Below are 101,118 nucleotides of genomic sequence, written 5' to 3' on the forward strand. Positions count from 1 at the left end.
GTATATACATGCAGGTCTGCATCTCTGTAGCCTGACTGGGTGCACATTATGTCTGAAAGAATGGCATGGCTGGTAGTGTAGTCTAGGCCTGTCCAGAGCTAACAAACGTGGGTGGTGAACCCATTAGTATGTGTGTGGTAAAACTATATATTTGTATATAATATTGATACTAATATATTTTTTACCAAACACAATATTTTAGATTAAACACCAAACTCAAACTTGAAGACTGAAGACTAAGACATTATACCAAAAAGCTAAATGCTAGAATTCCTTAATTCTGGACATGATTCAGGCAGCAGGGATAATTTGGAATAACGTGAGGCGCTGTGCCTGGTCAGAAGGTTAGCAGTTTATAACCTTTTATTGTTGAGGGATTTGGCACCTTGAGCAAGCCCCTTAACATTAGTTGCTCCAGAAATGACTGAACCTGCTCTTTGATCCAATTGTGCATCACTTTGGACAAAAGTATATGGTAAATAAATACCTGTAATCACCCGGTTATTGAAAAAGACAATGGAGGTTTCCCAGCATACATAAAATATGTTAAACAAATACTGCTCTCAGATATCAATATCAGTATGCAAAAAGCCAAGAAGCCCAGGTCTAAATGACTGCAGACCAGTGGCCCTGACCTCTGGCCATGAAGACCTTGCCTACCTTAGAACTATCAAATTCCTGACTAGACCCCCTTCCCTCCTCTCCATTTCCACACTGGGTCAATTGTCACTTTCTCTACAGATAATGAAATCAATATGGACCTTCACTAAATCTCATAGCGCATAACCACCCAGGGCCCTACAATAGGGATATTTTTTATATACTTCAGCTCTGCATTCAGCACAATCCTTCCAGGACTTCTTCACACAGCTTACTGTATCTGACTCCATCAGTCAGTGGATCACTGACTTCCTGAGCCTCAGCACTGCAGCCCCTACAGGGTTGCTTGCTGTCTCCTCTTCTCTGCTGTCTTTACAGGAATGACTGAACAGCAGTGACCCAACTGTTAAACTCCTGAAAGTTTCAAATGATGCAATGTCAAGTGGACTTACAAAAAACTGCAACAAGTCTGCATACAGCCAGGAGGACACATTAGCCTGTGTTCTGATGAAGTCATAATAATCCGGAGATTAATTCCCTGAAGACAGCAGAGATGATTGTGGACTTTAAGAGTTCTGGGTTGACACTCCGGTCACTCCAAATCAGGCTAGCACAAAAACAGCATCTTTCCCTGAGCAGTGTCTCTTCAAAACAATTGACAATATACCCCTGCCAATACAAACACAAGGAATTACTACTACTGGTGTCCAACACCACAATTTAGTTTATTTTTAACCTATTTACTATTTGATGTAATCATAAGTTAATTGTTGTCTGTGAGATGTGTCATAATCCACTCTTCCCTTATCCTCTGTTGTTTGTTATACGTCACTACAAGCATTATGCCAAAACAAATTCCTTGTGAGTATGAACATACATTTCCAATAAATCTCATTCATTCGATATCCCCTATCCGTTTTGTATACATTTACATTGCGGATTTTACTACAATTCTTTTAATGTTAGAGATTTTCCACATAAATATGTTTTTGTCTTTTTCAGTTACTAGTGGCCAATGTCAAATTGCACTTTGTACCTTCATAAATTCACAGAATTATCTATGATTTGCTATGGATATGATCCACAAGCAAATCCCAAGGTCCCAGGGTTTGAACCAAACTCTAAACAAGTGGAATCACAAGGCACGCAAGAATGTTTTGCTTCAGACTAAGTCTAAATGCCGTCTTGTTCTCTAACCATAATAAGAGGCTCCGAACAATGAATTCAGTCTCTCTAGACAAGATGATTAGTATTTCATTATATTGTTTAGTTATTTTTGTTTCCTGTGTTTGTAAAAAGAAAAAAACCCATCATTATTCCCAGTTGTTTTAGGAAGAGCACTGGTCAAAAGCTATTTTTTTAATAGAATAATGTGCTTGTTTTTGAATATGGAGTGATTCTTCAAATGCAGATAAAATATTCCATCTATCTACTCTAATGTAATGTCAGCATATGAAAATTAAGAAGAGGAAGGTCCAGAGTCTGTATGGCTACTGGATACTGCAATTGGCTTCAGAAATTATAAGAAAATATTCTATTCTTTCATTGTGTTAAATCAACCACACCAGCTTCATTCACTGCCAAATGATGCTCACAGAGTGAATTTATTGCTAATGATAATGTGGATTAATTCAAGTGACAGTGATCACAGATATGTTGATGATAATGATGAAACAGTAATAGTTGCATGAAATGATGTGTCTAATCCATCAAAAAATTCTTTACACAAAGTTTTCGGGAGAGCATTGAAATAGCTAATTTAGATCAAATCTACAGATACTTTATTCATATCTAATAAGCTTAGAGCCTCCAAGGAGCTCAAAACCCCTTAATTAACATCAACACTGAAGAACTCAGTAAGATCAGTATTAAAAAAAACATTTTTGAATCCTGAGGCTCTCCAACTTATTTATATATGTTTTATATGATAGGGAAGGCTGAATGGAAAGGTTTAAAAAAGTGTTTGTTGTTTAGGATGGGTACTGCAGAAGTTAGGCTCTCTGAATAACTGCACCTGCCGAGGTGGCCAATGTTATCCGCAGAGGGCCGGTGTGTATGCGGGTTTTTGGGGTAACCTTTAGGTCAGCTGTTCAAACCCAGGTGTGAGGACTCTTCAGCCAATCAGAACTCTAATTAGTAATCTAATTAGCGAGTTGCAGCGAAAACCCACACACAGTCCCACTCCCCAAAATAAAAAAACAGTATACTGGGCATGCAGTTCTGAGGGTTAAAAAGACCATCCTGAGGAGTGAGCTACACATGTGCCAACTGCACCCCCCAGGCTCTTCACCTTCACTCAGATAACTCTGCTCCTGTTTGATTTACTAGCCACTTATTGGTGGAATATAATTTAATGTGAAATTAAATTAAAGGCAAACAGCCGGTTCCTGAGTGATCGTGGCTGTATTTCCGACGACGGCACCAGCAGTCCCGACACTTAGCCACGACCAATGATACCTTGATGCTATTGCGTGACTAAATGGTGCCAAAAGAAAAAAAAATCAATGTCACATTGTAGCGCAGACAGATGTGGACAACATGAAGGATACTGTGATGAAAATGGCCATGTAGGTGGGTGAAACATGCTTTCGGGAAGCTATAGAGCCAGTTGACGTTTCAGAAAGCTGAGTTAAGTATGGGAACTAGATGATTAATGAGTAACACATTTCAATATGCTGCAATTTGGCTGAAGAGGCAAGAATATACTAATTAACTGTAAGATCTATTTTAACAATATCATGACTATTGACAGCATAGCAGTCACATGAAAAAAGTCAATTAATTGCAAAAAATTAAATGTGAAATATTTCACTTTTGACCCACCTCTTTGTGTTACTATAAAAATACCCCAAAAAAATCTACATAAATCAAACACTGTTGTGATTTACTGAGTTTCAATTATGAACATAAAACTTTCTTTGGTTTATTTTCTTACCTTTTTTTAAACGTTTTTGGATCCTTACTTTTTCACCTTTTTAAATATCTCAGATGGACCAGGAAACAGGAAAATGAAATGTGGTCTTTAAATGCAGTGAGGTTGAGCACATGTCCAGCTCATTTAGTCAGCACAATGCTGCCATTCGTCCTCTGAGGGGGTGACGGTTTGGGAGCCCCCGCTTGCCCATTCCATTACTGCTTTATGGTGTCTGTGTCTTCGCATTGCATGTCAAGCATTCAAAATATCTGTCCCTTCCTTGCCTGCAGTTTCCTGTTGTTTTGCTCCTGGGAGATAAGGAATGATAGGCTCGTGCAGATATGATGCAGTAAGGCTTCCACTTGTGTGATGTTGTTCTCAGATCTTGAGTGGATCCCAACATCCAATTAGTGTCAGATTAAGATTATTATGTATCACTATCCACTTGTATGAATGCATGCCAGAAGATCTCAGAGGTAGCAGACACTAGTATTTAAAGAGGTGGATGCCAGTAGGCATTGAGAACCTGGAGGACAGGAACAGGACAACATATGGTTCACCAATGTTAAAGCTTTAGGTGAATAAATATGTTCTTCACCAATAGACATTTTCATCTCTAACCAATAATTCTTTAGCTTTACTTCCTTTTGATTCAACTATATAGTAAAATCACCCCGAAAATGGTTTTAAATTATTTGTTTTTTGATTATCTTAATATTACAACTTTGCAATAACTACAGAGTGTGTAGATGTTGTCTCTTGGTAATAGAATCCTGTTGCTTCCTGTCTCTGCTCTTTGAAAGAAATGAATGTGAACGCATTACGGCTGCCATTGGAAGTCCGCTGTGGCTCCACATGCAGATGTTTTCCAGCCCATGGCCAGCCAGCGCTCTGAGAAAGGGGCCTGAGGAGCAATGGGGAGGAGGAGGATTTTTCTCAAGCAATATCTCTTCATTCTGAAGATGTTCCTGCAGTTCCAGACTGCCGTTCCATTTATCAATGCAGTCAGACGTTAGACATTCTTACAGACTCTTAGTTGGATGATAAAATAATAAATACAGGAGATGTGACCCTTGTACCTACAGTGCCGCCCCATCTGTAGCAAAGAAAAGGTTCTCAGTATACTTAAATTGTATTCCGGAATGGGGTGGCAGGTCACTTACCGGTGAGTTAATGAGATTTCAATACTGAAGTTATTTTACCATGAAGCCTGTGCCTGCTTATGTACCATATGCCAGACCGCCTACAAATCATCCTCCTGTTTTTCCACATGACCTCATTCTGACCTGGAAGTTTTTAGTGACACCAAAAGACCCAATGAGTTCCTGTATGTTTTGGGGGGGGGTGGGGGGGGGGTTAGTCTCGGTACGGCCCCATGCTGTTTATCTCTCCTTCCTTCCTCCTGTTCACAGGCATCTCTTAATTACCACATGGCCGTTTATGGTGTTTCAGGCACTGCATATGTAATTGTACCCCTGTCCGACTCATAGTATTGTTTGTTGAGAGAGTTGTTTTATAGGGACACATCTGTCTCTGCTTCTCCTGGGACGGTAAGATATAAATCCACTCATTGTAGAAGGTAAGGTAACTATAATCCATAGTTTTACGAGCAAGATCATATTACTCCCATAGATTCTTTTTTTTTTTACTGATTTTATTGTCTAATTTTACATATCAGTGTTACATTATTTTTTATACATCACTGGTGCTGCACAGTGCTGATCCTCCAGTGAGATGTATCCCTTTTGGACACGTTTGCAATTACTTTTTAATATAAACTTAATGTAATATGTCCATCTAACCAGGGCCCATAATCCTTCACAATAAAGTATACAGCTACAATACCTATAGGCAGCTCAGTGCTTGTATGCGCTCTGTGTGCTCTGCTATTTCGTTTGATTTAAACCAGATCATTTTATAATCCCTTGCCCACCGCAAGCATCAAGTTGTTTTTCCACGGTGCGTCAAAAACAGAAATCATTGTTTGGGGGATGATCTGGGGGTGTCCATCTTTGCTGGGCCACTTGTTTGCTGTTTGTTAAGACATAGTGGGGAGGAAATCGGCTGTGAGGCGCGAGTGGCAAAGCCTGCTGTGCGTCATGTAAAGCGATGCTGAAATGTTGACGTGAGAAGTGCTGACAGGCGGCCACAGTTAAGATGCCACGCTCTCTGCATGTGCCAAGGTCCAGAATACCCCCTGGCCAGTTTGTTTGAAGTCTGAGGGTGATTATTTTTCAGCCTCCAAAAAAGCTCCTTGTGTCATTGCCAGATGATGAGATAATATTTAAAAGATGTCAGTACATACTTCTGACCTCTGCCTCGACTTCTGGTATATTCAGTCTGGGCACTGCAAACAGAAACAGTTTGAATTAATTTAATATCAGCTCTAACAGTAGCTTTTCAGTACAAAAAAAAAAAACCTTTTGTACAGAAACATGGTTATGGACCTTACGTGCAAATGTTCGGCAATTGAGATTTGCAACTTTTAATGCACGAGTCCGAGGCATCGTGGGGGTAATTACACAATGGCTAAGACACGCGAGGATCAGGCAAGGACCGAGTACAACCACAGTTAAGGGCACAGGCGACAACTGGATATACAGCACAAGAAGTATTTACACTAACGACAATTACACGCAGGGGCTATTTACAGTGCCTGACCAGCATGCTGGGATACGCACAGCCCACCAATATTTATCAGAAAAATTAGAAACTGCATCTAATTAGATCATTTACATTGTACATATTAAACATCAAATGGTTTATTCAGATCATGAGTCCTTTCAAGTTATTCTCTACCGCTGCAAAATGAAAATCTGGAGAATGTGTTTCCGGTACCTACTGTATTCACTGGCCAGGTCTGCAGTGGGAAACGGAGAACCTGTTTGGATCGAGGGCTGATGACAAACGCATGTCCTAAGGCCTCGAGCCGCATTTCAGGAACTCCCATGTTCCTCTACCAAATTCACATTTTATGTGTGCCCCTGCACCCCCCCCCCCCCACCCCCCAAACCAAAAAAAAAGAGACACCGGTCTGACATCATCCATCTAATTATCCCATAATCATTTCCCCCTTAACGGAGCACTTCATCAAGCCGGCATCTTGTTTAATCAGTTGCGGGAAGGAAATAAATGTCACAGAGGGGACTTCAAAGTATGGGGAGAAGGACCATATGCCGTCGTCAACGTCATAGTGTTTATTTAAATTCACGATCATGACCGCAGATGACATATATATGTGTGGGGAGATATATGTGTGTGTCTTTACCATCCTGCCTCTCTGTTCAGACAGACTTCTGTATCTTTATACTATAAGCTCGCCTGCCAGTAGAGGAAGCCTGCATGCAAAGCACCAGCCCTCTACAAGCTACCAGCTTAACCTTTTTCTGATTATCAGATGCATTATTTTGCATCTTATTTTTCGTATAAAGCTCCTTGATTAGTAGCACTGTAGACTGCTTATATATGGAATGTTTCAGGTGGAAGGCTGATCTCAGGGTGCCTGTTAAAGGCAGAGGTAGTGCAAGTTTAATAAATTGGAATTTATGGAACCATGGTTTGACTCCCCTATTCAGGAAACTCCACACCACATGCCATACTTTTGCACAAATAAAGATGAGGAGGCATAACATGCTTTGGCAGAGAACATCTGTTCTGTATTAAGGCCATAAACAAGCTGCCAGCACCCCCAGTTAACTGAGGACCCTGGTCTACTAATACTCCTGGGCCTTGGGTGTCCACCTTCCACAGTTACCCATAATACAGTACCTCTGTGCACCTCTGACACGAAGTCCGGCAACCAAAAAAACATGTCAAGCCTCAAATCAGTATCAGTGTCTTTAGTGTACTTTTTAATTTAGGAAGTCATTAAATTCCAGCGTAAATTTTGACATGTAAATGAGGAAAAAGATTTGTAATAAGTACCCAAATTAAACAGCTTCTATGAATGACACTGCTGCAGGTTTGTGGGACCGCTATAGGTTTGTGGGACTGCTGCAGGCTGCTTGGGAAGTCTCCATGAATTTTACAGCCAACAGCAGAAAATGAAAAATCTGCTCGCTGTGTCCCATATGTGTACCAGACTGAAAGCAGTTTTCAACCTGAGTTTGCTTTTCTTTTGAGAAACACAAACAAATCCATTGCTTGTAAAGTTTCTTTGTCCCTCCTAAATAGTATCTGTGTTCCAAAATTCACATCAGTCTTGTGGAATATTTTATTTAAATTTTTAGTTTATTCAAGATTCAAGAATTTTATTTGCTGTTTGTACACGCATGGACAGTGCATTTTTTGTGCAAAGCTCTGAGTCAGCAGTAAAAAAGTGTAATAATTAAAAATCAAGATAAGTAATAAGTACAAAAAATAAATAGTGAGTAAATAGTCCTGTAAAATGCAATAAAGTACTTGCTTTCAAACACCTTGAGGTACAAAAACAAGTAATAATGGAACACTGTAAAGTGCAGTGAAATACCCACTATTAGGGTACACACTGTAAAGTGCAGTGAAATACCCACTATTAGGGTACACACTGTAAAACACTTTTTACATGTATATTCTGTTTTTCTATGTAAGCTTCTTATGTAAGTGTAGTTTAACTTATTGGTGAAATATGCAACTGTGCTTGTAAAGCATGTCTCCACCACATTGAGTGATGCCTTTGACGTGCTTATTAATTAAAACTTTGTGTGACAGACAAGCACAGGTCAAAGTTCACATCCTCCCTTGTCATTTGAGTCCACTAGCACAAGTAAAAGTCCACCTCCGGACACACGGGCCACTAATATTTACTGCTTAGTTTATTTGGTCTTAAGACCCTTTAAAGTAAAAACAGGCAAGGAGGAAATGCCCTCTGTTAAACAAAATAAAATTAAAACAATCAATATGCCTGCTAACCTAATGTCAAAAATTCCGTATTAGATCAAACCACAATCTGCATTTTATTCTGGATTTTATTGCTCAATGAGTCATATGCACACACAGTATATAATCTTATATCAGTTTATTTCAAAACTGATGACCTGATGATTTTAGATTACTAAAATTTCACCATAGCCTAAATTTCAGCATTTCAGCATGGCAAAAGAATGGACTGAGTATCTTGATGTCTTGGTTTGGTACGAGGGGAGCAGGTGGACGTGGCTATAATCCCATTATTGAAGCTGGCCTGACTAGGATCTCTGCTCATTGAGGGCAAGCTTAAGTCTATTACCACATGGGCAGCTTATTTTTTTATTAAACCAAACAGAAATGGCAGAAAGATGGAAACGAAAGAACGGAAAATCTTGATGATGAAAAGGCCAGTCCCTGTTTTGCTGCTAGACTTGATTGAGGGACGAGGTCCCATGGTGTGAACTGCATGAGATTAAATCAGGTCCAAGTAAAGCAGGAATGCTGGCTGCAGAACCTAACGGGAATGTGAAATAACACACGGACCCGAAACATGGCACACATAACACGCAAGGCTCAAAACATGCAACATTGTTAGTAAAAGCCTTTGCCGGTTATTGGAATAAGGATCATAACTGATAATCATTGTAACGGGTTTCCCTGAGAATGGTGTGTGTGTGTATGCGTGCGTTTGATTTTGCAGCACTGTCGCAACACCCTAATCTTCTGTCACCTCGCCTCAGGAGCGGCGGCTCTTCAAAGCGAATGCAAAGCTGAGCGCAGATGAAAGGCCACGTCACTGGTGCCTTTTCAGAACCCGGCCCCCCCTCCACCGGCCTTCCCGCCTGCCCCGCGCCGGATTTCAAGGAGCAAGGCGTGGATTAGGAACGGATCAGGAGGACGAAAATATAATACCTCACCCAGGGATGTGCGGGACCGCACTCCCCCCCCGCCCCCGCCTCCGTCCTCACATGGCAGCGTGTCGGCACATCAGTCTCAGCGTGTGACGTCCTCATTTGGCACACATCTCCCATGTCAAATGCCAGCGTGGGCCTGTCAAGCGAACCCGTGTCTTTAGATGCAGGTCATGACATTTCAGTGCTTGCAGATGAAAACTGGAGCAGTCTGATGCAAATGTAGACATATTCACCTGCGATAAAGCAGATTCTTTTCTGAAAATACAGCTGAAATCAATTTTTATATAATTGCTTGCTTACTTTTTTGTACTGTTAATCTTTTTTGAAATAGCCTTCACTATGTCATTAGACGCATGAGTGGAAATTGTTTTCCTGAAAGTTTAGCATATGACCAGAAAACCACAATACTAAAGCAGGGCAAACACTGAAGTTAACTTGAATGGCTAACTAAAGAGAGTGACTGGAATATATTTGTGGATTTTTTTTTCCTTTTTAACGGTACTTGCGGGCTATTCAGCTGTCAGGGTAGTGCTACAAAATATGTCCAGTCAGGCACTGTGATTACTAAGCCACTCAACGGAAACGTTTGAAAATGCTATAACAGTCATGTCATCATTTACAGTATTACGGATTTGTAAGGGGATTTTATGATGTTACTTTTTTTTCCACACAGAATTGAAGAAATGAAAAAAAATGCTGATCTCGCAGATGGAAATTAGTATTCCATTATTAAAACATTAGTATCGCAGCATGGATCTGTAAGTGCAAGGTGTCCTCTTGTGATCACAGAGGTCATGCAGTCTTAGGCAGGAACAAAGCTCCTCATTCATATGGAGTGCTCTCAGAAGTCGGAAAGTAGAGTAATCCCATCATTGACAAGGCTGAATAAATAAAACCAATGATATCTATAATCACATGTTAGAAATGTCGACGGAATCCTGTCACGCTGACAAAAACATTTTCGGCTGTTTATTTAGATTGTGGAGTGGCGGTGCTTTTGGAGTTTTCTTTTCCTGGCGGCGCTGGGCAAGGGCCTTGAGGGAGGTGATCTTGTGGAAATAAACGACACTGATGAGGCTTGCGGCGGCTGCACGTGCGGAGACGGCTGATTGTCCGTTCTTACACATATTTCATAACACTTCCATATTGATGTCCTTCCTCTATTCATGCGGACGCTTACAGGAGGAGGCATTCCTTTGTCTTAATTCAAGTGCCGAAACCTTTTCCTTCACTGAGACTGTAAATCATGTTTGTGTATCTCGCGCTTTGCCAGCTGGGAGCTGCTCACCAGCATGTAGAGTCCAAAACAGGAACGCTGCCTGGCTCTCTCACTCTAGACGTCAGGGACATTTATTTTGAGGAGCGTCTGAATACTGTACAGGACGGAGTACCCCTCCGAAAGGTCCTTAAGGATAGTGCAGAGCTTATTTTAGTGTCAGATAGGGATTCAAACCACCTGGTGTCTCTTGGAATTCATTCAGCTGCAATACCGCATATTGTTACTTTATTATCGTACAAATGACTTTTATCAGATAAGCTACTTGTTGGGCTTTAGGGAGAGAAAATCAAGGCACGTGTAATAAAGCTCCAAATTTTGCACTTGACAAAGAGTATTACTATCCTGATTGAAATTTATCCAGCATGATTTTGATTTATATATTTGTCTATGTATTTATTTATCAATATGTTGTACAGCAGTCTCGCTGGGGCTGATTTGCGAGTATGTTGGGATGCCGGGTCTGGGTGACATGTTCCTTGGCTCTCTCATGTTTCGATCAGCTTGGCTCGGGTAACAAACACTTCCTGACATCTGCACCTCGCCATCGACAGTGGGGGCCGTCGGCAGCTCCCTCGTTAGCGGGCTCGCCAGTCTGTCTCCATGGTAACGGCATCCTCAGGGAGTCCCCGATGATAGCAATGCTCTGAAAGCATTTGGGAGAGCTGTCAAATAGTCCTCCTTCTTGAGTGTTTATTTATTTATTTATTTTTCGTTTCCTCTGAACATATTTTTTATACCAGAATGCCACCGCAGTCTGGGAGTCCTTCAGGGGCTGAAGGAATGTGTCAGAGATTTTCCAAGACTCACATCAAGTTTGTGTGCGTGTGTTTCTGTCTGTCAGTGCTTGACCAATTTATCATATCAAGGTCACCGTCGTGATTCTCATCCCAGAATACCATTAATGCAGAGAGATCCCATGTATCTTCCAATTTTATGATATATTACAGGTTTATCTGACACCCGCAAAAGCCTGAAACCTGTCTTCTGTTATTTAGCTCCACCTCCCATCCCTCAATGGAATGAATTAAGCAAAGTTTGTCTTTTTCTCCATATCTCTTCAGACAAAGGAATGCACAGAGGAAGGCGAAAGAGAGAAATACTGGGATAGTGGATTCCAGTAAAAGTATGGTAGTTCTTGTTTCTTGGAAATACTGGTATTAGTTAAACTGGGTATAGTAGTTCTTAGTACCCTTGCAGTTCTGTGTGAAAAGCAAAGAGATAACAAACTAGACACTGTACAGTAGTTCAGTAAGAGTAGGCAGGTAGAGATGCAGTAGTATGCTATCTGATTGCCACAGTAATTACAATTATGCATGAATGACCCTGATTAGGATAAGTGGTTAGATTATGGATTGGATTAGTTATGGATGGATGGATGGATGGATTGATCAATGGATGGATCAATCGATGGATGAATATGAATGGAATTTCTGGACAAATCTGGGGAAAATTGTGTTGCTATTATATTTAATGTAAGATGAAATTTTTGAGTTGAGTAGCAAAGTATTTTTTATGTTGAATATTGTTTTTCTCCTTGTATGTAATGGTATGGAGAGGAATATTTCTTTATGCTTTAGTTTCTGATTCATTGAAACATGTGGTGTGTCACTACTACTTTACTTTAACTGCTACTACATTTTAAAGAAATTTTATATGTTTCATCTTGCAGTATGTAATGAGCCTTGGAGGAAAGAGATGCAACAAAACAAACATTTTCAGTCTTAGTTTGAAATGTATGTGCTGTTTGCTAAGCAGGGTCCATGGGCAAATTTGGCAGGAGGAACACCAAGACTTCCCTTTGTCCTGCCCGCGGATTGTGGCACCGAACCAAACACAGAGCACCAGGACTTTCATTTCAAAATACCACAGGGAAATACAATTATTTTGCCCCAAATAAATCTTGGCAGATTGTTTTGTGTTCCATTAGTCAGTTGCCATTCCCTGCTGAAAACATTTTCACCGTGGTCAAGATAATTACCTCCCACAGTAGAGAAAATTGAAAATCGTAAAATTACCCTGGTCTTCTACAGATCCTTTAATAAGAAAACACTGTGTTGAAGGTCCACAATGGTAAAATAGCCAAACAAAAGGTTGCTTTTGAAATTTATAAATACACAAATGAAATGTTGAAAAGCAAGAATTTCAGAATGCAATATTTTAAAACGATATCTCTGTTAAACTCTGTAGATTAACTCTGTTAATTTTAGCCAAAAAAGAGAAAAGACCTGTAGGACAATTTTACACATAACATACCCTATCCTTCCCATGAGCGGGACCAAAAGGAGCAGTTGGAAGATGGATGGATGGATGGATGGATGGACACCTAGCCTAGCTGTCACATTCAGTCCAAATTCCATTTCACAATTTACCTGCTACAGGTGTGCTCATCCTCTACGGACAAACCCACCTCCAGATCTGTGGCGATATGTTCTCATGTCTTAATTTCACTGCTTTTTTGCTGTATGACCTTGTCCTTGACTTATCGCAACACATGAGTCCAGCACAGCTGCTTCAGCTGCGTACCTCACAGTGAGAGGCGCTAGTCCTGTCATTGCTGAGGACTTGGACACTCTCCTTTCAAAAAGGAAAGGATTCACAGCCACATGGCCTGGCAATGTGTGACTGTGACGCTTTGTGCTTTGCTGGTAAAATTGTTTTTTTAAGGCTGTTCCATTTCTGTAATGTTACTAAAGTTCCTCATAAGCTTTATCTCTTTCTTGTGTTGCCCTGAGTTTCTGTGTGTCTCTGAAACTGGGTGGAAAAGGAAAATGTGTAAAAGAATGATCCAGAAGCCCAATGACTATATATCTCTCAAGTTTAGGATTGCAGTTCACGAAAACGCAAAAAATATAGATCTGTAAACCTTCTAACACGAAAGAAAACCCCCTCAGGATTTTGAAATTGTTAGACTGTTGTGAGTATTTCAGTTCAGTTTGATTTAAGTTCAAAGTAAATGTTTATTAAATCAAGAATTATGTGTCATAGATACAGTACATAACCGCTTGGTTTAGTGAAGTTCTGTAAGGTCGCCATTCAGACGACAGTCTAAGTCGAATGTACAGTACACCATACAAAACTGACTGAAAGGTCACATGTCTCCTGATAGCTGGAGCTAACAAGAGGGAAGAAGTTCTGCATCTTACTGCTGGCACACCGCTTGTAGCCATGGCAACTCAGGGCAGCCAAGACCTCACAGGTGATTGAGAGGAAACAGTGGAATTGGGGGGGGGGGGGATGTACACCAAATATAAAATGGCAGAGCACAGCAGGCAGACCTAGGAAAGCTCCTGCCGGCGTTGGTGCTCTGACACGTAGCGGAAAAGCATATCAAGCCATCACCAGCACGATGGGGGTGTCCCAGGTACCAGCGGTCAAGCCTATGTTATGTGCCAAACCCCGTTGAGGAATCCAATTACACCTGGGCTGTCTGCTATTTATTTATTTATTTATTTTAACTAATCCAGCTCCTTGAGCTTGAGCTCATTTTGATGCTGCTATGGGCAAGGCCAGGGCTAGGCAGGCTTGCTGATGGTTCGCTAATATTAAAAGCACGTCTCTCCATAACTCCTGGCAATTTAATGAGGAACAGCCCAGACTCCGTGGAGAGGCAGTGAGGGGAGGGTTAGGGCAGTGGACTGCAATCCATTTAATTATAACACTGATTCTCCGACATATGATGATTTGTTTTTTGCCTCAACAGCTCGGGGACATGCAATGTAAGGTCTTTTCTGAGAGTTTAATATATATCTTATCTCCACCTGACATAGGGACTAATGAGGACTGACACCGAAAGTTTGTATGGTCTCCTTTATGGTGATAGGAGTCGGCTTGATGACATCATCACTGATTGAAGGCCTGCACGCACAGAATCCTCTGACTGACGACTGAAGGAGAATCTGGAACTGGGCAGCAGAAGAGTTTAATTACTTAATCACTTAATCATTATAATAATGAGCCAATTACTGTAGCTGGTCCCAGTGTTGTACAGAGGTGAGCAAGATTTGATTCTCCAAGCAATCTGACATTTCCACAACATGCATAATAATTTTATCTTTTTTTGCTTGCAGGAAGAATTTATCTGAAGGCTGTTGCTGTGGTGTAGTAAAAAGAATATGAGTGCTTCTTAACTGAGAGTTTTGTTTTTGTCATAATAGATTTAAACATGATACGTTTATTTGTGCTGTTTCTTATCTCAAAGTCAGTGACAGAGAGATATTGGGGCATTTGAATTTCTGACAATTACAATGTGGGAGGTGGGGAAAAGATTTAACATCCTCCTGAGACCCAAGGAAAAAAAAGTGTCCTTCAATTTTAAGTTATTTGTCTTTGGAGGAAATAAGACATCTTACAATTTAGCTTTTTTCACATTTATTTTTATTTTTAATTTCACAGCAGGTCCTCTTTAGTGTACAACAGGAATAAATATGTTTCCTTACATCAGTGAAAAGATAGATGCAAAAACAAAATGTCAACTACAATGGACATACAATGGACTTATATCCTCTCAGGAGGATATAAGATGTAGTATTTTGTAATATTGTCAAATCAATATACATAGTTTTTTACCCACCCACCCCAAACACACAACATTTACAGCTTATAGTTCCACATGTTCATCGTCCTCAAAATATCGACGTTGCTTTAGCCGTTGTGTGTCATTGGGAGATATCGAGGCCAATAAGAAGCTATTGGAGACTGACCACGGGTGGTAAGATGAAGACATGATAATATATTGGCCTTGATGGGGAAACAAAAGCAAGAGGAAGGCAGGTGCCCACAGCTGTGACCAAAGCACTCCCACTGAGGGGCTTTGCTGTAAAGCCGGCCCCAGTCCTGAAAGGCGCTGCCTCTCTTTGGGTCATCAACTGGTCTCATTCATGTCACCTCAGACATGCACTGCATACCATCCTGCATGTGGCGTCCCACTGAGCTTTTGTATTAAGCCATCTTTGTACCTCATAATATTATTCCCCAGCATACTTATCTTATTTCCCCTGTCTTCTATAGCCTTATCTGTGGCCCCCATATCACCTACTTCCTGTTCATATATCCATACCAGATTAGTTGCACAGATATACACCTCGGATTCAGCATATGCAAATGCTGTGGGAACACAGAACTGAAAATAATGTAGGTCTGTGAATAATCTGTGATGATTTTTTTTTCCTTCAACCCATCTATCTTCTGCAGCCACTTTTTGTCTTATTTCCAAAACATCAATGGTGGTTCGAAACTAAATGGTGATGAATTTAGTAAACAAACCTTCTTCTCTTCCATCAGAAGATCTGCTATGGAGAACTTGTCTGACTTCAGTGGTTCGGAGTCTGAAGGGCTCCGCCACATCCCCCGCTTTTTTGCAGAGGACGGAACACAGAAATGGTGATTACTGCTTGCTTTGTTCCGTCTCTCGATAAACAAGGTTCCTCTTTTATCTTCTTTTTTTTTTAGGAGGAAATGGCACCCAATGACCCTGAGATATTTGCCAACACATACCTGTGGAGGTGTACATGAATTCACAGGATGGTAAGAAAAAAAACAAGCCAAACTGTGCAGAAGGTCCTCATGGAGCAATGCAAAGCTTCTGTTGTCCAGGTGAAAGATTTATTTTGTCCATTCCTAGAGTTTTAGGATTACATACTCAGTAAAATGTATTATATCACATAATATCTCAACAATGTCAAATATATGTGTATATGTATGTTTGTGTGTATGTTTGAGGGGAAATATACATTATTATTTTTTTTATTTATTGGTTATTTATTTTAGCTTTGGAGGCTTAAATTACTGACCTAACAACATTTATGCCAAAGTACTTGCAATGGACAGGTAAGTTTCTACAGAGAAAAAATCATACTAACAGTAAAATATATTTATGAGTTGCACCTCAGAAATAGATTTCAGCTACAGAACCATTTCTAAATGTGAGACATTCACTGAATAAGTGAGAAATCATTCTCAGGTATGTTGCGTGAGAGTGACATAAAAAGAATTAAAATTAAAAACCTTCGAGTAAAACCAGCATGTCAGAAAAATGCACAGCAGCAGAACATAAATATTTTAAAGCTATTCAGTTCTATCTTAGCATGAATTTTATCTTCTCGCTATCTCTCATTCTGCATCCACCCATCGCGGAATGTCACAGCAACCCTCTGCACTTGCTGATGTTTACTCTCAGCACACCCTGGCCTGCTTCCACAGATTCACTTTTCCTGTATTGCAAACCAGGTAGCCTACCAACGTGTAGCTGTCCATGTCATTGTCCTCTGCGGCTAATGATGAGAAGGGGATGTCAGGAGATAAACGGATCGTTTTATTATGGCCACTGCTTCTTAAAGTGCAGTTCACTGCACTACACTGGCAGTCAGCAGTGATTGCAGTGCTTTGTAAGAAATTAATAATGACTCAGGTTACTGGATAAATAGCACAATGAATTCATCAAAATTCTACATAAAAAAACATAAATAATCTGTTATTAAGTTATATTACCTGTCCTAAGAATGTCTCCTGGTTTTGGTCTTTAATCTCCATTTTATGTAACCATAAACCCATGCAATAATGTATAAGGACTGAAAATCGTGACATAGCACTTTACCTTTGTTTTCATTAACATTATGCTTTTTGGGTTTAAGTGGTCTAACTTATTTGGGATACTTGATCCATACCTTAAAAATGCTTGAGGACCAGGGAATTGGGGCAAGCCTTTGCCTGGATAAACATGTCTCCAAATTTATAATAGACTATCTCTGCATTTATATTTTATTTATACTGCATTCACCTAGTAATCCGGGGACCTCTGTTTGCAATCAAGAAAATTATCTTTTGATATTCTGTTTAAAATAGCTGGTAGCATAATCGAATCTGAAGCGTATATTCTGTAAGGTCAGGAAGCCTTAAAACAACCTGGTAGATAAAGCATTCAGTTTTGTGTGACAAAAAGACACAAAGGAGTATCAGTGTTAATGAGATGTCCAGGAGAACACAGGAATGCACTAACTACTGGGAGGAGACTGTTTATCGTTCCATATAGCTGACCTTAAGGTGAGGCCAGGCCTATAGCTCCCACTGAACTGCCGTCATGCACACCAGACAGTGCATTAGGAAATAACAGCTAATTTGACAGGTTAGGGAGGATGTGTTATGATTGCCAGAGGGGCACACTCAACATGCTGTGTACCAGTGCAGGGGTGGGGCTGCAGGGAGCCTGCACAGGGGCTGTATATTGTTCTCTGTGCAGATAATCCACTCAGTGGATGACTGACGTCCTCCTGTCCATCAAAACGTGACCCGAGGCCTGCATTTAATGAGATCCATTCCCGACCGTGAGCAGCACTCCTCATATCTTGCTCAGATAAAGCCTGTAATTAAGCTGATTCCTAATTCTTTGTGTAGGCATGCATGCGTGTGTGTGTGTGTGTGTGTGTGTGTGTGTGTATTCTGGGTGGCAGCATTGAGGGTGCTACCAGCACATGTCACCCCTGAGACGGTGTCACACTCCACATTAGCCCATCAATCAGCAGTCCAGGGGGAGCTGGTTACGATACACGCAGTTGCCTTTCATTAGCAGCTCATCTGTCTGATTGAAGATTACCTCTTCACCTGTAACTGAGAGCATTCATTGACTAGGCTTTAAATGAGTTTAAATGCATTAAATGCATTGCGTGCTGTGGTTGCTGCACATGGACGCAGAATCTCAACTGGGGTCAGAAATTGTATCACTGTTGTGTTTTCTGTATAAAAAAGAACATAATTGGCATGTAAATGATTCTTTTTTTTTCATTACAAACATAATAAATAGATGTAGAAGACAGAAAGTGAATAAACAACAGCAAATGCAAGCCGTAAATAGAGTCATTAAAGCATTACTGCAATTATAACAGCCTTCAGTTCAGTGAGTTAGAGATGTGTACCTGTGTCTGGAGATCCATGCTTTCCAGTCCACAGGCCAGCAGACTAATCTGACCGTCTTTGTATCTTAGAGCAGAACCCTTAACCCCATCTGCTACTGAGAGGGCTGAGCACTGACTGCTCTTGCACTGTGTCCTCAAAATAAAAACTGCTCTCACCTGTATGTGTATGTCCATGTCTGTCATGGAGAGAAAGGTGGGGTCTGCAAACCTCCCAATGTCCCCGCAGGAGTAAATAAAGTATCGCTGCTCCTGTATGGGGACAGTCTGCAGGCTGTAATCGCAGTTCTGATTTGGGAATTCCAGATCCCAAGACTCAAATTGCTGCTGAACTCCGTCATACATGCAAGTAGCTCAGATTAAATAAAGCAGTAAATAATATAAAAGTTAAATTAAGTTAAAAAGATATTCATTATTTGGGTATAAATACAGTAGGTACATACTAGTAAAAAGGAGATCCAAAGTCAGGTTTCAAAACCATGAGTAAGAGTCACATTATGTCAAAGCAGTTACAATATTTTAGAAAAACTGGCAATTTGTCTTTTAGCTTCTAATACTGTGCCACATATATTAGCCAAATATTCCTTTTGAAGCATATTTCTCTTATTAATGTTTGATACTGCAAGGTCTAGCATATTTTCCAGTAATCTTCACCTGGACTGCTGTATGCAGTGTGGACTGCATACAGCCAGAAACATTCCAGTCACACATGAGAATAGAAGGATCAGGGTTGATCCCTGGGCTTCTGGAATGATCTGCTGTCTGTGCAGAGGAAGCACAGCCCAGCCTGCTGCATTCCAAAAGACAAGGGCTTTTTTCCCAAAATTAAAATACGCAAAAGTTGCCTTTGACCCCAAGCCCTCACAAACCTGGTCCACTATCCCATTTGCCTCTGGTCATGCAGAGCGTTTATCTCAAAGCCCTAATTAAAGGGTTTTGTACCAGCCGCATTTGAAGGGACATGACAAAGAATCTGTGTTCTCTTTTGTGTAGCAAATATGAGTGTTATTCTCTCTCTCCTTTTGGTAGAGGGAATTATGTTAGCAATGTATGTTATTTCTTGTGTTAAGGGAATTCATTTACTTAAGTAACTGTATTGGATGAATATAGTCTAAGACCAATACAGTAAAATCCAGCTGCAGACAGAAATTAAAAATTGCTTCGCCAGCATCTCCACCCCTAATCAATTACATAAAGACTGTTGCGACCCATAATGAATTACTTGTAATCCATAGTCCACGGTGGCTCTGTCCTCTATGCCTTCCAAGCAATCGCTTCAAGCATGCAATTGAGGCCTTTACAAAAACTGCAGCCAGCAGTACACTGTTTCACATGTCAAGAAATGATATTCTATTTATTTAACTATCATGATCACCTGTTTTAACAAGACAGGTTGAACACTAACTAGCCAAACCATGTTAGGCTTTGGTAGAACTTTAAACATATTATGGTTATTGACAATACTTTGGAATTTTAAAAGCAGCCTCAGGAATCACGTGCAGTAACAGCAGCATAGAGGAGTTCACCCTGTTTCATGTGAATGTACTCACAGTTTCCTAAGATGTGAGACCCAAAGGAATTCAATTTCAATCCACTCTTTTGCACTTCTGTATAAATATAAGTGGTGTTAAAGCACAGTCTTAAAGCTCTCCATCTATTAATGCACATGGACCCCTTAAAGGGAAGGGGGTAGCGGGGTGGGGCGAGTTGAGATCCACGCCGCACCTCATTTGAAAGAACCGTTTTGTCAGGTTGTCCTTTACTGAGGTGTGGAAGGACGCAAAACAGGACAATGCACCATTGGAGTGTTTCTGGCGTGACAGCACTCAGGGAACGCTTAAAAGTCTGTTTATGCTGATTGATGAACATTGGCTGAGGAACGAAGGAATTGATCTCTGAGATCATTGGTAATTATCATGTCATTAATTATGGCCCTTGCTTTCCTCAGCACCTTATAAAAATATGTCTGTGTTCTCTGTGTGGCCTATAGCCATGGCCGGGTGGTTAGAGGAACACTGAGCCTTTGTGATGTTCCTTGCAGTTGGCACATGGCTTAGTGTTTACAATGGACTGAGCTGTCAATAAGTATGCAAATTATCAGTTGTTGTGTTAAATGAGTATGAATGGAGGATGAGTATGAGTATGAACTAATTAGTTAATTATGGAGAGGCCACTTGAGGGGGCAAAAACTACTCGTTTACTATTCAAGAACAAATCATTACCTAATACAGTATAGGTTTCCCCATGAAATACATGAACTGTCATGATTGATTAATGATGAATGAACATGAGATCAGTACTTAACAGACACTTAGCTACTCGTTAATTAATGCATTAAGTAAGCATGTACTACTACATTATTCATGTCCCCTCAAGTAAAGTGTCCTATTTTTACATATCACATGTGTTAGTGATTTTTTTACTGAAAAGTTTTACTGATTCAGAGACAAGATCTGCCTTTACATTTACAAGTATTTATGTTATACCCAGTTTTATAAAGGACTATAAATGTAACATGGGTATGCAGGGTGCTTTGTATATTTGTGGGTGTTCAGCATATACACAATCAGCAATACTGTATATGTCATTTAAACATGTACAATAATCCCTTTCCGTGTGTGTGTTTGGGGCTTAGAAAATTATACTTTTTTTTAGTGTTGGGCCAGTGAAACTATGGCAATAGTTTATCAAACAATCATAATTACTAACTGGTTATTTTTCCTTAATTTTTTTTATTAAATCTAAGAAAGGAAGACGAATTGCTGTACATACCATAATATGTGCCTTGTTTCTTATAACATACTGATAATTTTGTTGTTTCTGTGGATAGTTCAAAAGATTGCTCTTCATGTGCCTCCCTAGCATTTGTTTACCAACAGTCTTATTGCAAAACTGCTAACAGTCATTTGAAACGTCAAATGAGCAGGATGTTCTCTGGGGTAACAAAGATCTGCGTTTTGTTTCTAAGGAGCAATAATACACCTCACTGTGCACCAAGCCCACATCACATGAAACAATGACTTGGTCTTTATCCTGAACTGGGCCACACAGAGGCCTGGAGCCCTTTGCAAGAAGCACAGAGCACAAGACAGGGATACCCTAAGCCTAACCTTAAGCCTAAGCCTAGCCCTAAGCCTAACCTTAAGCCCAACCCTAGCCCTAACCCTAACCTTATACAGGGTGTCAGTCTGTCACAAGGCACATAAGAAGTGCCAGTTAGCCTAACTGCATGTCTTTGCACTACAGCAGGAAACCAGAGTGCCAGGGCAAAAACAACAAACTACAGGGAGAACAGACCGCAAATGCTGGAGGTATGATGGAACACTGTTAACCACAAAGCCACCATGCTGTGCTTTCAGTTCTGTTTTTGTCCTATTTGCCCTCATTTAAGTGATGAGGACGTAAAACCAATGTGCACAAAAGGATGGTGCTTTGGTTTGCTTCAGTACATAGATAAAGGGGTACGAGATAAAAAGTGAGGCAGCAGCCAGAGAAGATAAGTCAGCATAGACATCGTGTAAGTCTTACTTACATGCTGATCTCATGTTAATTCATCATTAATTAATCGAATTGCATGTTTTATCTCAAGCAGTTACTGTATTTGTTACTATATCTGTTAATTCTGTAAACCTTTGTGAACTACTGAAGAGAATACTGAAGGAACGGGTATTGAATAACACACTGAACTTGTGTTTGTTCATCATTAATGAATTGTATTTTATGAAGGCGTATTTTATCTCAGACAATATTTGTTCTTGATTTGTTCATAATTTTTACTTCAGTAGTAACTGAGTTATTACTAAGTATTTATGCCCCGTTAAGTAAAATGTTGCCATTATTATTAACCCAACACTATTACACTATTATTATCACTATTACTATAACAGTATTAATATTAACTGCGGAAATGATCTCCAATCAAAGATAAAGAGGGAAACAACAGGTCCAGGGAAGCCAGAGATTTCTATTGATCATCTGCTGTCATGTTGTTAGTATGATGTTCGTGAAAATGTAGCTTTTACATGTCACACAACACTGTGTACTGCAGTTAGTGACCAGAATACACCCTTGGCAGGTGCCCTTAATTTCATCTATTAAAGAGCCATCATGTCAATAGTCATTAACAGTGACAGGCAGAGGATGTCCCCAGGCAAAACAAGTAGCCAAGCCTGTCTCTCGCGTCAAGCCTTCTCTCTTGGGTGCACAGTCAAGGACATTGTGTCACCTGGGCTTGAGACTACTGAGCTGTAGAGTCTGAAGAGACCCTGTTATACATTGTAATGTAAGCTGTTGCTTTTCTGTTCTTCGCATATTAAAATTTCATTTTCCTCTGTATTGCTTTGTTTGTTGTTATGTTGGTTAAACATAAAAATAGGCTGTTTTGCCATATATTTTTCATTCTGTTGAGTTAGCTTGATTAGAACATTAGATTCACTGATAGCTAAGCAAACCAGTTTCGCTAGCAGCTAAATATGAAAATAGATTTTCTCTCCAAGAGCTACCTAATGAAAGCATTTTGATTAAATCGACCACAAAGATATACAAAAAATATTTAGCATATGACACCTTTTCCTCATTAGCTTTATAATCATAGTGTAATTATTCACTGTCCATTGGAATATGGCAGGCATACACATAACCAAACTATATATTTTTTATTTTCCCTTAAAAACATATTTTTGTTTTAATTTAATGTGACCAATATTTCCATTTTTGGGATTTTTTATTTTTTTTTTTTGAGTTTGTGCTCGTTTTTACGGTTGAATGGGAGGTGAAGCTGTGTTTCAGTCTCTAAGTCCTCACCGACCCCAAGACTTTCCCTGAAGTAGAGCAGCCCTTTGCGTGTAACCTCTGTTTTTGATCTCTGATTCTGCAGTCGCTCAGTCTGCACTTGGTCAAGAATTCTCTGTTTTGTGTTTTGGACTGTCACCAAACATTCACTATTCAGATCTTCTGATGCTACCAAAACATTGCAATTTCATTCTGCTGAGCCAGTGTAGAATATAATTGTATTTCTTTGATTTCTTCCGCTGGGAGTCATGTAGGCTGAGGGTCACCAGCAGTTTGTGCAGGGGACCATGCTGACCGCGCACGAAATCATGTCGGTAAATCTATACTGTTCCATATTTTACTTTGAGTGCTCCTTCACTTTTGAAAATGAATTTAATATCTGGTAGTATGTCCTGATGTCCGGTAGGTGTCCTATATATTCATAGTCATATATATTCAGAGTCCTATATATTTTCTATATATTTAGTGCATTTTATTACGTTACGCATCTACCCCTACATTTATTGCAAATATATATATGAAATCATTTATATAAATATATGTTTTTAGTAGTATAAATGTCAGCCTTTTCTGCAAGTTTTGCAAGCCAGAAAAAATATATTATGGAATAAAATTTAATTCATTTATCTCCCTTAAACTTTCCCATGGCTTGATTCGGTGACAGAACATTCAATCCAGCAAGAGTATTACACTGTTAGCCACTAAGGTGATGTGGCCAAAATTCAGTGTGGGTTCCTGCTGGGAGTCCGGCTGGTTTTTCAGCTTGGACACCACAGTGGGCTTCCCCACTGATGTGTAAATTGTGGGAAAAATCTAAGGAAGTTTCCCCAAACTCGTCCTTGGTTTGTGGTGTGAGACAGTGGCGGTTACTGAGGAGGGAGACAGTCACAGGGCAGACAAGTCTGCGGAGATCTGTGAATGTGAGCAAGGGCTGCCAGCAAGAGTGACAAACACACCAACCACAGGAAGTGGGTACCAGGGTCAACCCACCAAGAAACTCTTCTGACCGAGAAGACAATTGTTATTGTAGGCAGCTGAGTTTGTATGGCTCCTTTAATTGAATTCATGTGGATTTATTTGCAGGCTGTAGAAGCACCACTATGTGTGATTTTTAGTATGGTACAGAAGATACACTGATAGTTATTTTATCTTAATTTCAAACACAAATTATTGGTTTTCTGGGACTTTAAGCATCTTTACCACAAAATAATGGTTGATCTAATACCATGGATCTGACACAGTCTTTTCAAAATTATTACAATATACTGATTTGTAAAATTTCTCAGATATCCCATAATTTTTACATTTCTATAAATATACTCATAAAACTTTAGTGACTGATTGACGATCTCCTGTCAGAGTCGAGGTCAAACTGAGGGGGCCCATCAAATGTTTAAACTTTTTTTCATATGTTAGCTTTAACGTTAGTATGCATAGTACCTCCGAGGCATACTTATGAAAACAGGAAACACACATAGTCGAATTTGAGTCAGGTAAGAAACTATGTCAATAATGAATGATCCTAAGAAGACATAAGAACAGGGTGGAAGGGAAGAAAAAATCTGTAGTTTACCACTAATGCGACTTTCTGAAATGTTTTCATGTCCATAATCTTTCTTGTATTTTTCTGGTGTGCATGCTTATGCTAATCACGATGTCCAATTTAAAAAACATGGGAAAACCCCTTCTGGAAAGTGTATCAATCATCTCTACAGCACAGAAAAAGGTCCAGAAGAGCCATATGTATAGAATAACTACATTGTGATTGGTAGAGACAGGCCTAAGCTTAAGTATGACAAATCAAGGGAACGGCTGTCGGCAGTGGTTGCATGCAGGCAACAAGCAAAGCCTCGTGGGATTTGTTGTTTTGTTGTCTTTTGTTTTCCCTTCGTCCCAGGACAGGCCAGGTAAAGGGCAGGCAGCGTGAGGCGTGGCTGTGCATGAGAATACTGGAGAATGAGAGAGCGAAAAGCACAACAACAATCTACGCTGCTGCAATGCCATGGTTTGTAAACAAAACACAAAGCCAAAAAAGCAATGCGCAAATAAACACAGCCGCAGCCTGGCTAAGGAGGCTGCAGGAGAGCGCGCAGCCCGCAGATGTAAGCAATCGTGCAGCACTCTGCACCAGAATGCAAATATTTAAAATAAAATTTTATAAATTTGGTTTTAGTCAAAGGACGGTCTTTAAACAAGTGCAAATATGCACACAGAGTCCTAAGCACATACAATGCACTGCTCTCATTTCTAGCAAACATTATGCCCTGTTCTGAGATCAAAGGGAGATGTCGTCACGCAGGGGCTACAGGCTAGACATTCCTGTGAGAAACTAGAAAATAATAACAACAATAATAATAATAAAAACAATACAAGGGCAATTATTGTTACCAAAAACTGGGAAAAAGATACTACAAATAACAAAAGGATACAGAATGAGCCAAAATGATAAATAATGCATTTCATAAACAGCAAGGAAAAGGTCAAGTAACAATCAAATTAACCAAGATAATGATGTAAACAACAAAAGAACTGACTGAGACTGCACACTCTCTTTCCCCCCTAACCCTATAAGCAAAGTAGAATACAGGGATGAAAAAGATGGTCAATTAAGATGGTAATTAAGCTGCGTTACCAATTTCCTACACAACACTCCCGCAGTTACCCCCCCATTGCATACATCCCACCTAACGCAGAGCCGGCGAAATAACAGTCCCATCGGCAATAATAAGAGCATGTCTGCATGCCTCGTTACACACGGGAGAGCGATGTCTCTCCAACAGGACCTGCCCCCGCCCCCCTGCATTTATCCCTCAAAGGTCGGCCCAGCCCATAATTGTGCCCAGGGGTCTCACCTCTTCCCTCTTACATGTAATTTCTGCTGCAAGCCCATATATATCATGCATAAAGCATCACTTAGGGGGTGACTGGGCTATTTGTTCTGCAATGTTTGCAAACTTGCATTAAAGTGCCGGTCGTAAACCAAACGCGTTTGTGAACGTTGACATGTTTTATACTATTCAAAATGCTATTTACACAATGGTTTGGCTTTTTGTCTTTGTGTAAAAACTGCAAAAATATCCTCAGTACAGAATATAAATATTATGTTCAGTGCTTGTATGGTGGATAATGATTTCCAGTAGACCTGGCTTGTATTTTTCTGTACTATTTATTACAGAGAGCAGAAAAATTCATTTTAAATATGTACGCCTAATTGTGCTTACTTTAAAATGATTGATAATTGAATTAATTTCCATCTACTTATGGGAAATCACATTGTCTTTGATCAGTTAGCTACATCTTTCTCAATTTGATGCTGTTGTCTTTATTTCATTTCCTCATGCTGCATTGACATAATGATGACAGAAGGCCATGACTGGTACCTCCCCAGTCCTACTTCTGGTGCCCTGGAAAGACTGGCAAAGGGAGTGGAAGCCTAATTCTTAGCAGATGCATCTCTTCCAAGATGCTTTGTATATAGGGTGACCAGATAATCCATGTCAGGGAGGACACTCTGAGCCAGGACAGGAATTGTAAATGACCATTTCAATTAGACGGACCTGGATTTCACTTGAGCACTGAGTTCTTGCTGTGTGCTGATTGGTCAGTCTCCTATAATCATGCTTGTGTCACTAATGCTAATGTGAAACTGCTGGATGAGTCTTTCAGTCAAGGAAACAAACCAGTCAAAGCACAAGAAGGGCTGAACTATTTAGCTGAGCACAGGAGCCTTTCAATTCGAAAGTAGCTGAAAGTGTCCTCCCTGACATGGATTATCTGGTCACCCTATTTGTGTAGTTTAACCTGAATGCATACACTATATGAATCAAAAGTATTGGAAGACCTGGCCAATACATCCATTTTATTACATCTCATTTTAAACCATAGGCATCAATGTTGAGTTTGCGAGCCAGACTTTCACGTCCAACATCAGCGGCTGACCTCACAAATGCTCTCCTGGATGAATGGGCAAAAATGCACAGACACACTCCAAAATCTTGTGGACAGATTTGGCAGAGTGGCAGCTGTTATAGCTCCAAAGGGGGGGGGGGGGGGGGTCCAAATCCATATTGATGCATATGGATTTAGAATGCGATGTCATAAATGTTCTTGTGGGTGTAATGGCCAGGCGTCCCAATACTTTTGTCCATATAGTGTAGCTTTTTATTCATAGTCTGTTTTCCTCCTCTGTCTGTTGGAGTGTCAAATGGTAGCCAGATGCAGTATTTATAGGAAATGTAAGCCACATGGTATTGTTATTAGAAAAAAAGAAAAACAGATAATTAACTGGTGCAGAATGGCGATAAGAAAGCATGGATGAGGGGAAATTAGAGATACTCCTTTACACTGCACCCCAGTGCAACCATCACAGGTCAAACACACTGTGAGGTTTGAATCTCCAGGAAGCAATAGTTTCACAGCTGTAATCTGACTCAGACGCGAAGCCATGGGGGGGTGCATCTGAAACTGCAGGTCGCCAGTTTGTCTCAGAGCCACACATGTTTGGGAGCCACTATCGCCGCTGACAAACCATGGGAGGCACAGTGTGAATCTCGGCTTCTTCTGCTCGGGAGGCTAAATTTTGGGGGAAAAAATTACAATGTGCCAGTGGATTGTTGGGGCATTACCTGGAGTTCAGTATGGGTATGAATTTGCATCCCCTTTGCATTCAGTGTCAAAAAAAAAAAAAAAAAAACGTTTTCACCAACAGATTTAAACATCGCCTAACATCAGATTTCGGTGCTTCCTCTTCCCGTGCATTTTGCTTGATAATGACATCTAAATTTCTTGGAAAGTGGCTTTAAGTCTCATTACACTCCTAAACACAGAAAATGGAAAAAAAAAAACTGTCGACACATCTATTACTTAGCACAAGATCTTCCAACTGAAAGCCCACTGGAGAAAAACAACTCAGAAGTTTCACTTGGAAATTAGCAGCCAAGAAAAACTAGGTCTCGTAAGAGTTTACTTTTCTATCATGAACCCCAGGAATAAATGGCAACAACTGAGGAGAAGAGGGAGCTTTGGGGAAGGAAAAGGCTGATGGGGGGTGGGAACCTGCAGAAGACAGCTACACTAACTTACACGGTACAACATAGCGCAGAAAACCAGCTGGGCGAAGAGCTACTGCATGAGTCTAGTTGTCTAATTTTTTTCTAGCCACATCTACATTTTGCTTACCTCAAACTGGTAGGCTTAAAACTGAGGATCATTGACAAGTTAAAGGTAATCTTGACCAATTACTACAACGATGTACAGTACCTGCAAGACACAGGGTAATTTATCCAGTACTTTTTCATCGCTTGAACAAAAAAATACAAACTACCGTTCAGCCGCAGCCAACAGAAGTGCACTAATATATTTCAATTGAAAAAAACACACAGAAACACACTTATTCCCTAAGATGTGCCATGTCATGCATTTCTGTGTTTCCATGTTAGCATCAGGATTGTTTATTTGACAGCGGAATTACAGTAGAAAGCATAGAATATACCTGAGCAGAATCACAAGAGACAAGAGGCTCTTGGGGTCACTGGTATTCCATATGCACAGTGTGGATTTCCCACATGCTGGTCTTCTGCAGTTCCTGCCAGCTGAAAGCATTGTTGGACAACATATTGTAACTTTCCATAAAATATCTCATAGACTTTGCAGTTTGGCATGGGAAATCACAAGCTTTTTCAAAATCCATTTTTTTGTTTGTTTGTTTTTAGTGTTTGTTTTCCATGCTTCTGTACTTTTTAAAGAATTACAAAAAAATAAGTAACACATGACTCATGTAAGATACAAGCCAAAATGTTGATTTTGGTGTTAGGTAGAAAATGTGAATGGCGGAATGTCATTTCTGTTCCGCACAGAAAATGTAAGCATGTCATCTGAGTGTCTCCAAAAATTCCATTTGTGTCAGTGTTGACATTAAAGACCTACTTTATATTACCTTGACCATTAGAAATCAAAACTAAGAAAATATCCTTTATATTGTCAGCACAGATTTACGTTATTGCAGAATTCTGATGTCCATTGATGTTACTATGGTCAGTATTGCATTTGATTGAGAATACATGTAAATAGATGTAAATCCGTAACAATTTGTTACGTTACCAAGTGCTAAGTTTTGCCAACATTGCAATATTATTCCAAGGTTTAAGATGAATTTTTAGATTTCAAAGAACATGCAAAGAAAATCATAGCAGAAAAACACAACTACTCATATAAAAACCGAAAGTACTGCTTCCACGTTTGATAGCTTGCTGTTATTAATACCCTGACATGGCTGTGGAATTTGATTTTACAAACAAAAACGGCAGTATACAGTATATTAGCAGTGTGAGCTTTTCACAGCTGGTGTGGCTGCAGTTTGGAGACAATACATGACAGATGTTAGCAAATCACAAAAAGCAGTGCAAGAAAAAATAGATTGGAAGCCTAGCTAAGTGTTAAAAAGCTCGTTTGACAGTCATTTAATCAGTCTCATGTCTGAAAGACTATGATATCACCTCAATTAGACGATACAACTAAAAAATGACTGTAAGAGTGTTTGTTCCATATTATCCCACTGACGTCAGGCTCTAACATACATGATTGTACAATGAAACTGCTCTTATTCTAGGCAATAAACTATATGAATGATATACTGAAATAGGAATAATAATAGCCCCACTTGCACTTGCATTTGCATCTATGTCCTAAGAGGTTGGTGAAATTTGATAAAATGGTTTTGCCTGTTACCTTCTGGTGGATAATTATACAGTATGTGTTTAAAGTGGCTGACCTGCAGAGTGAAGCGCAATGATCCTTAGAATCAATATAGAGCAAGTATTCTTGCAGATACAGGAATGATGCAGTTTAAAACTGTGGAATAATAAGATAGATGTTAAAAAGGTCAAGTCTTCCATGTGGACTGGCCAGATTTGACTTAAACATATGCCTTTCCCATATTCTGGGCTATTCTTTTAACTTTTGCTACAAAATGCACAAACTTTTGCTACAAAATTTAATTTCTTGGCTCCAAAGTTGTATGAAATACTTTTTTTGCAGGACTGTATTTTCTGCACTCCTGTTTGATTCTGTGAAATCACAGACCATCTCGGGTTTGGATGGCTGGAGACGATACTGTAAAAACAGTTGAACCCGGTATCACGTCACAGCACAGACAGATGACTTCTCAAGCTGGTTTGAGGGATGCTGGATTTGTCTTCAAATCACTGGCATCCGTGAATCCTCTGGGAGACTGGAGCAAAGGCATCTTTGAAAAAAAATCTCTTTAGACTCTGAACAGGCACCCTACATAAGGAAAGAAAAATATGTTCCCCATAATTTTTATATATATAAAAAATATAGTTAAGGGAGAAATCTACATTAACCAGAGTCTCAAAAAAGTTATGGCTTCGACTGGATACATACACTGTCATTTCTTAGTGTTAGAAATTCATCTAGAATCACATTGTTACAGTTTAGGTTTAACTTGCGCATAATGCATTTATGTCGATATTAGCGCATTTGAGTGTGAGAAAATCGCAAGTCTGCGGCGAAGACTCCGAGATTAGGTACACTCGTATAAGGGAACCGCTCACTATTTCAGGAGGCGGAACGGGAGGCGGTGACTGGAAAGGTAAGTCCCCCCCCCAGGGGTGTGTCCAGGACATATGACAGGCATTGCATCCACCTGCCAGCACAATTTTCCAGCAGTGAGCAGCTCCACAGCGCACTGAGCTGTCAAAACCCTGAAGAAACTCTTACGGCCGAAAGGAATAATACTTATTGTCCAATTGTTTTCAACGATCCGAAAAGTGCAGCAGAAAGGCGTAAAAGAAACACCAGCAGCTCAGGTGATTACAACTCATCAAGAACAACATTACGCCTGGTGGGAACTCAAAGGGATCCGCGCGTCTACAAACATTTGGAAAGACGAAAAAACTAATAATTCCGTTCTGACTGCTTTCTCTCTTAATGATTCTTACAAGTGGAATCAAACTTTGTGGTGGACAGTAAAACATAAGGTAGGCCTAACTATTTTTAGAATTCCTGTATGCTTGTTTGTATATGCAATAATTTTCAGTCGTATTATAGAAAATAATACAGTTATTAGACTGCAGTAAAGCTGTCTGATGATCATACGCTTAATTCTACACTGGGGAATGTAGTTCTGTTTTGCATCAAAAGAAGCTTTTAAAATGTACAATTAGTGGTCGTATACCCTAATGCGAGTATTATTTTATTTATTTTATTTATTTATTTATTTAGAGCGATATTATCCAGGACGAATGTTTCATTCTGATCAAAGAGCACATAACGATTCTGTACGTAATGTCTTTGTAAATGGGAGGCAAGAAGACAAGTCATTTATTGATCAGTTTATCCGAGTAAGCATGAAGGCTTCGCGTGAAAACGCTCATTAATTGTTTTGCTTCTGCAAGTTCCACCAATGTTATTGCATGCAGAATTTTTTTTTAAACTTACAACCATGATATCACTGGATGAAATCATATATAATTATTATTATAACGTTCTTTTGCAAAATCCAAACCGCAAAATTGTTTTTTTTTCTTCCTTAAGTGCACGTCATTTCAATGGGAAGCTGCTTACTATTGTGATTGTAGTTGGTAATTGTGTTTAGTTATTTTGCCTTTTTGTTGATGTACTTTGTTTTAGGCGCGCTTGGTGTTCTATTTTATCTACTTTTAGTAATATCTAACACGGAGATGTTGAAGTAGCATTTAAGTTGGGAACTTTATCAGAAATGAGAACTTTAAATGAGAAATGTTAGACAATCCCTGACTAGTACTTTTAGTAGTTTTCTTATTTGATACTAAATATCGTAAATGTTAGGATATTTGCAATGTTTTCGTTATTTCTATGAACGTCAAATAAGAATAATATTCTTCCTCCTTTAAGAATATAAAGCAAAGGCTCTTGGTTTTATAGCCTTTGTTAATTGTGAAGTTCACGCATGGAGCTATACCTGAAGGTCTTAAATTCGTAATACGATCCTTTCCAATGTCATTTGGAGCTTGACCCCACAGGATATTGACCTACGTTTACAAGCGGAACGGAGCCCGTACCGCGAGGGTTAAGCTGCCTAAACCGATCTTAACATTTTACTGTATGGACTGCATGCATTCTGCGTAATTCTGCATCACGGATATACAGTAATACATTTCAAAATTAACGTTTATAATGTCAAGCAAAGGAAATTGTTTGTCCTTTATTTACCAAAAATTGGTTGTATCTAGCAATGCCTTCATTTGACAATCCAACACCTGGGTAATGCAAACAAAACTTTAAGACGAATTTGACGCTTCAGTCTTGCAATACGATTTGTGTAATTATGTTAATGATTTTTATTTCACACGCCTGGGGTAGAGGCTGATGAATCGTAATACATACTTTGCTCGCACCCAGTGTCCTGAAGGCCAGATACTCCATGTGTTCCAGCAGAGGAATTATACGGTATAAGCCGTTGTGAAATTCAAATACTATTTATTTCTTGTATGCCATAATAAAAGTCATTTAGTTGTAACTGTTAATTTATTCGTTTGTTTCTTTATATATTATTTTTAATTATTTTTATAATCATGCTATTCGTCGTTTGCCATCTATTTTTCCCGTGTATATGGCAATAAAACCACATTTCCATGTTAAAATAGGCCTATTATTATAGCTAATTTATTTGTTACCTTCTTGTAAAAGTCTTTCCAGCTGAGCCTATGCATATGCGACTTCTAGGCTCTCGATGTTAAACGTGTCTTGTCCTGAATTTTTTTTTACGTATGATTTCGAAGCTTCATGCTGATCATAGTGAATTATTTCGTAACATTAATGATGTTCTATCTGGTATATTGACTGCACTCCAGATTATGCATAGTAAAAGAATAAATTATATACTTAATAATCTGACTATTAGATCTGAACAGTAAGTTTAGCACAAAAATATCACTTTTTTTGAGAGACAATGACGAAAAAAAATGCCTTGAAATATTTGAATATTGAGCAGCTGGGATGAGTTTTCCAACCCCGTATTTAAGCAGAAGACAACAATTATTTGGCTTCCCTCTCTCCTCCCCTGATCGGCAAAATGTGTAGTGATGAAGCAGCGTGAGGGTGCCCTAGTGATGCTGGTGGAGACCGCAAGAGGTTGCAGGATCACTGCTACCCGCCATAGCTCTGCTCGTGGCTCGGGGGGGGGGGGGGGTGGGCAGCTTTTGCCGCTTGAAGGTTTGTTCTGACCACCATACTGATTGTGCCTGGCCACATTCCAGGACATCATTGCTCTAAAATTTGCAGTGAGTGAGAGACACAGACAAAATGTTGTAGGGTATGATAGAGGAGACCTTGTTGATGTTATGAGCAATTTATTAATTCACATTGACTCATCCATTTATTTTCTTTTCTGCTATGCTGGTTTCTGCCTTTATGCCAAAACTCTCAGAAGTGAGCATACAGAAGTGTAGAACTGGGGTTTCCAGCTCCAGTCCTGCAGGGCCTCAGTCCTGAACAGCTTAGCTCTCTCCCTGTTCCACCGCACCTGATTCAACTGAAGAAATTGATGGCAATTAGCAGAGAAGTAGAATCAGGTGTTTTAAATGAGAGGAAGCCCCAACAATGTGCAGGGCTGGGGTTGGAGACCCCTGCTGTAGACCAAGTGTATTAATATTAAGACACAATTCACTTTTTTTTCTTTTTTGTTGCTTAACTACTTTTTAGTACATTGATACCTTATGATAAAATTCTCCTTCATTGAATTTCTCTCCCCTACCCACCAAGAGTCACTGTCAGATTCACAAATAAGAATAATCTAATCAAAGTGTTTTTTTTGGTTATATAGTAGAGTAACTGCATCTCTCTTGCATTATGGACAGAGCTCTGGCGATGCATGTAATGTTGAAGATTAGTTTCATTTGTCCAGTAACCAAAAAGAACAAAACATACATGTGGTCCATTTTCCTAGCATGGGTGTTTTGTATTCTTCTGTTTCATTTGCTGGCCTTTGTTCCTTGCTGATTTCCACCCCTTGTCCCCTCTTTTTGTCCTGGCTATGTAATGCCATGTCACGCTTTTAATACACAGTGCAGCAACAGCCATCATATCTCTGCTCTTGTGTGGTCTCTAAGTTGCTGGACCAAGGAGAATAGTGTGTCTTTCTTCTGGCAAGTATAATATTTGGTAATTGCAGTCTTCTGTGAAAAAACTCCCAATTGCATCATTTAAAATTCCAGGCGCTGGAACAGGCACTAGGTTCTTAACCACTGTGGAAACTGATGAACTGACAGTAATTTCAATAGAATATTTTCATATATGTTTTCTTAGCGTGTTTGAAATAAACAGTGGGTGGAGTGGAAATTGGTGATCATTGAATTGGCTACAACCAGAAACCAAATTTGCACTTTATCAGTTCAAGACGTTGAAGTTTCCATAGACCCTAAAGCAGTGTGTATTCTGTATTTGACTGATTGATTGATTGATCGATTAATTGATTGATTGATTGAATGATTCTGCTTTCCGTGGATACATCGCTTAATTACTTATCAGTATAAGATAAAACATTGTTAGATTTAAGCAAGGTGAAGCAAAATAATTTTAATATTTCATTTAAATAAGGTCTTTGGATGACCATTTAAGCGATAAATCACTTTCTTATTGTTACACAGATGTTTCAAATAAGTAACTTTCATCTACATCCATATTACCATAATGTTACATTGTATCAGTATGTGTCATGATTACTCTTGGCCATACATTTATGTACCTGTATTATAGCCATTGATAATTTAGTAACCAAAGGAACCTGTTTGGAATTAGTCTATAACTGTAAATTGCATCACTGACAAAGTTTTCTTCTTGTCCTTAAAGGGTCAAAGATCTTGTCATCTGTGTTTGGAAGCAGAGAGATCATGCTGTCGGATGAACTGTGGTCAGCACACATCCTTTTTGTGTTGGTGATGTGGGCCTTGGGTTCCCAATGCGACCCACTCTCTGCCCCACGGGTCTTCCTGTCCTTCAAAGGTAAGAGACATCACCAGTTAAGAGATGATCTGCTGTACTTCTGCGCAGTGATCTGGGCTGCCTTCTTTCTGCATCTTCGTCCTTCTCAAGGAGGTCAAGAAATTCTCTATATGCCATAATCACTGAATTACAGCTGATGTGTGGTTGTGCTGCTTATCATTAATGTCTTTCTTATGTGTACCTCAGTTCTGTTATTTTTCATAATAAGAAAGACATTTACACACGTAGAAAAGAAAATGATGTCATTGTTGTTGGATTCTGCTCATTCTTCATTACAGGGGTTTTTGTAGCTGCTTCAGTTTTCCATAAGTGAGATTAAAGTCTACCTAAAAAAATCGGTTCCATCTCTTAATTATACCCATTCTTCTAAGTGAAAATTCTGCATATGTTAGCATACATGTATTTTAAAACACATTTTAATATATGTGGCGGTGTGCATTGTTTCTCCCACACTGACATGGAATCTAGATGCTAGAAAACTGGTTCATCAAAATAATGTATTGATTGACTGGTTAATTAATTTTAAATATGGTAATTTTATAATGGATGTTATTTAATCTTTATCGTTTCTTCCAGAGCTTGAAGTTGCCTCTGTTTTACGAAGCAGCTGAAACACAACACAAATCCTTCACTACACGCATTCTAAATAAGGGGGTATCAGCGGAATTGCTGCTACTAGTGAAGGCTGTGGGCCACAATAGAGAATGGCACTTCCAGCCCTAACTAAGCATCACAGGCACTGAAAAGTCTCACAGATGTGTGAGGGAAGCTGTGCAGTGTCAGGGATTACAATCACATCTGGACAATGTAAAAGAGCAACCCCCCCAAAAATAGGAAAGCATTCCCAGCCCCATAAGTTGAGTTAGAAAGAATGGATTGACTCTGTAAGGAAAGCTAGCCATTACATTTTTCTATGATGAAGCATTGCCCCTCTATTTACTGTATCATTAGACCAAATATGGATTGCTTTGTAGAAAAACACAGATACACTGAAATCTCATTGTGCACCAAAAATTGTTTGTATAGATATTTAATTGATCTCTACAAGTAATTTTATAAGGCATATGTCAAAGATATACATCTTATTAATGAGTAGGTTCTTCTGTTTTGTTTACCAAGAGGGATTTTCGTCTGCTGAACCATTACTCACACAACTCTGGAAAATATCTTTTATTAGTAATTAACACTTACTGTTTCAATCAATGATAAGATTCTCAGCTTGAGGGCAGTATTATTTTTTTGGGTCAGCTGTAATTGTTCATTCAAATTGAAGGCGCATCCAGTGCTTGAAGTGTGAAAAAACAGCTGTCGGTACTCACCTTGTTATTCAGTACCAGTAGATTATGAGAGGTGCCAGGACGCGAGAAATGTTTCCGGTACTTTGAAGATAAAAAAAACAAAGAGGTACCAGTACTACATAGGGGTGAGTACCGGCCCACTTAAAGCACTCATTTCTAAGTTCACCATCCATCATTGACTATAGAAAAATAGTTCAATTATCCTTAGTAAGAAAATATTTTGCGGGGATGCAAGGTTGTAATTTCTTATAACTTATGTAACAATGTACAAATCACCAATAAATTCAGTAACAAATAGGTACATTCACTACTCTACTTTCAACATTAGTATAATGTTAACCAGAATGAATATTTAGGCTTTTAGAATAAGAAAAATGAAATTTTTAAAAATTAACACATGATACCATGGCTCATAAGATCATGATATGATTAATGCAGTGACACCGTTCTGTCAATGCCCACCCCTGTCCTCTCCTGTAAATCACGCTGCTCTGTTGCTTAGCAGCTGGGTTAATACTTTGGCCTCTTAAACCAGAAGCACTTGTGGTTCCCCCTAAATCGTCTTGACACTTGAAAATAGCTGGTCAACCCTACTTCATTGAAATAAAGAACATAATCATTGTACTTTAAGCTTTAAGACTTCCTTCTGTAGACTTCAGCACAGTCCCACTATGCTGGAGAGGTACTGTATAAAATTGCTTGATCTATGTTTTCACGCTGTGTTCTAGTAAACTATTCTGCTTCTACACATAAAAGTGTCACCTTGTCTCACTTCTTCCCATTGCATTTCCTGGTGAGGTTTCCGGTGGCATCATACCTTGCAGTATAGACCAGATTTCTTTTTCAGTGATCTCTAGCTCCATCTGGGGGATCCCCAGATGCTCCCAAGTCATTTGGCAGATATAATCCATTCAGTATGTGCTGGGATTCCCTGGGGTCTCCACCCAGCAGGACATGCTCAGAACAGCTCCCCTGGGAGATTACCAGGTGGTATGCTTATAGGATATCTGAACTACCTCAGCTGTCTCCTCCCCATCTGAAGGAGGAACAGCTCTACTTTGACATCCATACAGGTCGCTGAACTCCTTGTCAACAAGAGTGAACTCAGCCACCCTGCAGATGAACCTCCTTTCAGCCACAAGTATTGAAGACCATTATTTTAGGCCTATTAACACAATGGCACAGGTGCAGATACTGTAGGACATAGATTGACTTATACACTGCAAGTTTCATCTGAATTTAACTCCCACTTAACCAGCATGGATTTCATAAGAAGCCTACAAAGCTGTTGTCACCAAACCAATCTGCCTGTCAATCTGTTTCTCTATTACCATCACTCATGAACAAGATCTTGAGGTACTAGAATCTCCTTCAATAATGGCAGACTCCTCCCCCACACCGGAAATGAGCCATCCAATCATTTCCAAGAACACACCATGGTCTTGAATTTGGAGGTGTTCATTTTCTACTCTGCCACTTCATGCCCTGAATTGAATCAGTCATGCTTGTGCTGAAGGTCCTCATCGAAAAGCATGACATCAGGATTAAATCGGTCACGCGTGAGCTGGAGGTCCTGGTCGAAAAACATACCGTCAGTGCCCCCATATAGCCTTACAGACATGGCTGCGTCATGGTATCCTGTCTGTGAAAATCACAAACAGCAGTGCAAACAAGGTGCAATCTAGCTAGAGACCAACACCCACTGGCTTTGATTTTGTGACAAGTAGGTAGACCCAACTGTTACTGCGTTCATCCAAGGACCGAATAGCGCACGCTAGCGACCTCTCTACTTTATATTTCTTGCAGTGCCTGGGGCATACAGTCATTTGCCTTCTTCAAAAAGAAAGCACATGTAGACTGTGTTAGCATATTGCCCACAGACCTTTGTGTATTTATGTGAGGGGAAATGGGTTCTACAGCCAGGTCACTATCCGTATTTCCAAATCCTGGGTTCAATCACCTCTCCAGTTCCCTAGCAGACACTTGCCCGGAGAAGCTGAGACGTGTGATACCCCTATGTTTGGAGCACTCCCTCTTGACGTTCTTTGGAAAATGTGGGACTAGTACCCTTCTTGACTAACAGCCACGTAAACAGTGCTGCCCAAACAAGATCCAGTGCTCTATACATCTCTGGACAAATTTCATCTGCCCCTGCAGCCTTTGCAATACAGGCTAGGAAGAGCAGTATACTGTAGCACCATCAAGTTCAGTGATACACTCTGATCCACCCAAAGTTTTCTGCACTGCCTCCTAGTGAGAAGGCATTCCCATTAGGTTAAGGAACTCCTCAGTGTTCTTTCCACTGCTCAACAACTTCCAACAATATTGGCCGTCACTTCCCCATTTAGATAAACAAAGTCTAAGAATAGTCCCGCCACCCCCTCCTGGGGCATCAGATGGTTTGTGAAAACATCTTTGGGGCCACTCAATAGTCCTTCTCCAGGGCCTCTCCAAACTCCTTCCATGTATGAGATTTTGCTTCCGTGATTGCCTTTGCTAAAGGCCTTCTGGCTCATTGGTCTCAGGAGACCTGTGTGCAGGGATTGAACTGAAGGCTTTGTTCTTCAGCTTGACAGCTTCCCTCACCACCGTTGTCTAACAGCAGGTCCTAGGATTACCTCCATGATGGCACCAACTGCCTTTTGACCACAACTCTTGGCAGCAACTGCAACGATTGAGGCTTTGAACACGGTCAGTTTGGAAACAATGTTTCCAACCTCACATAGCACGTTGGAGAAGTTTTCCTGGAGGTGTGCGTTGCATTCATCTCACACAGTAACTTCAGTCAGGTGATCCTAGTATACCCTGACTGTTAATGTGTGTCTTCCAGGTCTATCTGTCCTTCTCCCTATTCACCAAATACAAATTGCCACCAAGTGCTGCTTGGCTAATAGTTTTGCTCCTTTCATCCAGGTGTCAAAAAACAGCCTCAAGTCAGTTGACACAACTTCAAAGTTGTGCATTGACCTTACACCTAGAGTTCTTTGGTATCGTGTACACTCTGATGTTAATTATGGACAATGCATGGTTTGCACAGAAATTTAAAACCCTTTCAAGAACCTCACACGCTTTCTCTAAGAAGACATGGTACTCTAAAAGCTGTTCGCATATACGCAAAAAGAGTAATCACTGCAGGGGTGGCATGGTGGCATAGTGGTTAGTTACCAACTTGCCCATAGGTGTGGCATGTGTGAGTGAATCATGTATGTACTGTAGTGTCCTGCGATGGGTTGGTGCTCCATCCTGGGTTGTTGCCTGCCTTGCGCTTGTAGCCTCTGGGATAAGCTCTGGACTTCCCACAACCCTGAATAGGATAAGCGGTTTCAGAAAATGAAGGGATGGAGCAGTCAGTACACACATTCTTAATTTGAGTCACAGAAACATCCCTTTTGTCCACCAAGATAAACTTCAGCTCCACAGCCCTCATCAGCATGGGACTTGTGAGAATGCTCCTCACCACATGAGGTCATTCACCATGGGTATCTCCAGAGCAGGAGAAGGCCACCCCGAATGACAGACTATCTGTGGAGTTAAAGCTGACTCTAATCGATACCTAATTCAGGTTCCTTCCCAACCAGAAAGGTAATATTTCATGTTGACAAAGCCATTGTCTGTTGCCAACATCTGTCCCATTTGGGTCTTTTCTGCTCATGCTTGCCACTCAAATGGTACTCCACCTGACCTTTCACCTTTGCAGGTGGTGAGCCCACAAGTTTCAATGGTGGGTCCCACTAATCCTGCTCTGAGCAGGGGACACTGGTTCGCTTTCATTAGGAGTCTTTGTTAGATAAGAGTTTGTCTGGCCTCTCCCCACAGACCTGTCAAAGGCAACCATACCTGGAGATCTCCAGACACATGTGGATTGTTAAGGCATGACGTCCCTCCATTTCGCTAAGCTCACAATCCTGATAGGGGATCAAAATTTTTGTTCAATTTTTCAGGGAAAAAATGATTTTATAATCAAATCAGGTGCAGTATACTTTATCAGCAAAGGACTTTCGTGAAATTTAATTAGGACATAACTAGCATGTTGTTTTAATGATATGACTTTTTAATGTAGCTTGTGTAATTCACTGGAATTATTTGCACCTTGCTTCTCATAAATCATATCTAAGCTTACAACCATTTTGTGCGTGGGCTTGTGCTAGGGGAAAATAAATCCGTAATTTCATCATCTGAAAGAAAAATTACTAGACCTGTAATACAAACTGAGATTTAGCTTAGATTAGTCAAATTATGTCCTGCGACAAACAAGTTCTAAAGGAAATGTATACATAACCAAAAGACACAGGTCTAACAAGGATAATTAGCTTCATAAAGACATTATTGCAAGTCTGGCTATATAATCGAATTAAGCAAAAAGACAGAGGAGTTCTGATTCATTTAGGGCTTCATAAATTTTCTTCCTCCGGCGTAGAAATGTTGATATTAGACTCGCCACATCTTTTCAGGTTGTAAGTGCATTATCACTGCTTTAGCACAACATCTATGTTTTAGAGCAGCTTGTATCCAGATTGTGTCACTTTCCAGTGCAATTGTGGTCAAGAGGTGGAAGTTGTGGGAATGTTAGGTAATCGATGATCTCGGTGCCCTGCAGGCACTGAGCAAACTCCGTGCCAAAGACGCCCCCAAGCCCAGCCACCGTGCAGAATCAATTTCCTGCTCTGAGTGGGAATCTTATTACTTTGTACTGCGATCAGCCTTGAATGAACAAACTTCAGTCCCATAAAAGTCAAGCAATCAATAAGAGAGATCAGTCTCCTGAGACCATTTTGTAACACAGAATTCAACAGAACCTAAAATGAATGAAACAGATACAGCTTTATGGTGTTTTTCTTAAACTTGAATTCCAATCTTTTGGAGCCTTTGGTATGTAATTGTGCAGATACATTATTCCTAACTAAACTTGTACACAATAAATGTTGAAATAAAAATATGTAGAATATGATTGTTTTGATACCTGAATATAACCGACAGGACAGTTTATTGTTGTTATATGTGTCATGATTCATATACGGACCATGATGGAGCCGCGTTTCATTAATATCACTGATGTGGTTCAGCAGCTCTGCACTTAAAAAAATACCCAAGACAAACAAATATGGACTAAAGTGAATATACTCAGTATCTGACAAGGGGAACTGCAGCTCCAATTGAAAGCATATTCTTTTTTAAAAAAAAAAGTGCATTTCAGAGGTGATTTGAATCTGTGCTCATTGCAATACAACATCTGGAATGATACATTTGGGGACTGACACAATATGGAACAGCTATTAAAACTATACATAAACTTTGCAGTCCATTTAATTTGTAGTTTCTAGTCAGGTTTTACAAGCTGTGGTTATTTCTCAGAACGGTCCTGTTTCACAAACAGTTCAGCTCTCCAGAATACAATGTACACATTTACATTCAAATCATTGTTCCACTGTACACAAAAACTTTCAGAAAGACCTCTAGGTGTCATTAAGCACATTTTCTGCATTTTATTCACCTTAAATAAGTGTAGGAATGTCCCTTTAGTAGTCATCTAAGCATCAATGACCAAAAAATAGTTTTATTGTAGCCACCCATGTCCTATTGGTGTCCATACATGGGTTGATGGTCCTTTGAGGATAAGATTTCCTAACTCTGGTTTATATCATTTAACAGATATATTCTGAGGTAAAATAATAGCAGAACCCATTATGCTCCAGACAAGCGGTTCCTCCACTGGCCTTGGGTGCATTGTAATGTGTTGCTCTTCACTCAGTCAGGATGTCAATTGCATGCCAAACCTATAACAGTACAAAGAGAATGTCCTGCTACCTGTGGTGTTATACATGTATATAATCCTTCAGTCCCTTACACATGGGGTTGAGGGGGGTCTGGAGTCCAGCTCAGCTGGAATAGGGTGCAAGACAGGGGAAAACTGACTGGGATGTCAGTCAAGTTGTATAAAATGTCACATAACGTATGGATTTTATTCCCATGTAAGAATATCAGTCTGAATATTTATTCTGAACATAAGGTGACTCAGCTACAGTGTATTGCCGAATCTCAAGATGGTTAAAACCTTACTAAGCCTCTACCAAGGTTGTGCACCATGTTTCTGGGCTGTGAGGCTGAACCCCCCCGGTCAGCGTAAGACCACCCATGTCACTATTTTCCTCATCTGTCTCTCTCACCACTCACAGCCTATTTTTAGCCGCTGGGCTTAATCAGAGCCTATTTATGGAGTGTTTGGGTCATAACCCCCGAAACAGAAGCCAGTCAAAGAGGGGTCAACCAGCACTGCTCTGGACTTTGACAGGCGTTTAAGACGTAATGGCCTTTAATATATCTGCCTGCACATTTGAAAGTGTTTAACTTTGTTTATGTTTTGTTGAATTTTGGGGAACACCTGGAGACATAAGATCTGGAAGAAGGACAGTGAGAGTAAAGGCCCTTCACACCTCGGACCCGTTTTACATTAATCCAATTGTCTCGTCCCCTTGCATGGCTGCCCGGCTGCGGTTCTCTCAGCCCAAGCTCGATGTTAAAATGATTATCTTGCGCACAGACACAAAGAGCTCAGTGTTCACTAACGTCTCGGTGCCGCTGTGGGAATACATTATAAGAGATCAGCTCACCCGCGGTCACTTTATTTCTGGTTACCTATTATCCTCGTCAGATTATAGCTCAAAATGAACTTTACGCCATCGCTTCTCTGTATTTTACCATCTTGCTGATCCAAGTACAATAGTCTACATTTTGTGAAATTAAACGCCTCAGGGGGATGCTGGGTTTGTACTCGGTGTTTCTTTCAATAGTGAAAACATCTTTACGGTTAAATATATGACTTGTGGTGCAATGTTTGAGGTTTAAGTTTAGGCCCAGCTATTTTGTGCAAGCCTCTTAGCCGTATTGGACTGCTTGAGAGAGGGGGGCTTCATCGGACTTGGTTCTGGCTTTGACTTAAATGAAGCACTATGATGCGTGACTCAAGGAAGAGTGTAGGTGAACCAGAGGACAAGGAGGGCAAGGGTGACTGAGGTCCCCTTATAAAGGAAACGTCTGAATGAATGTGCAGCTTTGTTGATGCAGTCCCTATGGACTCCAAATGGACCCAAGGACCAAGTTCGTGTATGTGGTTTTCCGGGCTTATCTTTCACTCCACTTCCAAAGGGGTCTGGTGGGGCTTCTGTGTCTCCCTCACCCAGTCTGAGAACCAAAGCGTCCCAGTATTAATTTAGGGCTGAAATGCAATACACTGGTTGCCGGATAAAGGCGGCCAGTAACACCAGCCTTTTGAGGCTATTTGAATACGCACTCTTCCCCAGGTGGGGAAAACCACAAAGGCCTACAAAGGGACACTAAAGGGACACTCTTTCACAGTCTATTGTGGATTTCACAATAAACAAAGAACATGACAGGGTGATGTTTGACTTTTTTTTTTAAACTGGTGTCTTTGAAACAAAAATGTCAAGTTCTGGACAAAGAGGTTTAGCCATTCGAAACTAAGTGCTCTTTGCAACTGCAGGTTGAATTTGTTTGATTTATTTTTGAACCACAACTTAATTTTACTTTCTCAGTTTAATTAGACACTTTATGCAAGCATATGCACATTAAATTGCATTGAACTAACCCAAGAAGAATTAGAAAGGCAGCAAGACAATATATGTTTGCTTCTTTGAAGCAGAAGAGAGCGTGGGAACTGTTTGGAAATATTCAAGGAAAATATTGTCAAATCCACACTGCCCATCCCATCCGGCTAATTGCACAAACAATGGCGTAGTAACTAGTCTGTTTTCCCTGGCTGTAGCTATCTTCTCCATCTCCCATGTACTGAGGCACACAGTCATGCATCTGTCTTTTGTTCTATGTAATGCTGAGGGCTACAAATCATAGCCAATGAGGAATCAATCAGCATTACTTTGAGCGTGCTTTGGCCTCCTAACTAATATTATACATGTACAAGCCTCTCTCTGCTAATGAGAAACATACTGAGTCATCCTCACTGAATAAAGCGGTTCTCCAAACTGTAGAAACAAAGTAGTGAAAATGGTTCTAAGGTAACGGCACCCAAGAACAAAATGCCACCCTCCAGCAGCCAGTCACAGCCGCCATAGAGATTATCATTCCTTCTTTTCATTATTATAGCTCTTCAATTAGTTTTTTAATGAAAATGATGTTATTATTAACACAAAAACAAATGATATTATGTTCACTGCATTTGTTATTCTGGAGTAGGCAGCTACTTTGGTGTGACTGTGCTGTTGTTAAATTGCAGTGTGCCAACAATGGATTTTAAAACTAATAGTAAAGTTGACTTATAAAACCAGGGTGAATATTTATGCTCAGATGCCAGCAGGTAGCATGAATTGCAGATGTGGGCTGCTGTGTGGCTCAGTGTCAGTCTTTCTGTCTAAAATCACAATGAATCCCTGCTCTGTAACTCTAATGGCGCCCTGGAGGGGAAGGACAGGCTCTAACAGTGAGCATGTGTGGGAGGACCCCATGCAGTAGTTCCTCCAATAGAATAAACTAACTCAGTCCAAGTTCACAAACTACTGTGACTCCCAGATTTTGGACAGGTGCAGTATCTTTTGATGGATGCAAAAAGGAGCGTTTGAACGCAGAAGACGTTTGCTCAGAATTTGCCTGTAAACAGCACACTCCACACCCACAGTCTTCTCCTCTTAAGCAAACACATTGCTGCTGTAAATTCACTTCCTTTCTGATCCCTGCCAGGACCCAGTGTGGAGAAACACTATGGCTGCTTTTTAAAATACACATACTGTACACACAGGTGTCTACATGAGTTTTGTGCATATGCCCTTAAAAGCTTGTGCTGTAAAACAATTTTCTGATCATTTGTGGTGTAATCGCATACATGAAGTGGCTTTGATGAAGTGTTCCTTCTGAATTTGCTTGGGTGGTCTGATGGTTCTTCACACCAGTGGGGCTGTGAACACTGGGATTCTCAGGGGCTCTGTGGTAACAGGGCAAAGGCAGAGCCGTTACGTCTTTTCTCATATCTGCTAAAGTCCGACCTTTATGTGCCAAAACGACAGACTTGGACAAACCAAACGCACTGGGAATTCCTGCAGTGATTCTCAATTCCTGCTGCTAGGCCACATGCAGATGTCACAGCTAATGGTGGTCAACCACCTTCCATCTGTAGTATGCTTCCCTGTTATCGCTGAAATCATTCCAGATTCCCAGAGCCTGCAGCATGGTGTGCTCTGAGGGAGCACATCTGCCTGACGTAATATTACACCAGAAGGATGAACAGGGCGACAGTCTGGAGAGGTTTCATATGTAAAGTTCCATCACTCTCTGTGTTGTTCTTATTGCAGTTTAGCTTTTTTTCTCTTTGACACTCTGCATTCAATTTAGTATTCAGTTACTGTCGGGACGTGTTTGTAGCCAAATGGTATTTAAAAAATCTAACAAACATGAAATTGAAGTATACAGACGAACAAGTATAAAATGTTCAATTTACATCACTAATCAAATAAGTGGTAGAGTGGCTGTTTTCTTTTTGTAACTGTGTTAGTTAAATTACCTACTGTAAATAAGGATTCAAAAATATAAATCCATCCATCCATCCATTTTTCTGTAACCGCTTATCCTACTGAGGGTCCAGAGCCTATTTCAGAGTCAGTGGGTGCAAGGGAGCAGGGAACAACCTGGGATGGGGCACCAACCCAACACAAGGCACAGTCACACACACACCATTCACTCACACATGCATACCTATGGGCAATTTGGTAACTCCAGTTAACCTCAGCGGATTTTTGGACTGTGGGGGAAACTGGAGTCCTCGGAGGAAACCCCACAATGACACGAGGAGGACATGCAAACTCCATAAACATGGAGCCATGGTGGAACAAAATGCATAAATAACAAAAATCATAGACCTCCCTTCAGTAAGCGCCTCTGAAAATGAGCTACAACCGCATAGTCTTTCTCTTTTTCTGTCTCTCTTACGTTCTCTGTCTTATCCTGCTGGTCGTGACCCTGGCTGTGAAAGTCTAAGTTTGTCTCTGACTCCCCTTCATCAGCAGCACAGTTTTCTAGCACATTCAGGAATGGGGATCACAGCATCCTATGCTATCAGTCTCCCACCTGCCGATCACCCATGGTGAACAGCAGTGCTCTTTAGGTGTCACATAATTTATTTATGTCTTCTGTACTTAAGTGCTGAATGCTTTCCTGCTAATAACAACACTGATTGCATGTTTTTAGTTTTACATTTATACCCTGGATTATTTACTGAAACCATTAACAGAAGGTTACAGCAGCAGAGCTCTTCTTGAAATGTGTCCAGGTCTTTATTGTCGCCTCCTCTAGCAGCACCACAACTCTGCATGGCTTGGAATTTGAGCCTTTGAAAGAGATTTCAGCTTGTTGATAGCTATCAGTTTTTGTAATGTTTAACTTTGGGGGAAACCCAACTGCATTTGAATGACTGGCTTCACCAAGGAAGACAACATTTCTTGTTTCTTAAAAACAAAAGTGCTCTAATAAAGGTGGAAACCAGAACATTAGGTTTTTGCAAACGAGTACAATTCATGTTTAAAGTTGAGAACACTGACAGTCGGAAAATACATCACTTCAAAATGCGGTGATTTGACTGCTATGTTCAGCTCAGAATTAATGACGTGTTAAGTGCCCCAATTAAAAAAAAGCATTGTTTGAAGGTAAGAAACCCACTGATAGATTTTATTTAGACTTTAGAAAAAGGCATCAGTGTCCGTTTAATCAGTCACTCTGCGTTTTTGGCACAATGGTGGATCTTTTCTCTTGAATCAACCCTTAGACTATTTTAACTTAATAATTTCAGATTACCCTGTTATTTTAAATAACCTTGGAATTCTTTTAAAATAAATAGTAATTCTTTAAGCTGTCAAGTCTACTGTTGTCTCTTGCACTCGATGCCAGTATTCTTCTCAGCAGCGTCTTTCTGATCCTCCTCATTCCTCCCAGTGCAAGGGACTTTTTCTGTTTGCTAAAGATCCATATAAGTCAGACCTACAAGCAGCCATGCTGTTGTGTTTCACTGAATGATCTGACTGGACAAAATACCAGCAATGGATTTTAACGCTTTACTCACTGCAACAGATGTTCCAGATGGAACATTTTTGAGAAATGGAAAATTCAGATATAATATTTGGATGTCATTCATTATAAGTAGTTTAAAAAACTGGATGAATGGTCTCACTTTGCTGTATTAGAGTTAATTATTTGATTCTGATCCACGTCTTCTTTTCCAGCATCATTCATTTGGGCCTTTTGGGCCAGCGCCCATAAAAATACTGTGCTTTATATGTGGTGTGCTGAAGACAGAGGTCCATGTCACACAGACTTACAGAGGTTTCAAGCCAGAGCTGTTGTGCCAGTTTTGACTGCAGCAGGCCTGTAATCCAGTGTGATATTTTTTGATCATATTCTTTAAGAATTGTTGCGTTTTGTAATCATTGTTTTTTGTTCTCCTTTTGGGCTTTTTCAGGGGTGTTTTGTAATCCTTTTGCATGTTAGGCATGTTTTGGGGAGCCGGGCGCTATAATTTGCAGATTGCAAAATAAGCGTTAAGTTGCAACTGAAAATGACTGAAAGGAAAAGAGGGAACTGCATGCATTTTTGTCTGCATGTGTGTGAACAAAGACTAGCAGCAACATTGGTGTGACCTTGACATGTGCGGCCACATGAAATGGGGTGGGGGTTGTGGTGGCTGGGGGAGGGTTGTGGTGGCTAGGGGGGGTTGTGGTGGTTGGGGGGGGGTTGGCGTGGCCAGGGGGGAGGGGTCATTTTTGTTTATACACAAGTCAGACCTGTATGTATGGCACAGAAAAAGAGAAAAATAAATAAAAACAGATTATATATATTAATTTAAAGTATCTGTGTGTATGTGTGTGTATGTGATCTGGCTGGGACTCCACATTGGGTCATTCCTGTCATGGATTAGGGTGCAAAGCTACACATTACTGAGTTAGAGAATGGTTGAAAGGAGTAGCTAGTTGTTTATTCTTAAGTAAGGTATTTCAAAGATTTCGAGAGTGTATTCTTAGATGTGATGCTGTTCCATGGCCGTGTTAGTGTGCTGGGTCACGCACTCTTCTGGGACCTCCGTCCTGTAAATGATGGATGATGTGCATGCCCTCTGTCTTATTCTTTCCTACTGATCCTGGATCAGCCCTTTTTTCTGGGCTGTCTATAGGATGCTTCTCTAGTCAGAGACAGTCTTTAGGTGTAAGCAAAACATCGGTCGGGATCAAATCAGTCGTGAACCCCCTGTCCCCTTAATCACACAGAGGGACCCCCACAGTATTGGTAGGGATGTGTCCTTATCATCCACACCAAGATACTATTGGCTGACTCTGTGTGGCTGCTGGTTCAATAGGCCATAGGTAGAGTAATGACCATTGGTCATTTATGATGCTACATATTGATGACAATTGGATGTTTAATTTTAGGAAGTCCAATAGAAAGAGTTCTTTCAGTGGCGGCATCATGAGCCAGTTTCACAGGCTGAGAGAGCCAGAGAACATGGGGGCCCAGCTTGATTTAATCATCAAAACCTCAAGTGTTTCTTTGTTTTGTCATCAGAGTGCTGGGAGACTGGGACTCCAGAGTATCTCAGCCTTCATTACTGAGACGTTCATGACAGCGGCGGAGCTGCGAGGGGGGAGCGAGGGGCGGGGGCGGCGGTGGGGGCGTTCACAGCCACATCGGAGAGGCAGACAGATGATAATGGATTTTCAGAAAGTGTTTCTCTTAAGATGCAAAGTGACAGAGCATTTGAATATTCAGCTATTTAGTCCTGCAAGCCTTTACCATCTCATTTCGTTCTGTTTAGGCACAACCAGCAAGAGCACATTTATTTCTAGTAGAAAACACAACGATGGTGTAAAGTGTTCAGACTTGTGGATAGATTGTTATAAAAATTTGAGTTTTGTTGCTATAGTAACATTTCTTGGTCTTACCCTCAGACCCTTGTATCCATCCCAGACATGTCCCAAGTATTTTTTTTGTATCTTTGGAGCAAAGATGCATGTAATTCTGCCCAGTAGACAAATCACCTGGCTCATTAGCTCCAGCAACATGGCAACACCCATAAACAAATTAACACACACATACACACCTTCAGAAACATGCAATCAAGTGTCTTTCTAACGCCCCTCCAGATGTGCCAGCACTGTGGGAGTTCCCAGAAGAGGTCGCGACCCCAGTCTGAGATTCAGAGAACTGAGGTCAAGGGCACCTTTCCTCTTGTTTATGCAGCCTGCCACCATTTATTACCATATGTCTGTCAGCCCTGGATCCAATTACTGGTGTCGCACTCAAACACAGTAAATGACCCGTAGCCCAAGACAGGCGAGCTATGGAGCCCAGCGTCACGCCACTGATACAGAAAGCAGGGGGACTATGGCATTCGAGCTGGTGGTGCTGTTTGCCTTTCAGAGGAGGTCTGTTTTTCCTGTACTGTCTGCAGAACTAGCAGAGTGCCAGTGTGAATGGTTAGCTGACAGTGCATCATCGTCCATGTTGGGGGAGGGGGGGCGGGTTGCAGGCTCAGGCTGGGAAGGGATGGAGATGAGACCATGGTGTAGAATCAGGTTTGGGAGGACATGCAGAACAAACTGTGTATGTTTCTTATTATTGTTACTAAGTGTTAACTGAGGGAGCTGCACTTGGTTAGAGTAAACCTTGTGCTTGAACTACACACCCAAAGTAAAGTTCTCACGATAACCGCCCTCTGAGTAAGGTCTTTATGACAGCCAAAACATACTCAAGGTAAACAGATCCTGGTTTTAGACAGTCACATCTTTCACAAAGTCTCGAACTGCTAAAGATACATTTTAAGATAATAAAAGAGTTTGGATGTTTGCCTTGTATATATCTTACCTATAAGTTCAGTCATTGGTCATATATTCTGTTGAGTACTAATATGGAAGTGAGTTGCACTATTTCTATTCTTGTCCAAAGGAGCAATCGGATTGTTCTCTGTGTACTTGCTTGGCTGTGTTTTCTGTAAAGTATCCCAAAGTATAATCCCAAAGGCATGGCTTTTCTTTTAAATTGAAGCAATAGGCTTGTAGCTTTGTAGCCACCTCCTCATGTGATAATATTTGCTATTTTATTACAGACAGGGGGCTATGAAAGAAACCCAAATTCACCCCCTACTGGGAGAGATTAAACTGGGACCAGATACAGTCTATGAGTATCTCTGTGTGTTGCACACAGTTGTATGTGTGCATGTACAGCATATGCGCTGAACTGATCATGCTTGTTAGCGTGTATATGTGTTTCGCACAGGTGCACGTTCCCTGATGGATTATTTTAGTGTTCACATAAGGATCATTACAGAGAAATTATCAAACACGCAACATAAAACAGGTCCTCTAGGTGCTCATGGGATCTGCACCAAATAACTGTCTGAGTATGGAAAAGATATTTTTCTCCAGAATAAAGCTTGTGGTTCAGCCAGACCACAGTCTCGTGGGAGTTGTTTGGCCATGTGCCATTTCTAGATTAAAACAACTTCAACATTCCTGCTGCTATTCTGTTAGGGCCTTTTGTCTTTCTGGCCTCTCCGTATGAGGTCAAAAGGCCCCTCATTCATTGCATTAGGTCCGTGGCGCGTGTCTATGACAGCCGCCTCACCTGAGCTCATTCAAACTTTTTCTGAATAGAAACTTATAACCTGAGCCTGAAGCGGGAATCGCAGAGGTTTCGAGAGTTTTTTTTCTGACTTTTATTAGAGACATTGGTGATGGCCGCATGAAAGGGGAGACCATGCAGTAATGTTTTAGGAACCAAGGTTATATCCTCCTCTATTGTGCCTTTTAACCATCACAAAAATCTGCAATGTTCTCAGATAGCCAGTCCATTCATTACAAATCATTAATTGAACATTCAGTTGAGGCTTGAGAGTCAACAGATGACCTGACCAGTTTGTCACTGGATTATAGGAGGAAACACAAAGGGAGATGCACACAGAGCTAATCTGACACTAAAAGCTTCCAACCCTGGAGATGTATGGAGACGGAGCTAGAGGTTACTCAGCCTGTACATCCTCTACCTTCCAATTCAGTACTTTTAGCCATTTTCATGGCAGAAGAATATACTGAAAGATCGTGAGGCTTGTCTAGAAATCAGGAAGTAAGTGTGTTGAGCACTTGTCATGAATTGTTGCTTCAAACTGAACAACCAGATGTGTGTGTATGGGGTGGGGGGGGGGGGGCGGTCAGTGGTATTAATCAGGCCAAACTGTATAACTAGATGAGTGTTTTTATACAGTTGTGGGTTTTCATATGTGTTTCCTACCCTGTCTCAGAGCAGCAGGTCTGTCCTTCTGCTCCTTGTACCCTGTCTTTCTTTACTACCGATGTAGAGGTGATTCATGGGAAGCAATCAGTAAAACACTAACAGCCAAACCTGACTCTCAACCCTGATACTACCAGACAAACTAAGCATATTATGGCACATCATAACCTCACTCAGGCTAGAATCTACTCTGATTATTTACATAATTCTGTGTCAGAATGCCTGCTCTCCTGTTGTCGTCAACTTCATAAATCAGTTCAGTTCATTACAAGGTTACCAAATCAACTGGTCACAAGGAGGTTGTGCCCTAAGTACCTTGTTTCATCACTCTGTCGAGGAAGAGGAGACTGGCTTATACGTCCACTTTGGATGGTCATTTGCTTAGGAATTCCGATATGTCAGAGCTAGAATAAACGTTTCACTCTGTTGAAACAGAACACAGGGTTGCTCAGCCAAAACATACACTGCAATGTGCACAGACTCATGACATCAGTGTCCGCGTCAGAATTTTGTCAACTGTCGGCAAAGCTTATGCAGTATTTATCATGGAAAACACAAACTATTCACAATGATCCTTTGAAATCAGACGTGCACCTTCTCTCTTAGCTATTGGCAGATGTCCTCCAGTGCAAACATTTCAAGTGAAGTAGCTCAAGCTTATTTGTCTTTTTTGGCTTGTTTCTCATCTCCTCCATTACCTGTAATTGTTGTAATCAGGGTACCCCCCCCCCCCTCAATTTTGTTCATTCCAATTGCAGATGCATTTATATTATCATTAAAAATTAAAGTGGTGTATGGAGTAAAGAAATAATCAACCCTTAACAATGGATGCCTGGACATATACGAAAGCTTGGCGGCTCCAAATCTCTAATTGCAGAAGCATGTGACTGTATTCTTTATCTTCATTCTATGAGGCAAAAGACAATTAAAACTAAATTCAAGCCCTGCAATTAACCCACTATTTATCTCTATATTACCAGGTAATGTGGAACAGCTTAATGCATGTAAGAAAGTGTAGTTTGGAGAAAGACACAATGAAAAACAAAAAATTGCTACTTGCTGCCTCTATTTAAAATATCATCTGAATAACGTTAGATCCTACACATCTGTCCTTTTCAAGTTGGTTTTGCTTGCATTGCACATTCTATTTACAGTACATACATATTTTTTTAATACACACTGTCTTTCCTCATTCTTGTCCATGATTATATCAATAGCAATTTTGATAGAATGTTTCTTTGTCACAATAGTTGCATTTCCATTGTATGGTGATGATTGTCTGGGGTCAGGTCTTTCCCCTGCTTTGCTTCAGAAAAAGAGCCTTTGTAATCCCTTATGGCTCCACAGCTCAAAAATCATTATTTGCATCAAAGGCAGATTTCTCTTCCAGGGGTGCGAATGCTTAAGGATTCTGTTTTAGTTCCTAACCACTGATAGTAATACAGAAACAGCATGAGCCCATGACCACAGAAAGTGTGCACAGATGGGCTCTGATATGATATACATATGAGGAGGTCTTCTGTCATCTTCCACCTTTTTCATTTCTTTTTCTTTTTTTGGTGTGGTGAATGTTCCTGAGTGTGCTTGAGGTTTTCCAGCCGTAGGAGGCCAAGTTATAAAGCTGTAATAAAGAAAATCATTCTAAATGATGTAGTCCCATCGCATAAAATCCTTGTTTACCACTTTAATCTAGTGGCTTCCATAGCCCACGCCTGTGAGGTTTATAGTTGTTTTATAGTTACACCTCTTGTGCAGCACTGTTCAGCAGCAGAAAGCTGGTTCTGTTCGCTCCCCTGGGAAATCAGTTCGCTCACAGGGTGTCACTCGTCCTCTGTGAACACACTGGGCCAGAACAGACCCCATCTGATTTCATGGTCATGTTTGGCCCTGTCTGCAGACCAAGGTCGATGGGGTATTACGTTTCCTTTCATGCCTACATTCCATGCCACAGGTATAACCCTCACATCACTGACTTCAAGTAGAGAAAAGAAAGAGAAGGACTATTGAAAAACCAGGTCAGTCGTTCCGCTTCCCTGTCAGCCCAATTTCGTTAACTATTCGGTGGAAACTTTCAATTTGCCATCAGTGACTTTATAGATAGACAGAACTTTACAAGAACAGGACAGTGAAGAAGAAATTTCTGCTTGTTAATGGCAGTTAATGACTCACCACTTGTTTTATTCATACCTTTTTTTAGGATGAGATTGTAGTATAACCTGTATAAATAATGCAATGCTTGGGCCTTTTTGGCATTCGGTGCTTAGGGACTGTCTCTCCTTTTCAAATGGAGCGTAATCGCTTTTGGACAAAGCAGCTGGGTATCTCACCAACTGTGCTGGCTCCAGTTCCCCCCCCCCACCCCAGCATATGACAAATGTGCTTTTAATGATGCACATTCAATAGAGTGAAATGTACAAAAAGTAAAACAAACCTTTGAACATAGTCATAAGCAGTAAAACCACTGGTGGAAAACAATCGTTGCTTCCTGTTTAGATTCTGAAGCCTGTGTTAGATAAATGACCTCGATCAGAACTAATTAGCAGTTACGGAGCTAATTAATGGTGTGTGGAGTTTGGGGGCTCCGTGGCACACAGGGGAATGGGAGGCACAATGGAATTAACCCATTCTTTACCTTGTTTGGGCTCTGCCATCTGTGTGTTTAATTTACCATGCAGTTAGTATAGTGAAATTAGTTTTCCTGAGAAAAAGTTAAATACCAAAATGTATTTCACTTTTAGTTTTAAATAATTCATTTTACAGGAAAAGTAATGCCACAAGTGGTTTTGAACTATATTTCAACTACTCAACTGCATTCCATTCTGTTGCATCTGAATTTATGCTTCATTTTTCTGTCGAAGTCAGAGGTGATACATTGGTCAGAATTCCAGTTTACCTTTTGGCAGAGAGTGAGTCCAGAAGGTCCAAAAGTTCGTATCGGCTTTCGTGTCTCTAACTCTTGATGTCTCAGGGCTCCTTGATAGTTACCAAGTTTTTCAATTATCTGCATGTTTACATGCATGTAGGCTAGAAATGAGCTTGCTGTTCTTTCTCATGATAATGGAGAGATTACATTGTGGGACAGTTTCAGATATTTCTTTATTGAATGATAGATTGTTATGAATTGGGATGTTAATTCTATTAAGCTTCTACCCACCTAGTTGCATTTCTATAGTTTGCTAAAATGTAAACAGAATTCCTAAATTGCTGATGTTTCTATTAAAGCATAAACATTTTAAAAGTTTTTATACTTAGTTTTGATGTGGCTGATTGATTTTGCATTTTGTTTGATGCTTTTGGTTTGGTTTGCTCATCGCATATCGGCATAGCTTGGAGGTTCCAGTATGAAAAATATTCCTGTTTTCTGCCTATATCACCTAAAGCACTTAATGATAAAGCAGCAGAAATTGTGTCCTTAATTTCAGGAAATTTAATAAAACAAATGTTCTATTTCATAATCCTTAAAGTAGGGCAGGTATGAAATCATGTCCTTTTCGACGTGCATTGCTTCACAGGAATATACCCCAGCAGGAAACCTTAAACGTATTCCTAAAGCCCTCTGTGATGCCTTCATATCCCACATGATTCTTCTTATATTTAAGAAAGGCAGTACAAATACTCCTTCTCTTGCACACTTTCTTTTCTTCTGGCAAAAAAAATAACCTTTCATTTTTACAGTTAATGTATCAAAGTCAACATTCTCCTTATGTAAATACAAGGCCCAAAGCATTGTTTACATAGTCTGCTTAGCTTAACCGCTATACATGGAAGAGCACATTAAGCACATTTTATTTTCCATTTTAATCTGATTTGCATCTAGACCCACTTTTAACTTGCTGATTGTGTACTGGAAATGTTATAGCCTCATGCTTTCTTTGTATGTGTAATGCGGAAGCATGCTGTGATGTTTGCTGATCTTCTTTAAAACTTCTATTGGGTTACTATTAGTTTGGTTGATGGACAAAGGATCAGGTTCACGAAGGAGATTTGAAGGTCCATTCCCATGTGGAATTCTTCTGTGAGGCAGGGGAGTTTGTACACCCAAGGAAGCATTTAACATTACGCTAAGGGGATTCACATCTTAGCCCTGACTTGTCTCTTTTAATTGACACCGCAATTAAAATATTTTCAGAGACAATATTGCAGAGGGATCATGAACGGCAGTTCAAATGCGGAAAAATGTGGCTGTCAGCACGTCGTGCTTCGAGCTGAGATAGTGATGGCAAATGGGATATCAGAGGAGAAAAATAAATAATAAAAGAAAAATAACATGTATAGTATGGGGTGTCCAAATCAGATCGACAAAAGAGATGCTGGAGATTGCAGTATGTTGAGAGGCAGCTTTCTAATCAAATATGAAAGTGGAAAGAGCCAAGCTGTATACATGAAGACATCTGGAAGGCTTTCGTATCAAACGTATACGGATGACTGGAGTGTTGATTTGAAAGCAGACATTCTGTGATATGGGATTTTGGCATACGCTTTAGAGGAACTGCGCCAAAGTGGGAGTCCCTTCTCCTCATTCTTCATGTAACACTGCTTGATGGAATGTGGGTAGGTCCCATTGCTGCTCAATGCCACATGAATCTGCAGCGTCTCCAAAGCAAACTCCTTCAGTTACGAAATGCTCTTTTCGCCAGTGAGGGAGACACAATTATAGATCTGCTCTGGTGCTTGTCTCCATTCAGCATGTCTCAGCCTTTCCCACGTGGGCGTGCTGATATCCTGTAGCCACAAGTGCGATATCAGGATTTTTATTAATGTGAACGACCAAGACAGGCTGCCAGTGGGAAGCGCATGGCGGAGGGGCTGTCTCTGCCTCGCTGAGGAACTGAAGCAACATTTCACGCAAAGCTGCGAAAATATTCCATACGAGACTGGCTGGGCCCTACGTTCTTTTTAATGGAGCAGTGTGTGTATGACTGTTAGATACCATAAAGCTGACCTGCTTTGAATAGTCAGTGAATCTAAAAATCTGTTATGTGCTTCGCAAGTTCGGAAAGCTTGTTGTGGGCTGACTAGCATATTGCATATAGACAGAGTTGGGTACTTCAGGTCCAGAGAGTAAATGTCCAGACCGGACTTTGAATACTCTCTGACTGTGACTCTTTATACTCAACTGGTTGGTTGAAACAAAATCCCGGTCTGGACTTTTACTCTCTGGACCTGAATTACCCAACTCTGTATATAGATCAGCCTATTATATCTTGCCTGTTGCAGCTGCAGTGGTTCAAGAAATATTGTGTGTGTCACCAGAACGATGTTATATTCTGGATGAATGTATTTACCTTCATGGGGGTTGTGTGCAACAAGCATAACAGGTATACATTTGCTGCATGCATGCTTGTAATTCTCTATATGTAATATACTTATTTTTACAGGTTAGATTAATATTACAATAAAAGTGATATATTTCTAGTTTTTATTTTTATAATAGGGCAAGAATGAATACAGACAGAAGGAAGATTTTCCCATCATTGCACTTCAGCATCTCAATATCTCCTCCCCCTGAAAGAGGCCCCAGCCCCAGTAGAGGCAAAGTGTGAAGTGGAATGGAGGATTACAGCTTCCCAGTGCTTTCCCTCTCGTCGGCAGCAGCACTGCAATCCCCTGCCTCACTGTATTAACGCACGTCTGTTTGTTAGCTGTGTGTCTGTCTGACGCGTGGATGTATGGGTTCCATTGTTACAGCCGTGACAGTGGCGTTCAGTCTTCTAATGGCATGTCTTGGCTCCCCTACCACTCAGTTAAGGGCCTGTCTATTTTACACATGGCACAGTGCATTAGGGGAGACACCATATCTTAAATGCCATAATGTATATATCTTCAGAGTCTGCATTTCAGAAGGAGAAGCTTCCTTATCAGGAACTTTTGCCGGGTGAACAGGAAGGAGATTGGTGTCCACAGATCAGTGTAGAGCTCTCTGTTTTTTCCCTGTTTAATTCCTGCCCTTAGCTTTGATTACTTCCCTTTCCAGTAAACCGGATTCTCCCAAGTCATTTTCCTTAACAACTCTTGTAAATTTGACCTTGGATTTTGGGGTGAGGTGGTGTCCAGGCTATGCTGATGGATGCGTTTAGCTCAGTTATTTTGATTTAAAATTTTATTTTGCATGAGAGATACGAACATGAGCATCTACAAATAAGGATTTCGGATGTTATTTCACTGGTTAAATTGCATATGCTTAGCTATTATTTGCATTATGCTTTACACAGCTTTGGATGCCAACAACATGCTAGACTCAATCTAGGAATGGAATAGTGTGATTGCCTGGGAGGTGACGGTGTGAGTGTTGATTGTGTGAAAGATATTATAGCACCTCTGACTATTTTGCACTTGGCTTGGAATGTCTTTTGCCCTGGATTGGAATGTGTTTATACAATTATCGAATGTCTCTGTATCTTGACCCTTCAATGTAAGACAGAACATGTCCTTGCGGAGGGGAATCACTTTCCGTTATCATTCAGAAAAATTATTGCTGGCAAGACGATGACATGTGACCCCTAACCCCATCTCCCCATCTCTGTAATTCAAGTGCTGTGGAGAGAAAGGGAAAAAAAAACACTGGGGAGGTCAGGCTGCACCAAGCCGTTTTACTGATTTAGTGAAAAGATGCAAGGCGGTGTGCCAGTTGCGCCCCCTGCTGTTCTGGTACTTTAAGGTAAGCTGGTTGCATTAATGCAGTGTGTCTGTACTCTTTGGTGTGTAGGGAAACCTAATTTTTTGGCCAGGAATGTGCCATAGAGGAGGTGGGCTCAAGAGTAATAGAAGGAAAATTTCCGGAAACAGGGAGCTCAAGCAAAGGGAGGATGGCCCCATGGTTACTAAAGCATGTGTTTTTACTCAAAACAACACGCAAATATAAATAGCAAGCACATGTAACGCTTTATGAATAGAACAAAGAATAAGGTAAGAGATGCCAGCATTTGCTATTGCTTTGGTGCTGCTGCAGACTCTATGGACAAAGTTGTCTTCTTTAGGCTGAAGAGCTCGTGGCTAAAGTGAAGTGCAGAGAGGCAGGCGGGAGACAAAAAAGGAGAAAAACACTGATCCGGTCCTAAAGAGAGCAGCATTGAACTGAACGTGTCCTTTGTCTGGAAATAATTGTAGCCTTTGAGGTATTTTGAGACACTCCCTTTTAGCACAGATAAGCTGTGAAATATTGAGCTGCTGAGATAAATAGCTGATTAATGAGGGGTTTTTACTGAGGTACAGAAAGAGTGAATTGGTGGAGCGTCTTTTTTTACCTCAGCCATATGCCTTCCTAAAACTATGCGCTGTAATACATAAGCTGCAACTTCTGGGAAGATCGACAAGTTCTACAAAAAAGGAGAAATACTTTTGTGTGTGTACGTTTTTTTATAGTATCGATTTTTAAGCTATGGAAACACAACATATTTTATTTAGTCTAAACATTTAAAGTCAAAAACTAAATGAAAAGACTCCAATGGATGTTGCTGGCTATTCACAATAATCTACACAGAACTTACTACCTTCACTTTGTCAGATCACTGGGGTTTCCCCAGGTATTAGTGCAAAGTATTAGTAAATCCCACACTCTCTCGGCCATTATTTTCTAACCCAGATCTTGGCTTCAAGCAGATTGTGGGCCAGAGTAATTTCGGAGCCTACCTTTTACTCTAATACTATAATGCCTAGTTGTAAATCTTAAATGCCATACCATATTAATATGCTCCCAGATAGTCCTTGCAGGAATACTGACTGTCCAAGATGACTTGTTTGTTGATGAGGCTATAGCACATTTCCAGTCTTAGTCATTACTTCCTAAAACAGCGTTTAATAAATTTTTCCTTTAAGTGATTTTTCTTTTTGATTGTGGGAAGAGTGTGTCATGAGTGCAGCACAAAACAGTAATGGAAATTATAGAAATGAATTTCTTAAACACACACAGTCATGTTTCTCCAATTTTTTGAGTTCCGTTAAAATGAATGGAATAGTAATTGTTGGCTGCATATTTAATGGGAACCTGGTGCATTCTGGCATCCCCTTTATTATCAGTGACGTAAGGTCAAGCTAGTCGCTGACCTTGGCATGGTCTCCTGGAATCCTAGACTCTTATTGACCTTTCAGGGCTTGTTGTCTGATAACCCCTGATCCACTTCTTGCTGAACAACTGCATAGTAATTGATGAGAGTATCAGCTCTCCAGCAGTCTGGCTGCATGTAACTCAGGGTCACAGACTGCGTCTATGACTTAGCACATACGTCTGTGCTACAAGAAATGGGAACTGAAATCCATCCTTTCAGAATACTGAGCATTTTCACATCTCCTGGTTTTTCAAAGGATGAGGCTTTTCAGTCATCCGTAACGGCTTACAAAACAGTGTCCTCCTTCAATTTTGGCTTCAAAGAAGGACTTTGTTCAATTTCGGCTTATAATGTAATAGGTGCAAGGATTTCTAAAGACACAAATGGTTTTTGTAAGACTATCAAGATGAAGTATGCCATGGAGTCAAAGGAAATCGGGGCCTTCTAATTCCCCTTCATCAGTGCTTTTAACTCGTGGTAGATGAGAATTGTGGGAAAGAAAGTGAGGAATGGCCCCCCTACCAGCAAGTGCGTGAAATAGCTCTGTTATCTTTATGGACTGCCAGGCAGACTGGGAGCCATGTGAAGCAGAGTGAAGCTGGCAGGATTAGACAAGCAGGAGGGAGTGTCAGGGCTGGGGGGGAAACCTGGGCTGAGTGTTAATGGGGGTGGGGGGAGGGGCTTACAGAGGAATCCCCGAGTTAGTGGAAGGAAGGAAGAGATTTTAAGAAAAAGCTCATCGGAAAAAAATATAGCTGCCACGATCAGTAGGGGGTGGAACAACAATTTGTTATGGTGATGTTTTCAAGCAACATATGTTTGTGTATCAGGAACGCTTGTTTGAGATGATTTGAAGAAGAGACTTAGGAGACTTACCCCGGCCCAATTAAAACTGGAATGACATCCCTAATTCACTCTGGATATTGGGTTTCCATGTAGAAAAAAAACAGTAAAGTCAGAAAAGTCTTGCTGAATAACACATTATTTTGAGAGAAGTGCCTTCCTTTTCAGCTATATGTGGAGGGTACAGTACCACCACAACATCAAGAAGGACCTATGCAACCTGAACTTGACTCTGAGGACTTTTCCATGCACTTTTTTTTTCCAAATTGATGGTCACATGATATTGGGAAAGAGGGCATTAATTGGGCAAATGAATTTCTTTCTACTGCCAGCCTGAATCTGCCTGCCCACTATTTTTGCACGATCTAAAGGGCAGCAGTGTCTATGCCTGATTACACAGAGCGCATAGCTGATTGCATATTTTGCTTTACATGTAACCGTGCAATTAATCAACTTATTTTGAATTTTCTAAAAAAATTCCATCTATTGAGGAAAACAGACAGTTGAAGAGAGAATATAGCTATAATTATGGCTCAGATAGATGCCCAGCTAGGTCAAGCTACAGTTGTAACTCGACTACACCATTTAATTGGACTACTGTCCTTGTCCCAGTATACAAGCACAGGAAGTAGAGAGAGGTAAGGGACGTGCACTGATTACAGCACATTGCCCCAGCCACCACACGATGAACCACCTCAGGGATGAGAACCTAAATGCAGCTGGTGATACCTCAGCACCACACTAGTCCGAATGGACCAGTGTGAGTTTTGTTGTAACCTGTCTAGGAGTGATTTAAACAGCAATTAAGGATGAAAATGATTATGATTGTCCCGGAGAACACACGCAGTGCTCATGCAAAAGCAGTGCAGGTAAACTTTAAACTCATTTTTAAAGATATACTAGATAATCTTGAAAATGAATAATCATTAAAATTGTAAGACTTGCTAGGTTCTTTTTCCTATCATAGGGTAAAAATGTTTTAGCGAGACTTAAACTCCCTGCGCTTTAATATTCATGCTTTATGTCCTCTCTGCTGTGCTCCAAGCTTCTGCTGTATACCGGATTCTTCTGTTTCTTCCAGGTCAAAGCCCAGGGGGGACTGTGGAGCATGTGCAGAACACCTAGGCCAGTTTGAGTCCGATTGAACGTGTAAATTCGATTTAGTACCATTTCAGTTGGATGCCACTTGTTTACATGAACTTCAATAGACCGGTTTTAGTCGGCATGTAAATGTAGTGACTGAGGAGTTTAGCACCCCCTACACTCTTGTGTGTCATTTTTGCATTTAGGAGCTTAATTTAACACCATTTTGGACCATCATCTACATTAGGTACAAGGCATATTGAGGTTGCTCAGCCTTGTTTGACTTGTTTGATGGCAACTAAAGGTGTTTGTTTGCAAGAAGGAGAGGTTCTTGGGTAATTAGTTAAAGGGGAAGTGCCTGCAGTTTCTTGAATTTCTTCAGCTTGCTGGGTTATCAGGCTCTCAACATTGCTGCTGTGCATTAGATTCAACAACAAGAACTTGGTGCAAAGTACAACCAGACCAAATGGAAATTGAACCTTTCAAACTGGCAGTTGGTTGGCAGACCAAATCAGATTGACATTCCCAAGAGAAAACAAAAGCATATTAGCCTAAGGTCAGAATTCATGAGCATGGATGAAAGATTACTGGTTGATAATGGATGCATTCTTTTAAAGCTGACTGTGAATATGTCCCTTATTAGATAGTTATTCATGGTTTACATGGTGTTAAGCTCAGTGTTGACCATAGTAAATGATTCTGAGGACAGCAGAGGAACAAATAAAGCTCTTGTTGAAAGCAACGTTTAAATGGTCACTGCTTGTACTGACGCCAAAGGAAGATCTTTGTGGTTCACATGCTGGTAGATGGGTGGGCTGCTGAAAGCACTGAAATGAGAAAAAAAGGAAGTGTTTACTTTGGACGACGATCTATGAAGGTAACCGGAAATAAAGGAACCCACCCTGCAGCCCATTGCCTGCTGTCCCACTCAAAGGATGGAAAACACTGAAACAACACGAAAGAAACCAAACGTGACAGATAGCTTAAGAATCAGAGTAGGGCACATGCAATAATAATTTCCTGTTTGATATTCAGCCCTTTTTCCTGTCCTTATAGAATCAGGGGGCTATTAAGAGCCTCTAAGATCTGAGGCCTCTCAGAAAATGACCCTGCATTTTGGACCACACACAGTATATTAATAATAATTATTATTATTATTGTTATTATAACATAATAATAGCTGGTCATGAGCAATTACACCACCATTTAATCGATTAAAAGTTCAGTTTCTCAAACATTCGATTTTTCTCTATTACTTGTTTTAAGTGGATGTTGATCAGCATACAGTATCTCCTTAAAGAAATTTTTCAGGTTTAGTTCATCGTAAAGTGTGAGAAAACGATTTAGGCCACATTTTTATCTTTAAAAATCAGCGGTACCTTGGCATCTGTCTCCCCTGCTTATCAGTAATCTGATACACTCTTACCGTCAGCTTGGCTTCTTTCTCGTGTAGCAACCTGATATAGAGAATGAAAGACTTTGGATCAGAGGGGAGCCACATCTCAGGTCAGAGAGGAAATGCTCGTTGACATTGATGCCGTTTGTCTGCTTTGTTTGATAGACATTTCATGCCTTCCTGGTGCATTTTTTTCTTTTATTTAGTAAACCTCTACCTGTTTACACTAAAGACGCTGCTTTGATTGACAAACAAATTGCAAATGAAATGCAAGCAATCATTTTGCAAAATTATAGACGTTTCCCACTGATATGCAAATGTCTGGATTCTGTCTTTTTAAATAAATCTGTAACATGGCTGTTTATATTCATTGATAGGAGAGGTACAATTAACTATAAATGTGTATCCCTTTCTGCACTTAAGTCCAGAGCACAGAACTGCTCTAAGAAACTTCTGTTATGGCTAAATGTCAGCTCTTGAAAGTGCTGAATATTGACAACCCCCCCCCACACTTATGCAATATTTCTTAAATCTTAAATCTTCTCAGTGGGAAAAATACAAATTTGTGATGTACTATCCACAACTTGTGTGTTTCCTGCATCTACAGAACATAAGCCAGGAAATGGAAGGTGCAAGTAGATGCACAGTGAATGATACAAATGTTCCAACGCAGAACCCATCTAACAGGAGGCTAATACCATAGAGTTCAACACAAGTTACACATCCCCATTATACCACAAAATATGGATATACAGTATCCATGCAGCAAGCAGACAGAAGTAAGCCTTGGTTCAAACTGCTTTAATCTTTGATAAAATTTAAAAGCACCCCATCCCAACACTACAGATATTGCAGGTATTTTATGTTGCATTGATTTTTCTTTTCTGTAACAGATGAGATGTGGTGGTAAAGTTTTTTTTAATTACAGTTGTTTCTTAATACAACTGTACTGGATAATACATTTATCATAGAATTCAATTTTCCAGCAAATGTGTGAACACTGACCCGCAATAAAAACTAATTCCCTGCCACAGACACAGTTCCATGTTCCATGTTCTTTTCACTCATTTCCTGAAGTTTTCCTCCTTAATTACAACTTCTTGGCAATTAGTTCTTCAGCCCCCCCCCCTTTGAGAAATAGTATATACCTTCTACCCTGGGCTGAGCACTGCACGGATCACTTTCTCCAACATGCCTGTTTCTCATTTTTTTGTTTCGCTAGACTGCTGTGTGTTTCTCTACCCGTCACAATCTGCAGTTGGTCACTGATTAGGGTTTTGTGCCTCTACTCCATTTAAAAACAACCCGGCCACCTATAACAATGAAAGGCAGAAATCTGGTACGATGTAAGAAGGTAAGGTGACTTACATAGAGGACAGCACTGCATCGACACAAGATTTGACACAACAAATTTTATACGGTCTGTTTGCCAAATTGCAGTTTACTAAATTACAAGGAGCTGTTACTACATCAGGCAAACTATCATTACATCATTATAGTACCAACACATGGCAATAAACCACATGCTGAAACATAGACTGAGAAAATTCATTTTGCTCTGCATCTGCATACTGTAAGTCTGGAAATGGTAAGATACGCAATTACTTCAGCCGAACTCCTACCAAAGCCCTCAGATTTCATAATAGTGCTTAAACATGCCAAGTCTGAATGCGCTTCAAGGTGACAGACTCTTGAAACCCACATAATAAAAAAAATTGTAATAATCACCGAAGTGTGCTTTAGACACAGATGTTGTGCTTTCGGCAAACAAATTGCTAAGATCTAGAGATCTGTGTAATTTTGGAGTTGGACTCTTTGTGGCTTTGCGTTATCGTTATGCTAGGTGTCGCATTATTGTGGCTATGGTGACATGTCACTGAAAATATATGAACGTGATAGAATGAAGCATGAGGTTTAAAGTTAGACCACCAGGGAACAGCGTGCCATGTATCATGAGAACGTCTCAGTGTCCCAGCACACTGTGGCTGACAGACATGGGTAGTTCTCCCATCCTACCACTTGCACGCCAGGTTTGGGTGAATTCAGGTGAAGATACACTGCATTCTTCATTTGGGTATGCGAACCCTAAACATTCATACACTTGCTGTTGCTTAAGACTATAAGATTCCACTCAAATGGGTTTTAATGGCTTCATGTCACTCATGGACAGAGGTCCAAATGGATTTAACTAAACCATCTACTTGCCTTTAGTATCCCTGCCAGTTGCCTCCACCCAGTCACCTGAAACATAATTTCTCAACGAGATCAATCTCCGGTTGTGTCTTTTGTTGTTCAAAGAAGCATTAGGGATACTTAGTGGTTTAAGTCATTGTTTCCCAATTCGGTCTTAGTCTAACCTTGACAGAATCTTGGCAGTTGATTGTACCACTCCGCTTGACACGCATTTAACACTTCAGTATTAATACTACCTTGAACCCCTATTGGGTTCTGTGGGACTCTTCATTTTGTTTTGCTCACTCTCCCGTTCTATTACTCTCCCTTTCAGTATGTTTTGATCTGTTTGACCTCAGCACTTTGGTTCTATTCATAACCTTATTGAAATTTAAAGGCTGGACTACAACAAATTGGTGTTTGTGATTCTTATAGGTCATGTGAACAAACTTTGTTTCCTAATAGTCTATGTCTCTAGCTCATCGACTAGCTGGAGGCCATCTCCTTTGTTTGATGCTGTAGAGCCTCTCTCTATTATGAAGTTCACCCCGGACCACGAGAAGGACAGTTTAAATAAGGACATTAAACAATTGGTGAAGGTCTTTATGGATTTTTGGCATTTCTGTATCATGTGTTTTTGACTCCCTGGTTTTTCATTCCAGTTGTATATATTTTGAGGATATTTCTAAAGACCTTTTGCACTTGGGCAATGAGAATGACACACCTTTCCATACACATTTACACCTATTGCGACATATCAGTGTTTGACCACTATTTTGCAATGCGGAGTCTACTCTCTTTTAATATGCCCCTTGAGCATGGTACAGTGACTCTTATTTGCTTGCAGTTTTCCACTTATCCATTTTGGTTAATATCTAACCATAAGTATTACTGACCTTGCATGTAATGTGTAGCATAGCACTGATATTGGTGTGAAAGGTCTGAATGTCAAATGCAAGCTTTTGAAACAGTATAGCATGTAGTGCTCCATTTTTTCTCAAAATGAACCAATTATATATAGAAGGCTAGTTTTTGAACTGTCTATTGATCCTTTCACCAGAAGCTGCAGAACAATAATGAGTCACTCGAAAAAGATAACAGCAAGCAAATTGTAATTGAATATGATCATTGATTGGCTGATATTGGCTGTTAATGCAGCATATACCTTCATCTTCTGACAAGAATTGAAATAAATTATTACTTGTACACGTAATAGTGGGGGCTTTCATTCACAAGCCCTAAGCCGCAATTTTGTACTCAACATATATTGTAAAGGGTGACACGTTGCAAGGAGGATAAATGTATCTTCAATAGCACTGTCACGTTGCCGTTCTGAGGGGGAGGCAGGAGACCTGGTGCATGGTCACATGGCTGTGACATGCTGCTAATTGACATTCAAGGTTAATGTCAATTTTTGAAAATGTATGATGGTTTTTGTATATGCAAGGATACTTTGCATCTAGTTTCCTAGTGCTGAGTCAAAAGCCCCTCACCAGGATTTTAGTGTTTTAAGACGGGTGAGGTCAGAAGGTGATGATGATATTAGGATCATTAGATTTCTTACTTTTTGGGTTTCATTTGCTTGTTAGAGATTTCTCATTTTCTCTCCCACCACTGAGCATTTCTCTCTAGAGGAAGAATGTGCCGCTCATTACAAAGACAAACTAACCCCCAATTACTTTGTCTAAAGCACTACGGCGTTTTTAATTGCCATTCAAGAAGCAGCATTTTAAAAGAATAAATATGCCTGTATGGATTTCATTTTGGTCAATTACTGTCTTCAAATCGGAATGTCTTCTTCTGTTGGATTGTAATTTTTGTTCCTTGCATAAATGAAATCCAGCTGGCATGCAGGGTAAGGATGAAATTGCCCCAATGTCAAGGGCCACTTTCAGTCTGCCTGTCCAGCCAATCTTATTAAGTTCAGTGATAGCTCCAGTATGAGGCCCTATGGAAGAAAGCTCAGATCACACAGCTTGCGCAGATAAGCAAAGGCACCTTCAGAAGTCGAATGGCGAGCGGGAATTTGAACAATGCAATAAGAATGTCTGGGCAAGTAGGCAACGCTCTCTGCCGGCAATCTGGCTTCCTTTCACTCGCTCCCTGCGGCCAAGGAGGAGATGGACCAGATAGCATTCCCCCACAGTCACCTGGTAACAGGGGCCAAGCTGCCACTCTGCATTAAAACGTGTTTAATTACCTTAGAGCTCAGATGGTCAAAGGCAGCCGCACAGACCCCACAGCTGGGGATACGTCCCTTCTAAACATCACCGGGATGAACTACGCAGACTGAAGCTTCATCTTATAGAGTTTCATTGCCAATAGTTGTGAGGACACACTATAGGTAGTAAGAAGTGTGTGCAAACAGTAAAATAGAAACATCAATTCCCTTCACAGAAGTTCTTATTATTAGATAGTCAAAACATACAACTGCATCTTTTTCCTTACGGACCTCCTTTCCTGTACTGTCTCAGAACCACTGCTGTTGTGTCTTTTGTTGTTCAGAAAAGCATTAGAGATACTTACAGTAGTGGTTTAAGTCAGCGTTTCCCAATCCGGTCCTTTGGGACCCGCAGACAGTCCACGTTTTTGCTACCGGGAGCTAGGAAGGAGCAAAAATGTCTGTGGATCCCCAAGGACCAGATTGGGAAACAATTGCTTAAGTTATGATTTATAGCTACACCAAGAGCTGCTGTTGGTTAGATGTAATAGTTTTCAATCTTGTTTTAAGCACTTCCATAAGTGTGCATAGCCAATGCCAGTCAGAACAATATGGCGGGTAGCTGCTCAGGCTTTGCAGAGCTTCTTCATTTGCTTCTTTGAATTCTGGGTTTGGAATTCTAAACAATGGTTTTTGATGCATAACTTTTGTCTAGTCTAGACAAAAATGAAGGTAACCTCTAAGTACGCTCTGTCTACATGTGTTTTCAATTCACGGGTGTCTGTGCATTTGAACACACATTCTCAGCGATGGCAAGAGATAACGCCATACATCGAGCACCTTGTCACTCGCTAAAACGTCACCCATGCCCCTCCCAAAGGAATTGTAGTGAGGTTCACCTGCCTACTTTATCTGCAGCTGAACCTTTTTCTTCCTGTTATCACCTCATTAAAGGAAGTCAGCATGATTATTCAAACACTAACATACTGTGGTTAAAGAATATTGAGGGTCCGCCTGGAAAATTAAAATAATAAAATCATGTGGCTCTTTCAGATTCTAGCTGTATGGTTCACATTGTAGGACATCTGAGCATATGACTAACTCAAGCTTGACGTCACTGGACTGCAGTGACAACAGCTGCAGACAGTGTCACTGTAAAGGTTCTGCAGATCTCACCATGTGTTCTGAAACTCTGAAGGTGAAGGCTCTACAGACCCCTCTAGCAGCATTAGTAGGGCTTCACAAGCTAGGGACAGAGCACATTTTTCCTGCCAATTTCAGTAACATCATATGGCAATTTTGCGCAGTAAAAATTGCCCATTGGCTATGGGTAGAGAATTAGGCCTCAATAAAGTCTCCCACTGAGAATCTGTTACTGCCAAACTATCATTTCAAAATTGGAGCAATTCACATGGCAGATTTATTTTTAGTGTCATAATTCCATACTTAATAAACAATAAATCTGAATAAATTGCTATTATCTATCTTAGGGTGCAGTATAACAGAACAAATACATTAAAATATTGCACCACACACAGATAATAGTGGTTAGTTATTTGGCTAGATGAGACCTTTCATCTACCAGTTTGAAAGCTCAGACTTCTGCAGGCCCTGGCTGATGGCTGGGCCACCAACAGAGTGATTTATATGAAGTGAGTCACCTTGCATGAGTAATTCTTTATACACAAATGAAAGAATCGGCAAAATATGAAAAAGTAGACTGTGTAATATTGTTAGAGGCAATAATCTTAATAAGCACAACAACTTTAACAACAACAACAAGGCTAACAATCAAGTTTTTTTTTTCCTCCGGCTATATTTCTGATTATTCATAATATTTGCATATGAACTCTTTCAAACAAAAAAAAACTTCCATCTATCTTCCAACAACTTATTTTATTCAAGGGATCCTCCAGCTGGTCCCAGAGCAGAAGACAGGGCCCAAGGTTATGTCTGCACCCTGGGTTAGACGCCCCCCCCATCACAGGACACATGCACATGCATGCAGTCATATACTACAATCCATTAGGCTCACTGGATTTCTTTGGACTGCGAGAGAAAAGGCCCATGTGGCCTGGAAAAGGCCCATGTGGCAAAGGGAGAGTATATATGAATATTCCACAGAGCAGAGGTGGGGTTTGAGCCCCCAGCCCAGGGGGTGTGAGGTTACAGTGCCACCCAATGAGTCAGCTAACAAAAATTATTTGTTGCTCATCATTCTAAAGTTTTTTTTTATGAATTGAGGTTTTTTGCATGTTTTCCTGCAGCTACAGATATTTGATGTTGGCCGGCTAATCATGTCTCACATTGTAAAGTGATCATTTAGGGAAAGTCTGTTGAATGCCAGCTGCATGTGTTTGTACAGTAGAGTTTACATTTCAGGCAAATGTTTCATCCCGGATTGAAACATGCACATGCTCTCTCATAGCCAAGAGCACGGCTTAGTGTATCAGGAAGGGTAAATCCTGCTTTCGGAACAGCATGATTAACTGGATACCTGCAATATTCCCCCACCATAATATTAAGCCTGTAGGATTTTATGGGTCATCATGCATTTTGAGAAAAACAGTCAAGGGGGGGGCCCGTGATGCATCTTCTGCATTGTATTGCAAGGCGCTTGAGGCATGGCATCCACTGCACTCCAGTGCATGACACGCGGCTCTTCAGTCACTGTCACTGTGCGGGCAGGACCTGTGGTATTCAGCGACGTGACTGAAACTCTGCGGAGCATGACCGCAGCGTAGGGGTGGGCGCACAACCAGCAGTTGAGTCATCGGCTATTAAAATAAGACCAGTGCTTCTTGGGGGGGGGGGGGGGGGCAATGGAAGGCTGAATTTTCTAAAGAAATTTCCTTGTGATAAAGATAAATAGATCATAAATTGCTTTTACCAGTTACACCAGTCTCTCATTTGATGATTTGCTTAGATATAAATTATCTCCTGGCTTCATGTGCCTTTGTTGGCCCTTTGTGTTTGCATCTGTTAGGTTATGAAAAAAATGAGCTCTTGCATACATGGAATGGGGAGTTCCCAAGAATCCCATCCACCAAATAAATTTGACTGCTCCCCGCAGAACCCAGGACCAGATTTTAAAGAGTTGCCAGAAGTCGAGCAGCGGCGTCATTGGTCCATCGGGGTGATTTAGGAGTGGCGACTCCGGCACGATCCGTGGCACGTGGAGACTTCTGGGGAGGGAGTTGTTTGCCTGCCAAGATCGGCGTGGATTGAAGCGCATACTGTGGAAGGGTCTGCCTGGCATGTCTGTCAGCACCTGCACCTGTGCCCTTGCTGGGGTGTCCAGGGCGTGTTGGGCAGCATTGCACAGCAGGTGGGGGGGGTCGGGGAATTTGGCAAGCTCAGAGTCAGGAATGAACTACACAAAATAGCAGCCAAAGGGCAGCCCCCCTAGGGCAGACAGGACAAAGGAGTTTCTTGCACCTCTGCTGTACCTTTTGAAAGTGCTGCTTCTGTGCTGCCCCCTACAGGCCGCAGTGACTCATTTTTTTGGGAGACAAACCATACCGATATTGGTCCTAGTACTGCATTTAGGCTGTGCGCCGGTCCACATCAGTTAGTTATCTTTGTGCCTCTTTCTCTTCAGAGATATTCACCGGACTGCACAATATTACGCCGTAATACAATCCCAGCAAAACGGACCGTGGTTTACATCATCAACTGAGGAAGAATCTGCCTGTCAATTAATCACTGTTAGTCCGTGCAGAGGGCAACACACTCATAATATAGCACTTCCAACTGAATAAACACAGTCTCCATCTATTTTCTTGCTGTGACAAATTGAGTTCAGGCCTGATTTGCAGTGTTTGAGCTTCCTTTTAGCAAATGAAAAGAGGCTAACTTTAAAGTGTGGAACCATCATAGCATAGCCTATGAATGCTGTATTCTGTCTGCAATCCCCCCCCCCCTCTGCGTTTCCAGCCCACTTCCCACCTTAATAGCACAACTGGATCTGATCCTCCTTCCCAGCACCCAGCCCATCTGCAATCATTACCATTAAGTTTCACTTTCCTCTCTAATGGGGCCGTCTCGATATCACAGGTTTATGAGTGCATAAATGCATGTGTGGCTGACATTTTCACAAAGCTTTCTATTGTGCTTACTGCCTAGCAGTGCAAGGCAGACATTCCAAACCACAGAAATGTACTTTAATAGTTTATTATCATTGGTGTTACTCAGGCCCTCATGGTGAGTAGAAAATTTGTAATTTTAGATACATTTGGATCTACTATGTTACACCAACATGGGGCTCCTCTGGGATGTCAATGCAACCAAAAACCGTGCAGAGATGAGGGCCCTGGAATTCGCTGGACCTTGCTGTGGGACAAACCCTGAGGAACCTGTCGATCCTATCCTTGTGTGGAGAATGTTGGAGGCAAAATCCTGTGTAATTAAAACATTTTAATATACTTCCCAAGAACAAACATAGTGAAATGTGCAAAAATAGTCCTCAGTTGGAGTGCCACTGCATTTTGGTCCCCCCCATAAAATGATGCCAAGACCATGCATCCTCACAGCAGTTACCCTCCCCACAATGTTCCTGTCCAGCTCCAGTCTTACTGAGAGGTCTCACTTATTCAGCAGGTGGCCAGAGCAGAGCCTAAGAGGTGCAGATACTGACGCCAAGGTCCACTAGCCAGTAGCCACTTGTATCGAAGGCTTTCTTTTTAATTTTTTTTCAAAGTAAACATCCTAAAGAAAGTTCCATTACTCCTGTCTTACATCTGTTTAAAATGCTACCTTCTGTCAAACGCAAAAACTTCTGAATGCATTTGCCCAAAAAAAATCCCTGGAAATATTAAATTTCACTTTTTAGTAATGGATCACTTGCTGTCTTACATTCCTGTCAGTAGTTTCCTCAAAAACAAGACTTACAGTCCATTATTTTTTAATAAACTAGTTATATTTAAGAGTTCATTGGGACAGCTATGAGTTCAAAATACCTAAGAAAATGGTGATATAGAATGATGGAGCTGTTTTGTACACAACATTTTGTTTTTCACCATGTAAGTAATATTATCTTGTGTTTAGTAGGAATGAAATTAAAACATTGGTTTACCCCCTTATACTTGTGGTTTGGTTTAATATCCCTATCCTGTGTCCCAGGTATATGGATGGATAGATGATGGATAGATGTGGGGTATTTGTGCCTGAGCACTGGTCAGGGACAGGAGGGGGTGTGGGGAAGGAGCAGCAGGAAGGGCACCTGCGTGTCACCAGTCTGATTTCCTAAGGTTTGCGTTTGAGATTTTCCATGACCTTTAGCTTTCTTCCGTGGTGATGTATCTGGGCTCAGACACCCAGACTTACCTCTGTGAGAGCAAACAGACACAGATGAGCCAGTGACAGATGTGGTGCATAAGGAAGGACGGGCTGCTGGGAGCTGGTTGCCTGTGTGATAGGAGCTCATTCCGGCTACGACAGGCTGTCACTGGTCTTTCATACAAGCGTGCCGTGTGGTGCCTGAAGCAGTGGCTGGTGGGTCATGTGCCACAGCAGCAAGCCTGTCATTCCTCTTGGCGTTAAATTAACCGAAAAGTATCCAAGAAAAGGCTCATGTAGACCAGGCAAATACAGCCAGGAAAACCATCAATAAGAAACATAAGAACATAAGAACATAAGAAATTTACAAACGAGAGGAGGCCATTCGGCCCATCAAGCTCGTTTGGGGAGAACTTAGCTAATATCTCAGAGTTGTTAAAATCTTATCTAGCTCTGATTTAAAGGAACCCATGGTTTTAGCTTCCACTACAATAGCAGGAAGACTATTCCATACTCTGACTACACGCTGTGTAAAGAAGTGCTTCCTCAAATTTGTTTTAAAATGTTCTCCCGCTAATTTCCACTTATGGCCACGAGTTCTAGTATTTAGACTAATATTGAAATAGTCAGTTGAAACGGTCAGTGAGGGCATAGAAATCACTCTCATTTGATTAGGAATTATTCATTAAAGCTTGGATTTATTTTCATTTGATATTTTTGTCTTTAAAATTGTGTCTTTGTTTTAATTTTTGATGGTTTTATGTATCCTGAGTTCTCTGTGTTCCTGGGTATGCAGTCATCATTATATTCTCTCTGTTCCTGGGCAAGCAGTCATCATTATCATATTTCCCCTGCTTTTGCAGGTAAGGGTTCTGGTCGTAGCATACCAAGCAGATAAGGCCAGACCTCTTTTTCAGTGGCCATTGTTGTAGCTCATTCTGGGGGATCCATAGATGCTCCTGAGCTAGCTCAAAATGCTCCTCAACCTCACCCAGCACGGGGGGGAAATTTTTCAGGAGGTCTGAGTTATATTTGTGTCACAGAGGCTTCAGTCAAATTTTCCCTGAAAACCTTGACTGCTCTTCTGGGTCATCCTGGTCCATCTGGTCTCCTCCTCATGCACTGAATCAAGTTCACCACCAAGCTGTGATCTACATTTATACGCATACAAACTACATGATATTCACCACAGGTAACAAGCTTCGTCCAGCTTTTGGGAATGTGCATCTCTAACAATACAACGTCTCAGCTAATTCAGGATTAGCGCTAGTTGTCACATGCTTCTCAATTTTTCCTTTACTCTTCCAAATATCGCCTACCACAGACCGCCACTGCAAAATGGTCTGCAACAACACTCTGTGATTTTCCTTGTCAAATTTCTGTAATGATATCGAGCTTCTTTTGGAGAGACATGACACTACGCGTCCTTTTTGAAGCCATGGATTTTGCACAGCTGCTGGCTGTGTAAGATTAATTTGCGCATGTGCGTGCCAAGAGCAGCCCGGTAGAGGGAGGTGCCCGTATATTGGAGGTCCGGATAAGGGAGGTTTGACTGTACTTATATAAAATGGCAAGTAAGATACATTCTGACTTAGCAAAGCATCATGCAGAAAAGCTTTGACTGGGTAGCTGAACTGAAGCTTAAAAAATATGGACTAATAAGGCGTTTTTACTACTTGATGTTGGCCTTAAAAAAAGCGCAATTCACAAAATAAGCAATTTCTGATAAACCATTGAAACTTCTAGACACTAGACTGAACAGGAGTCTCTGATATCCTAACAGGGAGTGAAAAAATGAAGAAGCATTTGAAATGGAATAGCAGTAATGAAAGACAGGGACATGGATAACGTGTTACACCTGTCACCCTCCATACCAGGAACGCTGGCAGCCACCCGCCCTCTATGTCACACTCCTTTCCTGTCAGACTCATGCCAAGGGACAGGGGGGCCCACAGCCGGCTTCCCTTGTAATTACTTGATCAGCTATGTGAAGAAGGGTATCATCCCGTGGCTATTGTAAGACATCTCATAGGCGTATATGGAAGGGTGCTCCTAGAGTTTCCTGATATATACACCATGTACGCTTACCGGTATCTCTTATGTTGCTGCCAGAAGGGGAAAGAAGAGTATGATAGGGCTTAAAAGTAGCTGTGCCAACATTAATCAGGAGCAGTCCTTTTGGAACTTGCCAAGAACTCCATACCAAGAGTACTCTTGGCCCATAAACTTCACAAGGAAGCTCACACAAACTTCTAAATGGTGGGAAATAGTAGAAGCGAGAGGAGATGTTTTGTGAGAGGGATAGGAGGAGGGAAGGAAGGAGCTGGAGGAGGCACAGGTCTGTGTTTGGGGTTCTTCTGGGCAGACAGCCAGGTGATTTTTAGCCAGCTGGACAACAGCAGTCCGAGAGCGGTCTAGTGGTATTGGAACCAGCTTTTGAGATGCTGAAAATGAATTCCATCAGAGTCACCTGCTCCACAATGCCTTCAAGCAAGGAAATCCCTGGCCTCGAACACAGGCTGCAGAGTCCAAGATCTGCTAAGTGAAGGCAAAGGGTTGTTTGACCTTGGTGTAGGAGAGCTTTCTCAACCTCTTATGGTATTGTGCTGCCAGTAGGCCTGCTCTCTGTAAGAGCACCCTCTTCAGGATGTTACAAATGATGGCATGCACAGCGGGAGAGCCAATTCTGTACATAGCCACAGGCATAAAGCAGCCATCCGCTTAAATATACCGAGGAACGCTTTCGCATTGTCATCAAGTCCCATATGAGGGACCTACGTTGACACAGGTGGGGTAGGAAAGGCTATTGAAGGCAGGAAAGCTGTTCCAAAATAGCTGCATGATCTTCAGCTTGTGACCCTGTGGTAATCTGGAGTCTCTCTAGGCTGTCACTGTATTTGATGGAGCACCTATCATTGTCCTTCCTGCATGACAATAGTGCACTTCAGGCGCTTAGGCAATCAGACTAGCTACAAGGAGTCTGTATTCAGATTTCGCAGAACCCGTTAGAAAACTTTGGTCACAAATACAGGGCACACGAAGCAGGCAATGGATTCAGGTGCCACTTCAGACGGTAACAATGTAAACATTAAAAAATCACCCCACAGGGTCTCTCTCTCTGCATTCTCTGGCGCAGTGGCGGCAACAACAAAAACAGATATTTAATGAATATTTAAACTAATTATTCTAGGCAAGTGTCAGTATTCATATTTATATTTGACAGGAATGGTTCATATCAGGCATGGTAATTTCTGTGTTAGAGTCAGTTGTTTGTATTCGTATGAAAATAGTCCAGCTTATAAAGAGGGAAATACTCTTTCGTCCTACAATATATTACATAATTAAATAATTTTAAGAGCATTTTTGTAGAACACAATATGGCAAAATAACTACAGCCTTTATTTAAGGTATAACCTTAAGGTATCACCATGGGCTGCTGGGCTCCTTTATTTAAGGTATAACCTTAAGGTATCGCCATGGGCTGCTGGGCTCCTTTATTTAAGGTATAACCTTAAGGTATCACCATGGGCTGCTGGGCTCCTTTATTTAAGGTATAACCTTAAGGTATCGTCATGGGCTGCTGGGCTCCTTTATTTAAGGTATAACCTTAAGGTATCGCCATGAGCTGCTGGGCTCCTTTATTTAAGGTATAACCTTAAGGTATCACCATGGGCTGCTGGGCTCCTTTATTTAAGGTATAACCTTAAGGTATCACCATGGGCTGCTGGGCTCCTTTATTTAAGGTATAACCTTAAGGTATCGCCATGGGCTGCTGGGCTCCTTTATTTAAGGTATAACCTTAAGGTATCGCCATGGGCTGCTGGGCTCCTTTATTTAAGGTATAACCTTAAGGTATCGCCATGGGCTGCTGGGCTCCTTTATTTAAGGTATAACCTTAAGGTATCGCCATGGGCTGCTGGGCTCCTTTATTTAAGGTATAACCTTAAGGTATCGCCATGGGCTGCTGGGCTCCTTTATTTAAGGTATAACCTTAAGGTATCACCATGGGCTGCTGGGCTCCTTTATTTAAGGTATAACCTTAAGGTATCGCCATGGGCTGCTGGGCTCCTTTATTTAAGGTATAACCTTAAGGTATCACCATGGGCTGCTGGGCTCCTTTATTTAAGGTATAACCTTAAGGTATCGCCATGGGCTGCTGGGCTCCTTTATTTAAGGTATAACCTTAAGGTATCGCCATGAGCTGCTGGGCTCCTTTATTTAAGGTATAACCTTAAGGTATCGTCATGGGCTGCTGGGCTCCTTTATTTAAGGTATAACCTTAAGGTATCACCATGGGCTGCTGGGCTCCTTTATTTAAGGTATAACCTTAAGGTATCGCCATGAGCTGCTGGGCTCCTTTATTTAAGGTATAACCTTAAGGTATCGTCATGGGCTGCTGGGCTCCTTTATTTAAGGTATAACCTTAAGGTATCACCATGGGCTGCTGGGCTCCTTTATTTAAGGTATAACCTTAAGGTATCACCATGGGCTGCTGGGCTCCTTTATTTAAGGTATAACCTTAAGGTATCGCCATGGGCTGCTGGGCTCCTTTATTTAAGGTATAACCTTAAGGTATCACCATGGGCTGCTGGGCTCCTTTATTTAAGGTATAACCTTAAGGTATCGCCATGGGCTGCTGGGCTCCTTTATTTAAGGTATAACCTTAAGGTATCGCCATGGGCTGCTGGGCTCCTTTATTTAAGGTATAACCTTAAGGTATCGCCATGGGCTGCTGGGCTCCTTTATTTAAGGTATAACCTTAAGGTATCGCCATGGGCTGCTGGGCTCCTTTATTTAAGGTATAACCTTAAGGTATCACCATGGGCTGCTGGGCTCCTTTATTTAAGGTATAACCTTAAGGTATCACCATGAGCTGCTGGGCTCCTTTATTTAAGGTATAACCTTAAGGTATCGCCATGGGCTGCTGGGCTCCTTTAGCTAAGGTATAACCTTAAGGTATCGCCATGGGCTGCTGGGCTCCTTTATTTAAGGTATAACCTTAAGGTATCGCCATGGGCTGCTGGGCTCCTTTATTTAAGGTATAACCTTAAGGTATCACCATGGGCTGCAGGGCTCCTTTAATTAACTTTCCAGAAATGGAGTTAATGAGACCTTGCTTTTCTCCTTCATGGATTTAAAGGAAATTGTCCACAGACATTTTAAACAGACTCTCGGGTTGATGTAACTGTATTTTAACGGCACAGGCATCCACTGTGTAAGTATAGCTTGCTTGTCTGAGTGTAGGTAGGCTCATCTCCTGGGATGGATCATTCAGTTGGTTCCTCTGTTTTTTTTTCCATAGAGCTGAAGGCAACTGGCACCGCTCACCATTTCTCCTTCCTGCTCAACACCACCGACTACCGCATACTGCGCATGGATGAAGACCATGACCGTATGTACGTCGGCAGCAAAGACTACATCCTCTCGCTGGACCTCCATGACATCAACAAGGAGCCACTCATAGTAAGGGCCCTTCCGTCTCCCCTGATACTCATTTCCCTCCTCAGGCTGCATTTGTGCAGCTCACTGGCTGCAGACCTCAACCAAAGTGGTTCCACTTCTTGTCTCTGTTTCACAGAGTTTGTCTTGGAGCACAATATACCTCTGTCTGTCTCAGATTTGAGCTGTGGTGAGTGGTGTGAAAACATCTTGGACGTGGCACATCTTCTGGGACCAACTGGACTTTTTTTTATTCCAGGAAGCATAAAATAAATCAATATGGGACAAAGCGTGAGATCGGTTTCTGCTTTTATGTTAATGCTATGAAATACTTCTGTCTCCAACACAGATCCACTGGCCTGTTCCTGCACAGAGAAAAACTGAATGTATTTTATCTGGAAAAGACATTAATGTGAGTACACCCAAACCCATTCCCTGTGTAACGATACAGTTTTATTGTACATTGGTTTGCATAAATTCCTTCAATAACCTGTTATGCTGCTTCCTTCCATTTCAATAAAATGTGGTTGCTGATATGTGTTTGCTGGTGAAGTTCGTTTTATCATGATTGTAAATTTTTAGTACATGTTGTTCATTCTGCTGACTTTAATCAGCTGCATTGAAAGAATTAACAGATTTTCTACTGATGACTTGCTTTGTATTTGGCTCAAACACCTGACCCTTTAGCTTAGCAAACTCAGTGCAAAGGCTACGTCTGCTCGGACTAAAGCGTTTTGAATGATACCTGGGAGAATGGTACGTGGTACTGAATTACCACACTGCCCTGCTGATGCTGGCAGTCTGCCAGAATTTATTCACATGATATGTCCACTTAACCACACTTTTGATTGATTGATTGATTGACTGATTAATTGACTGACAGATCTGATTCAACCAACAAACTAGTGTATTTGAGATCAAAAGCCCATATTTAATAATACCTTATCCAGTACTAGGCCACAGTGACTTATATACAATATGCTAAATATAGTTTGGGGAACAGTACTCACTAAACAACAGATCGAACAAATGAAATGGGGGGGGGGGGGGGGGGTGGTATGACTTTATTTCTAACTGGAGGGAATTTTAGTAACATGATCTTTTTCAAACATTCGAAATATTCTTTACTGCTTTAAATGGCCTCACAATGTACTTTGGATGCATAGAGGATTTGCAAGTTCCAGTATCTGGTTTCAGTTGTATTAGTCTATTAGAGATTTCTGGTAGGTTATTGAACATGTGCATTGCAAGTTTATGAAGTTGATTTTGATATTTATTTCTTGTTTCCTGCTTTGAACAAAAAAAGCTTCGATTGTACCAACTGAGAACTTAAGCACCTCTGTTTCCCTTTTTCAAGGGAGAATGTGGTAACTTCATCCGTCTGATCGAGCCGTGGAACCGAACCCACCTTTATGTGTGTGGAACCGGGGCCTACAATCCTGTCTGCACCTATGTAAACCGAGGACGGCGAGCACAGGTAACCATTACCAGATGTGACAACACCGGCTTGAGGTTGAACCAGGGGTGATTACAAGAAAACACTGACCACTTTTTTTCTTTTAGTCACACTTTTGAAAGATTCTGGAATCTAGATTGCTTTGAAAACAGGATATATAACAAGCAAGCACATTTTGATAGCTGGCTTGTGTCAGCATTGCAGTGTGGTGACCGTCCTGCTTGCCAGATATTTTCCTGATCATTATGAAAAGCCGCGTATATTTAATATGAAAGTTGCAACATTGTAAATATAATTCATTTGAGGAATATGGTTTTTTATTTTCTTTTCTGTGAAGAATTTGTCTCTTTAGGAGCAATTGAGGCGATTCTAGGGATTGTCTGACTGATGACCAGCGTGCCTGATCCAACAGACTCCACCCATTGTTTCCTTTTGCTGCTCCCAACCTTCTGTCTTCCAACTTGGTTTCTTCTGTAAAATGAGTGTTGATGCCAAAGACTTTTTCTCCCACATTGCATGGGGAAATTATTAATCAATAAGTTTCTGGAATTTTGGTTCATTTTGAAATGCAGATTTTAGGATCGCATTTAAATGGCAGCCGTGCTACTTGCAGTGGCCTTTACAGGCTTAGGTTTGTGTGATAAGAAGCCTGCATCAGTGATAAGATGATAGACTAGTATGAATGTTATTTGCCTCATTATTTCTTGCCCTCCTCGCTGTCTTACAGTGTCACATTTGAGACACCCTGAGTCATTAAGACTGACCCTCACCTCAGCCAGCTGACTTTCAGTGGCCGTCATATACAGTATGCTGCAGCCATGATAAGCAATCAGCTGCTGTATGCCCTGTATAATTGGGGGGAGGATTCAGATTTCCTTCCCCAAGCCAACTATTGCAAATTCAGTCAGATATCCTTTACGTATCAGCCCCATTCAGTCTATCTTTCTCAAATTAAAAATGAATTGATATTATTTTTCTAGATATTGTTCTTATTGATGAGTATCTTATCTATGCTTTAAATACATTTCATGCTTTACACTAGTGTGTGGCTCTGTGCCTGTATCTTTAGGTTATTATTATTATTATTATTATCATTATTATTATTATTATTATTACAAAAGTAATAATAATGTAATAATCCCATCAATGTGCCCATTATCAAGGCCCTTAACCCCAAATGCTTCTGGAGTGCAGGATAAATGGCTTTACTGCACTCTGACCAAAAGCTTTGTTCCTTTGCTCACCTTTATGTAAGTGGGTCTGTCTCACAGGAGAGCATGATGGGATATCTTTTGAATTTCATTGTACTTGCTACCTGTGCAGTGACAATAAAAAGCATTCCGTCTGTTATTGATTTGATTTGTCAATACAATCATAGTATGAGTCAGTCACATTATTTCTGTATATTACCATCATAGCACAACTTTTTCAGTTTTATTCACAAGTTTGCCAAAGTGAAGTTTCTGGCTGGCTTTTCACCTCACATATATAAAGTCGGTATATTTAGGTAGGTGGGTTTACTACCCTAAAGGAATGACCTACTTAACAATGAACATATGGTTATTATGCATTTAATGGTTCCCCTTTTCACTGAAATGAACAGTACGGTGATTGTCATAATTTCTGTCAGCATTGGTGAAATAAAAGCTTTGAATGTAATGTGAGACTGGGCACCATATGATCTTGGCCACATCTAGGCAGGAAACCAGGTCCACTGTCTGAGAGCAGATTCGAGCTGCAGCTAAACAGCAGGGCCAGCAGCTTCTACACTTCAGGTGCACGAGTTGCCAAGCGTTACCGGTATCTTATCAGGACAGAACATTTTAGCCTACAACAAAGATACACACTGGCATGATTCACTGCAGCCTCTGATGCATCACGATTGACCACAATCATTTTCTATAGCTGTGCTTTACATTGCATTGTCACTGGCACAACTTATGGAAAAACTGGATCTTTCTTAGGTCGTCCTTTGAAGTAGTCAAGGACCAAGGACCCAGTCAGTACAGAGCAGTCAGTAAGCGCAGAGGAAGTCTTACTGCTATCTGCACTTCTGGCTCCAGCTGCCGTGTGTGGTAGGAGAGATGGAAGTGCCCCACGTGTGTCATGTCTGTTTGTTTTAGGCCGCTCTACACCTGCAGATGCCCCAGGCAGGAGGGAGGGCCAGTCGGGCAGCAGACCTCACCACCACGGCAGAGCCAGTGGAGCCGAAGGTGGGCTATGGGGTTGGTCGGATCCCAAGCCCTGCCCAGAACTGACACTCTTTCCCTTTCTTCCATCTTCCATAACACTTTCTCTATCTCCTCTCTTTCTGTTGACGTATATGCATTGGATGCATTTTCCTGGATCGGCACAAGTCTCTACATTTCATCTTACTGCATTGCAATCACCTCTTTTTTCTGTCTGTAACAGTTTTCCTTTGATCATGTTTTGTTTTTGTAATGTTTATTCTTTTCCTTGTCTTGCCTTCTTTTCCTTTCTTCCCATCATAACCTATCACAGGATCAAGTTGTTAATGTAACTTCAAACTGTGCACCGTTTGCTACCCATGTAGACATAATTTAAATTAAGATCTAAGTTGAGCTCTGACTGCTGAGCTTTGAAGAGTCATTTTTCAATGTTAGGGTAATACTTCTGAGATGATTGTGGACTCCAGTCTTTTGTAAAAAGATTAGTTAAAAATGCATGACTGCTGAAAGGCCAGATCCAACTTATCCTTTTGTCATGGTTCATTTGGGGCTCATAATACTTTCTGTCCTGAGGTCTGTCTCCAATTCAATTGATTAGAGAGTTATCTATGGTTAGACATTTGGTCAAGGATACTGATGCATGACAGAGCCTGGAACTTCAAACAGCGAAAGATGGTGCAAAGTATTTTTTGATTAAACTCAGATTGAAGCCAGTTAAATACCATTGTGGACATGTCCAAGAAGCACCTGGCAAACAGCCATCTTTCCTCAGAATTGTGGGTCATGTCTCCCTCATTTGGATTAGATAGTAATTATGGTTTGTTCAAAGGCTGTGCTGGCTGCCGTTGTGCACCAGCGTTTTACTTGCCATGTCCAAATTTCTGCTGGTCACCTGAATCCGCGCCTATAACCTGCCCCAGCAAGTGAACCAAATATCAGGAATTCCTGGCTTCTGTTAGATCTTTGGTATTCAGCTACACATACTCGTGCCAAAAGTATACCCACATAAATGGGAAAGAATAGTCTTATTATTTATTTTTTTTTTGAGTAAAATTTTCATTGTGTTTGTGAGATTTGTAACTTTCATTTGCAGGTGAAAAGAAGTCAAGACGTATTAAATCTTCTGTTATGCTGAGAACTGCAGAATGATTGACGTGATGTTTCGTGTCCACTTTTTTTCCAGGAATATATATTTCGTTTGGAACCAGACACACTGGATTCTGGAAAAGGGAAATGTCCGTATGACCCAAAGCTGAACAGCGTGTCTGCTTTGATCAGTAAGTGCTGGTTGTCTTGGATCAAATTAATGACTAACAGAGCCATGCTCAAGAGCAGAGCTATTTCAAACAAATCTATATTGACCCCAGGTCAATACAGATTTGATTGAACCCACCTCCTCTGCCATCTGATTGGTTATTTCTCTGAACCAATCATTTCTTTGTTCTGCCCTCAGAACTTTTTTGTGTAAGTGAAACTCCCATGAGTTATAAACTACAGGCTGTGCGTTTCCAATTGAATATGAACCAGTCTGATGAGGTCCATCGTTAGGCTCTAGTAAAAACAGTAATTCATTCATTAGCTGCTCTCAGTAGGATTAGTGTAATGTCCATGCATGATCCAGGGCATTCCTGATTAAAGGGGTGAATTCGGGTTGGCGTTCTGCTTATCTCCTGCCAGCGGCCCCAACGCGCCCTTGTCTGGCTGCTAGCTGGGCACCGATGAGTGTGACACAGAAGGTTAGCAAACAGCTGCCTCCACTTGACTCATGATTCATGTGCGTGAGACAGACACACTCATGATGACACCTTGCAACTATGCAGCTGAATCTTGGGTGCCAAGACTGTGAGCACAATTGAATATGAAAGGGGCAGAAATGCTGGCTTCCCCATGTGGATTCTGTGTCAGGAACATGGTTCACGGCCTCTGATCATCGACATTCACGAACTTCACTTGCAGATGGGGAGCTCTATGCTGGAGTCTACATTGACTTTATGGGAACAGACTCTGCTATTTTTCGAACTCTGGGCAAGCAGACAGCCATGAGGACCGACCAGTACAACTCCAGATGGTTAAATGGTAACATTTGTTCTATTTGCTCATGAAATTTTATTTTTATATATATTTTATTTCATTTTTTTTCCATACAATGTCCTTTATCTATCAGTAGTCTTATAACTAAAAATATTTACAAGCTTTCTCATAATGGGGAACAGGTGAAGCACTGATCTTGTGACAAAGAAGCATTGTAGGGTTAGCTATAATTCATACAATCACTATTGTACCCTCAAACAAGATAATTCATTTCGATGTCTTTAGTGGTTATCTAACTGCGTAAATATGTAAAATTAACAATGTTACTACAGTATGTTATCCAAGTTATGCATCTCTTCCATACTTTGATTTCCACAAGACAGCACAAAACGGAGCTATAGCTGGGATAGACTGTGACCACACAGCAGATGACCCTCTTAGCTAATGAAATAGAACTGGGTAGCCTTGCAGATGGGTGGGGTTGTAATATAAAACTGTCACTTTGTTAGGACCCTGGCCCCAGCTCATTTATACCCCTCACTCCTTTCGTTTGAGCAGCTCTCCTTCCCATCTGGTCTGCCATTCCACCCTCTTACCAACCCCTCAAGGACATGACATCCTACATGCATATGCGTCTCGTTCTGTATTTAAGATCCTCGGAGCAGCTGGGGCACCTCTTTCACTTAATCTGTTTGGCTGTCTGTGTCTGAGTCTACCAGAAAACGACATACATAACAGAATTAATCCTTATAGTTTTGTGGAAATAATGAAGCTAGATAGGAATGGTCCTTTTTTCATGATGCATTATTGTGTAAGATAAGACATTTTCTGACCAGTGTCATTGATCCATTATAGGATCTGTGCTGAAAGTTCATTTCTGCTTGAATTGTGTTCCAATTTCTGCCCAATCATGTGGCCCCTCCCACTCCTTCTGCCTCCCCCCCCTAGAGCCCTCATTCGTCCATGCGCATCTCATCCCTGACAGCACTGAGAAGAACGATGACAAGCTTTACTTCTTCTTTCGCGAGAAGGCCTCTGAGATGGGACAGAGCCCAGTAAGCCAGTCCCGTATTGGAAGGATCTGCTTGGTGAGTCCGGGAGACAGTCGATGGTTTCCAGCACAGTAACTGCTTAGGATTAGCTCAAAGTGGCTTTTGCGTAGTCCTTGGTGTCATCGTTAAAGCGTGTCTAATTATGCGAAAATTAATGCTTACTGATTTACACATCCACAGAACATACTCTCCTTCAGGCGATGGCATTGGAGCTATTGTTTGTATTTCAATTACAATTACATTCTTCACCCTCTCCTTTAATGAAAGTCACTATTGAGAGAAGGCTCATTTTGGACCCTCCCACCTCGACCTTGTTGGTTCAGCCCCCCTTCTCAAACTGATGGTTCTGGACTCGCAGGGCACTGGAGTGGAAGTCATGGTGTAACAGCCTGCCAGTGCTATAGAACAGCTCCCTTTGACTTCTTTATGCATGTGGTGAATCACTGCGGTCCCTTAATGAAAACAAAAGCTTACCCTGTCCCCTCCCTAGTGACAAATGAGTGACCTTGGGAAAACAAACCAAAGGGAGAATGTTTTGTACTGCCCCATAAATGGAGAACACAGGGTTGCCCTTGTGAGATGCAGAGGGGCCTGAGTTTAAATACACACAAAGCTCAGTGTTTGGGCTATCATGCAGCCAGTTCGCCTCACTGCTTTGCTTTCGACCCATTGTGTAAACTTTACCTTGGTGCTGATTGAATGTTTCGGGAAACGCCGGCCTAAAACGAGCAACCTCACCAAACAAAAATCTAGACGATGTAATATATTGATAAATTGTGCTAATTCATAGTGATAAATTCACCTGCATTTATTAGCGATGAAAGTGTTTTCCAGCCAATGGCATATGCAGTGCTGTGCAGTAAAAGATCATTATGTTAAAATGATCTTTATGTTGGTGTAAAACTGTTGTGTGTGAACCTAACCATATGTTTTTGGACTTGACTACTAGCACACCTCGTATGGCTAATAAACTCATTGGGTTAATTAATTTAATTTAACTTAAGTGAGCTGGTGATGAAATATAACAAATTCATGGCTTGTGGTGCCCCTGAGGAGAAGTTTGGGAACTGAAATGGTGTTTGTCTAGCTATCCAACAAGATATCAGGAACTTTTTGGAGAACAGAAGTAGTTCCTGGTAGTTTTTCCTGTGCTACTCTTACTTGGCATATGTTCTAATGTTAAACTGTGTTATTTGTTCTGACCATATACACACTTACTACCGGGAAAATTTTGGTCATATTGCAAAAGACAAAGTCATACGTATAAATAATATAAACGGCATTTTCAAACATGGACATTAACACACAAAGGAACGATTCTGCAAATTGTCATATAAGTGGAATGTGTAATAAATTAACAAGTATACATTCGGACATATATATTGCAACAAGGATTCACAGCATTCAAGTGAATGACAGGAGAATACCATGCTGTCATTTCCAGCAGCACCAAATCTAGTTTCAAACACACGGTTGTTCTTTGATCGTGTGTGAAGTGCCACCTGCTTGTTTTCTGCCTACAGAATGATGACGGTGGCCACTGCTGCCTGGTGAACAAGTGGAGCACCTTCCTGAAAGCACGACTCGTTTGTTCTGTGCCAGGGGTGGACGGAATCGAAACCCACTTCGACGAACTCCGTGAGTAACTTTAGCTTTGTTTCAACAACACTGGTGTAGTGAGTCAGTCATTCACCCAGGAAAACTGCCCTGTACAGGTCAAATATCGCTACTCCTAAGTGGACTTTGGAAGTAAATGAAGGAATCACTCAGTCTTTGTGAACGATATAATTCTTTAAAGAAATTCTGACAAAATCTGTGGCAATATTTGATGTTCCATAGCGTGCTGTTCTTTGATACACAGTACACAATTGTCAGAAGAATGTCGTATGGTTGAATTTCAAACATATGGAGGTTAACATAATCTAAAATCCAGCGATGCCTTAGTCTGATAAGGGAGATTTCCTGTGGAAAGCCAAAGCTTCCTTTTCCAGAGTCCAGCATCCCCTCATTTCCTTAGCTACACCCCACTGGAAAGAGCATCCATTATGTAATGCCTGCTTGCCTTGTTTCTCCATCCACTCTGGCAAAAAACAAACAGAGATCACGCCATCCGCCATCAGCTCTTTTCAGGCAGAGGTCAAGCCAAGCCGTGCCAGTGTGTGTAAAGGAAAAGTCGTAGCATTTGTAGCAAGTCCAGTTTCCACCTCCTACTCCTCTGCTCTCTGCTTTCAAACAACTTTGACCGTACTACCCCACCCTAGAAACACAAACACATGCACACACTCTCCCAGGAGATGCACGCAAACAAACTGCCGCCGTGGAAGGCCTTAAATTGCAGCAGCTGGTCTGCGAGTTCTTGGATTTCCTGGGCAAGTTGCCGAGTAGAAAACGGCATAAGAATAAGGAGATGGGGCTGGACTCCAGTCAACAAAAGAGTCACATTTCCCTCTTCCCTCTGCCCTCGAAACTGAGGCCCCCACTGCACTACCACCATTCAGCAAATCCAAGTGCAAACATGCTCAGCTTTCTGTGTTATTTCCTTGTCAGGATAACCAACAGCCAGTACTATGCATCAAGCCTTTTGTGTGTGTTAATGAAATAGGGCCATCCGTATTAAGAAATGTGTCAAAAAAGATATCATTCAGTGGCATTAGAGCAAAGTTCTGTAAACTGTATTTAAAGAAATCTGAAGTTATTGTAGATGGCTGACAAGGTGGCTCATGTTGTGTCATGGTGTGTCTTCATATGGTAGGGCATTCAGGTCCCGTCTCTGTTTGTATGTGTGGTCCACATGCAAACCACACGTGGCGTGTGTGATAAAAGCCTGTTATTCTGACATTGTAGGGACCATTTTTTTGGTCCCCAGAAGGGAAAATTCAATTTTGTAAACATCTGTGAAGTGCACGGTCTCCCCTCCAGGTTCTGCCACCTGCATTACAAAGACAGGGACTTATGCTAATTGACATTATAGGACTACTGATAGTGTGTGATTCTGTGTCTTTTCTCTGTGATGGAATATCACCCTGTCCTGAGTCCATCCCGAGCCTTGAGCTTTATGCTACCTAGTATCAACTGTAACCAGCCCCCCCCCCCCCCCCCGACAATTAATGGTTCATGGATGGATGGATGGATGGATGTTATTGTAGATGAGCTCTACAATGCATAAGCTATGCAGCTGAATAAACATCAGCAAATTGTCAGGGAACCATTGCTAAAAAAGACCACTAAGAGAACAGAAAAATGAGTCGCTGGAGTCCAGGGTGGTGCTGGAGCAGACAGGGATGCAGATCAGGCAGAATCTGTTGGGGCAGCTGTGGTTGGAATGGGAGTCAAAACCTGCCCCAGCCTGAATTTGCCCAGAAAGTGTTGAGAGTCACAGAGCGCAAGAGGAAGACTGGGCTAGGTGCCAGCTGAAATAAATTCTTCACAGGAAGCAAAAATCTGAATGCTCTTATGTTTTTATTGCTTTTGCAGAGGCAAATGGAGGAATGGCACGTCTGGGTTCTCTCAAAGTTCTTAATAATATGCAAGTAGTCCCTTAAGCCAATTTCTGTTTTTTTTTTCTTTATTATTACTGCCATTCCAATAACCACACATTTTCATTAAACTGAGATTTTGAGACCATACTATCATTGATTCGTTTTGATTTTTCAGTTTTCAAAGCACACTTCTGTAATTCACTATCCGTGGTTTTAGAAAGAGCACATTTTCTGCCTGTTGTTGCTTTTGACTCTTCCAGGATGATCATCTTGCAACTTGTCTTCTTATCACTCTGTGTTTGAATGTCAGGGCACAGAAAGTTTCTGCCAGGTGTGTTAATTACAGACGTGGCAAAAGGGAAGTGACGTATTGATTGGATATATGAGCATCTAGCCCAGGGGTGGCCAAACTTATCCGCAAAGGGCCGGTGTGTATGCAGGTTTTTGGGATAACCTGTAGGTCAGCTGTTCAAACACAGGTGTGAGGACTCTTCAGCCAATCAGTCCTCTAATTAGTGACCTAATTAGGGAGTTGCAGCGAAAACCTGCATACACACCGGCCCTTTGGGGATAAGATTGGTCACCCCTGGTCTAGCCTGTCCGCACGCTGATAAACTGCACTGAGATTATGGCCAGAAAAACTCTGTTAGAAGCATTTCAACTCCATCACATGCCTCAGTGCCGGGCATTTTGGATCCAAAAATCTTTGACATGCACACACAAAGCAAATGCTTTATTCCCAAGTGGTGAGCATGTTTGCTGTCTTAACATTTTCCCCTAGACAAACTTCCACCGAAATTCCTGGTTCACTTTGAACATGGTCATGCTCTGACATGCGTTTCCCTTATGTTTAGCTTGTAATGTTTCCACAACGTCTCTTCTGCTCCGCAGTTGTAACACTACCCTAACTTAGCAACAATGCAAACTTGTAAGAACATTATTTTATTTTAGGAGATTCATCAGTCTGATCAAAGTTAGGTTTTTTTTCTCCCGCTTGTATCTTCTAAAAGATGTAGAAAAGGAATCAGTGATGCAATGCATTCCTGGTTGCCTTTTATGTTTTTTTTCCCCTTCATTTTACAGTCTGTAGCCAGAGGGTCTCTTAGACTGGCGTCAACATATTACTCATCTCTCCTCCCTTTGCCAGAAGTTAATTCCTGCTCTTGTTTCTACCCTTCACCTGTCATTTTTGTGCCCTTGCTATAAACCACTTATTTAAAGATATTTTTATATGCTTGGTATTATAAACCATATATTGATATATTTGTTTTGCTGTTTCTAGCTGCACATATATATATATAGATTATTCAAATAAATGATAAGGCCATAAAGAGCTGCAGGGTTTGCATTAATAAAAGTTGTAAAATTGTCTTTGTTATATATATTCGGTTTTGGGTTTTCTGTACTAACATAATTATGGGAGACTCTCAGTATAATGCTGAAAAATTCCCAAAGGTTAGGGATCTAGATATATTAGGGATCTAGTTTATTTCAATGAGCAAAAACACAAATTCTACTGTCATTTACGAGGGTACAGTTGATTAGGTGTAAACAGGGTAACACGGGTCTGGGATTTTTGGTTGAATACAAATACAAAAGTGGGCCATATGGACAAAATCACAAGACAGAACTAATGCTCCAATTGCAACTCACATGAGAGAAACAATACTTCACAACACCAAAGAAATATGAGTCTAAACGGTCAAATACTGTACAATATATAGGTGAAAAAAAAAATTCCAATCAGTACTCTGATGAGTGGGAGCATCGACGGTCACATGTGGGTGACACCACTGCATGCACCCATGTGACAGTCACATTTTTTTGTCCTGTTCTGTCATTTTTCAGCGGTTCATTTTTCACCTCTTTAAAAAATATTTTTCTTTGTTTTCATTCAGGGGGAGTAGGTCCACCCTGTAGTAGAAACAGTCTATATATACATGTAGACGTTTCTCCCTTATAGCTCAACAGCAGGGGAGTGTTCCATCACCAATTATTCAGCCCCGCGGAATCATAGGAAACATGTGGCTCCTATTAAATCCCTGTTACACCAGTGTTCATCATGCCTAGATTTTCCTCTGAGACTTGGGAGTTTTGTCTGTTCTGAAAGGTATGATCCCAAACCCCTGTGCAGTTGAATAGATCCATAACCACTTCAGTCAAAAGGGCTTTTCCTTCCCGTTCTTCTGACATGGAGGAAGCAGAAACGGTCTGGCCATCACGCTTTATTTCAGTGGTGACTGGGGAGAAATTCCCAATGTCTCAAATAACATTTTTCCAGCCCAGCTGTGAAAGAAAGACCCAACACCTCAAATGCCGACCGCGGCCTCAACATTTAAGATCTGAAACACTTGGAAATCTCACAGCATTGTCTTACACATATAATTCATTTTATTACTCAGGTGTAGTTTTGTTGAATGTGTTTTCATTTAGCTTTTGGAATGTTACGTTAAAAAAAAATCTCTTCCTCTGTCCCTATTGCAACAGATTATCCTGCTTAGGGTTGTGAGGGGGCCTGGAGGTCTCCGCAGGCAGCATGGGACACAAGGCGGGGGTGCACCATGGATGAGATACTAGTCCATAAGACTGCTCACACTCATATATACAGTTGGTACTTTAGAGATGCCATGCAGTCTAACCGCAACAGTAAACCAGAGCACACAGAGGATTCTTACACAACACAGAAATAACATACAAACTTTACAGTCCAACAACCCTGGATGTGTGAGACAGCTGTGCTACCCACTGAGCATTCTGCAGCTGATTTGCAAAACTGTTTTCAAGATACTTTGAGGGCAATTCATTATTACAAATTAAGCATTGTACTGTGACAGCTAATGGTGCCATTTAAGGATTGTTTGTTTCGCCTTTGTAGCCTAGGTTTCCATTTTATGTTTTGTTTCAGTCATCTATAAAGGTCAAACGACTTTCCTGACGATCGTTTGGGTGCAACTTTTGTTATGGACTTTGAATTCCATTTCAGAGGAACACCACGCCTCCATTCCCTTTTATTAATTTCAATAATTTTCCTCCCCTTACAAAGGATACCTCCACCCTTTACCATGAGATCACATCTCGTCACCTTGCAGGAAATGTCTGCTTCTAGCCTCAAAGTTGCAGATGCAGATGCACTGATCCTGTGTTGTTCCAACAAATGTCTAGCTTTATGTTTCGTGTTGTAAGACTACAATTGTGAATCCTCCTTAGATTCACTGGGGTAATGTAAGTTCTGTAACAAGTACAGAACAATAATAAAAAAAAATGTTAACAGTGTCTTATTGTGTCTTCCAGGTGATGTTTATATACAGCAGACACAGGACACAAAGAATCCTGCCATCTATGGGGTCTTCTCAGTATCAGGGTAAGTGACCTGTAGATTATAGCAAACTGCTCCTCAGGGCTCATAGATGTAGGGAACATTCTTTTCCACACAAATGAGCTCATTTATGTCTGGTGCTTTTGTTTTGGTCTTCAATATTACCTCCACATTCCCTTCTGATTTAGAAGGTCGGCCTCCAGGTGAATTATGAATAGTCTGTAGTACAAAGAGTCTCTGCAAACTGGGAAAAATTGCCTTTCCAATGAAGAAGAGAACCTGTTTTATCCTGTAAGGAGTATTTTGATAACAGGTCATCAGTCAACGGCTATAATAAGCCTGAAAAACCCACCAAAGAAAATCTTGCAGCTGTCACCTCTGTCTCAGAAAACATCAACAAATGGACTAATTCTTTTGTAATACCTCTCTGAGTCTAGTTATAATTACTGGTGGGCATTTCTGTCTGTAACCAACTCCTCATTCCTCAAGACAGATTAAATCCTATAAATGATCTCATGTCATTTTCCCACTCCCTCACCCAGTTGGGTTAATCCCAATTTCGAGGGAAAGTATTGATGACAAGTATCTCTCATAATGCTGTGTTATATTTTGTCAGGGAGAGGCATTACAGTTGTAAAACTCACATCACCAGCAGTTACGTGACAGTGTTGATTTCAAAATTACTTTTTATGAGCAAAGATGGAAAACACATTTTTTCTCCCAGTACCTTGTCCCCCATGAGATCCAGTACTGAACGTCCTTCCTTCTGATCGTGCTCCTCACTCCCCGAACTTCGCCTGCAGGTCCGTGTTCAAAGGTTCGGCAGTGTGCGTATACTCAATGGCCGACATCCGCATGGTCTTCAATGGGCCCTTTGCTCACAAAGAAGGACCCCACTACCAGTGGGTGGCCTATGCTGGGAAAATACCTTACCCAAGGCCTGGAACGGTGAGGGAATCACACAAGCATCTCTTTGTCACAATCCTCATAGAAACTTGTTACACTTTTCACCATGAATGTGACTAAATGTCACAGACTAGTTATTTATTTTTGTGCATATAGAAAATGTGTAGATACTGTATAGTTTGATTTTATGTTAATGGCTGGACTTATGTTCTGCCACATCATATTTATACAATGATGGAAGTTTTACTTGACATGTCATTTGAGTCATTCTACAAAACAGAAGGAAATACGTTTGGCTTCTCTGCATCATGCACAGATGATTTTGACTGCATGACAACCTTCCTATTTTAATTGTTATTGTAATGTACAGTGTCCTGGAGGGACCTTCACTCCCAATATGAAGTCCACCAAGGATTATCCAGATGAAGTCATCAACTTCATGCGCAACCACCCGACAATGTACAATGCTGTGTACCCTGTGCACAAGCGCCCTCTGGTGGTGAGGACCAATGTGGACTATGAGTTCACTACCATCACAGTGGACCAAGTGACAGCTGCGGATGGGACATATGAAGTTCTCTTCCTTGGAACCGGTAAGTAAAATCTCTCCCTCAGCATTTTATTTCAGCACGGGGCCAGATGAAAGCTGAAATACAGATACACAGTTGCTTATTTTACCAATATGTAAACTTCTCTGAAATATTTTAGGTGTTTGTCTCCTTTAGCTTGAAAACCACAGAGGCATAGGTCATAAGAAACATGAACATAACAGAATATGACAGATCAAATGAAATTTATTTAATATTGATGGACTTAACTGGGTCTGAATTATAGTCTATGACAGTGCTTCCCAATCCGGTCCTCAAGGACCTGCAGACAGTCCACATTTTTGCTATCGGGAGCTAGGAGAGCAAAAATGGAGACTTTCAGTGGGTCCCCAAGGACCAGATTGGGAAACACTGGTCTATATTATGAAGAATCAATGCTGTAGGATATATTTGCATAAGACCTGCAATAAATTTGAGCAAAGATGTTACAGGTCTAAGCTTGTTTGTACAGTATACATGTGAAGGTATATGAGGATTTGTAATGCATGTGTTTGCGTCTGCAATCTGCAATCTGTATATCTACAGTGTTAAAATGCCCCTGGGTGAATCATTTATTTCTCTCTTGAAATGTTAATACAAGGGGTGCATATATAAGTCAAACATTAAAAAGACACCAAACATAAACTGTAAACAATTAAATACACATAAAACAGGAATATATTACCCAGCAAAAATGTGATATCCAAATGTGATTTTGAAATCTCATGGACTATAATCTGTTGTAGCAGGCAGATAAATGTATAGCATCATAGTCTGACTAATTGCCTTTATGATGAGTTCACCAGTAGAACACTTCAGTGTCAGCCCCAGGCAGTAGTTAATTGTGCCCTGCTGTCCTAGGATGGATCCAAGACACCACCCAGGAACTCTAGAAACCCAATAACTGTGTTTGGACATAAATCATAGCTTGACAGAGCTTGTCTCCCTGTTGGCTTTCCAATGAGACAGCAAAACGCGACTCAGGGGGATTAGCGTGACTGTAAAGCAGCATGTGAGGAGTAAGACAACGCCCCTCAATGTCCCCCTGAGGAGTTTTATTGAACCGAGCCAAAACAGGAGGGCATGCCTACAGATTGAACATTTTTGAAAGGGAGGAATATTTTTCACCCTCTCTAAATTTGACATGCATGGTTAACTGAAAATCTTCTCACTCTGACTGAGCTGAGGGTTACTGAAAGAACCTTATACTTTATCATTCAAATTGTACATGAAGTTTACTATATGATGCTCTGACACAAAGTCATTCATGGGAGTTATACTTACTCAAAAATGTTCTGAGGGCAGAAGGAAAAACAACTAGTTCAAAGAGATAACCAATCAAATTGTAGAGGAGGTGGGTCCATGCAACTAGAGGAGGAGGTTAGTCCTGCCTCCTCTAGTTGCTTGGATCCACCTCCTCTACCATCTGATTGGTTATCTCTCTGAACCAATCATTTTCCTTCTGCCCTTTGAATATTTTTGTGTAAGTAAAATTCCCATGAGCCACAAAGTCACGCCATTATGTATTTTGGAATATGTTTGTCCTTTCAGCAACTGCCATGAAAGACAGCCAATCCCTATTCCAAGCAATATACTTCGGGGTATGTGTAAGTGGACAGAGACCAGGACATTCTTTAGGATACTTTGTTGGTTATCCTAAATCAGCCTAGAGCAGGGGTCACATGAGGAAGATATAAGATATCTTACAGTACCCATGTGATTTATAGATCGAGGAACTGTTCAGAAGGTGATCGTTCTGCCGAGAGATGACCTGAGAACTGAGGAGCTGGTCCTTGAGGAAGTGGAGGTATTCAAGGTGAGCCAAAGCCATCTTCCTGACCTTCTACAGTTGCAAAAAAAAAAATTCAAACTAAATTTATGTGACGGTCTGGCAGATTCCCCTTGAAATAAGAATGTCACTTATTTATATTTACTCAATAAATTTATTTCAGTATATACTTGTTTTAATACGGCTCCTAAAGATTTACTTCTCTTCCCGACTTTTTAGGTTCCCACTCCAATAACAACAATGAAAATTTCTTCAAAAAGAGTAAGTTCTTCCATAGGAGACTTATTTTCTGCAATATAATCTCACACAAAATTTAAAAATGAGCCACACACGTGGAAAATTAAGGTGACATTAAAATGTTAGTTGGAATAAAATTATTGATCCATTGAAACCTGTTCCACATGCAATATAAAAAGAGCCTAATTAGTTTGATCCATGTAAAAAAAAAAACAATAGTGGTAACTATCACTGACTTTATCAGATATGAAAAACCAACAGAACAATATGCTTTCAGGACCCTGGCTGATGACCAGATGTACAGTTCCTCCTAACTGCCAGCTCTGTGACCTCGGTTTCATGTCCGTTCCTTTCTTGCACCACTTCAGCAACAGCTGTACGTGGGTTCAGAGTTGGGCGTGACTCACCTGGCCCTGCATCGCTGTGACGTGTATGGAGAGGCATGTGCTGACTGCTGTCTGGCCCGCGACCCCTACTGCGCCTGGGACGGCAAGTCCTGCTCACGCTACTCTGCATCTCAGAAGAGGTTAGGCCCTTGTCTTACTGTGTGGTCTTCTGGCTCTCACTGCTCCTGTGGGGGACAGCAGGTGATATGGTGATTCAAGCTCTCTAACCGTTACTGAGATTTTAGTGGCTCAGATCCCAGAAGCAGGAATAAAGCTCAGCTCTTGAGCCAGATAAGTTAATCTGGGTAATAACACTGACTAAGAAAATAACTTGTGCGGCGTTGCAGTAGAATATGAGATGACAAATTGCTTAATTTGCATATTGTTTATCCAACTCGTTCAGGCGAAGCCGACGACAGGATGTGAAGTACGGAAACCCGATTCGGCAGTGCAGAGGCTATAACTCCAATGGTGAGCCCAGTGCGCAGCTTGCAGTGAGGCAGTGGACACCCACTGGACATCTATAGTTTGATGTTCTCAATGTCAGCTAACCACAAACATATGAGCCATTTTACCAGTATTTATCCACCAACATTGCTGATGTGATGCAGTTAATGTCATTATGTCATTTGTTGGGATTAGCACTGAGAGACTAAAACTTGCTATAAGATATAGGCACGTCGGGAGCCTCTGTGATGGTGACATCATGGTTTCTATGGTCTGCTCCAGCCAATAAGAACACAGTGGAGACGGTGCAGTATGGCGTCGAGGGGAGCAGTGCGTTCCTGGAATGCCAGGCCAGGTCTCCCCATGTGTCCATCAAGTGGCACTTGCAGAAGGACAGCAGTGACAGGAAGAAAGAGGTGGGAACGCCTTCAGCCTGTCACACGTATCACGTTAACGCTGCCTGGCCTTTGGTTTACCCTACATGGTAACTTTATGTCAGGCTCCATTTCACTAGCCTGCCAAATGGACGTATATACAGTTTACACTATAATTCACACAGTGCAGTGAGAACACAGTTTGCTGATCCTTCACTTTGGTCTGCATTGTTCTGCAATCGTGAGAGAGACCCAGCAAGGAGGGCGTTGGACGAGCTGGGACACACAAATGCCTCAGTGGAAAATCTACAGCACAAATTGTATTGCTTTGCATGACATGGTGTTCTGCATTAAGCATGCACATTCTGGTAGGAAAGCGTGTGGAAACGTGGCCCATTCTGTTCATGCAGATATGAACTCATACATCTTTGTTCCATTTTGTTTTCCAATGATATATGTCTGATAGATGCTTTCCAGTGGTATCTGTCCAGCTCCTGTTACGGCAGCGGTTGCTGTGAGCATTGAACATCTAATCATTTAGCCAGTCTGCTATTGACTGGTCCGGCCCTGAGTACTGTCATTAAATTGGCATGTTCTACTGAAGAACGGAAAATGAGAGAAACATGACAGCAACATTATTAAAACTGTAGCCAGGATTTGTCATCATACCATATTGTATCACTGGGGCGGGGGGGCTGTGGGAGGGGATGCGGACATAAGGTTGGAAGCTGGAATAGGTTTGACATGTAGGAAAGTTGTTCTTGAGCCCAATGGAAGGCTGAGTTCTGGGGAAGAACCTTGGCAGATGATCGCTGGTTTAGCTAATAACCTCAGGGGGAATAAAATCGTCCTGTGTGTCCTGTGGTCCACTGGCTTATGTAACTCGTCACCTGCTTAGCTGGGTGTCTTTGGAGCGCTAGTGTTGTAATCCCCCACTAGGGGCAGCCTTTCCAGCCTGGCTGTAACCGAACACGAAGATTGTTTTAAGTATGATGCTGTCTAGTATTCAGCACCACCTCATTGGGCATAAGCTGTCTCACTAAAGGTTAGAAAGATGAAAAGAAAATGTAAAAATGAAGAGGGCTGCAGATAAGCCCAACTATCTTCCATTCAAATAATAAACTAAAACAAATATAGTGTACAGTACAGAAGGTAGAAGGCATCTTTTTAAAATGCTGTTCTTGGAAGTATTTTTCAACTACTAAATAATATATGAATGATTAACAGTTTGTATGCATTTGTATTCCGTTGTTGCCATTTTGAAAAGTATATAGCAAGAAAGTATTTTCTTCTGCCTTGACCATTACTGATGAGGCCCAGTGACCTAAAGAGCACATTTTCTCTTTCTTTGACTCCTTTTCACTTCCCCAGATGCGATCAGATGGACGGGTGCTGAGAACTGATCAGGGCCTGTTGCTGCGATCGCTGCAGCCGTCTGATGCGGGGCTTTACCAGTGTACTTCCACGGAGAAGAACTTCAAACACACGCTGCTCAGGTTGCAGCTGGTGGTGCTGTCCAACCGGGCCGTTAACAACATCCTGATGGAGAGTGGCTGGCAGATGGCTGTGGTGCCTCCACTTCCTTCCAGCCCGTGGACACCCAGTGCGGGCCAGTACAAGGACCTCCTGACCATCCTCAGCCAGCCGGAGATGGGCCTCATCAATCAGTACTGCTTGGACTACTGGCAGCTGGGTAATGTAGGCTTCATGGACCCCATGATGGGAAGCATTAAAGCGAAGGACCTGAAGGAGCTGAAGGAGCTGAAGGAGCAGAAGAAATCACGCAACCGCCGAAATCACGGGGGACACCCGTGGGTACATGAGACATGAAAATGCCAAAAACACTCCGTGGCAGAGACTTGTACACATGAGGAAACTCCATCGTTCAAAAGGAAAAGAAACCAATCTGAAGCAACCTGAATCAAGCAAGCAGAAGTTCACGTAAACAGCGAAAAAATTGTTAAACAGTATTTATTGTAGGTTGTACATAGTATGACTTTGTGGATTTATTTGTTATAAAGTAGAAAAAGTACAAAAAGGCTCTTTTTGTATAGGTACTGTTTCAGGAAAACTAAAATAATAATAATAATAATAATAATAATGTTACTATTGTTATCCTGAAATATAAAAGAGCTGCAGCCCACTTTAAAAGATTGTCCATTTCCGAAACATAATTGAAAATAACTATTGACAAATTTTGAATAATAATTGAAATGGGTTTCTATTAAAGGAAACAGGAGTGAGTCAGACTGAGACTGTATAAGATTTGGGTTTAGCTCGGGTTTGCATGTTTCCGGGAGTTTCCGTAACTGACACTTTGCCCAAGCCCAGGTTAAATTTGCAATAATATTTTGCATCGCAAGGGAGGAGCTCAGAAAATCTGGGATTTTGGGACGCAGGACCTGGGGGACTGAAGCGAAACTTGATGTTTTATCATTTAGTCCAAACACCGGTGGACACTTCAGACAGCAGTAACGTCGCCATCTCTGCATTGCCTAAGCACAGTAACTTAAATTAACCAAACTGAACCAAAAGTGTATCGTAATATAACCTTTGGTTTGACTAGTTTGTCTTCTTTTCTGAACAGGTTTTTATCTGCCTTAGTGTTCACAGTTGTTACCTTCATATTTGTGAGCCCAACTGCTTCCAGACAAATAGCAATGGTTTCGTTTCTGTTGTGTGTGTATATTACTTCTCAATATTGTACCTGTGAGAGCATAATTTTTTAAAATCCGATCAGCTGCTGAATACGGCAATGAAACTAGCAATGCTGTGAAATCGCATGATATTTCTGATGTGTCTTTAAAAACTGACTCAAACATCTGTGGCATCTACATAGAATAATACTTTAAGAAACAGCCAATTAAACAGGAAAGCTTCCTTTGTGAGAAGGAAAAGCAGCACAAAGGTATTGCGGTTCCCAGCTGATAGTCTGGTTTTGGGATATAGGAGCAAGAGAGTAGAGAATGTCTAAGGATTTCAACATAGGGATAATATATGTCTGCAGAAGCATAAAGCAGCATAGTAAAAATGTGACAGTACTTTAACATCAAATGCCAGTGCACTTTTGCCCATACTTGTACAGGGTAATATTTTTAAAGTGTCCATTTGCTGATAGGAGGACCCCAGTACCTGGTCTGCTAGATCCGTGAACATTTGGTGCAGCACACCTGAGCTTCCGCAGGCATGTCCGTCTTAAACATGTCAATATGAGTAAAATTAACAGAGGTAAAGCAGTCCGTAATTTATAGAAGCCTGTGCAATATTCTTCTCACACGTTCAATCTGGTGAAATCTGAATGTTGGCCTGTGCAATGTGGTCAGGAAGCAGTGGCAGTCTGTGCCCTTCCATTGTAAAGGCTCGCAAAGTCCATGGTTGACTTTCAACATTGCATGTCCAGTCGCACAAGAAGTGAATAGTATAAAAAAGCACAAATGAGCTGGATTAATGAGAGATGGTACCGATCGACTTGGCAACATTGCTGATGTGTATCATGCTTTTCTGAAAGGAAGCAGTTCAAATTTTCATAGACACTTTGGTTCCACATGTAGAACCTCAATGTATATACACATCCAGAACGTCTAACCTGAGTGTGACACATACCAAAATCTTGGGAAGCTGGCTTTTCATTGTGTGCATGAAATGTACCTGTACTGTATATACAAGTGAAACAAAAAGCTATATTGCCGGTTTTTTTTAGTTGTTTTTTTTCTTTGATGTTCCTTAAATAACAGATATTGAATGTTTGTTATTTTATGTGAATAATGTCAATACTTGGCCCTAAAGACTGGTACAATGTGATAAAGTCATATTCTATGCTGTGGCTACAATGGGCCAAAGTCTGTTTTTCAGTGTTTGGTATCTTTAATTTCCCCTGTTTTACATCACGGGATAAAACAGAGGGCTACAAAGAAAAGATGTACAATTTCTTCGTATTTTTACAACATGCCTTTAGCTTTTTTTGGTAGGTGGTATTGGTTTCTTAAGAAAGAGGGTGCAAATGCTCAAACTCAATGCACAGGTGTTGTAATGATATGTCTATGACTTTCTTTTCCCCTTTTCATTGTTGATGTTGCTAACTAATAAATGAAAGCTCTATATTTATAAGAACTGAATGTTCTCCTCCTGCTTCAAATGTATTTTAAGTGAGACAGTTTATGAAATTGCAGAAACTATGAGCTGCCTCCTTCATTCATAAATAATATCCAAAATACTGGGAAGCACATTGGGCTCACGCCACATGATGGTGCAATTTATCCTAGTGAGAGACACAGGAGACCTGGAGCCTATTTGAGGAAGCACAGGGCACAAGCAAGGCTGTATCCTGAATGACATGCTTGTAAATCATAGGAAATACACACAATGGTCAAATAATCTAACCACATGTCATTGACCCGCAAAAGCTACCTGCATAGCAAGGACATGCAAACTCCTCAGTCAAACAGAACACTGGCAGAATTCTAACTCCATTGAGCCACTGTGACCCTGTGCCTCCACTGTGATCCGGTGCTGCCACTGCGACCCTGTGCCAACCCTGTGACCCTGTGCTGCCACTGCGACCCTGTGCCGCCACTG

The 101,118-nt window shown here is 41.0% G+C and overlaps 1 protein-coding gene across 2 annotated transcripts; it reads left to right on the forward strand.

The window, feature by feature from the left end:
• The first annotated feature begins 30,961 nt into the window (after window positions 1-30,961).
• On the forward strand, window positions 30,962-100,658 carry LOC111840550 (semaphorin-3F-like). Of its 2 annotated transcripts, XM_023805507.2 has the most exons (19): window positions 30,962-31,286; window positions 35,137-35,289; window positions 78,158-78,318; window positions 78,644-78,706; window positions 79,652-79,771; window positions 81,874-81,963; window positions 83,123-83,216; window positions 83,896-84,015; window positions 84,919-85,058; window positions 86,546-86,660; window positions 91,793-91,862; window positions 92,621-92,765; window positions 93,094-93,316; window positions 95,038-95,126; window positions 95,319-95,360; window positions 95,705-95,862; window positions 96,126-96,193; window positions 96,452-96,585; window positions 97,915-100,658. In XM_023805507.2, the coding sequence occupies exons 2-19, from the start codon at window positions 35,178-35,180 to the stop codon at window positions 98,371-98,373; spliced, it is 2,403 nt and encodes an 800-aa protein (XP_023661275.2). In that variant the 5' UTR covers window positions 30,962-31,286; window positions 35,137-35,177; the 3' UTR covers window positions 98,374-100,658. The 2 variants fall into 2 exon arrangements, with proteins under 2 accessions (XP_023661275.2, XP_023661276.2); XM_023805508.2 differs by lacking the exon at window positions 81,874-81,963.
• The last annotated feature ends 460 nt before the right edge of the window (window positions 100,659-101,118 follow it).

Source organism: Paramormyrops kingsleyae, chromosome 6, assembly GCF_048594095.1.
Source record: "Paramormyrops kingsleyae isolate MSU_618 chromosome 6, PKINGS_0.4, whole genome shotgun sequence".
Classification (NCBI taxonomy): domain Eukaryota; kingdom Metazoa; phylum Chordata; class Actinopteri; order Osteoglossiformes; family Mormyridae; genus Paramormyrops; species Paramormyrops kingsleyae.

What these genes read in the sequence shown, in the direction of transcription:
- LOC111840550 (XM_023805507.2), top strand. Translation starts at nt 35,178, where the DNA reads ATGCTGTCGGATGAACTGTGGTCAGCACACATCCTTTTTGTGTTGGTG. An exon ending in TATCTGGAAAAGACATTAAT is followed by an intron (nt 78,707 to 79,651) that starts GTGAGTACACCC and finishes CCCTTTTTCAAG; the next exon opens with GGAGAATGTGGTAACTTCAT. An exon ending in GTATTGGAAGGATCTGCTTG is followed by an intron (nt 85,059 to 86,545) that starts GTGAGTCCGGGA and finishes TTCTGCCTACAG; the next exon opens with AATGATGACGGTGGCCACTG.